This window comes from Eurosta solidaginis, chromosome 5 (genome assembly GCF_040869045.1).
Source record: "Eurosta solidaginis isolate ZX-2024a chromosome 5, ASM4086904v1, whole genome shotgun sequence".
Taxonomy (NCBI): domain Eukaryota; kingdom Metazoa; phylum Arthropoda; class Insecta; order Diptera; family Tephritidae; genus Eurosta; species Eurosta solidaginis.
The window spans coordinates 132,332,926-132,477,104 of record NC_090323.1 but is presented as its reverse complement, the minus strand read 5'-3'; the positions used below and the strand labels follow the sequence as shown (position 1 = coordinate 132,477,104).

The 144,179-nt window shown below is 36.0% G+C and overlaps 1 protein-coding gene across 1 annotated transcript; it reads right to left on the bottom strand.

The window, feature by feature from the left end:
• Positions 1-50,342: 50,342 nt before the first annotated feature.
• On the bottom strand, positions 50,343-110,757 carry Prat2 (Phosphoribosylamidotransferase 2). The gene is made up of 5 exons (XM_067792256.1): positions 110,451-110,757; positions 105,291-105,457; positions 55,944-56,264; positions 55,273-55,884; positions 50,343-50,912 (listed from the first exon to the last, which is right to left on the bottom strand). The coding sequence occupies exons 1-5, from the start codon at positions 110,500-110,502 to the stop codon at positions 50,418-50,420; spliced, it is 1,647 nt and encodes a 548-aa protein (XP_067648357.1). The 5' UTR covers positions 110,503-110,757; the 3' UTR covers positions 50,343-50,417.
• Between the last annotated feature and the right edge of the window lie 33,422 nt (positions 110,758-144,179).

The following is a 144,179-nucleotide window of genomic DNA, read 5'->3' as shown; positions in this document are numbered from 1 at the left end:
TATGGATATCAAATGAAAACTGTTGATGAGTGCTATAGTACAGGCTAATTTTCATACCCCTGGGTGACTAGAGTCTCGAGATATAGGCCAAAACGTGGACCCGGGTACCCCTAGACAATGTTTTTACATTGTGGATATCAAATTGAAGCTGTTGATGAGTGCTTTAGTACAGAGTAAGTTTTACACCGCTGGGTGACTACGGTCTCGAAATATAGGGCCAAACATGGACCCGAGTACACCTAGAATGTGTTTTTATATTATGGGTATCAGATAGAAGCTGATGATGTGTGCTCTAATACAGAGTAAGTTTTACACCGCTGAGTGACTAGGGTCTCGAGATATAGGCCAAAACGTGGACCCGGATACCCCTAAATGTGTGTATTATGTATATCAAATAAAAGCTGTTAATGAGAGCTCTAAAGTTCATTGTCATATTCGATTTAAGCGCATCAACCTGGCAAAACTGATAAATATGCATGCGAAGCCGAAATAAAGACAAGAATTAATGATACCCACATACCTATTTACATACGTCCAATTCGATTTGCCTGAAATTTCGTATATAAATTTGCCTATATTAGTATTTACGATGTTTTTTTCCGGGAAGTATACCAGAGACGGACTGGGACTGGGATTTGGACTAGAACTGGGACTGAGACTCGGAGTGGGAATGGGACTGAGACTCGGAATGGAACTGGAACAAAATACGGGTGGTATGTATGTCTGGGACTGGCAATAAGAGATGAAAAAGAAGGAGAAAAACTTGAGAGAAGAGAAAAGAGAGAAGGAGACCGAGAAAGATATAGAATGAGACGAAGATGGTGGTGAAGCGAAAAAGACGGAGGGAGGAGTGAATAAAAAGATTAGGAAAAAGTGTAGAGTGGTAGGGCAGAGTTAGACGGAAAAAGCTTATTAAAATTTATGCAGATAGGTCAAATTTAGGGCAGAATTCATATGATAGCACTCATAAGGCTTGTTACATTTCAGATCGTCAAACGGTATAAAAATAGTTTCTTCCAAAGAAGCCAGCTTGTATACATTAAGAGTAGAATTAACAAGTTTGGTGTTATAATATTGAAGATAAAATATTATTCTACTATTGATAATAAAAATGGCCTTTACCTGTGCAAATAAAAGAACTTCCTTTTCTTTTCTTAAAAATAACATGAATCCTGTTCTATAATGGAATCCGTATTTATATTCAATCCATGATGAAGAAAATATGTTATATGTTTCATATTCTGGTAAAATCATAGAAAGACCAAGGGCGACATTTTCGTCTACGTCAGAGCAGTTTATAATTGTTTTCTTCTCTTCTGATATTTTGTTTATTAAAGCACCTTTCCACAAAATACTCATTTTGATTTGATACTTTTTGGCCAGAGATTTACATATATTTTGAAAATTGTTTGTGAGTTTTGCATATTTTAGAATTTCACGGTGTTTAGCCTCATACCTCATGGCCCATGTATGAACAACAGGGCCTAACTTTCTGATAACTGATGGGTAGTGCATTAAAAAGTGGTGTTTAGGCAATAATTGTGTTTCGTATTGTCCTAAAATGCATTTAATATGTTCTTTAATGGCGTATTTTAATACGTCGATATCCTTTTTATAAATAATTGGAGACATGACAATATTAACAATTTTCAATAATGAGGTTATAGTGTTAACTACTTTGTATTCTTTACTTTAATTTTTAATTGAGTTTTCGTGTTAACTTAAAATTTTTGAATAACTTCAAAAAAAGAAAACTCTAATTAGTATTAAAATATTTAAACTCGAAAATAAATAAAATAATATTTAAAAAAAAAATAAGTATTTAAATATTTGGTTAACCACCAAAGAGGTTATCCCTTTCCATAAAGTAGGCAAATACAAGTGCATATCAAAAAATATTAATGGGATATGTATCATGAGGCATACATTTTGAGAAGCAGTTAGCCCTATGGAGATTTTTGGTTTTTTTAGCACTATCATGGGGGGAACTACTGACCTATACAAAAATCTAAAATTAAATGCTTGTATTTTTTTATTTATATCATCAATGGAAAGAATTTTTCTTTCAACTACTTTCTCAAAAAAGTGTTTTAAAATAAAAGGAACAGCGCCCTCCAAAACATTATGCATTACATCACCGTTATTATTTTCGATACAGTCGTAAAAAAGTAAACGATTGAATTCTGGTATTTCTTTTTTACCTTTCGATGTTTCTGGGCCATATCTATTTTGAGGTGCATTTGAAGAAAACACTTGGTCATAGTCTTCTCTTTTTCTTAAAAGTGCAGGATTTTCATCCAACATGTAGGCGGCTTCTTTTCGAGTTACGGTACAGAATCGGCAGTAATGCGTTGCCTTAAAAGAAGTAACAAAGCCTAGACATGTATTCGCTCCTAAGTTATCATGCGATATGGAAACGATAGTGCCTTTTACATTAATCCCATTAACATCAATTCCATTCCTTTCAAGAAGTGCTACATCGTTTACAATTGGACGAAGAACGTCATTGAAGGTAGAATTTTCATTCTTTAAGTTTGCGCAATTGAAAAGTGCCAGCAAGTGGATATTCTCCAACTTTGAATTATATTGATATGGTAAATTTCTAATTGTAAAATATAGCGCACCGATTTTATGAATACTCTTTTTACTGCCCAGTGGATTGACAACTTCAAAATCGTCACAAAAATTTGGATTTGTAAAGCGTTTGCATTTTGTTGAAAAAAACTTGACAATGCGAAACTATCAGAACAGCAGAAACCCTCTAGTAAATCTACACTGCACTTATGATTATTGCTAAAGTACAATTTTGTAAACAATTCATTTTTAACAAGTAAGGAAGGCTAAGTTCGGGTGTAACCGAACATTACATACTCAGTTGAGAGCTATGGAGACAAAATAAGGAAAATCATCATGTAGGAAAATGAACCTAGGGTAACCCTGGAATGTGGTTGTATGACATGTGTATCAAATGGAAGGTATTAAAGAGTATTTTAAGAGAGAGTAGGCCATAGTTCTATGGATGGACGCCATTTAGGGATATCGCCATAAAGGTGGACCAGGGCTGACTCTAGAATGTGTTTGTACGATATGGGTATCAAATGAAAGGTGATAATGAGCATTTTAAAAGGGAATGGGCTTTAGTTATATAGGTGAACGCCTTTTCGAGAAATCCCCATAAAGGTGGACCAGGGGTGACTCTAGAATATGTTTGTACGATATGGGTATCAAATAAAAGCTGTTAATGAGTATTTTGAAAAGGAGTGATCCTTAGTTCCCTAGGTGGACGCCGTTTCGAGATATCGCCATAAAGGTGGACCAGGGGTGTCTCTAGTTGTACGATATGGGAATCAAATGAAAGGTGTTACTGAGCGTTTTAAGAGGGAGTGGGCATTAGGTCTATAGGTGGACGCCTTTTCGAAATGTCGCCATTAGGGTGGGCCAGGGGTGACTCTAGAATGTGTTTGTACGATATGGGTATCAAACGAAAGGTGTTACTGAGCATTTTAAGAGGGAGTGGGCATTAGGTCCATAGGTGGACGCCTTTTCGAGATATCGCCATTAGGGTGGGCCAGGGGTGACTCTGGAATGTGTTTGTACGATATGGGTATCAAATGAAAGGTGGTAATGAGTATTTTAAAAGGGAGTAATCCTTAGTTCTATAGGTGGACGCCTTTTCGAGATATCGCCATAAAGGTGGACCAAGGGTGACTCTAGAATGTTTGTACGATATGGGTATCAAACGAAAGGTGTTACTGAGCATTTTAAGAGGGAGTGGGCACTAGGTCTATAGGTGGACGCCTTTTCGAGATATCGCCATTAGGGTGGGCCAGGGGTGACTCTAGAATGTTTGTACGATATTGGTATCAAACGAAAGGTGTTACTGAGCATTTTAAGAGAAAGTGGGCATTAGGTCTATAGGTGGGCGCCTTTTCGAGATATCGCCATTAGGGTGGGCCAGGGTGACTCTAGAATGTGTTTGTACGATATGGGTATCAAATGAAAGGTGGTAATGAGTATTTTAAAAGGGAGTAATCCTCAGTTCTATAGGTGGACGCCTTTTCGAGATATCGCCATAAAGGAGACCAAGGGTGACTCTAGAATGTTTGTACGATATGGGTATCAAACGAAAGGTGTTACTGAGCATTTTAAGAGGGAGTGGCCCTTAGATGTATATGTGAAGGCGTTCTCGCGATATCGACCAAATGTGGATCAGGTGATCCAGAAAATCATCTGTCGGGTACTGCTAATTTATTTATATATTCAATAACACTAACAGTATTCCTGCCAAGATTCCAAGGGCTATTGATTTCGCCTTGTAGAACTTTTTCATTTTCTTCTACTTAATATGGTAGGTGTCACACCCATTTTACAAAGTTTTTTCCAAAGTTATATTTTGCGTCAATAAACCAATCCAGTTACCATGTTTCATCCCTTTTTTCGTATTTGGTATAGAATTATGGCATTTTTTTAATTTTTCGTAATTTTCGATATCGATAAAGTGGGCGTGGTTATGGTCGGATTTTGGCCATTTTTTATACCAAGATAAAGTGAGTTCAGATAAGTACGTGGGCTAAGTTTAGTAAAGATATATCGGTTTTTGCTCAAGTTATTGTGTTAACGGCCGAGCGGAAGGACAGACGGTGGACTGTGTATAAAAACTGGGCGTGGCTTCCACCGATTTCGCCCATTTTCACAGAGAACGGTTAACGTCACAGAATCTATGCTCCTACCAAATTTCAAAAGGATTGGTAAATTTTTGTTCGCCTTATGGCATTAAAAGTATTCTAGACACACTAAATGAAAATGGGCGGAGCCACGCCCATTTTGAAATTTTCTTTTATTTTTGTATTTTGTTGCATCATATCATTACTGGAGTTGCATTTTGACTTAATTTACTTATATACAGTAAAGATATTAAATTTTTTGTTAAAATTTGAATTAAAAAAAATTTTTTTTTAAAAAGTGGGCGTGTTCTTCATCCAATTTTGCTAATTTTTATTTAGCACATATATAGTAATAGTAGTAACGTTCCTGCCAAATTTCATCATGATACCTTCAACGAATGCCAAATTACAGCTTGCAAAACTTTTAAATTACCTTCTTGTAAAAGTGGGCGGTGCCACGCCCATTGTCCAAAATCTTACTAATTTTCTATTCTGCGTCATAACGTCAACCCATCTACCAAGTTTCATCGCTTTAACCGCCTTTGGCAATGAATTATCGCATTTTTTCGGTTTTTCGAAATTTTCGATATCGAAAAAGTGGGCGTGGTTATAGTCCGATATCGTTCATTTTAAATAGCGATCTGAGATGAGTGCTCAGGAACCTACATACCAAATTTCATCAAGATACCTCAAAATTTACTCAAGTTATCGTGTTAACGGACGGACGGACATGGCTCAATCAAATTTTTTTTGGATCCTGATTATTTTGATATATGGAAGTCTATATCTATCTCGATTCCTTTATATATGTACAACCAACCGTTATCCAATCAAACTTAATATACTCTGTGAGCTCTGCTCAACTGAGTATAAAAAGGTTTCTCAATGTTTTTAACATCGGAATGTATTGAAAGTGCTGCTGAACAAAAGCTCTTGCTAGAGAATTACTACCCCTTTTCTTTTTCATTATCCAGCGTCCTCCTAATGAGCGAGGTTCGGGTTGTATAAAATATGCAGATGTTCTCTCGTTTATACTTGTTTGAGAATTTACTTAACTGACTTTTATAGAAGCTCTAAATATATTGCTATTCTCTTCGAAACGGCTCATCTGTATTTCCTTGTGTGCATTTAAAATATAGCACTCAAATACTTTTAAGCCTTCGAAAAATGTGTTTTCGAAGAGTTGCATTATTCTGCTTACACTGGCTTCAGTATTACAATTAATGTTCAGCTGTTCACAAAATAATGACAAGTGCGGATATGGTTCATGATTTTCTATTGATATGGTCGGGGTTTCTATATCTGAGCAATGCGAATTTGAAAAAAGCGTTCGAAGCAATGTGAATTTCTAAATCTTGCTTTTCCTCACAAACAATTTTTGTGTTTGAATCAAAGCAGTTTTCTCTGCAAACAATTTCTGTACCTTTAAAAACACCACATTGTTGAGAATGTCGGCGCAGGGAGTTAAATGTACAAAAAGTACTTTTACAATGTTCAGAATATACACACTGCAGCTGTAAACCATGCCTTTCAGAGAGATAATGTTCCTATTTTAAATGAAAGATTACGGAAGATATTTCTTCATCGAGATTGTTACCTAAAAAAAAAAATCATTTTTTTAATAATTATGTTATGATTTTTTTAAATTACTGATCGCTGCGAATCAATTTTGTTTTTAAATTTCGTATATATCTCAAGTACCCGATTAGAACACTTAGCTTTGGGTTCATCTTTGTAAATGAACTTTGAAAAAAAAAAAAGTTTGACAATGCAGGGTCAAATTCAATGTGGAACACATAAAACGATTTAAAATATAAGTCAAATACTTCAACAAAAGTATATCCTATAGGTGCAAGTAAAGCTTTACCATCAATTAAAATAAATACTGAACAATTTCTTTCTGGTTTTTTACAGATGCCACTATAGTAGGTTGCTCGCCGTTTACTTCGAACTCTTCGATTGGTCAATTTATCTGAAAAAAATTTGAAGAAAAACGCACCATAAATAAAAAAGTTTGGAATATTTCGGTCCCTGGCCCACTTCCCGGAAAAAAGATAACCTTAAGTTTTAATAAATGTAAAGTGCTACCATTGTACCAAATTTGAAGAAAATCGCACTATAAATAAGAAGTTTGGAATTTTTCGGTCCCTGATCCACTTCCCGCAAAAAAATTCGGCTTTTTATTTTTCCTAAACCTGCTGGTGGTAATAGCAAACAAACCCCCAAAAATTTTACTATCTTACTCACATTATGGAAAGTTATAAATTTGTGCACTGCTATTTCAAATCTATCGGAACCCGCCTATGGAAGCAGAGGTAGAGGGCGGCCCCCACTCCGTTGGAAGGACCAGGTGGAAAACGATTTAAACTCCCTTGGTGTGACCAATTGGCGCCGGTTGGCGGAGCGAAGGAGTGACTGGCGCGCCTTGTTGGACGGCCATAACCGTTTAGAGTCTAAACTTTAGACGGTTAAGCGCTAATTAAGTAAGTAAGTAAGTAAGAGTCTAAACTTTAGACGGTTAAGCGCTAATTAAGTAAGTAAGTAAGCTACCTCAAAGTTGAATCTTTGTTTCTTGTTCTGTGCCGAGCGAACTGTATATGTATGAAGGTATATATATATGAAGGTAGTTCTCAGCAGGTTTAAAAACTGTTTAATTTCTGTAAACCAATCTGAAAATAAAACTTGAATTATAGTTTTTTGCATACACTTCTTACAGGAAACTGTGGACCTGGTATTACAACGCTTCCAACCGTCTCTTTCAAAACCTCTTCTGTGAATTTGATATAATTTCGCGCGGAAGTAATTAGGCTATTGGCAATTGTACGATTATAACGCAGTTCAAAATCGAAAGAAATCTGCAAAGTATTATAAGTTAGTTATTAAAATCATTTTCAAATATTTTGTTGCATACTAGGGAGGGATCAAAACGAAAAATAGGAAACGCCTTCAAAACATCAAGATGCTTGGTGCAATATTGCACTCTCTCGGACAATATTGACTTCAGTTTTTGTTTAATTTCTTCCGAATTTCCATCAACAACACATGTTTGGAAGTTACTCATATCGAATTTTTCAGATATGCTGTTAGGTCCCTCTGTGTTCGATTCATTTAAACTTTCACTAAGATTTCTGCGTCTTTTTCTATTAATGTTTTTAAATTTTGAAACCAGGTACCCTGAATTGTCCGCAGGGTTGTAAAATAGTTCCTATGGCAAAACTCATAGTAGTACGGTTAAAATGAAAAAAAAACGCACTTACTATTCCTCCTATTTTGCTGGTAACAGCAATTTTTTGTTCTCGAGTGGGATAATTTCCACAGTTTTTGCGCAAAAAATTTACGGCTTCACGTACTAATATACGCCACGAAGAATCATATAATGTTTTCCTTAGGTTGTGTTCCTCAATAATGTAACCACCATCACCTTCCTTAATAAAGTTGAATAATGCCTATGAAGATAATACATTATTGTCACTGTGCATGTACATACATATATATGTATTAACATTTATATATGCGAAGGGCAGAATGACAATGAAAATGCATATTCTGCACTCAGTATCATTTTCCGCACTTACCTCTTTTCCAATTGTTTTTAAATTTGAACTTGCATCTCATTTTTTTCTACTACGCCTGTGTCAAAGAGTTCCAGGAAAAAATACGAGCAACTTGCAAACTGATTAATTGTGTCCATTAATTGGGTTTCATCTACAGGAACTTTATCACGGTCCAGCAATTTGATAGTGTTATTTTTCGGAATATCAAATTATGTGCAAACTGTAATAAATATTTAATGTAATTAACCAAAATATGTGGTATAAACACACGAGCAAGAAACTTACTAAAATGAAGCACATCTTTTGCCTCGGCTGCGGTGCTTACATTAATATACCTATTTAGTTTCACTGCGCCTCTTTAATTTGACAAGCATTTGTTCTTTTATTACAAAAATTTTAAAGAAATTATTATTTAAATAATAGAAAGTAATTCGAGAACTTATTTTCACGAACGTTTCCACTGAATTCAAACCGAAGCCATGAAAAATCACACATGCTACACGTTCAATATTTAGTTTTGCAAGCAATATTTAGAGCAAGACAACAGACGTTATCTCGCTTAAGCGACGGTATGTAGCACAATCTAACTACCACTAACGTAAAATTACACCACACTTTTTGACTTTACACCATTTTAGTGTAGCAAAAGAGCGTTGACACCAAAATTAGAGTTAGCTTAACTCCAAAAAGTGTAGAGCTTGCACTTTTTTTTTGCGTGCAGTTACTATCAACCGCAGATAGGTGGCAGTTCTTTATATGCTTCTCCCATTTGACACGTTTGCATTCATTTACCATCCGCATAATATCCAAGTTCAGACTCCTAATATGGGGGTCTCTAGGGTCGAGTTGTCAGGCCAGGTATCATTCTCTTGCTAAGTTTGCAGCATTTCCCGGGAAATGCGATATAATCTCTGGTATTCTACTAGCCGGAATAAAGCATGCAGAAGCTGAAACGATGACCTTGCGGAACGGACGCTCGTCTTGCCAGACATCCGTGGGGATGGGGACAGCAGCAAAAGATTGATTTGTGAAGGTTTTGTAGCCTTCCCAGTTAGCTTTCGTGAAATTCATAAAAGTCCGCATCTCATAGGTGATAGCATTAGCAGGTCGCGAAAGGTGTATGGGCAGGTGGTCAGATGCTAAACCTCAGGTGTCAGGAGGGATATAGATGTTAATTATTTCTAGGTCAACAACACCTGACCGGATGGATATGCCTTGACTTTAAAAGGTGTGGCCACTGCGGCTGATGTCGCGTTGAAATAGACTTTATTGCATGGTGTGATGGGTAATAAAGGCAATGCCACCACCATTGCCCCTTGTGCGATCTTTCCTGTAGATGTTGTGACCATTGCAAGTTCGGAGGTCCGACCTGGCAGCTTTGTTTCTTGAATTGCGGTTACACAGTTATTATTTTTATTCATGTCAACTATCTCCGCGATCTATGCGGTTAAACCGGTATGATTAAGTGCAGAATTCTCTAGTGATAAGGGGTCAGTCCGCACTCTGGGAGTTAGCGATGGGTGGACACGCCTTGAAGGATATAGGCTTTGTCGAGTGTGCTGTCCGACTACTGCTGGAGTAACCGTTTTCGATGGTTTGGTACTTGTTTTTGGCAGCACTGTGCAACGAATGCGCTGATCTGACGGTTGCCATTTCTATGCCCGGAGATACTATGAAGGTGGCAGATGCCGGGGTATGAACTGTATGGGCCGATGTCGCGATCATAGATATTCTTAGCTGGCATACCGAGCACATGGTGGAGAGGACTAGGACTTTATGACTCCTTCTTACGCGAGTGCGTGTGTCGGAAAGGAAGCGGTGGGACGGAGACAAATGCTGGTGCTCGGCACTGCTACTGTCTATGTTGCGTAGATTGTAGTGATGGGTTGGTGCGGCCGCGTTAGATGGATGTGCCGTTTGGCGCGAGTAACAGCGGACAGTTAATGTGGCCTGGTGGGCAGCGTTGCAGCTGGAAGGTGGCGGAGGTATGCTTGAGGTTTTATAGAAACGTGCAAAAACCGTTGGGTTCTAACGCAAAACAGCCCAAATGGTGTAAATATCTTTTACACGTGACTCACTGGCAATAGTATGACCATCTGAGGTAGATCTTTTTCCTACATATGCAGCAGAAACAAAGCCAGCTACAAGAACCTGGTCCAGCAGTCCAGATGCAAGGAGCTGCCCCGAGGATGACGATTGGGTGGTACGCAACAAATTAAATGGGATTACACTGACATGGCAGCCCTTGCTCGGAGGTCAATGAAGGTGTTGTTCTATGAGCGTCGCTGATTCCAACTAGCGCCGTCCGTGACACTGACACTAATATTTTGGTGGTGCTCGCCGTGTCAGGTGCATCATCAGACCACCACCCCATAGAGTGGAATCGGTTTCATAAAGGCAGTGTTCTACTCTTGTCGCGGGTCCCCATCTCTTGTCGAAAGCCCCCCTGCAGCAGTACAAGGCAACAGCGGCGTTCCTGGCCCTATCTTCCACATTGGTTCTCCAAGACATTTTTTTGTCCAAAATAGTACCTGAATAGTTAACCCTATCAGAAAGAACCAACGGCCAGCTCCACAAAGAGCTTTTTGACTACCACAACCCGGAGTTGAAGAGATAGAACGCCCCATGTGGCGTGCCCCTGCACACCTACCACCCGATTATGGCCCCTCCCCAATTCGCTGCGACATTTCTGCTGCAGAGAAGTCTGTTAATGAATTCAACCAAAACCCCCTCGACTCCTAAACCAACCAGATCCCTCTTGATGGTCCCAAGTAAGACATTGTTAAAGGTCCCTCGATGGCTGGGAAAGCACCCAAAGCAAGCTCGTTTTGTTCTAGGGGCCCCTCTATTTACTTTACTATCGAATGGAGAACCGTTTCCGTTGATCTGCCTTTAAAATAGGCATGCTGCGAAGCCGACAATAACAACACCCTTGTAGCCCTTCCCGTATGCACAGATCAATCAAACGCTCCAACGTTTTAAGAAGAAATTACAAGATACTGATTGGCTTGAAATCCTAATGTGATACATGAGAGCTTCTGCCGGCCTTTGGAATGAACTAGAAATCCTAAACTAGTGTTAAAATGTTTCGCTCAAGGATAGGACTTAATAAACAATCTTGATATTGTGACGAATATTAATGACACTAACAGCGTTTTCTTTTCTGGTTATAGTGTTACGCTTTTTATACGCCGCGCAAGGGTTGTTCTTCTATTCTAAAAAACAGGCAACGCCTTCAAGGGGTATTTCGTTCTTTTGTGAAAATTGTTGCCTGCTCGCAACGCAAAAGCGTTACACTTTTACCCTGTATAAAATGGCGGTGTGGCAATGCAACTCTGTGAAACTCTCAATTCGCTCTTGACTTCCACATATACTCTGTTAATATGAGTGCACAGATCACCTACCAGATTGCGCACTCACGAGTTCAAAATTGCTTCGTTCTGTGCATCTACGTCACAGTTGACTGTTTGAGCGAAAGAAAGAAAGAGAGAAAAAAACAAGAGCTAAAGGAAAATGACGTAAGAATTGCCTATAAAAGAGAGATGATCTAATTTTTACATGCGCAATGCGTAATCTTCTTGTGTGACTTGTGATATGAGTGAATGTGCTGAGATGAAATGTTCTCTGTATGCACTATAAATGTTGACAATTTTCTGTGGTAGGAGTAACACTATTAAGGCTTTACCATTTACTTAGGCAACAATTTATTTCAGAAAAGAAAACGGTATAAGTCATACTCACATCACTAGTCTGATGCTAAGTAAATGAAGCCACAACAACAATAAAGCAGGCAGTTACTTGTATCTACACGCAAAAAAAAAGTGAAAGCTCTATACTTTTTGGAGTTAAGCTAACTCTAATTTTGGTGTCAACGCTCTTTTGATACACTAAAATGGTGTAAAGTCAAAAAGTGTGGTGTAATTTTACGTTAGTGGTAGTTAGATTGTGCTACATACACTATACATCTACATACAATCAATTCGTGTTAACCGTCGCTTCAGCGAGATAATCAGCTGTTCTCTTGCTCTAAATATTGCTTGCAAAACTAAATATTGAACGTGTAGCATGTGTCATTTTTCATGGCTTCGGTTTGAATTCAGTGGAATCGTTCGTGAAAATAAGTTCTCGAATTACTTTCTATTATTTAAATAATAATTTCGTTAAAAGTTTTGTAATAAAAGAACAAATGCTTGTCAAATTAAAGAGGCGCAGTGAAACTAAATATATTAATGTAAGCACCGCAGCCGATGCAAAAGATGTGCTTCATTTTAGTAAGTTTCTTGCTCGTGTGTTTATACCACATATTTTGGTTAATTATATTAAATATTTATTACAGTTTGCACATAATTTGATATCCCGAAAAATAACACTATCAAATTGCTGGACCGTGATAAAGTTCCTGTAGATGAAACCCAATTAATGGACACAATTAATCAGTTTGCAAGTTGCTCGTATTTTTTCCTGGAACTCTTTGACACAGGCGTAGTAGAAAAAAATGAGGTGCCAAGTTCAAATTTACAAACAATTGGAAAAGAGGTAAGTGCGGAAAATTATCCTGAGTGCAGAATATGCATTTTCATTGTCATTCTGCCCTTCGCATATAAAAATGTTAATACATATATATGTATGTACATGCACAGTGACAATAATGTATTATCTTCATAGGCATTATTAAACTTTATTAAGGAAGGTGATGGTGGTTACATTATTGAGGAATACAACCTAAGGAAAACATTAAATGATTCTCCACAGCGTATATTAGTACGTGAAGCCGTAAACTTTTTGCGCAAAAACTGTGGAAATTATCCCAATCGAGAACAAAAAATTGCTCTTGCCAAGGAAACTGTTGACAATTTTACGTTTTACAAATGCAGTACCAGCAAAATAGGAGGAATAGTAAGTGCGTTTTTTTTTTTTTTTATTTTAACCGTACTACTATGAGTTTTCCCATAGGAGCTATTTTACAATCCTGCGGACAATTCAAGATACCTGGTTTCAAAATTCAAAAACATTAATAGAAAAAGACGCATAAATCTTAATAAAAGTTAGATGAATCGAACGCAGAGGTACCTAACAGCATATATGAACAATTCGATATGAGTAACTTCCAAACATTTGTTGTTGATGGAAATTCGGAAGAAATTAAACAAAAACTGAAGTCAACATTTTCCGAGAGAGTGCAATATTGCACCAAACATCTTGATGTTTTTAAGGCGTTTCCTATTTTTCGTTCTGATCCCTCCCTTAGTATGCAACAAAATATTTGAAAATGATATTTGAAAAAGATTTCTTTCGATTTTGAACTGAGTTATAATCGTACAATAGCCAAAAGCCTTATTACTTCCGCGCGAAATTATATCAAATTCACAGAAGAGGTTTTGAAAGAGACGGTTAGAAGCATTGTAATACCAGGTCCACATTTTCCTGTAAGAAGTGTATGCAAAAAACTATAATTCAAGTTTTATTTTCAGATTGGTTTATAGAAATTAAACAGTTTTTAAACCTGCTGAGGCTACTACCTTCATATACAGTTCGCTCGGCACAGAACAAGAAACATAGATTCAACTTTGAGATAGCTTACTTACTTACTTAATTGGCGCTTAACGGTCTAAACGGTTATCGCCGTCCAACAAGGCGCGCCAGTCGCTCCGCCAACCGGCGTCAATTGGTCGCACCAAGGGAGTTTAAATATTTTTCCACCTGGTCCTTCCAACGGAGTGGGGGCCGCCCTCTACCTCTGCTTCCATAGGCGGGTTGCGATAGATTTGAGATAGCAGTGAACAAATTTATAACTTTCCGTAATGTGAGTGCGATAGTAAAATTTTTGGGTTTTGTTTGGTATTACCACGAGCAGGTTTAGGAAAAACAAAAAGACGGATTTTTTTTGCTGGAAGTGGATCAGGGACCAACATTTTTTTATTTATCGTCCGATTTCCTCGAAATTTGGAACATTGGTAGCCTTCTGTCTCTTCTAATATTTCGGATTATTTTTTTTCCGGGAAGTGTACCAGGGACCGAAAAATTCCAAACTTTTTATTTATAGTGCGATTTTCTTCAAATTTGGTACAATGGTAGCTTTATACATTTATTAAAACTTAAGGTTATCTTTTTCAAGGAAGTGGGCCAGGGACCGAAATATTTCAAACTTTTTTATTTATGGTGCGTTTTTCTTCAATTTTTTTTCAGATAAATTGAACAATCGAAGAGTTCCAAGTAAACGGCGAGCAACCTACTATAGTGGCATCTGTAAAAAACCAGAAAGAAATTGTTCAGTATTTTATTTTAATTGATGGTAAAGCTTTACTTGCAACTATAGGATATACTTTTGTTGAAGTATTTGACTTATATTTTAAATCGTTTTATGTGTTCCACATTGAATTTGACCCTGCATTGTCAAACTTTTTGACATTTTTTTCAAAGTTCATTTACAAAGATGAACCCAAAGCTAAGTGTTCTAATCGGGTACTTGAGATATATACGAAATTTAAAAACAAAATTGATTCGCAGCGATCAGTAATTTAAAAAAATCATAACATAATTATTAAAAAAATGATTTTTTTTTTATGTAACAATCTCGATGAAGAAATATCTTCCGTAATCTTTCATTTAAAATAGGAACATTATCTCTCTGAAAGGCATGGTTTACAGCTGCAGTGTGTATCTTCTGAACATTGTAAAAGTACTTTTTGTACACTTAACTCCCTACGCCGACATTTTCAACAATGTGGTGTTTTTAAAGGTACAGAAATTGTTTGCAGAGAAAACTGCATTGATTCAAACACAAAAATTGTTTGTGAGGAAAAGCAAGATTTAGAAATTCACATTGCTTCGAACGCTTTATCAAATTCGCATTGCTCAGATATAGAAACCCCGACCATATCAATAGAAAATCATGAACCATATCCATACTTGTCATTATTTTGTGAACAGCTGAACATTAATTGTAATACTGAAACCAGTGTAAACAGAATAATGCAACTCTTCGAAAACACATTTTTCGAAGGCTTAAAAGTATTTAAGTGCTACAGGGTGACTGATGAATTTTGCTACATTAAGAAACTCAAATAATTTTTTTTCAGTGTATGGAATTCATTTTTCTTTTATTTATGTTAAAGCTCATTCAATTTTATTAAATATAGCTTAATTAGTTTTAAACATAATGGACTTTAAATTCCCCCCCTGCTCGTTGATGCATATGCGGCATCTTACCGAAAAGGTGTTCATTACTGCTTGGAGAGTTGAGACAGGAATAGCCGCAATTGTTTCTCGAATGGATTGCCTTAGTTCATTCAAATTTGTTGGTTTTGCTTTGTAGACTTCCTGCTTGCAATAACCCCACAAGAAAAAGTCAGGTGCAGTAAGGTCAGGCGACCTGGGTGGCCAACGGAATGTGGAGTTTCTGGATATCAGCTTATTGGGAAATTTTCGTCGCAATTCTGTCATAAAAGGTCGGGCTATGTGAGGACCTGCACCATCTTGCTGAAACCACACAGAGTTGAAAGAAATTCTCATTTGGCGTAATTCTGGATAGAAAAACTCTCTCAACATGCTCAAGTAACGGTCTCCAGTAACCGTAACGGTGTGACCGTTTTCTTCGAAGAAGTAGGGCCCGATAATGCAGTGTGATGAAACTGTACTCCACACTGTGACACGAAGTGGATGCAATTCCGTCTCATGGAGTATCTGTGGGTTGGAAGCACTCCATATTCGACAATTATGTTTGTTTATGTTGCCGTTTAAATCGAAATGGGCCTCGTCAGACATGAAAAGACAGTTCAACATGTTTTCATCCTCTTCCACCATTTGAAGCATCTTCTGGCAAAATTCCAAGCGAATCGGCAAGTCTGCAGCGTTCAGTTTATTGGCCATTTGAATTTTATATGAGAATAAGTCCAAATCTTTGTGCATAATTGACAGTAATGACTGTCTGCTTACACCCATTTGAGCAGATAAACTTCTTGTCGAAACACGTGGATTGTTTTGTATGGCAGCAGCTACAGCAGCGATTGTTTCCTCCGTTCGAACTGAAGGGTTTCGATGGTAAGGTCTTCTGTTGACTGCCCCATGCTCGGCAAAATTGTTTACAAGTCTCATTATGGTCCATCTGCTCGGAGGATTGGCGCCAAACGTGCGCCTATACTCTCTTTGAACCGAAACTACGGACTACAGTGCGTGATAGCGGCGGACAATCCAAATTCTTGTTTCAGTGTCCCAGTTATCCATTTTTGTTAAATGTAAAAGTCAATCTGCAAAATAAAAAAAAATTTACCAGATTCACTAAATAGAAAAAAAGTTATTTAATTTTTTTTTGGTAGCGGCTTTCATCAGCCACCCGGTATATTTTAAATGCACACAAGGAAATACAGATGGGCCGTTTCGAAGAGAATAGCAATATATTTAGAGCTTCTATAAAAGTCAGTTAAGTAAATTCTCAAACAAGTATAAACGAGAGAACATCTGAATATTTTATACAACCCGAACCTCGCTCATTAGGAGGATGCTGGATAATGAAAAAGAAAAGGGGTAGTAATTCTCTAGCAAGAGCTTTTGTTCAGCAGCACTTTCAATACATTCCGATATTAAAAACATTGAGAAACCTTTTTAAAAATGAATTGTTTACAAAATTGTACTTTAGCAATAATCATAAGTGCAGTGTAGATTTACTAGAGGGTTTCTGCTGTTCTGATAGTTTCGCATTGTCAAGTTTTTTTCAACAAAATGCAAACGCTTTACAAGTCCAAATTTTTATGACGATTTTGAAGTTGTCAATCCACTAGGCAGTAAAAAGAGTATTCATAAAATCGGTGCGCTATATTTTACAATTAGAAATTTGCCATATCAATATAATTCAAAGTTGGAGAATATCCACTTGCTGGCACTTTTCAATTGCGCAAACTTAAAGAATGAAAATTCTACCTTCAATAACGTTCTTTGTCCAATTGTAAACGATGTAGCACTTCTTGAAAGGAATGGAATTGATGTTAATGGGATTAATGTAAAAGGCACTATCGTTTCCATATCGCATGACAACTTAGTAGCGAATACATGTCTAGGCTTTGTTACTTCTTTTAAGGCAACGCATTACTGCCGATTCTGTACCGTAACTCGAAAAGAAGCCGCCTACATGTTGGATGAAAATCCTGCGCTTTTAAGAAAAAGAGAAGACTATGACGAAGTGTTTTCTTCAAATGCACCTCAAAATAGATATGGCCCAGAAACATCGAAAGGTAAAAAAGAAATACCAGAATTCAATCGTTTACTTTTTTACGACTGTATCGAAAATAATAACGGTGATGTAATGCATAATGTTTTTGAGGGCGCTGTTCCTTTTATTTTAAAACACTTTTTTGAGAAAGTAGTTGAAAAAAAAATTCTTTCCTTTGATGATATAAATAAAAAAATACAAGCATTTAATTTTAGATTTTTGTATAGGTCAGTAGTTCCCCCCATGATAGTTCTAAAAAAACCAAAAACCTCCATAGGGCTAACTGCTTCTCATGATACATATCCCATTAATTTTTTTTGACATGCACTTGCATTTGCCAACTTTATGGAAAGGGATAACCTCTTTGGTGGTTAACCAAATATTTAAATATTTATTTTTTTTTTTTTTAATATTATTTTATTTATTTTTGGATTTAAATATTTTCCAACTAATTATAATTTTCTTTTTTTGAAGTTATTCAAAAATTTTAAGTTAACACGAAAACTCAATTAAAAATTAAAGTAAAGAATACAAAGTAGTTAACATTATATTTACTCCCCCTCCAAGAAAATTTAAAACAAACAAATTATTAATTAATATTAAATGTAACCTCTTTTTGTTTATAAGCTATTGCATAGATTTTATCGGGTTTGGCGACTAAATCCGTAACGGATATTTGTCAAAAAAGATCCGAAAAGGTTCGTAAAGGTTCGGTGTTAGCAACAGGCCAAATACATAAAATTGGATCTCTATCATAAACAGCGGTGGGAACCACTACATTTACACGGTTACCAAATTGAGAATGTGTTAGTAAACACGAACTCGTAGCGAGCACGAAAGCAAAATAAATTATTTATTTAGTTTGATTTCAATGCTTGAACGGGGAACACGTGTCACACGCACTTTTTGGTACTCTGTTTTAAGCGCGCGTGCGACACTCACGTACGACCATCGAAATCAATCTAAAAGAGCTGTCGTTGATCTTCACGAAGTAGCCATTGTGCTATCGCTTATCGTATACATATATGGTCGCTTACAAGCCAACCTAATAAAACCGCACTGGTTTTTTTAGCGCACGCAAGCAACCGGCGTTTTTTGCCCTAACCCAAATAATCATGCGTTGCGACAATGTAAAGCATGTGTGCAAATGTGAAATCTAAATGTCACGAAGAACAAAAATTGGAAATCGAGTTAGGTTTTCACGCAGCAAATTCAATTTGAGTTGCTCTCATACAAGTTGTATGTGAATGAGACATTTTTGACAGAAAATGACTTGCGTGCGTTTATATTAGGTTGGCTTGTTAGCAGGTGCTAAGCTCACGCCCACCCCAGATCATAAAGTTAAAGTTAAAGTTAAAATGAATGTTAAAGTTAAAGCTTAAAGTTGAAGTTAAACTTAAAGTTAAAGTTAAGGTTAAAGTTAAAGTTAAAGTTAAAGTGAATGTTAAAGTTAAAGCGAAAGTTAAAGTTAAAAATAAAGTTAAAGTTAAAGTTAAGGTTAAAGTTAAAGTAAAAGTCAAAGTTAAAGTTAAGGTTAAAGTTAAAGTTGAAGTTAAAGTTAAAGTTAAAGTTAATGTTAAAGTTAAAGCGAAAGTTAAAGTTAAAGTTAAAAATAAAGTTAAAGTTAAAATGAAAGTTAAAGTTAAAGTCAAATTTAAAGTTAAAGTTAAAGGTAAGGTTAAAGTTAAAGTTAAAGTCAAAGTTAAAGTTAAAGTTAAATTTAAAGTTAAAGTTACAGTTAAAATTAATGTTAAAGTTAAAGTTAAAGTTAAAGTGAATATTAAAGTTAAAGTTAAGGTTAAAGTTAAAGTTAAAGTCAAAGTTAAAGTTAAAGTTAAGGTTAAAATTAAAGTTAAACCTTTTTCGTTGTTTAATGTATTTGTATTTGTATTTAAATTATTGTTAATAAATATGTTTGCTGGTTTAAGTAAATCAATTGAAATATTTTTAATAGTATTTTTGTATTGAATTGTAAATGTTTTATGTTTCTTAGAAATAACTTTAAAAGGTCCTTCATAAGGTGATTCTAAATTAGATTTACAAAGAACTTTAACAAAAACATACTCACACTTTTCTAATTTTTTAGGAACGAAAAAGTTTTCTTTGTTATGATGAAAAACTTTAGAACGAACAAGTGAAAAATATTCTCTTATGTTTTGAAGAGTGTCGTTAGAAAAATCATGTTCTTTATTACTATTTGAAATAACTAATTCACCAGGTATTCTAAGTGTTTGGCCATAAACAAGTTCAGCAGATGAACATTTTAAATCTTCTTTAATAGAAGTTCGTAAACCAAGTAGAATGAATGGTAAAATGTCAGACCAATGAACCGAGTCGTTTGATGCTATAATTGCTGCTTTTAAAGTTCGATGAAATCTCTCTATCATGCCATTTGCTTGGGAATGGTGGGGAGATGTATGAATTTTATTAGAACTTAAAAGTTTAGTTAATTCCTTAAAAAATTTTGAAGTGAATTGTGAACCTTGATCTACTGTAATATTCAATGGTATACCAAATCGTGGTATATAATTTTGAATAAAAGTTTTTACTATAGTATTTGTTGAAATATCTTTAAGTGGATAAGCTTCAGGCCAACGTGAAAATCTGTCAATAATTGTTAAAATATAACAATTTTCATTCGAAACTGGAAGAGGTCCAAGAATATTCATATGAATATGTTCAAATCGACCTGATGGTATTTGAATTTTTTGAATAGGAGATTTAGTATGTCTTGAAATTTTGGATTTTTGACAATTGATACAACGCATATTAGGCCAATAATATTTATTTTGAATTAATTTTCTTGTTGTTCTTATACTTGGATGAGATAACGAGTGAATTTTGTCAAATATAATTCTTCTCATAGAATGTGGAACATAAGGTCGAAAAGGTTGTAGAGAAACATCACACCATATATTTAAATTAATAACTGGAATATGCATTTCTTTTAAATTATTTCTAGAATTTTGATCAGAAATGGTGTTTTGTAAAAATGTATCAGTTTTTTGTTCTTTATATAAAGTTTCTAAATTTATATCTTGAGTTGAAATTGCATTTATTTCTGGAATACGGGAAAGTGCGTCGGCAACTATGTTGTCTTTTCCACGTATATATTGAATATCATTTGTAAATTGAGCAATATATTCACGATGACGTAGTTGACGAGGAGATGTATCTACTTTAGAATTTAGAACATGAATTAAAGGTTTATGATCAGTATAAATTGTAAAACTTCTACCTTCAAGAAAATGTTTAAAATGTTTAATTGAATTATAAATTGACAAAAGTTCACGATCAAATGTTGAATATTTAGTTGCTGTTGTAGTTAATTTTCTTGAAAAATAAGCTAAGGGTTCTAGTATATTATTGCTAGTTTGTTGAAGAACTGCTCAAATAGCAACATTTGATGCATCTACTGCTAATGATAAAGTACCATTTATGTCGAAATGTGTAAGTAAAGTATTTTTAACAAAAAGTTTTTTAACATTTTCGAAAGCTGTTGTGGTTTCATTTGTCCAATTTAAGTATTTGAATTTGTTTTTAATTGCATGTGTTAACACTTCATGCAGATGACTAAGTTCTGTTGCTAAAATTTTAATATATCTGTGATAGTAATTTATCATACCTAAAAATTTTTGTAATTTATTTATAGAAATTGGTTTTTCAAAATTTGTTATGATTTCAATTCGATCTAAAGATGGTTTAATAACTTCGCCTGAAATTTCGTAACTTAAAAAATTTAATTTATTTACACCGAGAGTACATTTTGAAGGTTTAATATTTAAATTATATTCTTCAAGTCTTTTGAAAACTGATTTTAAATGATTTATATGTTGATTTTCGTTATCACTGGCAATAAGAATGTCATCAATGTATGTAAATACAAAATCAAAATCAGAAAATACTTCATTAATAAAGCGTTGGAAAGTTTGAGCACTGTTTCGTAAACCGCTGCCAACGGAATTTGGTGGTAAGCACGCACAAGATCAATTTTGGAAAAAAATTGTTTGTTTTTTAAATCAATTGTTAAATCGTGGATATGTGGCAAAGGATACCGATCTGGTGTAGTAATAAAATTAAGTCTTCGATAGTCTCCGCATGGTCTCCAATCATTCGGTTCTTTTTTAGGAACGAGATGAAGTGGAGTTGCAATAGGAGAATTTGAGGGTCTACATATACCCGTTTTAACTAAAAATTCTAATTCAGCTTTAGCAATTTTAAGTTTGATTGGATCAAGGTTTCGAAAATGGTAAAATACCTTTTGTTTCTATCCCGTGAACCGTATGGTGTTCAACTTTGTTAGTATAATCTGGTTCACAGTTAATATATGGAAATTCATTAAGTAATTTTGAAGACTTATTTTCGACAATAGGAATTTTGAGTTAGAAAATATCAGAAAATCCAGAAGATCCAGCAATTCTAATTTTTGTAGTAGAATCCATTATTTCTTAATTTTTAATATTGACAATAACTCCGAATTTTTCTAAAAAGTTTGCTCCTAAAATTGGTATATCAATATTCGCAATAATGAATGGAAATTCAAAATCTCTTCTTAAACCTTAATCAATTTTAAGTAGTTTTGTACCGAAAGTTTCAATTGAAGAACCGTTTGCTGCAGTAAAAGTAAGATCCGAAATTCTTTTATAAATTTTAAATTTAGAAAAATAAGTGATACAACTGCACCGGTATCGATAAGAAAATTAAGTTTATTGAATTTATCAAATATGAATAGACGACGAGTAGGTTTAATAATAGTTCCATTATCCGTCACCGTCATAATGGATTGTTTCAGTTTAAATTTTGTTCAGAATTTGAATTATGATTTTGATTAAAGTTGCATGGGGGTATACATTTAAGAGCGTTATTTTTAATTTTTTTGTGATACAAACAAATATTTGTTTGTGAATTAAAATTACGATTGTTTGAAAAGTTTCTGGATCTTGAAAAATTTCGAGATTAGATCTATTTCTATCTTTAGATTTTGAACGGATTTGTAATTGATTAATATCATTACAAATTGTATTTAAATTTTGAAAAATAGCCGTGGTTAATTCAGTTAAATTTTTAACGCATTGTTCTAAAATATTATTATTTATACTTGAGACTACAGGAGATTTGGAAGAATGAGGTTCGTTGATTAAATCAAAAAGTTTGTCAGCTAAAATAATTACTTCATCTTTATTTTGATTGTTACTAGAAGTTAAATGGATATGTATTTCTTGTGGCAATTTACGAATCCATAATTTGAAAAGTAATTTTTGACTTACAATGGAGTCAGTACCTATAAGTGGTTTCATAAATCTGAATATTTCAGATGGTGAACGATCACCAAGTTCAGTTTTTGAAAATAATTGTTCTAATCGTTTTTCTTCGCTAAGAGAAAATCTTTCACATAAAATTTTTTTGATTGTATCATATTTATTGAAAAGAGGAGGAGGGTTAATAACGTCAAAAATTTTAGAAATAGTATCTCGTTGAAGGGTAACTAGAACATTTTGAAATTTTAAATTATCATCAGCGATATTATTAATTTCAAATTGTCCTTCAATAAGTAAAAACCAGGCATCAGGACAATCTTGCCAAAATTGTGGTAATTTAATAGATTTAGTAGAAGGACAATTTTGTAAAATTATCTTGTGTTATATTAGGGATGTTATTTTGTGTTGTATTAATGTTAGAATTTTGAGTTGTTTTGTGAGTCATGATTTATTTGTATGGTTGTTATTTTGATTTTCCGAATTTGTAAAATTACGGGGTCGTATTGGTGAACATAGAACCATATAAAAAAAAAAAATTAAATGAATAATTTGAAAATTAGAAAATATTTAAGAATTTTTTTGGAATGGGAGTTAACAACAAAAAGATAATAATAAGGTAATAGATGATAGATAATATTAACAATTGTATATATATTTATATTTAAATCAACAATATTAAAAAAAAAAATAATAATAATTTAATTTAATTAATTTTATATTATAAATACTTTAATAAAATATATATATATATATATATATATATATATATATATATATATATATATCGTCCCGATCAGACAAATCTCTAGATCTAACTGCTGCTAGCCTCTCCAAATGAACCACTTTCATTTTGATTCGTGGTTTGACAATGGTTTGTATGCGGTACACTACATCGTTGATCCGTTTTACAACTTTGTATGGACCTTCCCAGTTACACTGCAATTTCGGGGACAAACCTTTTTTTCGTTGTTCGTTCCTTCTTGAAACCCTTCCGAATTAATTGCTTTAACGTACCTCGCTTTCATCTTGTCACTCATAATCTTTGCTCGTTGCCTTACAAGATCGTGTATCTCTCTCAGCTCTTCTTTCAAGACACCAGTGGATTTCTTGACATTCCTCTCCGCATCGGCACCTATCCCATACTTCAAATCAGCTGGCAGTCGAAGGTCATTGCCAAAAATTACTTTTGCAGGGGTTTGGCCTGTTGCCTCATGCACTGCTGATCGGTAAGCCATCAAGGATAATGGCATGCGGGTATCCCAGTCCTTATGGTACTTGTCTACTACTTGCCTTAAATGCTCCTCCAAGGTTCTATTGAAACGTTCCACCATACCATCGGACTGAGGATGCAATGCAGTTGTCCGTGTTTTTCGAATGCTCAATGATTTACACATTTCTTGGAACACAGCTGATTCAAAATTCCTGCCTTGGTCAGAATGTAACTCCATTGGTACACCATACCTTGCAACCCATTCGTTTTTAACCACTTCTGCTACTGTTTCTGCTTCTTGGTTTGGGATTGGGTATACCCCTGGCCATTTACTGAAATAATCCATTACCACCAGTACGTATTTGTTTCCGCGGTTGCTAGTAGGAAATGGACCTGCGACATCCATAGCGATCCTTTCAAATGGTGCACCTGAAATATACTGCTTCATATGGCCATGACTTCGTGTTTTGGGCCCTTTCGCTCTGTTGCCAACCTCGCAGGTGGCAATCCACTCGGTGACCGACTGACGGCCAATAGAATATCTGCTTAATTTTCTCGAGTGTCTTCGTGATTCCAAGATGACCTCCACTTGGACCATTATGCAGCTCGCTGAGCACTCCAGGAATCCTCTTTCTGGGAACAACTATCAGTTTCTTGCATTTACCATCCTCACTCTCCCATACTCGATGTAGGCAACCGGATATCAATTCTAAACTATTCCACTGTGCCCAATATGACTTCGCAATAGGACTCACTGCTAACATCTCTTCTCTGCTTGGTCTTCCGTTTCGTTCGAGCATAACATGTGACAGATCTGTATCTTCTAGCTGACACTTTCTTAGTTGTTCCTTGTCCCATTCATCCGTACACGTTATAGTCATTATCCGGACATTTATAATGTCTTCTTTTGCCTCGGCCCTTGAACAGTGATTGCATTCCAAACTACATGGTCTTCGTGGCATTTCCATGGGTACTACCTTTCCGATGCTCAATGGAAAAGTCATAGCTTTGTAGTCGCTCGATCCACTGTGCCAATTGTCCTTCCGGATTACGGAACTGCAGAAGCCATTTTAACGCTGCGTGATCTGTTCTGACACGGAATCGCTGGCCGTAGAGGTATTTATGAAAATGTTTAATGCACTCTACCAATGCCAACAGCTCTCTCCGTGTAACGCAATAGTTCCTCTCTGGTTTTCCAATCGAACGGCTGTAATATGCAACTACCTTCTCCTGTCCATCAACCAGTTGTGACAAAACGCCTCCTATAGCATATCCACTCACATCTGTATCTAGAATAAATGTTGCTCCTGGAATCGGATATGCCAACATTGGGGTAGTGCACAAACGCTCCTTCAATATTTGGAAAGCCACCTCTTGCTCCTTTTTCCATTCAAAAGCTTTATTTTTTCTTGTAAGCTCATGAAGGCTATGAGCTACGCTGGAAAAATTTGGTACAAGTCGGCGGTAATATGTGCAAAGCCCAAGGAAACTTCACAATTCATGTAGGCTTTGTGGTCTTGGCCAATCCTTTACAGCCTCTATCTTTTCATTTGCAGTGCAGATGCCCTCTGTCGTTCCCTTGTGACCCAAATAGTTTACTTCCTTTTTAAACAGCGCACACTTTTTGGGACTTAACTTCAGACCAGCGCCAGCTATTCTCTGGAAAACTTCTTCCAAGTTCTTAAGATGTTCCTCAAAGTTCTTGTCCAATACGATGATGTCTTCCAGGTATACCGAGCATGTTTTGCAATGTAGACCTTTCAGTACCTGGTCCATGAGTCTCTCAAAAGTAGCTGGTGCATTACAAAGTCCAAAAGGAATTACTTTAAATTGCCAAAGACCATCACCGACACTGAAGGCTGTTTTCTCTTTATCTTCCTCCTTCACCTCAACTTGCCAGTAGCCGCTTTTCAAGTCCAGTGTGGAAAAGCATTTCGTACCAGAGACCGAGTCCAGAGTGTCGTCAATTCTTGGCAGCTATCCTTTTTCGTTACGTCATTCAACTTCCGGTAGTCCACGCAAAACCTCATTTTTCAATCCTTCTTCTTTACAAGTACTACCGGTGAGCTCCATGGACTAGCTGATGGTTCAATGACGCCGCTGTCGCTCATTTCTTGTATGATTTGACTCACACCTTCCCGCTGCGCCAGTGGAACACTACGTGGAGCTTGACGGATCGGTCTCGCATCTCCAGTGTCAATTTGATGTTTCACAACATTGGTGCGGCCTGGTTTGGAACCATCCTGGTCAAATATTTTCGCGTACTTTAAGAGCAATTGTTTTGCCTTACTGTGATAGGCTTTCTCTAGCCCCTGCGTCCATGCCGTGATGTCATTTGAAAGATCAGTATTACTAGATGAAACGTGTTCCTGGAGCTGTTCACAGTTAATAACTACTTCGGCCTCTTGGCATCTTCCCAAAATAGCTCCTTTGGTCAAATTGAATGGTGACTTGAACTCATTGAGTACTCTTACCGGAATACGTCCATCTTATTTTGTCATAGCCAGGGTTTTTCCTACAGGTACGTTCAGTGCTGATTTATTTCCTGCTTCGACAACCCACGATTTGTTTGTCCCACAATCTCCATTAACGCCCAGATGACTGCTTCTGATTTTGATGGTATTTGCTGACTCTCTTCCACCAGCACTCGTTTACTGCTGTAGCCTCTCTCGTAGCCGACACTAAGTGGCACATCCATGTTCTTATATCGCATCGTCTTGCTTTGCATATCGATTTTGATGCCTTGGTTGATTAAGAAGTCCACTCCAATTATGATTTCATCAAAAATACCTGCCACTATAAAATTGCGTAGTACCGTGACGTTCCCAATTGCTACTTCACATTCTACTTCTACAATTACCTGGGTGTCCTCTCCCGTGGCTGTACGCAATCTTGCTCCAAGCAATGGTCTTATCTTCTTGTTGACTAAATCTGATCGAATGATGGAATGGGATGCACCCGTATCTACAGTCAGTAACCGTTCCTTTCCATCCACATGTCCTCCGACAGTAAGATTGCTTGACCTTCTTCCAATTTGCGAGATAGAGATTATGGGGCATTCAATTGAGGAAGCCAGCTGTCGCCCCTTGCGGCTGACTCTCTTTAGTTTCATGATTGAGTAGACTTGGAGATTTGCTCATCTCCTTCAGCTCTGCGGTTACGACCACCCACATTGTTGGAACTGTTAGGGTTGGTGTTGCAATATTGTGCAATATGACCTGGGTTGCCGCACTTGAAACATTTAATAACTCCGGCATTTTTCTGTTGTGATCCCTTCAGTGCTTCCAAAATTATGTCTACCCAATCTGGTCTTTCCACTTCCACACGATGAGCTTTGTATGCTGGTTTACTCAATAGTGAGGCAGTTTCCTGAGTCAATGCATGTGATACCGTCTCTGCAAATGTTGGCTTTGGATTTGCGTATGTGGCTCGCTTCGTTTCGACGTCCCGTATGCCATTTATAAAGCTTTGAATTTTTACTCTTTCGGTGTATTCCACGGGTGCGTCGGCATTCGCCAAATGTACAAGCCTTTCGACATCTGACGCAAACTCCTGCAAAGTCTCATTAGCTTTTTGGTAGCGGTTTTGCAACACTATTTGGTGATCTGCTTCCTGTGTTCGCTTCCATATCGCCTCTCTAGAGCGCTCATCAATGTTTCGTAGTTGTTCCGCTCTCCCTCGGGAATAGTCTGTAGGATTTCAGCAGCAGATCCTTTCAATGCCACGAATAGTGCAGCAACTTTATCTTCAGCACTCCAGGTGTTCGCTGCTGCGGTCTACTCAAACTGAATCTTAAACACCTGGAAAGGAACAGAGCCGTCAAAAGATGGAGTTTTTACCTTCCTATTGCTTGCTGAAACAACTGGGCGAATTAGTTGCAACTCCTGTATATGACCTCGCAATGTTTAAATCTCGGCATCAATTTTGTTCTCAAGTTGCAAAATTTTTGTGTCTTGCACCTCCATCTTCGAAGAAATACGTCCTTCTTGCTCTTCCAGTTGTGCAGAGATCTGCGCTGATATTTTTGCCGACATTTCGGATATTCGTGCCTCTTGTGCTTCAATCTTCGATGTTATACGGTTCTCCTGCGATTCCAGTTGAGATACTATACGTGTCTCCTGTGATTCCATCTGATATGACATATACGTTTTCTGTTCTTCTAGTTGAGATGACATTGTCGATGTTTGAGCAGATATTGCAGCCAAAATCATGTTCAAGTCTATGCTCGTAACTGTCTGCGATGTTTAGTTTTTCTCTTCAATTTTTGTTGTTGTCTCGTCCCCACCAGGATAAAAAACATACTCGTCCACATCAATTCCTTCTGCTTCCATTCCCTCTCGTAGCCGTGCCTGACGTTTGAGTTTAACGCCGCTTGTATTCAATCCACGGCTCTCCAACTCCTTCTTCAGTTGCTGGATCTTCAATTCACTGAACTTTGCCATGTCCTTGTTGTCCTCTGGAATTTATTCAACAATGCCTCTTCTGACACCAATTGTAACGAATTTACTTGCAAATCCTCTTATTTGCCCTTCTGCTGAGTTCGAATCACTAAACTGTTGAATAAATAACTCCAATATTGAATAATGGAAAAATGGCCTTTATTAAAGTACTTCACAATAACACTTATACTTTGCAACTAGCTTGCTTAACAACCAAACTGATTGATAGCTCAAATGAAACTGATTATTCATACCTCAGCCTGTGCCGCTTTTATACTCTTCGGTTTCCTCGTTCACCCATTTCTCGTAAGGTCTAGTAATTTCGTGAACCTGATGCTTGTTTATGAGCTATATACACGTATATTTGCAATTTGTATCCATATGCGTGTGTATATGTGAGCGGCTGATGATGACATGCGCTTGTAAGTATCTCTCTCTGTTGCCCCGCATGTATGTGTGCAGACATAATGATTAATTTGTTTACGTACATACAAGTGTAGCTTGCTTCATTGTGTTGTGGCTTTATTTACTTAGTATCAGATTAGTGATGGGAGTATCACTTAGTGTCACTGATATTCGTCACAATATTGATAAATATTTTCGTTTTGATTGTAGTTGGAAGTCTGGCCAGTCTGGTGACTAGAAGGTCTATTGAGTTATGTATATCGATTTCTCTGATGAGCAAATAGCTTTCATATATGTAGAATGCACAAATTGTACAAAATCTCAACATGACTTTAATTGCGATTAGAATGTTAGTTAAGTTTGTAGTGAAAGCCAAAATCTCCTAATCTACAAATCCATTTCTTTCAATGCAATCTATATGTTATTTAATTGAAATCGTCTCTCTTCAGTAAATTTTGTTGCTTTTGCAAATCAAGTCGTGCACTTAAAAATGTTGTATGTACGTCTGAACATAATGAAATATGTACATATTGTTACGAATATTAGCAAAACTAAGGGGTGCTGCTATCTCTAAGCCGATGCTTAGCAGTGACGCGAATTCACATCAATAATTCAATCATTATGTATCTACATAAACGAAACAATAATTGCGTCTACACATATGTACCCTGTACGTATACGAGCAGCGGAGAGTCAATGCACAAACACACGCATATATCTGAGATACTCCTGAAACTATGCAATGAGAAAAGCTATAAAATTGTGCAATTGTAGTTACAGCTGAGAAGTTTGAGAGCTAATGGCAACTAGTAGATTCTGGAAGCACCTAGAAGATGCAACGCTGAAATAAGACAGTATATAAGGCAACAAGTGTAGAGGCGCTGGAATTAAGTTTGATTTGAGATTTCGATTAAGACGCTATCTAGCGAGCAAGAGCAATATTATTTTGAAGTACTGTAATAAAGGCCATTTTGCATTATTACATATTGGAGTTATTTATTCAACAATTTAGTGATTCGAACTTAGCAGAAGGGCAAATAAGAGGATTTGCAAGTAAATTCGTTACAATTGGTGTCAGAAGAGGAATTGTTGAATAAATTCCAGAGGACAACAAGGACATGGCAAAGTTCAGTGAATTGAAGATCCAGCAACTAAAGAAGGAGTTGGAGAGCCGTGGATTGAATACAAGCGGCGTTAAACTCGAACTTCAGGCACGGCTACGAGAGGCAATGGAATTAGAAGGAATTGACGTGGAAGAGTATGACTTTCATCTTGATGGCGAGGAAACAACAAAAATGGAAGAGACAGTTACGCAGACAGTTACGAGCGCAGACTTGAATATGATTTTGGCTGCAATTTCTGCTCAAACATCGACAGTGGCTTCTCAACTGGAATCGCAAAAGACAGATATAACATCTCAACTGGCATCCAAGAAGGAAGAACAGAAGACACGTATTGCAGAAATGTCGTCAGAAATAACATCGAAGATTGAAGCACAAGAAACGCGTATTTCAGCAATGTCGACACAGATTACATCCACGATGGAAGCACAAGAGGAGCGCTTATCATTTCAGGTGGCACAAATGTCTTCGCAGTTAGAAGCACAGAATACAAAAATTGTACAGCTCGAGGACAAAATGGATGCCGAGATAGAAGCTTTGAAAAGTCGTATACAGGAGTTTGCAAATAAATCGCCCAACAGTTTCAGCGAGTAATCCAAAGGTAAAGACACCATCCTTTGACGGTTCTGTTCCTTTTCAGGTCTTTAAGCTACAGTTTGAGAAGACCGCAGCAGTGAACCACTGGAATGCTGAAGATAAAGTTGCAGCTCTGTTCGTGGCACTGAAAAGGCCTGCCGCGGAAATCTTACAGACTATCCCAGAGTACGAACGGAACAGTTATGACGCATTGATGGCTGCTGTAGAACGAAGGTGCAAAACCGTTACCAAAAAGCTAATGAGACTTTGCAAGAGTTTGCTTCGGATGTTGAAAGGCTGGCTCATTTGGCACATGCGGACGCACCCGTGGAGTACACCGAGAGGGTAAAAATCCAGAGTTTTATAAACGGCATACGGGACGCAGAAACGAAGCGAGCGACATATGCAAACCCAAATTCCACATTCGCAGAAACGGTATCCCATGCGCTGACTCAGGAAACAGCGTTGCTTCTGTGTAAGCCAGTTTTCAAAGCACGCCGTGTGGAAGTAGAAAGGTCAGAGTGGGTAGACGCAATATTGGATGCGCTGAAAGGATCGCAAAAGCGGAGTGAAAAAGTTATCAAATGATTTAAATGCGGGAAGTCCGGTCACATTGCACGTCATTGCGATCTTGGTCCTAATAGTTCCAACAATGTGGGTGGCCGTAAACGCGAAGCTGGCGGAAATGAGCAAGAGCGTGTCGAATGTAAAGAACGAAAACTTGCCCCGGCCATTGAATGTCCTGTGATATTTGTGTCGCAAATTGGAAGGAAATGAAGCAGTATTACCGTCAGAGGGAATGTGGACGGTAAAGAACGTGTACTGACTGTAGATACGGGCGCATCTCATTCCTTGATCTGATCTGACTTGGTCAACAGGAGAATTAAACCGCTGCCTGGAGCAAAGTTGCGTACGGTCACTGGCGAGTATAACCAAGTTCAGGGAGAAGTGATATGTGAAGTCTTGATTGGAAAGGTCACGGTTCTACACAAATTCGTTGTGGCGAAGATCGTTGAAGAAGTCATATTGGAAGTGGACTTCTTGTTTGACCATGACATCAAGATCGATATGCAGAGAAGGGTGATGCGTTATGAGAACCAGGATATAACACTCAACTTCAGTTTGCGGAAAGGATTCAGTAGTAATCGAGTACTGGTGAAGAAGACTCAAACAAGACAAAAGCCACGGAAGTCAAAGGCAAAGGTTAATAGGTCGAATGGGCCAAATAAAGCGAAATTAAAAGTACCTGCGAGGAAAAGACCGGCATCCACAAACCGTAATGGACGTACTAAAACGACTGAAAGAATTTTTCAGAAAGAATGCAAGGATGATTTCAAGCCAGCGCGCACTACTTTTGTGAAACGTCCAGACGATAATGATGATGCAAAGTCAATCCGTCAAGTGGAAGCTCTGCGAAGAAGTTAATTGGCCAAACAACAGAGTGCGAGGGAACGATCAAGAATAATGTGTAGTAAGATGAAACGGAGGTACAATGAGAACAAAAATTCGGAAGATTTCTTGGAGGGAGATTTGGTACCGTTATACAACCCTCACCGGCGGAAAGGTGTTCCATCCAAGATTCGGTGCAGTTGGGAAGGCCCGCACAAAGTTGTGAAGACGATCAGTGATGTCGTCTACCGCATACAAGCAATTGGGAAATCACGAAATAGAAGAGTGGTACATTTGGTGATGCTAGCAGCGTTTAGATCGAGAGATTTGTCTGATCGGGACGATCAGACTTAGGTAGAGGGCAGTGTTACGAATATTAGCAAAACTAAGGGGTGCTGCTATCTCTAAGCCGATGCTAAGCAGTGACGCGAATTCACATCAATAATTCAATCATTATGTATCTACATAAACGAAACAATAATTGCGTCTACACATATGTGCCATGTACGTATACGAGCAGCGGAGAGTCAATGCACAAACACATGCATATATCTGAGAGACTACTGAAAGTATGCCATGAGAAAAGCTATAAAATTGTGCAATTGTAGTTACAGCTGAGAAGTTTGAGAGCTAATGGCAACTAGTAGATTCTGGAAGCGCCTAGAAGATGCAACGTTGAAATAAGACAGTATATAAGGCAACAAGTGTAGAGGCGCTGGAATTCAGTTTGATTTGAGATTTCGATTAAGACGCTATATAGCGAGCAAGAGCAGTATTATTTTGAATAGTAGAGTTTCATTTGAGCTATCAATCAGTTTGGTTACTAAGCAAGCTATTCGTTGCACAGTTTGAGTGTTATTGTGAAGTACTTTAATAAAGGCCATTTTGCATTATTACATATTGGAGTTATTTATTCAACAGTTTAGTGATTCGAACTTAGCAGAAGGGCAAATAAGAGGATTTGCAAGTAAATTCGTTACAATATATACAATCATTCAATTATATATTTAACGTTTAAGTTTTGGTAGATATTTCTTGTCTTCTATTTTTGACCCAAAATTTCCTTAATTAGATTGCAATTCTAATCAAATTTTAAAATACGATGAATTGGTAAATTTATGATATATTTTCTATCAAAACTGCTACGTATTAACATTAAATATGCGTCAATGATTTTATAGTTGCCGTTGATGTTTGTTGTTGTTCGACTATCTGTCGTCTAACTGCTAATTCAGTTTATTTCTTTGTTGTTCACTTTATTTCGCAGATATTTTACATTTCGCCACAGTTATTAAGTTAAGTAGATGTTTTTGTTTTTAAAGTTTGATTATGTATTTTATTTTCAAGTTCACACTTATATGGTGCATATCTTTAGTGAGTTTGAATAACAAATAGATTAAGGTCTTTTGTGTTCAATTCATGGTAAAATTCTTAACAATTAATTGACCGATTCAAGTTATTGTTGTTCATTCGCGCAAGATCGCCAATATATTTGGTAATAAACCAAATATTTATTTTATTTTTAAAAATTTATTTTTGTTTATTTTTGAGTTCAGATATTTTAATACTAATTAGAATTTTCTTTTTTTGAAGTTATTCAAAAATTTTAAATCAACACGAAAACTCAATTAAAAGTTAAAGTAAAGAATACAAAGTAGTTGACACTATAACCTCATTATTGAAAATTGTTAATATTGCCATGTCTCCAAACGTTTATAAAAAGGATATCGACATATTAAAATACGCCATTAAAGAAGATCTTAAATGCATTTTAGAACAATACGAAATACAATTATTTCCTAAACACCACTTTTTAATGCACTACCCATCAGTTATCAGAAAGTTAGGCCCTGTTGTTCATACATGGGCCATGAGGTATGAGGTTAAACACCGTGAAATTCTAAAATATGCAAAACCCACAAACAATTTTCAAAATATATGTAAATCTCTGGCCAAAAAGTATCACATAAAAATGAGTATTTTGTGGAAAGATGCTTTAATAAACAAAATATCAGTAGGGAAGAAAACAATTATAAACTGCTCTGACGTAGACGGAAAAAGTCGCCCTTGGTCTTTCTATGATTTTACCAGAATATGAAACATATAACATATTTTCTTCAACATGGATTGAATATAAATACGGATTCCATTATAGAACAGGATTCATGTTATTTTTAAGAAAAGAAAAGGAAGTTCTTTTATTTGGACAGGTAAAGGTCATTATTATTATCAATAGTAGAATAATATTTTATCTTCAATATTATAACACCAAACTTTTTAATGATACTTTTAATGTATACGAGCTGGCTTCTTTGGAAGAAACTATTTTTATACCGTTTGACGATCTGAAATGTAACAAGCCTTATGAGTGCTATCATATGAATTCTAATATCTATATAATAACTAGCAGACAAGGCATACGTTGTTCTGCCCTAAATTTGGCCTATCTGCATAAATTTTAATAAGCTTTTTCCGTCTAACTCTGCGCTACCCCTCCACACTTTTTCCTAATCTTTTTATTCACTCCTCCCTCCGTCTTTTTCGCTTCATCTCCATCTTCGTCTCATTCTATCTCTTTCCCGGCCTCCTTCTCTCTTTTCTCTTCTCTCAAGTTTTTCTCCTTCTTCTTCATCCCTTTTTGCCAGTCCCAGAAATACATACCACCCGTGTTCCAGTCCCATTCCGAGTCTCAGTCCCATTCCCACTCCGAGTCTCAGTCCCAGTCATAGTCCAAATCACAGTCCCAGTCCGTCTCTGGTATACTTCCCGGAAAAAAGCATCGTAAATACTAATATAGGCAAATTTATATACGAAATTTCATGCAAATCGAATTGGACGTATGTAAATAGGTATGTGGATATTATTAATTCTTGTCTTTATTTCGGCTTCGCATGCATATTTATCAGTTTTGCCAGGTTGATGCGCCTAAATCGAATATCACAATGAACTTTAGAGCTCTCATTAACAGCTTTCATTTGATATGCATAATGCACACACATTCTAGGGGTATCCGGGTCCATGTTTTGGCCTATATCTCGAGACCCTAGTCAGCCAGCGGTGTAAAACTGACTCTGTATTAGAGCACACATCAACAGCTTCAATTTGATACCCACAATGTAAAAACATTGTCTAGGGGTACCCGGGTCCACGTTTTGGCCTATATCTCGAGACCCTAGTCACCCAGGTGTATAAAAATTAGCCTGTACTATAGCACTCATCAACAGTTCTCATTTGATATCCATATTGTATAAACACATTCTAGGGTACCCGGGTCCACGTTTTGGGCTATATCTCGAGACCCTAGCCTCCCAGTTGTATGAAAATTATCCTGTACTATAGAACTCATCAATAGCTTTCATTTGATATCCATATTGTATAAACACATTCTAGAGGTACCCGGGTCCACGTTTTGGGCTATATCTCGAGATCCTAGCCTCCCAGTTGTATGCAAATTATCCTGTACTATAGCACTCATCAACAGCTAGACGTTGGCCGATTCTCAGACCTACCCAATATGCTCACAAAATTTCATGAGAATCGGTTCAGCCGTTTTCAGCCTCTAAAACCGTGACAGAAGAATTTTATATATTAGATAAATGATGTATTTTTGTGTAAATAGTTCGCTTAAGAATACTTTAAGTTTTAAACTATTAAAAAGTCAAACGCAGACAATAACAAGTCATTTTTACTTGTGTAATTAATTGATTCTCACTTTTACTGAATAAAAAATATTTTTGGTTTTATACATAAGAATATGTTAAGTATTACACTATTATAAAGTCAAACGCTGACAATAATAAGCCATAAGAACGTGCTACTTGTTTTACTTGTGTATATAAATGACTCTTTTATTGAATAAAAAAATATTTTTGATTTTATATACATTTTTTGGGAGATTCTGGAAGTTTTTATACATACATATATAGAGCTGTTTTAACCTTTTTCAGCACCTTTTGGAGTCAAAAAAAAAAAAACTACACCTATTGGGAGTATTCCTATTACACCCTTTTGGACCTAAATTTACACCCTTCAAGTACTGTTTCCAAATACTCTTTTTAAGTGTTAAACTTACACCCCTGATGGAGACAAAATAACACTCCTTCTGGTGTTACGATAACACTTATTTTAGTTTATATATACAGCAGCACCTTAAAGTACTGTTTTTACTCCAAAATATTTTTGCGTGTACACAAACGAATCAATCATTGTGTCTACACATATGTACGTACACGCACAAACACATGCATATATGTTATCTGAGATGCTCCCAAAAGTAGGCAATTATCTGAGGAAGTGTCACTCCCATATACACGCGCATATGAGAAGCTATACACGTGCATCTGTAGTTATAATTTTATAGCAGTCACTAAGTAAATTCTGGAAACGCCAGCAGTATGGAACGAGGAAATCGAAGAGTATAAAAAGAAGCAACAGCAGAGGCACGACAATCAGTTTGATTTAAGCAAGCTAGCAGTTGCGAAGTATAAGTGACATTGTGAAGTACTTTAATAAAGGCCATTTTGCATTATTGAAAAGTGGAGTTATTTATTCAACAGGTTAGTGATTCGAAAGTTAGTAGAAGGTTGCAAATAAGCGGAATTGCAGTAAAATAGTTACAGTTGGTGTCAGAAGACGAATTGTTGAATAAATTCCGAAGATTTCGAATACGACTTGGACATGGCAAAGTTGATTGAATTAAAGATCTAGCAACAGAAAAGGGAGTTGGAGAACCGTGGATTGAATACAACCGTCAATAAGATCGAACTTCAAGCACGGCTACAAGAGGTAATGGAGTCGCAAGGAATTGATGTGTCGCAAATGTCATCTCAGCTGGAATCGCAGGAGAACCGTATAACAGCGAAGATTGAAGGGGCACGAATATCCGAAATGTCGGCGCAAATTTAAGCACAGATATCATCGCACATCTCTGCTCAACTGGAAGAACAAGAAGGACGTATTTCCTCGAAGTTGGAGGCGCAAGGTACAAAAATTTTACATTTTGACGAAAAATCGAGGCCGAGGTGGATGCTTTGAGAGGACGTATCGAGCAGTTGCAACTTTAAACAACAATTTCAAAAGACCGCAGCAGTGAACAACTGGAATGCGGAAGATAAAGTCGCTGCACTATTCATGGCATTGAAAGGGCCTGCAGCTGAGATTTTACAAACCATTCCAGAGGGCGAACGGAACTGTAGTGAAGCATTGATGGGCGCTCTAGAGAGACGATACGGAACTAAGCATAGGAGGCAGATATTTCAAATTGAGTTACTGAATCGCTTCCAGAGGCCTGGTGAAACATTGCAAGAGTTTGCGTCGGATGTTGAAAGGCTGGCACATTTAGCGATTGCGGACGCACCCGTGGAATACACTGAAAGGGTAAAGATTCAAAGCTTTATAAATGGCATACGGGAAGTCGAAACAACACGAGCTACATACGCAAACCTAAAGCCAACATTCGCAGAAACGGTATCATATGCTCTGATTCAGGAAACAGCATCGCTTCTGTGTAAGCCAGTTTTCAAAACACGCCGTGTCGAAGTAGAAAGGCCAGAGTGGGTAGACGCAATTTTGGAAGTTTTAAAAGGAACGCAGCAGAAGAATAATAGTGCAATCAAATGTTTTAAGTGTGGAAAGCCAGGGCACATTGCACATCATTGCAGCACGGGTCCTGGTAGTTCCAACAATGTAGGTGGCCGTAAACGCAAAGCTGGAGGAGATAAGCAAGAGCGATTCAGATGTAAAGCACGAGAACTTACCCCTGCTATTGAATGTCCCTTGAAATCTATCTCGGAAATTGGAAGAAACTCGAGCAGTCTTACCGTCAAAGGAAATGTGGACGGCAAGGAGCGTGTACTTACTGCAGATACCTGCGCATCTAATTCCTTAATCCGATCTGATTTGGTCAATAGGAGAGTAAAGCCATTACCTGGAGCAAGGTTGCGTACGGTCACTGGTGAGTATAACAAAGTCCGGGGAGAAGTGATATGTGAAGTCTTAATTGGGAAGGTCATGGTTCTACACATATTCGTTGTAGCGGAGATCGTTGAAGAAGTCATATTGGGAGTGGAATTCTTGGTTGACCATGACATCAAGATCGATATGCAGAGAAGGGTGATGCGTTATGAGAACCAGGATATACCACTCAACTTCAGTTTGGAGAAAGGGTTCAGTAGTAATCGAGTACTGGTGGAGAAGACTCGACAAAGACCACGAAAGTCAAAGGCAAAGGTTGATGGATCGAATGGGCCAAATAAAGCGAAATCAAAAGTACCTGCGAGAGAAACACTGGCATTGACAAAACCAAATGTACCCACAAAAACGAAGGTACGAATTTCCCAGAAAGAATGCGAGGGTAGTTTCAAGCCGGGCGCACTACTGTTGTGAAACGTGGGAAAGATACTGATTATGCGAAGCCAATCCGTCAAGCGCAAGCTCTACGAAGTAGTTCATTGGTCAAACAACAGAGTGTGAGGGAACGGCCCAGGGTAATGAGTAGTAAGATGAAACACAGGTACGACAAGAAAAATAATTCGGAATGTTTCCGGGAGGGAGATTTGGTACTGCTATACAACCCTCACCGGCGGAAAGGTGTTCAATCCGAATTTTGGTGCAGTTGGGAAGGCCCGTACAGAGTTGTGAAGAGGATCAGTGATGTCATCTACCACATACAAACAATTGGGAAACCAGGAAATAGAAGGGTGGTTCATTTGGAGAGGCTCGCAGCGGTTAGATGGAGAGATTTGTCTGATCGGGACGATGAACTAGTGACGTACTTTAATAAAGGCCATTTTGCGTTATTGAATAGTGGAGTTATTTATTCAACAGTTCAGTGATTCGAACCTTAGTAGAAGGTTGCAAATAAGCGGAATTGCAATAAATTCGTTACAATATAAAACTTTTAAGAAATATCTATTATCAGCAATAAGTATTGTATGTGCAATTGCTTCGATTTTACCCCAAACTATATTACAAACAGTGTATTCGGAACAAAGTGTTCGAAACACCTATTCAAGTAGCTAATCAGAAAAATATGGTAAAAATAGGTCTAAAATTCTTATATCCATACTTTTTTCCGCTTCTGAACCACTGTGTAGCGCTCACTGGAATGCGGGTCCAGGACCTAGACGATTTCGTGATGAATTGCTTTCGAGCTGCTATGCAACCAGGCTTAATAGAGTAACACATTTATAAAAGTCGAATAATTATAGCACGAAGTGAATAGATTTTAGGCATTGGTGGTAAAAAGTGGTGATATGAAACAGGGAATGAGAGGTTAGAGGGAGTAAAAGGTATAAAAGGAATACCAGAAGTTCCAGCGATCAGAGTAAAAGTAAAGGTGGGACTGCAGAAGAAAGGAAAATGGCTGATACATATTCAAACTTTTTAGACTACTACCTGTCATTAGCTTTTATATATGTGACCTGGAATCATGAAACAATCCTATTGTGCGAAAACCAGTTTTCGAGAAAAATGCGTTTAAAGTTTTTGTTAAGCTTGACTCTTTGTAGCGGCTGGCCGTTGTGAACGAATTTTGTAATTAAAATTTATTTAGCTTCCCGATAAGCTAAAAGCTTGAAACTTAGAATATAGTTCAGAACTCGATGCCAATGCAATAATAAGAAAAAAAACTCCGATAGGTGGCGCATGAATCGAAATATTTCAAAAAATCGTATTTGTAGTCCGATTTGGGTTTAAATGCGATTTGTGAAAAAAAAAACTAAGAAAGATAGAAAACTGTGGTTTATCCCATTGTAAAGAGCGTTAAATTTCCTATAAGAATCACTCAAAAAGTGAAGAACACTATTTTCGCACAATAGGGTCGTTTTATGATTCCAGGTCACATATGTAAGAGTAAGTCTTATAGGAGCGAGGTAAGGTTTGCTGGTACTCCTTTATAATTCTTGTCAATTTCTTCTGCAGATATTTTCTAAAATATCAGGCAAATGAAGTAAGTCAGATAGAATTAAATCACCTCATTGGAGCAAATAAATTATTTTGAAATATGGTAATGAGGTCGTTACAATCCCACATTTGCTAAAGAACAGCCCTTAGAAAGCTAGCAGTACTCAATAGATCTTCATATGTATGAATGTGTATGCGCATTAACCGTTCAAGTTTAAATGTTTAGCCCTCATCGCGTAATCAACAACTTCCCCTGATTCATTGTTTTTTTTTAAACCCGGCAAAATATGGTTTGCAATTTTTTATTTTCGCTGTACATTCTCCTTCATATCTATGCCCTCCTTAACAATCCACACAATACATTGCCGCACTTTGGACACATCTTCTCAAAGTTAACGTGTCGCTGCCAACATATTGCAAATATTTTTTATATACCTTAAAATAATGAATTAAAAACTGACAGGAGTTAAGGGAAAGTAAAGGATCCAAGTGAAGGCAAAGAAACATAGATATGAATGATTTTACTTATTCTTATTGCAAACACACGATATTTCCCACCAATATTTGTACTATACGAATACTCTACTCTGGGATTGGTTGTATTTGTGGTTCTATACTAGTTATGCTTCGACCCATTTTGAATATAAAAGAGAAATCGTCAGATGCGAAAGCGTTATATGAAAATGAGATTATATCGTCCGTCCCATAGAATACTAAAGAATACTAACACTTTTCAGTTGTTTGGGTGGAAGACTTACACTTTTCAATTGTTCGGGTGGAAGACAAATTTCACTTGTTCGCGTGGTATACTAGCTTGTTTCAGTTGTTCATCACGTGGAAGAAAATTTACAGCAAGATCATGCATATCCTGTCATGTACTGATTAACAAAGTGGGTCTTGCGGGGAAGTAGGGAAGACGGACTACGCAGTTCGTAACTGCTGAGAAATATAAACTCGAAACTGTTAAGGACTTCGAAAGGAAATGTGAAGCTCCTTGGACCAAAAGTTTTCCGGAAGATATACAGACCATCTCGTGAAGACAACGGCGTGCTTCGAAAAAAGTTTGAGAATAAGCTGAAAGAGCATAAACACATATTGCAGCAAATAAATGCAAAGAGGCGGTCGCTGCCTGGGTCATGTTTTGCGAATGGATGCCGTCGCGATGCCTTCCCACTTGTATAGTTAAGTGTAATGTAATTACTATTATTCTTATTAGGTCTGCAAGCACTGCGACATTTGTGTAGATCTATTGTGCATGACCTTTTAGCGTAAGTTTGTATGTGGAGGCTTTTGATGTATCGTCTAATCATGACAAGGCGTGGTTTGAATGTGAAGCTTAAGTTTTTTAGCCTTTATAATAATTATTAGGCCTCGATGCATTGCGACCTTTATTTAGATCTATTCTGCGTCACCTTTCAGTATATGGACTTTTAATGTATTTAAGTACCTCTTCAGGCTTTTTACTCTATATCACGAGGGGATTAAGGGTCACGCCATCTAAATTTGGGGAGTGCCAGAGCGACGCATTTGCAGAGAATGTGAAATGGCATTTCCTCCTCCAGCTCGCAAAGGCGACAGATTTGTATATACGATAGATTTAAGTTTTTTTGGCTGATATCGTAAACTACAAAGTTCCGCATAGTGCCGAGTAAGATTTCGTAGGTCCTCTCTGCTTAAATTAATAACCTTGGATGCTGAGGGTATAAACAATTTGGCCTTAGTTTGCCCTGTGCAAATCTTTGAGCTGCCTTTTTTTCCAGTTACTTATGGTCTTTGTGAGTCCTCAGAAGGGCTCTGTACCATTTAGTACTACAATAGCACCCTGCTTGGCTGGTAGTCTTCATGTAAATGTTAGACTCGTATGCATTCAGTTGTTAAGTTAGAAGGAGTTGTGAAGGACTGCAAGGCACGCAAGGATCGCAAAGCTCGAGGATAAACCTCTCAGTAGACATTCTCTACCGCAAATTTCTATTGCATGAATTTTTGCTGAAAAATAGTGGGGTTGCATCCCATATGGTATGTGGTACTTTTAAGCTCTCCGATAAACTGGCTATAAATGGAGGTTTATTTAGTATATTTTTACTCATCGACAACGGTTTTGACTTCGAGCCTAGTTAACCTTGAGTTGTACATTTTTCTTTTTTGATATAGGTATAATCTTTTTTGACTGGACTCATCTCAATAAATTCGTTCAGTAACTGCGGGGTTGTTGCATTAAGTGTATGAAGATATCTGTGAATAAGAAGAACAAGAATCTCGCAATAAAAACGCCCTTCAACTAAGCGTAATCATGTGACAGTAAGTGTGACAGGATAATTATGTTGTATGACTTTTACGAATTTGCATTTAAAGTAGCCGCAACGATATTTCAAGTGCCAAAATGAATTTTCGACAGTGCCGTCTTAGGCTGGTAATAATATTTACATTTTGCCTCATAAAGATGAAGTACATACAAAAGAGGCAATTGATATTGTGGTGACTAATGAGATATAAGACGATGGGTAAGATTATTACAACTATTACGGGCCGGATGTGATGATCAAAAAGGCAAACACACACAAGAGTTGCAACATTTCCAAACAAATAAAAAAAAAATAGAAGAAACTAATATCCCCGAGGAGACTTGGGCCTAGTTTCTCCTTCAGTTTGTTTCGTGCGCCTTTTTATTCGTTTCTATAAATAGGCGGGACGGCACATATCTCTTTTATGCCGACTCCAAACGGCACCTGCAAGCAGCTGAATTTTCGCTGTAAACTATCGATTGTCTTCTGACCTTAATTTATTCACAAACATCTCTTGTTCTCATCTAAATATGTTTCTGATAAGAGAGTCCTTCTTTCCGGAAAGTGTTATACATTTTTCTTCTTGCTACGAATTGAATTTTTGGGGAAGATCTCCTAAAAGTTGTTATTTAAATTGATGCGGCATACTATTTTAAACGTCGACCACTTTGCTTTCTTTTGAGATATACAGCTCTGTTGTGGTTTCACAAAAGATGTATGAACTACTCTCCGTCCATGCCGGTGAACTAACGGATCGTTTGTGTCTAAGTAGGAATGCTTCTAAATCGCCTCATCTCCTGCTCGTTCAGAGAGCGGTATTCTAACAATTTTCCAAATTTGTCCTTAATTTCTCTACGACTATAAAAGTACCGCTTAGTTTCAGGCGTATCCCAAGTGCTAAACACTACTAACACAAAAGCTAACCTAAAACAAGTAAGGAAGTCTAAGTTCGTGTGAAACCGAACATTACATACCCAGCTGTACACTTGAAATGTTGTTGTTGTTTGTTTTGTGTGCTTAATAAGGTTACAAGGCTGCGCAATAATACATATACATATGGTTCTATTCTGAACTAATTTTTTCTTCGAGTTATTGTTCCCAAAACATAGAAAATTGCTTAGTCATAAAAGGGGCGGAGCCACGCCCATTTTTTTCAAATATTAAGTTTTTCCTATTTATTGCCATAAATACACTTGGGAAATGAAATACCATTCATATAAAGCTCTTTTTTGCAAAGATATAGCTTATTTTGTTCTTCCACAACCCTTTTAAAAATCTTTTATATGAAAGCAATTCTTATAGTAAAGGCAACATCTCTGACGAATTTTGTTACGATAGGTTTAACGATTTTTGACTTATGATTAAAAATATTTGTAAAGTTAATTTTATCACATGTGGGCGGGGCCACGCCTATTTAAATTTTTTTTTTTTTCAAATTTTTATCAAGAGTCTCAATATCAGTCCACACGTCAAATTTCAACATTCTAGGTGTATTAATTACTAAATAATCAGGTTTTTTGTGTTTTCCAACATGTTATATATATAAAAATTGGGCGTGGTTATCATCCGATTTCGCCCATTTTCAGTACCAATCTATTCTAGGTCCAGATAAGCTCGTATACCAAACTCGGTGAAGATATCTCAATATTTGCTCAAGTTATCGCGTTAACGAACAGACGGACGGACAAACTGACGGACGGACGGACGGACGGACATGGCTCAATCAAATTTGTTTTCGATACTGATGATTTTAATATATGGAAGTCTGTATATATCTCTATTCCTTTATACCTGTACAACCAACCGTTATCCAATCAAAGTTATAATACCCTGTGTACAAATACAGCTGGGTATAAAAACTATCGTATGGTATACTGGACACTTAATACTGTTGTAAAGTCACCTATGCTTCCCTATTTTTGTGGCAGAAGGCCAAACAAAGAACGCAACAGCAAAACTAAGCAAACTGCATCGACTAGTTTGCATTGGCATAATGGGTGCGATGAGAACGTCCCCTGCTGATGCACTTAGTGCTTTAGTGGGAATACCTCCCAGTCTTATTCTGACAGATAAAGAGGCAACATTAGGCGCACTAAGACTACAAAATATTTCGGAGTTAGAGCTAGGAAACATGATAGGGCAAATGAAAGTAATAAGAAAATTCATAGGAAGTCGTACATTAAAACTAAGAATTTCACGGAACTTTGTAGCGTCCATTGTGGACAGAACCCACGGGGAAACGGGGAATCCTTATAATGACCCTGACTCAGAGGTCTAGTTCACGGATAGAATAAAATTCGATGACGAAAGAACGGGATGGCATTTATGGCCCGAACTTCAAGAAATCGATACCAATGGGATGCTACCCCGGAATATTTCACGCAGGAATCCATGCAATAGAAGTTTGCGGTAGCCAGGCAGCCCTGCGTGCCTTGCAATCCTACACAATTACATCTAAGCTAGTGGATGACTGCATTGAGATCCTTAATGTCCTGGGAGCCAAAAACGAGGTTTTGTTAGGATGGGTTCCCGGACATCAGGGACATGAAGGTAATGAACATGTAGATTACCTGGCAAAGCGGGGTGCCACAGCAGAATTCTATGGTCCAAAGCCCTTTTGTGGACTCACAAAAGCACACACCAGGGAAACCGGGGCAAAGACAGGCCAAATTGTTTATACTTCCGGCAACGAAAGTATCAGCGAAACTCATATATCTAAGCAGGGAAGATCTACGAACCCTCACTGGGTACTATATGGAGCACGTGCCCATTGAAATCACCTAAGTAAGTTAAATCCATGCGATATTCAAATTTGTCCTTTCTGCGAATGCGTCGCTCTGGTAAGGCAGAGACTCTCTCATCCGGGAGTGTGACTCTTAATCCCTATGTGAAATGGAGTGAAAACCCTGAAGAGGTACTTAGATATATTAAAAGTCTCCACATACAAAATTAGGCTGAAAGGTCATGCACAATAGATCTACAGAAAGGTCGCAGTATTTCCAGGTCCAATAATAATAATAATACTGTAACGAATTTACAGCAATTCCGCTTATTTGCAACTTTCTACTAACGTTCGAATCACTAAACTGTTGAATAAATAACTCCACAATTCAATAATGCAAAATGGCCTTTATTAAAGTACAATAGCACTACTACTTCTCGACAGATAGCGTGCTTAAATCAAACTGAATACTGATTCTTTGCTTTACCTCCTTTTATACTCTGTAATTTCTCGTTCGCATACTTCTAGGCGCTTCTATTTCTAGAATTTACTAGTCGTTTACCAGCTATAAATTTCTCAGCTATAACTAACTACAGATGCACGTTACAGCTTCTCATATGCGCGTGTATATGTGAGTGATACTTCCATAGATAATTGCTTAATTTTGGGAGCATCTCAGATAAGATATATGCATCTATTTGTGCATCTCTCTCCGCTGCATGTACGTACATATGTGTAGACATAATGTTTGATTCATTTATTTATATACAAGTGACTGCCTGTTTTATTGTTGTTGTGGCTTCATTTACTTAGCATCAGACTAGTGATGTATCACTTAATGTCACTAATATTCGTCACACTGCCCTCCACCTAAGTCTGGTCGTCCCGATCAGACAAATCTCTCGATCTAACCGCTGCTAGCCTCTCCAAATGAACCACCCTTCTATTTCGTGGTTTCCCAATTGTTTGCATGCGGTAGATAACATCACTGATCCTCTTCACAACTCTGCACGGACCTTCCCAACTGCACCTAAATTTGGATGGAACACCTTTCCGCCGATGAGCGTTGTATAGCAATACCAAAACTCCCTCCCGGAAACCTTTCGAATTATTGTTCTTGTCGTACCTGTGTTTCATCTCATTACTCATTTTCCTAGGCCGTTCCCTCACACTCTGTTCTTTGGCCAATGAAGAACTACTTCCCAGAGCTTGATCTTGACGGATTGACTTTGCATCATCAGTATCATCTTGACGTTTCACAACAGTAGTGCGCGCTGGCTTAAAACCACCCTTACATTCTTTCTGGGAAATTCTTTCGTTCGTTTTGCTGCATCCATTAGGGTTTGTCAATGCCAATATTTTTCTCGCGGGTACCTTGGGTTTTGATTTGTTTGGCCCATTCATTCCATCAACCTTTGCCTGCTTTACTTTCTTTGACTTTTGTGGTCTCTGTTGAATCTCCTCAACCAGCACTCGCTTACTGCTGAATCCTTGCTCAAAACTGAAGTTAAGTGGCACGTCCTTGTTCTTATGCAGCATAATCATTCTCTGCATATCGATCCTGATATCATAGTCAACTAAGAAATCCACTCCCAATATGACTTCATCAACGATCTCTGCCACAACGAACTTGTGTAGAAGCATAACCTCCCCAATTAAGACTTCACATACCACTTCCCCCTGGACTTGGTTATACTCGCCAGTAATCGTACGCAATCTTGCTCCAGGTAATGGCTTTACTCTCCTGTTGACCAAATCAGATCGGATTAAAGAATGAGATGCGCCCGTATCTACAGTCAGTACACGATCCTTGCCATCCACATTTCCTTTGACGGCAAGACTGCTCGATTTCCTTCCAGTTTGCGAGATAGGTATCACACGACATTCAATAGCTGGGGCAAGTTCTCAATCTTTACATCTGACTCGCTCTTGCTTATCTCCTCCAGCTTTGCGTTTACGACCAGCCAAGTTGGAACTACCAGGACCGGTGCTGCAATGACGTGCAATATGACTTGGGTTACTGCATTTGAAAAACTTCATAACTCCGGCATTTTTCTGTTGTAATCCCCTTAGTGCTTCCAAAATAGTGTCTACCCAATCTGGCCTTTCCACTTCCACGCGATGAGCTTTGTATGCGGGCTTACTCAAAAGTGACGCTGTCTCCTGAGTCAGTGCATGGGATACCGTTTCAGCAAATGTTGGCTTTGAGTTCGCATATGTATCTCGTTTCGTTTCGACATCCCGTATTCCATTTATAAAGCTATGAATTTTAACCTCTCGGTATTTTCCACGGGTGCGTCTGCATTTGCGAGATGAGCCAATCTTTCAACATCCGACGCAAACTCTTGCAAACTCTCATTCGCTTTTTGGTAACGGTTTTGCAACTCAATTTGGTATATCTGTTTTCTATGCTCGCTTCCATAACACTTCTCGACAGCGGCCATCAATGCTTCATAACTGTTCAGTTCATACTCTGGAATAGTCTGTAAGATTTCAGCTGCAGGACCTTTCAATGCCACGAACAGTGCAGCAACCTTATCTTCCGCATTCCAGTTGTTCACTGCAGCGTTCTTCTCACACTGTAGCTTAAAGACCTGGAAAGGAACAGAACCGTCAAAGGATGGTGTTTTTACCTTTGGATTACTCGCTGAAACTGCTGGGCGATTTAGTTGTAACTGCTCCATAAGACTTTTCAACGCTTCTATCTCGGCATCAATTTTTTTCTCGAGTTGTAAAATTTTTTCATCCTGCTCTTCCAGTTTCGCAAAGAGCTGCGATGATACCTGTTCCGAAATTTGTGTCGACATTTCAGATATACGTACCTCTTGCGCTTTCAGTTGAGATGACACATATGTCTTCTGTTCTTCCAATTGAGATGACATTTGCGACGACATTTCTGAAATGCGTGCCTCCTGCGACTCAAGTTTGTGCAGTTATTGTGCTCGTCACTGTCTGCGGTGTTTCATTTTTTCTTCCATTTTTGTTGTTGTCTTGTCGCTATCAGAATGAAAGACATACTTGTGAGCATTGATTCCTTCAAATACCATAGCTACCCTTAGTCGTCTTTGTAGCTGAGATTTATTGCCAGTAGTAGCCAATCCACGGGGTTCCAACTCCTCCATCAGTTGCTGGATCGTCAATTCACTCAGCTTTTCCATGTCCTTGTTGTACTCGAAATCTTCGGAATTTATTCAACAATTCCTCTTCTGACATCAATTGCAACGAATTTACTGCAATTCCGCTTATTTGCAATCTTCTACTAGCGTTCGAATCACTAAACTGTTGAATAAATAACTCCACTATTCAATAATGCAAAATGGCCTTTATTAAAGTACAATAACACTACTACTTCTCGACAGATAGCGGTCTTAAATCAAACTGAATACTGATTCTCAGCCTTACCTCCTTTTATACTCTGTGATTTCTCGTTCGCATACTTCTAGGCGCTTCTATTTCTAAAATTTAGTGGTCGTTTACCAGCTATAAATTTCTCAGCTATAACTAACTACAGATGCACCTTATAGCTTCTCATATGCGCGTGTATACGTCAGTGATACTTCCACAGATAATTGCCTACTTTTGGGAGCATCTCAGATAAGATAAATGCATGTGTTTGTGCATCTCTCTACGCTGCGTGTACGTACATATGTGTAGACATAGTGAATGATTCGTTTATGTAGATACAAGTGACTGCCTGTTTTATTGTTGTGGCTTCAATTACTTAGAATCAGACTAGTGATATGAGTATAACTTATTGTCACTAGTATTCGTCACAATACTTCAAATTGTGTCTAAAAATTCTAGTAATTTACAAGTATGTTTCAAATAATTAAACTGTAGCTTTTGGGTAATTATTCCTTAAAAAATAAATGAATATATTGGTATTTTCCCTGAAAATTATATATAAAATAGACTACTGGTATTTCCTTGCCAGTAACTTATTTGTTAGGAAGTCTTTTTCTAAGCGAAATGCCTAAATTAACTTATGTTGGTTAACTTATGTAGGTTTTATTTATATTTATGTATTTGAAGTTTACAAATGCAGGCTTAAATCTTATTATTATAAAAAGGTCTGCAATAACTTGTAGACACCGTGGATAGTTTTGATTATTGCTTGTTGAAGAAATGATAAGATGATATTAGAAGTTCCCTAAAAGTTCAAAAAGATTCTGTAAGAAAGTGATATAAATACTGCGACGAATATTAGTGACACTGAGTGATACTCACCTCACTAGTCTGATGCTAAGTAAATGAAGCCACAACAGCAATAAAGCAGGCAGTCACTTGTATCTACCTACATAAACGAATCAATCATTATGTCTACACATATGTACGTACACGCAGCGGAGAAGAGACGCACAAACACATGCATATATGTTATCTGAGATGCTCCCAAAAGTAGGCAATTATCTGTGGAAGTGTCACTCGCATACACACGCGCATATGAGAAGCTATACACGTGCATCTGTAGTTATAATTTTATAGCAGTAGCTAAATAAATTCTGGAAACGCCTAGAAGTATGGAACGAGGAAATCGAAGAGTATAAAAAGCAGCAACAGTAGAGGCACGACAATCAGTTTGATTTAAGCTGGAGTCATTGGTGCCGTATGTCGTATCGCTGTATCCGTATCCCTAACGTAATCAGCTGTTTATCGTTACGACGGTAACCAAAACCCAATTGGTTGGCTACGATACGGTTACGACCTTAGCGGCACCAATAATCGATTGCATTGATTATCATAAGGTTGGTCGAATCAGCTGTTAAAAGGTTACCGATACGGTTACTGATAAAGCACCAATGTCTCCAGCTTTAAGCAAGCTATCAGTTGCGAAGTATAAGTGTTATTTTGAATTAGTCTAGTAAAGACCATTTTTCATTATCGAATATTGGAGTTATTTATTCAACAATTTAGTGATTCGAACGTTAGCAGAAGGTTGCAAATAAGCCGAATTGCAGTAAATTCGTTACAATACATAAAGTTTTGATTATTGCTTGTTGAAGAAATGATAAGAAATTATTACTACTTCCCTAAAAGTTCAAAGAGATTCCGTAAGAAGGTGATCTAAATACATATAATAAAATATATGTTTACCCCTTTCCTGAAATATAGTTCACTTAGACGATGCCACCCATTGTTTTACATTGATGTACATCGCACAAAATTGTTTATAAATTGAAAACATTAAAAAGATCATTTGATCCAACTCCATACTTATCAAAGTTTTACATGGATTTAATACAGTTTCAGGAAAAATTTATTTTTTAATTGCGAAGATCCTCGGAACTTACTAAAAAAATACTTGCAAAATACTCCAGTTCATATAAAGTATTTATAGGGAATAAATGATAAGCACCAGAACTTTACATTAATGTAGTAATTAAACTTCAAATCGGATATAATACCTGGCAATTACACAAAAATTGCCAAATACATAGTACTTTTCCTAAAACTGGTAGTTATGAAGGAGGCTACTGCGATTTTACCAAATACTCATTTACTTTCGGTTTATTGATTTTGAAATTTGTATGACTGCATTAGTAATTTCTGTAGTCTATGTTTGCAGGTAATATGAATAATATAATCTCAAAATTACAAAAGAAAACAGCAAATAGTTAAGGTGCATGCTTAATTAATTTTTATTTAATAAATAACCTACGTAAAAATACTTGAATTATTTCATATCCGATCTACCAGCTAAGTTCTTCAGGCAGACCACCAGGATATTCGCCCGTTAGGCAGGCGGTGCAGTATCCAGTTTTAATTGGATTTGTATTGGATTTGTTTTTTTCAACAGCGGTGATAAGTCCAGCCACGCTCAGGTATTTTAAGCTATCCGCACCGACATTCTGAGCCAATTCGTCTGCTTCCAATTTGTTTGCAATAAGCTCTTCTCGGGTGGGTATATTAATGCCCATATAACAAGGATACATCAGGGGAGGGCTTGCGATACGAATATGTACTTCTTTGGCTCCAGCATCACGCAATAACTTGATGATTGGGCCGACGGTATTGCCCCGAACTATAGAGTCATCTATCAAAACCACGCGTTTACCCTGGCAATTTACTGTTAACGCACCGAATTTCTTTGCAACGCCTAATTGCCGCAGTCGTGTAGATGGCTGAATGAACGTTCGTCCAACGTATCGATTCTTGCAAAGCACCTCAGAAAAGGCTATGCCGGACTAAAAATATTAACATTTTATTTTATTTTTGATGAATTTCAGAGTTTAAGTTTGCATTATTTTAAAGTGTTTGACCCTAGATACGTATAAATGCATGCATAAAATAATAAAACTAATAACATAATGGCTTTGGGGGATCTATGACGTTACGTTACGTGAAGCACCGTGACGCTTGTTCAGGGCGCGATGCTGATCTTAACTCCCTTTTCCCCATGCGCCTCAAGAATTTACGAATCGCCCCCTTCTAACGTTTCTGCCGTTAAATCTTGGTCCACTCTTTTGAGTATAAAAACAACGATACTCGTAGCCGTACATATGTCCAACCCAACTACTAACATATTTATGTAGCTACTTTATGGCGACCTAAATTTTGCTGTTCGGACCTTCCTAAACATCCCTCATATTTTAGGTGATATTATAATTGCTTAAAATTTAGCAAATTGGCTGATGCTACATTGGGGTAGGCCAAAAAAAGTTTAACTTTTCGTGCAGTGAAAAGACCATTAATGACATGGAATCATGTAGTCGAGTGCTTTGTATATCCGAACTGTTGGAAAAAAAATAGCTTTGCCTTATAAGACAAGTGAAAGTAACTTCCGTCTGTGAAAATGTTTTCCCGTTTATTATTATTTATTTTTGACAGCGACTCATTTTGAACGAAGTGAAGACACAAAATTACCAAAGTTATAAAAATACATGAAGAGCTGGGAAGTATTTATAATTACTCACAACAAATATAATATTTTGAACATTAAAAAAATGGAAGAACAAGAAAATGTGATCAATAACAAGTGTGCCAAAAATGGGTAAAATCAGCTGAAGCCTTCGCGAGTAATGAAGAAAAAATTCGATAGCAAAACCAAAAGTAATGTAAGTTCGAAAAGAGACTGAGTTTCGAAAAAATATCAATGGACCGAACCATAAATAAAATTACTTGGAAAAGGTCCGCCTTGGTCCACTTACTGGACCAAATTGTGAATCTAAAGCATCCTCAAACCTCCTTGAACACACAAAATTTTATCAAAATCGGTCCAGTCGCTTGGATCGTGAGTAAAAAACAAACCTGTCTTCCATTCTCTGGCCATTCGCGACAGCCGTTCTCCCTGTCAGCTATTATTTGACAGGTATGTATGGCAATGGAGGCATAGAAAGATTTTTCACTTGTATGAATTCGCAATGCTTTTGTGTCACATTTTTTTTCTTAATTTCACTCTCATCAATTTTTCATAATGGGCCTAAAGAAGTATAACTTCAATAAATACAATAAAAGGCGTGATATATCCCCGAGTAGATTTTTAAATTGTTCCCAAAAATTAGCGGGGCGGGACCTACTTGTTTTATGCCGACTTCAAACGGCATCCAGCAGATGAATTTTCGTTAAGAAGATTTTCATGGCAGAAATACTCTTGGGGTCTTTGCCAAACAACAGCCGAGTAGCGATCCCGCCTAGATTTTTTTTTTAATTCAAAAACTTTTTCTAAAGATTATGATGTTGATTTTCCCGGGCCTTGGAGCCAGGACTTCGGTATGGCTGACGAGCACGCTACAAGTATTTGGAGTGCTTATGTATATTTCAATGGTTGGCGCGAAAAATATCGTAGGAGACAAAATAAGTAGTTTTCAGGATGGAAAAAATCGTTTCTAACACACACAAAGAAATTAAGTTTTAAGTCAAAAATTGGATTTCTAATTAGGCCATTTTTTCAGTATAGAAACAGTAGGGAACGTAGAAAGTATGGGTTTGGGTATAGAAAACATAAAACACATTAAAAACAAATTTTATAAGTGTATTTTCTTGTTGAGTATAGAAACTTGTTTACAGTAAAATGGAAAGCTTTCTACGTTTTTTCTGGTTTCTACATAGAGAGAATATCCTTAATGGTAATAATAATAGAACACCATTTTGTAGCCTAATTCCATGGATTATAATTTTACAACGTTTTTCGAATAAAAGTTATAGCAAATGTGTCAGTAGTGTGTCGAATAACATTGTAAGTGCATGTTACTTACAACTTTTTTTCACTTAATATTATAGAGTAAGAGCCCGTGACAGCCAGACCTTTGTCATTTTATAAAAGTTGAAATTTCGTCAGTGCATACTTCCAACTGAAGCAGGATCGTTGGTCTATTATAAAACTTGAGTCATGTAAATATACCTTTCTTTCGTCATTTTATAAAGACTGATTTTCATATATGGTCTTCGTCACGATATAAGAAGCCACTAGCCTCATTGTCAGACACTTTCCGTAGTGGCGTTGATTAGTCAGACACTTTTAATCTTTCTAGACTTCAAAGACCATCGAAGCAATTTTATACTGAAATTCGAATACAAAATCTTTAAAAAAACTTGAAATTTTATTTGCCGTAAAAAACTTTCAGCTTATGAAAAAGTATTTAGCTTTATGAAAAAGTACAGTTTTGCATTATAAAAAGTGTCTGGCTGGACAAAGCCACTATGGAAAGTGTCTGGCAATAAGGCTAGTGACTTCTTATACCTTGACGAAGACCATATATGAAAATCAGTCTTTATAAAATGACGAAAGAAAGGTATATTTTTCTGCAAAATTTTTGTACGATATCTGTAAAAGCCACCATAACTCAAGTTTTATAATAGACCAACAATCCTGCTTCAGTTGGAAGTATGCACTGACGAAATTTCAACTTTTATAAAATGACAAAGGTCTGGCAGTCACAGGCTCTTATACTATTAAGTTCGGAGCGTAGCTAAAAGCCCGAGTTCTGATAGAAACTGAGAAATTTCGTGACGACATGATACAAGATAGTGGCTCTAACGTTATCACGATCCGTGACCAAAACTCATTTTTACATCGTCATAGGTCTACAATGATGGATCAGATTAATGGCATACTCGAATAGGACTCGTTAGATTCATCACTTATTATAATTTTTAGGAATATTTTGACAGTTGCATAGTTATCGCTTGATTGAAAATGGTTTTCAGTCACTGATCGTAACACGTAATACGGGCCCTGGTGGAAAACAATTTAAACTCCCTTGGTGTGACCAATTGGCGCCAGTTGGCAGAGCGAAGAATCGACTGGGACGTCTCGTTAGACAGCCATAACCTAGAGCGGTCCTTAAAAAATTAAATGAAATATGTTTCCCAGTCTCACGCCTTTAAACGGTGACATCACTGTCAAATGCAAAATATATAAATTTTGGTCTTGATTGGAAACAGTTTTTACATTAGTCAAAGTACAAGCTTCGCTATGAGGAATCAAACAATTTCAGTTTTTTTATTTTTTACTCTTTAATTGTTAGTAGATTAGTTTAATTTATAACGCCTTTTCGCTTTGAAATCTTTTTTAGAGGAAATTTTTTTGAATGTTAAACTATGAATGTCACCTAAAGTTTTAAAAGCTAAAATATTATTGAATTGAGGATTTTCTAAAATTTTTTGTTTGTTATCAATGCACACTAAGGCCGATCGAGGGAAGGAAGGAAAATATTATTCAAATCGGTGAGGCCATTATTGAGTATTACCTAAAATATTCAATTGAGGTTAAAAAAAAAATGTTTGTCATGTATGAAAATTTTCAGAGAATAAAAACAATAATGCTTATTTTATACTGTTTCATGGCCTTGGTTAATTTATTTATTGCTTTTTTGGAAGATTTAAGATATTCCAAATAAACTACATTTTTAAACTAAGTGGATTCGTTGCCTTTTTGCTAAAATGTGAAAAATAAATGTCTACTGAATACGATATATCCATATATGTTGGGTTTTCCCTTAAAAAAAATATTTTAGACTAATTTGGAAGTGATCTTCCTATTTATGTGAAAGCAAGTTCACATTTTGATTCCTAATGCACGACACTGTAAATATTTCTCTTTCTTTGCGGCAAAATTTGCTGGAAAACCTGTTCAGAGCGGTATCTGAAAATTTTTAAAAGTCTTTTTAAAATGGCAGTATTGCCTTTGATTAGAAATCGAGCTTGTCACTTAATTTAAAAATGTAGATAATATTGGGTCGTTCCCTTTAGAGAAAATTTTCCGAAGGTATTGTTAAAAATTTAATTTAAATCACCAATCACTTTTTTTCAATTTGAAAACCGTTCCTACATTAACAACTATCTAATCTTCGAAAAAATTTAAATAGGTTAATTTTAGTTAGGATATCTGAGTGGCACGCCTTAGCTGCCTCCAATCGATACCACTATTTGAAGGGGAAGACTGAAAACGCGTACATTCATTTTTAAGGACCATCCTAATGAACATTTATATATTTAGTAATAATTTTTGCTGGATATACTAAGGGATTCCATCAATACACAAATAAAGGCCTGAAATTCGAAAAAAAAGTGTCTCATTGAAGTGTAAAATGATTTTATCATCACCTCTCTCGCGAATCCGTGAGCAGCTGCAGTACCAGATTCAGGTACAGAGCTAACGATATCCGCATCAATAGGTGACTCCCTTGCTAATTGTCTACCACATTGTAATCGTGCTGAATATACCATTTGTCCTTCAAAAGTGGAATCGCTGCGTGCAAAATATACATATTCAAATATACAGAATGCCATTTTCTTGTAATCTGGGCGCTCTACAATATCGACTGTACGAAAACCATTACGGGTCAACTCAACAATCTCTCCGGGCTCCACCTCTCGGACATAGCGTGCACCTATCGAGAGGAAGCCGCAACTTTCACTTGAAACTACCCATCCTTCAGCTGGTGCATCTTCTGGTTTTCCAGGCCCGAGTGTAATTGGTACGATTTTACCAATACAAAGTGGCCGATTGCCATAAGAATCTCGCACCGCATAAATCTTATCCTTGTGCATGACAATTAAGGAGTATGAAAGCGGGGCAAGGGTCATAAATTGGCGTATACGAGCTGGCCAATCGGGTCCATCGTGCTCACAAGCATCCTCAGGTGCACAGCAAAGCGACTGTGCAATCAACTCGCTATCACTGTGAGTAGAAAGACCAACGCCACGCTCCAAAACCTGGAGGTAATATGCAAATTAGTATAATTCGAAGAACTGGATATATCTGAAATACTTACCACTCGTCGTAACGACTCACAATTAATTAGTTCACCATTGTGAGCAATTGCCAAAGCGCCATGGGCTGTGTGAACAACAAATGGTTGACAGTTCAATGCCTCAGAAGCGGCTGATGTAGAGTACCGATTATGACCTATACCAAGATTTCCCTTCAACCTTTTGATCGCATCATCATTAAAAAGGTTACTTATCATTCCCATGCCCTTGTGAATGCTAAAGTTTTTCGCAGCTTTTCCTTGACTTGTGGCAATACCGGCCGATTCCTGTCCGCGATGCTGTAGTGCAACTAATCCGAGGCAAATCACCTGCGCGATGTCAATCTGTAAAGATAGTTTATAGAGCCTATATATCAGTGAAATTTTTTTATTGTTTACAGAGATATAATCAACAATTAAATAAAAATAAATAAATGTAAGGCGCGATAACCTCCGAAGAGATCTAAGGCCGAGCTTCTCTTCCAATTTGCGTCGTGCTCCTCTTGATTTTCCCTACAAATTGGCCGGACGGGACCTACATGATTTTATGCCGACTCCGAACGGCATCTGCAAGGCAGATGATTTTTCACTGAGAGCTTTTCATGGCAGAAATACACCCGGAGCGCTTGCCAAACGCTGCCGAGGGGCGACCCCGCTTAGAAAAATTGTCTTCTAATTGAAAAACCTTATTTCTAAAATTTTTGATGTTGCTTTTCCCGGGGTTTGAACCCAGGGCATCCGGTGTGGTAGGCGGAGCACGCTACCATCACACCACGGTGACAATTTCAAACATTAATTAATGGATTGATCGACGTCGGCTATACCCGAACGCTATAGGAACTTAAACATGAAAAGATCAATCAAGGTACATGACTGTCAAATGATAGGAAAACACGCAAGAAGACCAAGCATGTGGCGATAGACACACGGCATACGTAGTAGAGGTTTACGCCGATCACTTTATCGGCGGCGGCGGCGTAGGCTCTATTATATACCGGCGGCGGCGGCGTGGGCAGCGCGCCGGCGTACGCCGGTGTTCTTACTTTAAAATGCTTGATTTTTCTATTTAAAAAAATAGTATTTAGCAAAGGTTTTGTTTGTATGTGTTTAAGGAAATCAACGTGTTGGCGATTTCGGAAAGATCCGGGGTTTTTGCCTCAAGATCTCGCAGGCCGTTCAAAAATTTTCAGGAGTATCTCCTTACGGAGGGATTGTCCCTCGTTCACTTACTCCAGAGAGGCTTCAAATCTAACCCCGGTCTTTGGAATTGGTACTGCTGCGTCTGCCTCCAGTTTTTTCGGCTGTTTTTAAGAGCTACAATTCCCGATGTGCGATGTGCAATTCCCAGTAGCTACCACGCCTCCTGACCCTCACACCATATGCCAGCACAGAAGCTATAGGAGTGTGAATTCGAACTCATACCTTCGTTGACGTCACTTTCCTAGAAGCTCTAGGTGTAGCTCTGAAGACTTTCCAACGGATGCTTTTGGCGCGCTATGCTGGCGAGCCAGGGAAACACCTTGAAACGTTAGGGAGTGACTATTCGGTTAAGGATGTCACCTTCGAAATCATAAGCAATCTAAGGGGAAGTCTTTGCGTAATGGGTGAAAATCGTATAATCCTCGGCGCATCTACATAATTAAAATTTTACGAGGACCCTGGATAAAATTTTTAAAATGTAGACCAAAGTTTGCAGACATCATTGATTTCAATAGTCTTCGTTAAATCAAAACGATATTTAAGAATGAAAGTCGACCGATTTTAAGTTGAAAGATGTTTACTGCTGTTTTCCGGCCTTATCATATAAGAGCTCATTATAGATGACCGCGTAGCTTCAGTTTTCAGACTAGTTCGACTGTCCACTACAGGGTAGTAGCACACACGGTCATTATTTCGACTGTCTTGGGAAAGCTTTTGCTTTACCACTTTGAGTGTTCTTGCGAAGGACAAAGCCTCACCTGGTAAATACATATATGTGCCATTTGTAAAAGGAGCCGTAACGTGTAGGTGATATTTAAACTTGGTTGATAGGCTATAATCAATGTGATTCACTCCAAGGGACTAGTTTTGGATAGGGCCGCGAACTTTATGTCGAACCGGGAGACTTGGGTATTGAAGGATGAAGTGTGAAAATCAAAATTAGCATTTCAGATGCTATTGTATAGTTCCGCAAATAAACAACAGATTTTTGAATGTAATCCCAATTGATTTTTCAAAACCTTATACGTACATATATCCTCAACTTAAGTATGAGGTAAGAATCATTTGAAAGGAGTGCTTTTGCCCCTAGAACCTACTAAAAGATTTTGCATCACTGATTTGTCTTATTCTTTCAGCCAATCGCAATATAAAATTTTTTAAAAAATCGGCACCTTTTTAGCTTTTTTTTAACAACTTGAGAACAATTGGAAAAGAATTTGAAAAGCCTTGCGTCATTTTATTTTAATTCATTCTTCATTATTATTTTTTTGAAAAAAAAAATATGCTAAGTGAGCATATAAATTTATTATATAACTTTTCTTTTAGTGTTTTGTTTTAATAACTTGGTGAATTGTGTGATGCAAAGTCCGTGTTAAGCTGACATCAAAAACGCATGTTTTTTTTAAATAACTTTTGAACAGTTAGAAAGAGTTAAATTTCGCAATTAGTTTCTTATAACTGGCAGTGATGCGCATCCGTTGATACCACTTTCGACCATATCCGACTAATTTTCGACATGAAAAATAAATGGTCTAAACAGTCTTAAACGAGTAGAAAATATAGTAACGCGCCGGACGCCGCCGCCGCGCCGATATTTTTGACATTCGGCGGCGGCGGCGGCGGCGGCGTTTATCTCTAATACCAAAGAGGATAAATATAATAAGAGGCGTCAATCGCTGATTTGAAAAATGTGTGATTTTATTCTAGTTGTAACAATATTTTCTCGATGGATTCTATGACTGGGTCGGCGATACTTCTTTGTGTCTGTCCGCTGTTTGCTTGAGAAACGCGGCGAAAATAAAAATCTCTTTGAGTGCGTTTTGAGTTATTTGGCTAAAGTGTATGAAAGAATTTTGTAGGCTGTCTTGTTTTGATTTCGTATACAAAAGTCATTGTGAGCATTTTCTATTAACAATATAGGAATATTATTGACCTTCACTTGTCATAAAAATGTGTTCATTCAACCAAATCTCAACTTTCATTTAAAATGATATCCTGAGGTAGTTAAGATGAAATGTGTCACTTTCTTTTTTTTGCAAGTCAAATAATTTTATTGAAAACGTTGCAAAGTACACTTAAACTTTTGTATGGGAAGCCTCATTAGTCATGACTCCATTCTTCCATGCCGAAAAATATTTCGAGCGATCAGGAAGCCAAGTTGTAATGACCCAATTTTTCTTTTCAGAGCATGTTTCAATTTTTCCACTTTAAAACCCAAAAGCGCAGGGATTATACAAATTTTAATTTTTGTCTCTTGATCAATTTTATATGCGCATTTTGCACTGTTTTAAATAGTGTTAATGATAAATATAGCTGCATACAAAACTGTAAAAATCTTCCACATAGTGGCAATTGATTGAATTGGAATTTATTAAAGGTTGTTGGTAAAAATGTATTTATGTTTGTATATTAACAACGTTTTGCCGACGGCAAACGCATATGCCCAATTCTCAATGAAATTAAAGATTTATTGGGTTTTTATCTGTACTATGGGTGGGAGAGTTGTTGGGTAAGTATTACTCAAAGCCTGGTTTCATCAGCCAAGTCGAAAGATAAATGCACTTGACCAGCATAAATTCCACCCTTAAAAATGTATGTACATATATGCATATATAAACAAGAAGCATGTGCCTGTCCATCAGCTGTTGAGCATTGTATCATTGAATATATATGTATGAAAATACAAAGCAAAGCAAAAAGTACAAATGTATATACATACATACATATAATACTCCAAGTAAAGGCAGACATGCATAAAAACTTTGGTCGCTTTGATACTGTGGCAGCGTCTTAAGATATTAATAAAACAACTTGCCACTTTCCGCTTTATGAAGCGACCAAATCATTTATGTAAATTCGCGTATACGGAGATGTATATGTAAATATCAATGCTCGTAGCAATTAGCCGATGAAATACAATAGCCACTAGCCAAATTATCTGTCGTCGGTGGCTAAAAGTGTTGCCGTTTGTACCTTTAACAACACACAGCTAACAGGGGAATTTATTATTAATACTAAAATAAACGAATTTATTGCTCTTTTGCGAAATAATGTTAGATTTCTTCGCAAAATTACTTTAATTCATTTCGCCGCTCCCATTTATTAATTTTTATCTATGAAAATAATGTAAAATTCTTACTTTGTACTGACATGTGATCAGGGATGCACCTTAACGTTAAGCTAATCGTTTATCAAAACATTTCCACCGTTTCCGTTGAAACACTTCGAAATATTATCGATAAAGAAATTATCAAGATAAATTGTATCTCGTTTTTAACCGAAACGAAAAGCTTTCGTTAACGTTAAAAACGTTAACGAAAACGTGATACTTTATGTTTGAATTGTGCTGGCAATGCTATAGCCATGGTGAAGCCGTAAGGTGGCAACAACGAGCGCACATACACACACAAACTCTATGTAATTTGTTTGTGTAATTCGTTGGTGGTAATGTCAAAAATACTCTGAGAAATGTTCGTACTGTCAAAATTCATGAGAAAAGTTGCAATCAGCTTGGATAATGCTTTCACCTTTAATGACTCCGCCATCAATCAGCTTTGCCAGCATAGTTTGAAATTAATAATCAACATAAACGATTTGATTTCGTTTTGATATGGCAGAAAACGAAACGAAATCATTTCGTTAATTTGACGATCTTAACGTTAATAAACGAAGCGAAATGACTTCGTTTCGTTTATTAACGTTGATTATCGTAACGAAATGATATCGTTTCGTTGGTTAAGCATGCCTGCATGTGATAAACAAGTCAGTACATACAGTATGACGTCACAGTGCGAATTCGGGCCAAAAACGGGTAAAACACCACTTTTATGTAGCAACTGCAACACAGTTGCTGCAAATTTGGCTGCGCGAACAATTTTTCGGCAGAATATGATGAGGGTTTTCAAATAGTAAATAAAAATTGCCATAAGCTGTGTCAACTCGGCAATTCAGCAAATGGGAAAATTATTTGCAATAATTTATATGAACAATGCATGGAAATTTTTAGCTAACAGGTTAATGGACATTTACTAGGCAATATCTGTCCATGTTTATTTGCATTTTTCACTACCATATTAGTACTTTGATACAGTCATATAATTAGTTTGGTATTATTTCATGGGAAAAGTGCGGAGTTATGAAAGTAGTTATGCTCGTCATAATGAATGCCCCCAATATGCATCGAAGTTGGAATTTATAAAATCACAAAAATTTGTCTTTTGACGATTTTATCAAATACCATGTTGCCGAATTGCAAAATGCGATGTTGCCGAATTCTATCACCAATTCGGACAACTTAAGAAGAAGCATTTAGAATGAAAAATCAAGAGGAAGCTAGTTTTCAGGATTTTGTGATATACATATGCACATATGTATGTATGCTTTTGCGTGTGGTATATTGGTTGAAATGAAGTTTGATTTATTTTTCAACATGTGAATATAAAAATATTTCTTAGCTTACATATGAACATACATACATATGCACGTATGTACATATCCCAGCCAGCATTTTTTGAAAATTTTGATAAAAAAATATTCAAATATCATACCCTAAGATGATTAAAAACGTTCAAATTTAAAAGCATTTTCTGTTCGAATATTAGCGTATCGTCGGGAGAAAAATGTACCATAAATGTGATTATTCCTGAATAATCATTTATGATTCATATTTCGAAACGCTTTTTATTCATATTTGATATCATTGTAAAATTGAGCTTTAATTGTTTTAGAGTAATATTTGACTGCTTTTCACAGTCATTTTCTGATCATATTCGTGAATATATTTCAATCGTTTTGGTTTAGATTTTTGACTCATTTTTGAATGCGATTATGATGCATTTATTCTTCATATCTCATTCAAAATAAGATACTACATAATAATCTTATTTCATCAGGGGAAGAAAGCATGCGGAAGTGAGCTATTTGAACCACAGGTCACTCGCAAACAAACTTGGCCGATATTCACCTGCGACTACAACATCCAACATCAGCTATGATCGTCAATATCTTAAATTACGATACGGTACGGGATGTTGAAGACATATCCAGGTACATATGTCAAGAGAGTTTCACTTACCTGGTCAAATAGCTCACAACTTTTGTATTGTCCAACTATTATGTATTATCTGGGAAGGTGGAGAAATGGTTGGGGAAATCTTCGGGCATGAGCAGCATTTGCATTAAATTGTCTTGAAGAATGTCTTAATAATAAAAATTTTATATACATATTTTTTTTGAACTTCATGATTGAAAAAATGTGTGTATGTGAAAAAAATAAGTTTTTCAATGAAAATTAAAATTTTAACAAGTATAAAACTCATTATTCAGTTAACAAATATAGTCAGAAAAGATTCAGAAAGCTGAATTAAAAATGATTATAAATGTTTGATCACCTAAAGTAAACACATTTGATTCAAATATGATTCCGAAATGTGATTGAAAAACTATATTCAGTTTTTGTTCATCGAAAGGTGAGCATATTTGATTATTCTTTTTGTTGACTTTAATGAAATATTAAAATTTAATCATCAAAGGACTTCAAAAATGATTCCAAAACGTGATCGAAAAATGATTTTCAGTTTTTGATCATCAAAGGTATTCATATTTGATTATTTCTTTTGTTCAATTGTATGATAACTCATTATTTAGTCAGAAAGAAGAATCAAATTGTATTTATATGTAGGGAAATTCAAAATTTAATCATCTAAATGCCGTGTGGGATGCTTGTGCGTAAGAATAGTTTTTGTTGGAAATGGTTGGGTGAAGACGTTTTTTTTTGAACATGTGAATGTACAAACATGTGTTAGCTTATGCATGGATATATTGGTATCAATGAAGTGGTTGGGAAATGGGGGTGTAGGCTGATCTTTAGTTTAGGAATATATGTGCGTACATATATACCAATCTAGGTTTGTTTATACTCATTCACCATTTAGGTGATTAAAATTTCAATTTCCCTACATATCAATATAATTTGATTACTCTTTCTGACAAAATAATTGAGTTACCATACAATTGAACAAAAGGAATAATCAAATATGAATACTTGAGATGATCAAACACTGAATATATTTTTTCAACCACATTTTGGAATCATATTTGAATCAAATGTGTTTACTTTAGGTGACAAAAAATGTTAATCATTTTTTATTCAGTTTTCTGAATCTTTTCTGACAATCTTTGTTGACTGAATAATGAATTTTATACTTCTTAAAATTTTACTTTTCATTGAAGATCTAATTTTTTTTCACATACACACATTTTTTCAATCATGAAGTTCAGAAAAAATATATTAAAATTTTGTTCTTCAAGACAAGAAATCATGTGAATACTGCTCCTAACAAAAGATGTCCCCAACCATTTCTCCGCCATCGGCTTCCCCGAAAATACAAATTATACCATTATACAATAAAAAGGTTATGAACTATTTGAACCCCAAGTAAGTTAAACTCTCTTCACATACATATGTACCTGGATATGGCTTCAACATCCCGTACCAGATCGTATTTTAAGATGTTGACGATCATAGCTGATGCTGGATGTTGTAGTCGCAGGTGTATATTCGTCTAGTTTGTTTGCGAATTACCTTTTGTTCAATAGCTCACTTCCGCATGCTTCCTTCCCCTGATGAAATAAGATTACTATGTAGTATCTTATTTTGTATGAGATATGAAGAATAAATGTATGATAATCGCATTCCAAAAATTATTCAAAAAGCTTAACCAAAATGATTGAAATATGTTCACGGATATGATCAGAAAATTACTGTGAAAAGCATTCAAATATTACTCTAAAACAATTAAAGCCCAATTTTACAATGATATCAAATATGAACAAAAAGCGTTTCGAAATATGAATCATAAATGATTATTCAAGAATAATCACATTTATGGTACATTTTTCGGTAGTAGTGCAGTTTAAGGGCCCCACCCTAAAGTTGGGCCAAGATCTTCGAGTGAGGTATCAAAAGACGCGTATTAATCTCGAGAACAATAATCCGAAGGCGGAAAAGAAAAATTTTATCTCTGTCCGGAGATATTTGCAGTTGAAGTTGGCGATTTTCATGTGGTTGTTGTTGTGTTGATACCCACAAAAAAAATTGTGCATCACCGTGGCGGTAGCCACGGTTATACCACACACCCGGACTTGGCATGGCGTAGCCCAGGGTTATTTTTTATAAGCAACGTAGAAAGGTGTTCTGCGCAAAAATACTATGGATTCCACCCCCGGTTTCGGAAGAACCCACGGGTCTTTTTTCGGTTTTTCGTTAATATCTTTTGAACGGGTAAAAAAAGTTAACTTCCGCTTTCGGATTCTTGATCTAGACGTGAATACGCGTCTTTTGATAGCTCACTCAAAAAAAAAAAGCCCAGTTTTAGGGTGGGCCCCTAAACTGCACAATTACCCATTTTTCTCCCGACGATACGTTAATTATCGAATAGAAAATGCTTTTAAATTTGAACGTTTTTAATCATTTTGGGGTATGATATTTGAGTATTTTTTGTTCAAAATTTTCAAAAAATGCTGGCTGGGTATACATTTGTAGCACTTTTGTTTTTGTTTTGCCCTGAATCATAGGCACAGATTCAAATTCACACTTTGAATATAAAAAATAAAATTTAGCACTCCCATATGCCCTTACATATAATTTCGAATCATGAAAATGTGAATTTCTTATGAAAGTAACATAGCGGTACCGCTTTTGGGGGAAACCAAGCCTTTAGGGACATCTTCGGTTACGAGTAGTACTTACATTATTTCTTGTCTTGAATAATAAAATGTTAATATATTTTTTCTGAACTTCATGATTGAAAAAATGTATGTAAAAAAAAATAAGATATTCAGTGAAAAGTAAAATTTTAACAAGTATAAAATTCATTATTCAGATTCAGAAAGCTGAATGAAAAATTATTAAAAATTGTTGATCACTTCAAGTAAACACATTTGATTCAAATATGATTGAAAAACTATATTCAGTACTTGATCATCAAAAGTATTCATATTTGATTATTATCAAATTTTCTCAAGTTTACAAAAACTCAAATGGCTGAGATCTCTACTTCACGAAAACTCGATATAAAACAAAAAATAACTCTAACCAAAAAAAATACTCATTTGCTCCGGCGAAAAAAGTAGTGTGCGGCGATTTTACGGAAGAGAAGGACAAAGGTAAAGCGCGACCCAGTCAGGCTGGTACATTTCTTTAATTTTGCAGCGAGTGATTCTGCCAGTCTTTGCGAGCTGACTCCTCTTATTTATTTATCCTCTTTGCCAATACGTAGGGTGTTTTAGGTGAGTCGAATGCTGACTGACGCAAATGGATCCGCCAGAACATAGGGTATGTTCTTTATGGTGTGCGAAAACAAGTAAGAAGGCAAAGTTGGGCGAAACCGCGCATTATATACCCAGCTGTGTGGTCTAATAAATTTGACACGGCCTATGAAAAGGTGGCTTATGACTCAAAAAAAGAAAACTACTAAGAAACTGAAGAAATATATTGTTTATCTTTAACAGCTGTTTCTCGTAATTTCTTTTTTGAGCCATAAACCACCTTTTCATAGGCCGGATCACATATATTAAAATTAAAGATATGTTAGCTGAAATATACTGCTTTGCTTATATACATGGATGGTGTTCCGCAAGAGTTACTGTCCGAACAACAATGGTGTTAACAAATTTCTTTAGAATAGGTCGATTTTTTCCGCTTATGGCACTTAATGTGTTGTGGAGAGATTTACTAAAAAAGAATCAGGGCTACACAAATTGTATATTTTTTTAATTTTCAATGCACTACTGGTTGGTAGGTTACATACGGCCCATGAATATATTGCAAAGTTGGTTCAGATTGAAAATTTGAGCACTTTTTCTAAACAAAGGGCGTGGCCATCAGCCGGTGTTTACGTTTACTAATTTATAAAAAAATGCCGTACAAAAAACTGGGCCCGTATCGTGTTTTACGGTCACGTTTCGAAAAGCAATTTCACTCAAACGACGAATCAGAAACTGTGAAAAGTTTCATAAAAGTTTCATATAAGATACATAAAAATTTCACATATTTCCCTAATCCGATAACCAATATCTCTAAATATTGCGATTTAAAAATTGATTTCGATCAAGGATCGTATAACACGATACGAACTCTGTTAAACTTGAATCTGAAACACTATGGAGCGCCAGAATACAAACGGTATGAAATCCTACGGAGACACAATTTATACGCCTTAATCACCTTGATTTCAATTTGAGATTTTATTTAGAAATTTAAAATTTATTCAAAAACGATAATTTTAAAAATAACTCAAAAAAATTTTAAAAATTGTATAATGAAGGTACTCACAGTTTCTTTTAATATTAAAAATGCATAAATTCATCATTCAATTATTTTAAATGAGGTACGATAGTATTGATACCAATCCGAAGATATTTAACGGCGTATTTGAACAGACCAAAAGGACTCATTTGAATACGTTTTTTTGTAAGTATGCAATACGGTACATTCCAAGATCTTTCAGTAAGATGTTCCAGCTGAGGTTATTTTTATAATTTCTTTTTTTTTTATGCCAATATGGGTATCAAAGAAAGGGCATTTCATGCCGTAATATTTTGATAGATGGCTTCCACCTGAAACTGCTATATATATTCTGTCTGGTATCCGCCACCATCTCAGAAACGCCTTTGTCGTATTTGAATGACAGATTATAATCTACATTCCAAACTCTTCTGTTTGGATGTCACTGTTTAGGGGCGTCGCATATTTTAAACGGTTTTATTTAGCTTGACTCTGTGTAGCGGCCTGCCAGTAGGTTTACCGTCAATTATTGAAGTGAATGAATGCTCGCCCCGAAAAATAAGTAAAAAAGTAGAGTTAAACTAGAAAAATAAGTAAATAATTCTAAATTTTCTAAGAACTGAGTTAAAAACTCCACCCCTGCGGAGGCGCTGGCCAAGCAATGTGCGGTTATTTCTGCTCTGCGGCTGCGTCTTTCAGACGGAGGTGGCTGCTATTAACGAGGCCGCTGATCACCTGAGAAAGGCTGTTCACGGCTATATCCAAATTTGTATTTACTCTGACATCTAAGCTGCCCTAGAGGCACTTGGATCGGTCACATACAAGACCAGGACAGTACAAAAATTCCGCAAATCTCTTAACGAGATCGCTAAGCAAATTTCCCTTAGGCTGGTTTGGGTTGATGGACTTTCGGATATACCAGGCAATGAGATGACTAACGAACTTGCAAGAGGGGGCACATCCGTTCAGCTTTCGTCGTCCTAGAAGGGATTGAGCATGCCGCTCGCTACCTGTAAGCTCACTACCTTAGGGAAGCGGGTGTGAGATGGAGCAATCTTGAATCCTGCTAACACACCAAGGCACAAGAGGAATAAATCTCTGAGATCTCCCTTCTTTGACGATCTTTGAGACCTGACCCAAGAGATCCCTGACGTTTGCTGAATCGACCTCTTGGTTTGAGTAGGGGAGAGACTCACGTGGTATCACAACGAGACCTTTATGGGCCTAAGTGCACTGGTGCTCGAACCGGTGGCCACTTAACCTAACGTAACCTTGCGATACAAAAGAAAATTACGTCATACGTCAGCCGTATAAGTAAATAGGATACGATAGTAAACAAATATCGATTTATTTTAAATTAATTGCTATTTTTTGGACCAAAATTACGTTGGAACATATTGTCACGGATATTACCACCCCTAAGTTATCCCATCACTAAGGCGATGCTAAGGCCATGCCAAGCAGTATTTACGTTAATAATCAAATCAAGTATACACATATATAAGGCAGCCCAGAGAGATGTCACACACAGATGCATTTACTTATACGGCTATGTGCGCGCGAGAGACTGTTAACTACAAACATTCACATCAATAATTCAATCTTTATGTATCTACATAAACGAATAAATAATTGCATCTACACATATGTACGTATACGAGCAGCGGAGCGGCAATGCACAAACACATGCATATATCTTATCTCAGTGGTCACAAGAGAGGGCAATAATTTGTGCACGTAGTTGTGGCTGGCGATTTTGTAGCCGAAACAACTAGTAACTTCTGGAAATCGAAGAGCCTAGAAGTATGCAGCGAAAACTATAAAAGCAGTGCAGGCGAGTAAGAAGTAATTCAGTTTGATTTGAGTTGATCAGCAATTACGACTAAGAAGATATCTAGCGAGCAATACCAGTATTATTTTGATTAGTGGAGTTTCATTTGAGCTATCAGTTTGGTTATTAAGCTATTCGTTGCACAGTTTGAGTGTTATTGTGAAGCATTTTAATAAAGGCCATTTTTCCATTATTCAATATTGGAGTTATTTATTCAACAGTTTAGCGATACGAACCTAGCAAAAGGGGCAAATAAGAGGATTTGCAGCAAATTCGTTACAATTGGTGTCAGGAGAGGAATTGTTGAATAAATTCCGGAGGACAACAAGGACATGGCAAAGTTAAGTGAATTGAAGATCCCGCAACTGAAGAAGGAGTTGGAGAGCCGTGGATTGAATACAAGCGGCGTTAAACTCGAACTTCAGGCACGGCTACGAGAAGCAATGGAAGCAGAAGGAATTGATGTGGAAGAGCATGTCTTTCATCTTGATGGCGAGGAGACAACAAAAATTGAAGAGAAGAACGAAACACCGCAGACGGTTACCAGTACAGATTTGAACATGATTTTAGCTGCAATATCTGCTCAAACATCGACAGTGTCATCTCAACTGGCAGAACAGCAGACATATATGGAATCGCAGGAGAACCGTATAACATCCAAGATGGAAGAACAGAAGACATATATGGCATCACAACTAGAATCGCAGGAGAACCGTATAACATCCAAGATGGAAGAACAGAAGACATATATGGCATCACAACTAGAATCGCAGGAGACACTTTTAACATCCAAGATGGAAGCACAAGAGGCACGTATAACAGAAATATCATCACAAATATCCACAAATATGTCATCACAGCTGGAAGAACAAAAGACATATATGGCAACCCAACTGAAAGAACAAGAGGCACGCATAACAGTACAACTAGAAGCACAAGAGGCGCGTATATCATCAAAACTCGAAGCGCGCATGGACGAAAAAATAATGCAGTTTGAAGAAAAATTCGAGGCAGAGGTGGATGCGTTGAGAGGTCGTATACAGGAATTGCAACTTAATCGGCCGGCTGCTTCAGCGAGTAATACAAAGGTAAAAACTCCATCTTTTGACGGTTCTGTTCCTTTTCAGGTCTTTAAGCTACAGTTTGAGAAGACCGCAGCAGTGAACCAATGGAATGCTGAAGATAAAGTTGCTGCACTGTTCGTGGCATTGAAGGGGCCAGCAGCCGAAATCCTACAGACGATTCCCGAAGGAGAGCGGAACAACTATGAAGCATTGATGGCCGCTGTCGAGAGACGTTACGGAAGCGAGCATAGGAAACAGATATTCCAAATTGAGTTGCAAAACCGTCACCAAAGAGCGAATGAGACTTTGCAGGAGTTTGCCTCGGATGTTGAAAGGTTGGCTCATCTCGCAAATGCGGACGCACCCGTGGAATACACCGAGAGGGTAAAAATCCAGAGTTTTATAAATGGCATACGGGACGTGGAAACGAAGCGAGCTACATACGCAAACCCAAAGCTCACATTTGCTGAAACGGTATCACATGCATTGACTCAGGAAACTGCCTCCCTATTAAGTAAACCAGCATATAAGGCTCATCGTGTAGAAGTAGAAAGGCCAGAATGGGTAGACACAATTTTGGAAGCACTGAAGGGATCACAACAGAAAAATGCCGGAGTTATTAAGTGTTTCAAGTGCGGCAACCCAGGTCATATTGCACGACATTGCAGCACCGGTCCGAATAGCTCCAACAATGTGGGTGGCCGTAAACGCAGAGCTGAAGGAGATGAGCAAATCTCCAAGTCCACTCAATCGTTAAACTAAAGCGAGTCAGCCGCAAGGGGCGACAGCTGGCTCCCTCAATTGAATGCCCCATAATCTCTATCTCACAAATTGGAAGAAGGTCAAACAATCTTACTGTCGGAGGACATGTGGATGGAAAGGAACGTTTACTGACTGTAGATACGGGTGCATCTCATTCCATCATTCGAGCGGATTTAGTCAACAAGAAGATAACACCATTGCATGGAGCAAGATTGCGTACAGCCACTGGAGAAGACAGCACGGTTCTAGGAGAAGTATCATGTGAAGTCGCAATTGGGAACGTCACGGTAGTACACAATTTTATAGTGGCAGAGATTGTTGATGAAATCATAATTGGAGTGGACTTCTTAATCGACCAGGGCATCAAGATCGACATGCAAAGCAAGACGATGCGATATAAGAACATGGATGTACCACTTAATTTCGGCTACGAGAGAGGCTACAGCAGTAAACGAGTGCTGGTGGAAGAGAGTCAGCGAATACCACCAAAATCCGAAGCAGTCATCTGGGCAAAGGTTGATGGAGATTGTGGGACAAACAAATTGTGGGTTGTCGAAGCAGCAAACAGATCAACACTGAACATACTTGTAGGAAAAACCCTGGCTATGACAAAACAAGATGGACGTGTTCCGGTAAGAGTACTCAATGAGTTCAATTCACCACTCAAACTGACTAAAGGAGCTATTTTGGGAAAATGCCAAGAGGCTGAAGTAATTATTAACTGTGAACAGCTCCAGGAACACGTTTCAGCCAGTAATACTAATCTTTCAAATGACATCACGGCATGGACGCAGGGGCTAGAGGAAGCATATCAGAGTAAGGCAAAACAACTGCTCCTAAAGTACGCGAACATATTTGACCAGGATGGTTCTAAACCAGGCCGCACCAACGTTGTGAAACATCAAATTGACACTGGAGATGCGAGGCCGATCCGTCAAGCTCCACGTAGTGTTCCACTGGCGAAGCGGCAAGTTGTGAGTCAAATTATACAAGAAATGAGCGACAGCGGCGTCATCGAACCATCAGCTAGTCCCTGGAGCTCACCGGTAGTACTTGTAAAGAAGAAGGATGGAAAAATGAGGTTTTGCGTGGACTACCGGAAGTTGAATGACGTTACGAAAAAGGATAGCTACCCATTGCCAAGAATTGACGACACTCTGGACTCGCTCTCTGGTACGAAATGGTTTTCCACACTGGACTTGAAAAGCGGCTACTGGCAAGTGGAGGTAAAGGAAGAAGACAAAGAGAAAACAGCCTTCAGCGTCGGAGATGGTCTTTGGCAATTTACAGTAATGCCCTTTGGACTATGTAATGCACCAGCTACTTTTGAGAGACTCATGGACCAGGTACTGAAAGGACTACATTGGAAAACATGCTTGGTGTACCTGGACGACATCATCGTATTGGGCAAGAACTTTGATGAACATCTTAAGAACTTGGAGGAAGTTTTCCAGAGAATAGCTGGCGCTGGTCTGAAGTTAAGTCCCAAAAAGTGTGCGCTGTTTAAAAAGGAAGTCAATTATTTGGGTCACAAGGTAACGACAGAGGGCATCTGCACTGCGAACGAAAAAATAGAGGCTGTAAAGGATTGGCCAAGACCACAGAACCTACATGAATTGAGAACTTTTCTTGGGCTGTGCACATATTACCGCCGATTTGTACCAAATTTTTCCAGCGTAGCCCATAGCCTCCATGAGCTTACAAGAAAAAACAAAGCTTTTGAATGGAAGAAGGAGCAAGAAGTGGCTTTCCAAACATTGAAGGAGCGTTTGTGCACTGCCCCAATGTTAGCATATCCGATTCCAGGAGCAACATTTATTCTAGATACAGATGCGAGTGGATATGCTATAGGAGGCGTTTTATCACAACTGGCCGATGGACAGGAGAAGGTAGTTGCATATTACAGCCGTTCGATTGGAAAACCAGAGAGGAACTACTGCGTTACGCGGAGAGAGCTGTTGGCATTGGTAGAGTGCGTCAAACATTTTCACAAATACCTCTACGGCCAGCGATTCCGTGCCAGGACAGATCACGCAGCGTTGAAATGGCTTCTGCAGTTCCGTAATCCGGAAGGACAATTGGCACGGTGGATCGAGCGACTACAAAGCTACGACTTTTCCATTGAGCATCGAAAAGGTAGTACCCATGGAAATGCTGATGCAATGTCACGAAGACCATGTAGTTTGGAATGCAAGCACTGTTCAAAAGCCGAGGCTAAAGAAGACATTATAGATGTCCGGCTAATGAATATAACATGTACAGATGAATGGGACAAGGAACAGCTAAGAAAGTGCCAGCTAGAAGATGCAGATCTGTCACGTGTTATGCAAGGGCTCGAACGAAATGAAAGACCAAACAGAGAAGAGATGTCAGCAGAGAGTCCCATTGCGAAGTCATATTGGGCACAGTGGAACAGTCTAGAATTGATATCCGGTTGCCTTCATCGAGTATGGGAGAGTGAGGATGGTAAATACAAGAATAAACTGATAGTTGTTCCCAGAAAGAGGATTCCTGATGTGCTCAGCGAGCTGCATAATGGTCCAAGCGGAGGTCATCTTGGAATCACGAAGACGCTCGAGAAGATTAAACAGAGATTCTATTGGGTTGGTTGCCGTCAGTCGGTCACTGATTGGATTGCGAACTGCGAGGTTTGCAGCAGAGCGAAAGGGCCCAGAACACGAAGTCATGGCCAGATGAAGCAATATAACTCAGGTGCGCCATTTGAAAGGATCGCTATGGATGTCGCCGGTCCATTTCCTACTAGCAACGGCGGAAACAAATATGTACTGGTAGTTATGGATTATTTCAGCAAATGGCCAGAGGTATACCCAATCCCAAATCAAGAAGCGGAAACGGTAGCAGAAGTTTTTATAAACAATTGGGTTGCAAGGTATGGTGTACCAATGGAGTTACATTCTGACCAAGGCAGGAATTTCGAATCAGCTGTGTTCCAGGAAATGTGTAAGTCATTGGGCATTCGAAAAACACGGACAACTGCATTGCATCCTCAATCCGATGGTATGGTAGAACGATTCAATAGAACATTGGAGGAGCACTTAAGGAAAGTAGTGGACAAGTACCATAAAGAATGGGATACCCGCATACCATTATTCTTGATGGCTTACCGATCAGCAGTGCATGAGACAACGGGCCAAACCCCTGCAAAAGTAATTTTTGGCAATGACCTTAGACTGCCAGCTGATTTGAAGTTTGGGATAGATGCCAATGCGGAGAGAAATGTCAGGAAATCCACTAGTGATTTGGAAGAAGAGCTAAGAGAAATACATGATCTGATAAGGCAACGAACAAAGATTATGAGTGACAAGATGAAAGCCAGATACGATAAAGCAATTAATTCCGAAGGTTTTCAGGAAGGAGATTTGGTGCTGTTATACAACCCACAACGTAAAAAAGGTTTGTCCCCGAAATTGCAGTGTAATTGGGAAGGCCCATACAAAGTTGTAAAACGGATCAACGATGTAGTGTACCGCATACAAACCATCGGTAAACCACGAACCAAAATGAAAGTGGTCCATTTAGAAAGGCTGGCAACGTTTAGATCGAGAGATTTGTCTGATCGGGACGATCAGACTTAGGTGGAGGGCAGTGTCACGGATATTACCACCCCTAAGTTATCCCATCACTAAGGCGATGCTAAGGCCATGCCAAGCAGTATTTACGTTAATAATCAAATCAAGTATACACATATATAAGGCAGCCCAGAGAGATGTCACACACAGATGCATTTACTTATACGGCTATGTGCGCGCGAGAGACTGTTAACTACAAACATTCACATCAATAATTCAATCTTTATGTATCTACATAAACGAATAAATAATTGCATCTACACATATGTACGTATACGAGCAGCGGAGCGGCAATGCACAAACACATGCATATATCTTATCTCAGTGGTCACAAGAGAGGGCAATAATTTGTGCACGTAGTTGTGGCTGGCGATTTTGTAGCCGAAACAACTAGTAACTTCTGGAAATCGAAGAGCCTAGAAGTATGCAGCGAAAACTATAAAAGCAGTGCAGGCGAGTAAGAAGTAATTCAGTTTGATTTGAGTTGATCAGCAATTACGACTAAGAAGATATCTAGCGAGCAATACCAGTATTATTTTGATTAGTGGAGTTTCATTTGAGCTATCAGTTTGGTTATTAAGCTATTCGTTGCACAGTTTGAGTGTTATTGTGAAGCATTTTAATAAAGGCCATTTTTCCATTATTCAATATTGGAGTTATTTATTCAACAGTTTAGCGATACGAACCTAGCAAAAGGGGCAAATAAGAGGATTTGCAGCAAATTCGTTACAATATTATAAAGTCATAATAGATATAAAAACGTGGAATTGGATTTAAAAATACCAAAAAATAATCAGTTCAGTGATTACGTTCCACTACTCATTCACTATGGCTGCGAATACGAATCAAGTAGTACGTATGAATATTATAATCTGAAAACAATATTTTTACGTCACGTATCCGATCCAGATGCTACGATTTGGCCCCAGACATTCGTCATGAATGACTAAACTCTTATGCGAAATATGTTTTCTTCCGGAATATTTCTTGTAGAAACAATAAACTTGCAATCTTTCAATGGTTTCTTTGGGTTGTCAAGCTATCTGAGCAGTCTATTCAACTTTTTTTTCTTGAGACGTTGAAAAAACAAATATCCACAAAAGACATATTTCGGCATCTGTTTATTAAGCCGATTTTATGAGGAGTTTAATTATGTTGCAGCAATGGTTTTTAAAAATTAAAACAATATGGGTCTCAATGGGAGAAGCAATTGAAAAATGCAAGTTATTCACAAGATAAAGATGAACAAAAGTAAAGTGTATTATCCCAGCCAATCAAAGCGACCTCAAAGTGCTCCCTTAGATCATACTGCATACAACGCGGACCCTCCTAGTTATAATTAAGTTTCCGTCAAATAGTCTGCAAGGATTTTGGCTTCCAACTACGTTTTTAAAAAAACTGATTCACACAATTTTCCGGAGATAAATTAGCAGAGTGTTTTTATTAATAAATATAAAATTATTAATAAATATAAAATTGCACGTAGTTTAATCAATCGTCTGTGAAAGGGTGGTGGTGATAAGTATCGAATAGAATTCCAGCTCTAATTTACAAGCCATTCGCGGGGGACTTGTATCGGATGTACCTGGACATAATAATCCCAGTTCTCTGATAACCTGCAATATTGTTAATTTGTTCAAAAGAAGACAGTGAGAGATAATAATGTGGATAAGACCGGATTAAGAATGTAGAGGCCCGGGACCCAGTTATTTGTGGGAGCTCTTTGTTTAGAATATGACCACGATAAATGAAATCTTTTGCGGTATTTTTTGGCTGCAAATATTTCGATAGCATCTTCGAACTCTAGCTTACACAGAACATCTCTATCTGAGCCCAGAAGGACTAAATTAATGAGTCGCTCTTCCAACATTCGTTTACGAAGCCAATTTTTAATTAACTTCATTTTGGAGAAACCACTCAGTTGATTCCTTTCCCCCTTTTGTGTGGAGGTTTGTAAAATGTTTAAGTTGGATCAACACGATTCCCAAAGTGTCTTTCAAATCTCTTGGATATGTTTCCACAAGCTTTCTAGCCATAAAGTAGGTTAATTCTGATTACATGAGCCTCAGTTCACCCAGTGATGTAACTACGCCATCTGGCGCCCGTGGAAAATTCTTTGATGGGACTCTATCAATAACAATCGTCACTTTGTACTCGGTTTAATTTTAATAAACTTCGAGAGTTTCAGCGTAATGACCATAGGCCTACTCTCTTAGGCAAGAGAGATGGTCTGCATACCATGCTATCCCAATGCGGAAACCTGAATGCATTTACAATAAAATAAAAATAGCAATCTAATTTCAATAAGATATTTATTTAGAAATTTTTTTTTTCGATATTTCTATTCCGCAAAAGTTTCGGTAACATCATCAAAGTTTAAAGATCGGGCTATAGAATTTTCAAAAGACAGAAAAGCCATGTTACATATCCTGTCTTGTCTCAGAGAGTTTCTTAATTTAAAACAAGTAAGGAAGGTTACGTTCGGGCGTAACCGAACATTACATACTCAGTTGAGAGCTATGGTGACAACATAAGGGAATCAGGGTTGACTCTAGAATGCGTTTGTACGATATGGGTATCAAATTAAAGGTGTTAATGAGTATTTTAAAAGGGAGTAATCCTTAGTTCCATAGGTGGACGCCGTTTCGAGATATCGCCACAAAGGTGGAACAGGGGTGACCCTAGAATTTGTTTGTACAATATGGGCATCAAACGAATGGCGTTAATGAGTATTTTAAAAGGGAGTGGGCCTTAGTTCTATAGGTGGATGCCGTTTCGAAATATCGCCATAAAGGTGGACCAGGGTTGACTCTAGAATGTGTTTGTACGATATGGGTATCAAATTAAAGGTATTAATGAGGGTTTTAAAAGGGAGTGGTGGTTGTTGTATAGGTCGCCTTTTCGAGATATCGCCATAAAGGTGGACCAGGGGTGTCTCTAGAATGCGTTTGTACGATATGGGTATCAAATGAAAGGTGTTAATGAGTATTTTAAAAGGGAGTAATCCTTAGTTCCATAGGTGGACGCCGTTTCGAGATATCGCCATAAAGGTGGACCAGGGGTGACCCTAGAATTTGTTTGTACAATATGGGTATCAAAAGAAAGGTGTTAATAAGTATTTTAAAGAGGAGTAATCCTTAGTCCCATAGGTGGACGCCGTTTCGAGATATCGCCATAAAGGTGGACCAGGTGTGACCCTAGAATTTGTTTGTACAATATGAGCATCAAATGAAAGGTGTTAATGAGTATTTTAAAAGGGAGTGGGCCTTAATTCTATAGGTGGACGCCGTTTCGAAATATCGCCATAAAGGTGGACCAGGGGTGACTCTAGAATGTGTTTGTACGATATGGGTATCAAATTAAAGGTATTAATGAGGGTTTTAAAAGGGAAAAAGGGAGTGGTTGTTGTTGTATAGCTGGTCGCATTTTCGAGATATCGCCATAAAGGTGGACCAGGGGTGACTCTAGAATGCGTTTGTACGATATGGGTATCAAATGAAAGGTGTTAATGAGTATTTTAAAAGGGAGTAATCCTTAGTTCCATAGGTGGACGCCGTTTCGAGATATCGCCATAAAGGTGGGCCAGTGGTGACTCTAGACTTTGTTAATACGATATGGGTATCAAACGAAAGGTGTTAATGAGTATTTCTAAAAGGGAGTGGGCCTTCGTTCTATAGGTGTTCGCCTTTTCAAGATATCGCCATAAAGGTGGACCAGGGGTGACTTTAGAATATGTTTGTACGATATGGGTATCAAATGAAAGGTGTTAATGAGTATTTTAAAAGGGAGTGGGCCTTAGTTCTATAGGTGGACGCCGTTTCGAAATATCGTCATAAAGGTGGACCAGGGGTGACTCTAGAATGTGTTTGTACGATATGGGTATTAAATTAAAGGTATTAATGAGGGTTTTAAAAGGGAGTGGTGGTTGTTGTATAGGTGGTCTCATTTTCGAAATATCGCCATAAAGGTGGGCCAGGGGTGACTCTAGAATTCGTTTGTGCAATATGGGTATCAAACGAAAGGAGTTAATGAGTATTTAAAAAGGGAGTGGTGGTAGTTGTATATGTGAAGGCGTTTTCCAGATATCGACCAAAATGTGGACCAGGGTGACCCAGAACATCATCTGTTGGACACCGCTAATTTATTTATATATGTAATACCTGCCAAGATTTTAAGGGTTTTTTATTTCGCCCTGCAGAACTTTTTCATTTTCTTCTACTTAATATGGTAGGTGTCACAACCATTTTATAAAGTTTTTTCTAAAGTTATATTTCGCTTCAATAAAACAATCCAATTACCTTACCATGTTTGATCCCTTTTTCGTATTTGGTATAGAATTATGGCATTTTTTCATTTTTCGTAATTTTCGATATCGAAAAAGTGGGCGTGGTCATAGTTGGATTTCGTTCATTTTTCATACCAAGATAAAGTGAGTTCAAGTAAGCACGTGAACTAAGTTCATTAAAGATATGTCGATTTTTGCTCAAGTTATCGTGTTAACGGCCATGCGGAAGGACAGACGGACGACTGTGTATAAAAACTGGGCGTGGCATCAACCGATTTCGCCCATTTTCACAGAAAAGAGTTAACGTCATAAAATCTATACCCCTACCAAATTTCAAAAGGATTGGTTAATTTTTGTTCGACTTATGGCGTTAAAAGTATCCTAGACAAATTAAATGAAAAAGGGCGGAGCCACGCCCATTTTGAAATTTTCTTTTATTTTTGTATTTTGTTGCACTATATCATTACTGGAGTTGAATGTTGACATAATTTACTTATATACTGTAAAGATATTAAATTTTTTGTTAAAATTTTACTTTAAAAAAATTTTTTTTAAAGTGGGCGTGGTCCTTCTCCGATTTTGCTAATTTTTATTAAGCGTACATTTAGTAATAGGAGTAACGTTCCTGCCAAATTTCATCAAGATATCTTCAACGACTGCCAAATTACAGCTTGCAAAACTTTTAAATTACCTTCTTTTAAAAGTGGGCGGCGCCACGCCCATTGTCCAAAATTTTACTAATTTTTTATTCTGCGTCATAAGTTCAACCCACCTACGAAGTTTCATTGCTTTATCTGTCTTTGGTAATGAATTATCGCACTTTTTCGGTTTTTCGAAATTTTCGATATCGAAAAATTGGCCGTGGTTATAGTCCGATATCGTCCATTTTAAATAGCGATCTGAGATGAGTGCTCAGGAGCCTACATACCAAATTTCATCAAGATATCTCAAAATTTACTCAAGTTATCGTGTTAACGGACGGGCGGACGGACATGGCTCAAACAAATTTTTTTTCCATCCTGATTATTTTGATACCTCGATTCCTTTATATATGTATGTACAACCAACCGTTATCCAATCAAACTTAATAAACTCTGTGAGCTCTGATCAACTGAGTATAAAAAATAACAGTAATGCAGTGAATACTTCAGGAAAGCTGCAAGACATAAAATGAGTTTTTATTATTAATAAATCAACGAGGCATTTAACCCACGACGATTTATCTATTTCGTGTCTGAAAGTGGGTCGAACGGTGAGAATTTCTCTGGAAAATGATTCAGATATGCCTTTTTGTATATATGTCAACAAATTCTATAGTTTATTTACTAGAATAATGTCATTTCCACTATTCGCTTTGTAACGAGCTTTCTCCTAAATTCAGCTGCTAAGAAAAATATTCAGGGATTAGGGTAGGTGCTTGTGCTCGAGGCGGGTCTGCATACCTTGCTATGCTACAACTTAGCTCAGGGAAAAGGGGTGGGCTTGCCTCGGTACTTACAACGAAAGCGTTACTAAAAATTTAAATGTATGCAGAGAGAGATAATTCAACAAAACAAAAGAAAACCAGCGAAATGAAAAAAAATTACCGCAGCCTTGTACACAATTGTATACCTATCATCATGGGATACGTCTACACTGGCGAGGAATCACGCAGCAACAACAATAATCGAAAGAGGGAGGTGAAAGGTGGCATTTCCCCCTCTGTCTTTACCCACCCAACCTGTTAATGAATTACGTAAATTTTTGTTCATTAACCCAATATCTTACTTACTCAGTTTACCATGACCTAACCCTACATTTCGTCATTCAATAAAGGCAACTCAGCAATTCATTTTGGAAATTGTATACAAAAACTTTAATAATTTCATAATAGTAATACTTTACATATAATGGTGATTACGACTACCCTAATAGAGAATTCTTATTCCTCTTTTTTTTCTTTCTTCATCTCAATAATAACTTACAAGGATACGGTATCATTTATTTTGTTCTTATTCTATTAATTACGTTTATATCTTTTCAAAATCCTTAAGCCAAGTTTTGTTTTCTACTCTAAACAAAAGTCAAAAAAAAAAATTATCCAACCCGTTGAAATCCGTTTCCCAACTTTTGACTCAGGATAAGAATCAAATCAAAAAAAAAAGAATTTCAAAATTATGTAATTATAATTACTTCCACCTATGTATATGTATCATTAAACAAAACTAAAAGTTCCAATTAGGTATATTTACATAGGTAAGGATGCTAAAATCCATAACAAAAGCTATATAAAAAGAATATATGCATGTAATTGTAAATAAACACTTACGTTATAATCTGCTGCATCGATGCGACGATGGGCCCAGCGACGTCGATGAAGTTCGATGTTGCGTTTATGATGTTGCTGTTGGCAAAATTTAGCGAGTATATGTTTGAAGCGCGGCAAAAGAAAAAACACCAACAAAAACCGATTTGATATAATCAAAGGGAGTATATGTAACCATTTGTATGCTTCAACCAATTGTGGCAAAAATTTGCTGTTCAGGTAACAACAAGCCAGAGTTTAAGCCTTCTGAGGCCATCAAAATGGTAAAACGAGGTTCGAAGACTTTGTTTACACATATGTACATATTTGAATGAAATTATTTAGTTTAAAGTTTATTGCTGTTGTGCTTTTAACTATAAAGTGACTCCATTCAAAAACATTCGGAAAATGATAATTACGACAAAAAAAATAAAAGGTTAACAATATTGAAAACTTTTAATTAATAAATTTTTTTTTGTCATAAAGAAAAATAAGTATAAAAACAAAATTCTATGCGTATTTGAACATAGCCAAAAATATTTCTAATTCCAATTCATTTGTAGAAATAAAAATTTTTTTTATTTTTTTCTTTTTTTCCTACCGATCACCCTTTCTAACTTATTTTAGATAACCTAATCTACACTAATCCGCCTTCGGAAGGTTTCTCGGGAACGGGAACTGGGCCTGAATCCTCTGCTCATAATGAAGCTGCAACGATGCGAGTGGAAGAGGATCTTATTTTCATTTGGCTGCACAGCACTATGCAACTATTTGTAGCATATAGGGGATGATGGAACGTTTTCATAGATTTCGTTTATTCTTCATATTTGTTTGTTTATTCATTCGAAATTAAATTTATAATCGTAAAAAAAATCAATTTTTTTTAATATTAGTTGTAGCCGGTCAATAAATTATTGTAAATATTTTTGTGTTATGATAGGCTTTTCTTGACCATAATGTTGCTTTTAGTGCAAGTAAAACTCCACTATTACGTCCCAACGTTTCGCTAAGCACCTTAGCTTCCTCAGGGGCGAAACTGCATTTATTTAAATATTTTTTCAATTTACCAACGTAATTTGACATGAAATTATAAAAATAGTTGTTTAAAATTTTTGGACATTGTTGAAATTTTAAACAACTATTTTTATAATTTCATGTCAAATTAAGTTGGTAAATTGAAAAAATATTTAAATAAATGCAGTTTCGCCCCTGAGGAAGCTAAGGTGCTTAGCGAAACGTTGGGACGTAATAGTGGAGTTTTACTTGCACTAAAAGCAACATTATGGTCAAGAAAAGCCTATCATAACACAAAAATATCAATTTTTTTTTTTTTTTTCACTTGCGAAAAGTAATTGTAATTATTTTACGGTGATAATTACATGACGTAACAGTCCTTCTATATTTTTAACATCCTTAGTAATTTCACCCCTTTTCTTTTGTGGTTTATTCAGCAAAAATTCGAATTTTCGGACTTTTTCGAAACGTTTTAATTTTTGTAGGTTTTCTAACAGTTTTTTTTTTTTTTCTAGGTATAAGATTTGAAATTTTTATTCAAGTTTTTTTTTTTTTTTTTTTTAAATCATTCTCGTCCTTTCGACTTTTTTGCGAAATTTGAAATTCGTATAATCTGTATAATTTTCGTCTTATAAATTTTTTTGTACATCGAAATTTTTATGAGAGATTTTAGAATTCAGTAAATTAAACAACCTGTCCAACATATAATCACGATTTTTAATTCTTTTCCAGTTTTTGGCGTTCTCTCGAAAACGTTTTTGAAAATTTGGAAGTTTTAATGAATATTATTTTTCGCTACGAATTTTCAAATTTTTTTTGTTTCCAACAAAACACTTGGGACTACATCTTTTTTGTTTTTGGTTTTTTCTTTTGAAACACTGCACAATTTTAATTTCTCCCTTTTTTTCGCAGTTCTTAAAGATTTTTGAAACTTTTTAGCTCTTTCAACTATGGAGCATTTTTCAACTCAAAAACTGAGTTTTAGCGTTTTTTTTTTTTTTTTTTTTTTTGTTTTAACTTTCAAAATTTGTTTAGTTTTTTTTTTCTTTCGTAAATTTTAAATAATTTGTTCGTTATTATTTTTTTTTTTTTTTTTTTTTAAACAGCACATATAATCAATGGGCCTTTGCCAACAGTTGCATAAAAACTTGTGTTTTTTTTTTTTTATAATTGTTCCACAATTAGTTATCTTATTTCAATTTTGTCATTTTAATTTGTCCACCTTTTTAATTTAATTTCCGGACGAATATGCTTAATACAGCGGAACTGATATACCGCGACATACTTTATATTTGGCTCTAGCCAAAGACACGACCATCCTCAATCAACATCATCGAAAAACTGCCTTTTTCCCAAAAAAACTCATCGCGCTCTACCCTTTTGTTAGCTATAGCCTCCTCATATCATACTTGATCAACGGGATAATCGGATGATCAATAAGCCGTTAAAATTGGTCACCTGATCTGCATTTTAAGCCTTTGCTAATTCACTCTTTTTTTTGTACGAGCGAAGAAAAAAAAAGCATAAAGAACATTATGAAATTCGACGTCTGAATAAGCTGCGGTAGGGACTCCAATCCCGAAAATCCTAAGTCCCGGAAATCCTTGATTTGCCTATCAGTTGAGATGAACTTAGCCCTGCTTCGGCTTGCTGGTTGAAAGCGGGCTGTTGCAGCTGAGCTTTGAAGAAGATGACAAACAAATTCTTATATATTGTTGACTTAAGACCCGTTCGAGCTTTTCACGGAGATAGCGTCGCCTTCAAGGGTTCGGCGATAAGCAAATTAAAGTTAAAAAAAAAACAAATATAATGCTCATATTATAGTATTGTAAACATATTTTTTTCAGATAAAATGTACGAAACTTTGAGAGCTAAACTGTTGAAAGAAAAACAAAATTCCTAAATCTCGGGACTAATCCCGATCTTGGGATTAAAATTAGATTGGATCTATATCACTGATCACCTGATATTACGGTTGAGCTTGGCTTAGCATATATAAGTAGGTATGCGTGGTACATACATAGTGGATGTTGTGTTATCATCCCGTCTTATGGGATATGGTAATGAGCGGATCGAGACTCGAACTTCCCAGTGGTAAATTCATCTGGTCATCATCATAAACTCCCCCACCCCAGACAAATGCAACGATGCTATGCGGAAGTTACATTTGAAAATATATATGTGTAGGCACCAGCATCCGATCCGTTTGACAGTATATCCATGGTCCTTATGGTTATTGCCAAATATCTTTTGCGTGATATCTTCCTTTATGATTGCCGTCAATGTCTTCCAGCTCGTAATATGCGTTTCCTATCCTCTTTATTACTCTGGCCTTAATACCCCTAGGAGCTAATTTAGCATTAAAATGTTTTACTAAATTGCTTTGCACGAAATTTCGACGTATCACTTCTTGACCGGGCTGAAATTCTCTCATACGTGATCGCAAGTTATACGTGCGTGTATTCTTTTCGTGAGCTGCCTTAATTTTATTTTTGATGCATTCACGGATAACGGCAAACTGATCTTCCCTTAAAGGTTTAACACTGCCTTCCGCCAATAAACCTAAATTCTTCAATAACTTATAGTCTCCACCGTGGGTGATCATGTGTTGTCCAAAAACTATGTAATATGGTGCGTTTCCGATTGTATGATGTAAACTGTTCCTCAGAGAGCAATTTATACTGCTTATGTACTTATCCCAATCTCTTTGATCTTTTCTAATAAAGGATCTTAGCGCCTCATTTATAGCACGGTTAACACGCTCAGATGCATTGGACTGTGGTGAATAAACTGCTGTCCTCACATGACTGATGCCGTGGTTTTTCAAAAAGTTCGTAAACTCTTTGCAGGTGAACTGGGTGCCGTTGTCGGAAACAATAGTTTCTGGTACACCAAAACAGTCGAAAATATTTTCCTTAATGTATTGAATAAGGAGATTTGCACTGAATTTCTTCACAGGTTTTAGAAAAGTAAATTTTGAAAAATGGTCCAAGATAATAAATACTCCAATATTCCCCGCTTTGGATCTAGGAAAAGGTCCAATTAGGTCAACATATAGGCGTTGAAATGGCCGGTCAGTTTCAATAAGTTCACCCATGGGCGGTCTTAATATATAAGTCGGTGTCTTAGATGTTTTGCACAAATCACATGTCATTACATAATTGCGTATATCCGTAACCATTCCAGGCCAATATAAATTCCTTCGTACACGTTCAATGGTTTTCGCTATTCCCCCATGTGCAGACGTAGGCGTGTTATGAGCGGCATATATCACACTTTTTCGCAATTCCCTTGGTACGAATAGCTTCCAGACATCATCGTTGTCATTATGCTCATTTTCAAATGAAGACCGATAGTAAATATATTTATCTATTACCTTATAATCTGGAATTGAGCTGGCTACAAATTTTTCCCTTAGCGCTTTATATTCATCCGAATCGAAATACTCTGACTCTACATCTATTTCTACCATACTTCCTTGTTCTATCTCGGCGATTTGTGCGTCTTCGCCATCGTAGACCCTCGACAATGCATCTGCCACTTTATTTTCACTACCTTTACGATGCTCTATCAAGAAATTAAATCCTTGCAACTTCAGTGCCCACCTCGCTAACCTTCCATTCAAATCTTTTTGGTGCATAAGCCACTTAAGACTGGCATGATCTGTAACGACCTTAAATTCATGCCCTTCGATATATGGCCTAAACTTTTTAATGGCTAAAACCACCGCTAAACACTCGAGTTCAGTCACTGTATAGTTCCTCTGAGCTCTGTTCAATTTATGAGACATGTACGCTATAGGTTTTTCAATTCCCTCTTCATCTGCCTGTGCCAAGAGAGCCCCTACCCCATACTGGCTTGCATCGCATTGCACTACGAAAGGCTTCGAGTAGTTGGGATGAATTAGTAAAGGAGCTGTCGTAAGTTTCACTTTAATCGCATCAAACGCTTGTTGAGCATCCGAGTTCCACTCAAACTTACGTTTCTTAGTGAGCAATTCGGTCAACGGAAAGGTCAGGCTAGCATAATCGGAGATAAATCGACGATACCATCCTGTCATACCAAGGAATTGTCTAATGTGGCGGACATTTTTGGGTATCGGATACTCCGTAATAGCTTTAACTTTCTCGTCATCGACTGCTAACGATCCATTTCCAACAATAAATCCTAAATACTTGACTCTGTCGAGACCAAATTTACTTTTGCTAATATTTATAGTTAAACCAGCCTTCCTTAGTTGGGCGGCCACTTCCAATAGATGAGTAAGGTGTTCTTCAAACGTTTGCGACATTATCAGCAGATCATCAAGGTAGACAAATACATGAGATTTGAGGTGGTATGGAATCACTTTATCCATTAGTCGGCACATGGTTTGGGGAGCATTGCATAACCCAAAAGGCATACGCTTAAACTGATATAAAGGACGATTGGGAACCGTGAAAGCTGTTTTAGGGCGAGACTCTGGAGAGAGGCTTATTTGCCAAAAAGCATCCTTTAAATCAATTTTAGATATACATCGCACTGGCGGAAGTCGTGAAAGTAGACCTTCAATATTCGGCAAAGGATACGCATCATTGACTGTCACTTCATTCAACTTTCTAGAGTCTAAACAAAATCTAGCTTTACCTGGCTTAACCACTAACACACCTGGAGAAGACCAGGGCGAACCTTCAGCTTCTTCAATCACTCCTAGCTCGAGCATCCTATCAATCTCTTGGCAAAGAACTTTTTCCATTGCTGGAGAAATTGGGTAATATCTCTGTTTAATGGGGATGGCAGTGCCGGTATCTATAGTATGCTCTATCAATTTAGTTGATCCTAGCCCTTCTTTCTCGAATGATGGGAAGGCAGCTAGAACATTTTCTAAGTGAGATCTCTGAGGTGACGTCAGCGCATCAAAATCTACTTCAGAAGACAATGTATTAATATTAGGTTCTGGTGTCACTTTTAACCCAAAAGCTTGCCAAAAGTCCATTCCACATATTACATCATTCGCCACTGTCGGCACTAACAAAAATTCAAACTCCTTCTCGCAGTGGTTAAACGATAATAATATCGAAATAGAACCTAGAATATTTTGTTTCTTACCATCTGCGGTCCTAACGCTACCTAAAACTTTTCTATATCCGTACTTACGACCATCAATAATTGATTTGGCTAAATTTGACCCTATACAGCTCTTATTAGCTCCACTGTCCAATAGAGCCAGATAATTTTTTCCGAAAATATTTAGGTTGGCATATGGACGTATGTCAGCCCCGTTGTAAACGATGGCTGAAATAACCATTTTTCGTAACTTTCTCTTAAGCTGCCAATAGTCATGCATACGCCTCGCTGATCTACTTTGTAAGGATTTCCTAGTAGTATCTGAAAATATTCTTGCCCGAACACGTTGATAGTCAGCTAACCTAACATGGTAAGGTCGATAGCGAGGTGATGGGTGTATGGATTGCTTTGCAAGGTTATGAGGACCTCGAATCTCCATCTCGTTTGGCGCTTGTCTAGGTGTTTCGTTACGTTTCAAGAATTTAGGTGGAATATTATCAATCGATTTAGTTGGTAATGGGTTTAGTTCCGAGGCGGGTTCGATGGACGTCCGTCCAATGTACGACGAACATCCCTCGTCCGGTTTTCCGACGGTTGGTTACACTTAGCACAATTCGGTTTGTAAGTGTTTACTTCCCCGCAACCATAACAAAAAATTCTCCTGCTCTTTAGGCAGTCATGATACCGATGGCCAATTTCTTCACAGTTCCAACATTTAAGGGAATTGATTGCTAACGCATCGATATCGGTCGTTATCTCTTCAATTTCTACATTCACATTACTTGTATCGCCGATGTTGTGTACCACTTCATAAAGATTTTTGCGGACTGGGTTCGCCCGAGGTACAGACGCTTGTAAGTCTCTGAAAAACTTTTCGTGTTTTCGAACTTCTTTACGCAACGTGTGTATGTCCTCTATTTCCAAATGTAATAACTCATGTCGCAATTCCGGTTTCAGGTTTCGTAATAGAATTTCGACAAGCTCAGATTCGCTTATTTGAAATCTTAAGCGATCGCTCATCATCATTACGGCATCAAAGAATTCGTCAAATAACTCTGTCGGTTTTTGCTTTCGTCTCCTAATCTCATCTCGAATTTCTGAATCGGTTGAGTAATCTTTGAACTGACGGCGCAGAGCGTCGCATAACTCAAACCATTCGAGATTATCTACGTGCTGCCTATACCTCCAAAACCATTTAAGTGCTTTTCCATCAAATATGGAGTGTATATGTTTACATAAAACCTCAAAATTACCATTCAGATGTAAAGACGTTAGGGTATCGATACGATAGATGAACTGGTCCATCGTCATACTATCCGTTGAACCATTAAATCTTATTTGCCAATTTCTAATAAGATTCGATATTTTTTCGTTTGCCAAAGTAATATTACCTATGCCGATCGAATCCGTTCTTCGTGGGTTAGTAAATAGACGTCTCGAGTTTCTTTCTTCGTAAGGAACTTCCCGTGGCCATTCGACTGCTTCCTCATGTCGACGCTGGACTGGAGAAGGCGTTCTACCGCGATTTAAATTGATATTATGTAGCAAGGTTTGCATTTCATTCGTGATGGTACTAGTTATTTCATTACGAAAATCACTCAAAGACTGACTAATAATTTCCTGTACTCTACGTTCATTGACACTACCTACATGATTCGCTGAGGTCATACGAGGATTTCTCGGACTCTGCGAGTGAGTGCTCGCAGAAGTAACTCGAGGTTGAGGATTTTCTAGGCCCTGCCTACGTGTATTTCGTCGCTCTCGAGGTACAGTTCCCGTTCCTCGACTGTTCGAATCTCCGATCGTTTTAAGATCTGAGAGGGCGCATGTTTGCCTACAAACCGGGCATGTTTGGTTGCTATCTAACCAGGTACTAATACACGATAAATGAAATTTATGCTTGCATGCCGTTTCGACTTTTTCGGCATTAGTCAGAAAATTGTCACTACATACGGTGCAAATGGTGTTATTCATACTATGGGCTCCTCCGCTGGCCGAAGCCCTATCTGGACTATGAGTAATAGGCATATCGGTTGATTTATACGCAAAAAAAAATAAAATAAAAATTAGCTAGTTAGTCAGTTCGGCAATATCAACTATATATCTTTCGCAAAAAAAAAGTTATTATGAATTAAAGTTAGTTTTGTATCTTATAGGCTTACAATCAAAAATAAATAATAATAGAAAGACTACTCTGTAGGGTATGTCATGGCGGATAACCTATTGAGAAAGGAAAATGTTTGTTAATAAGACGTTGTTGTTGTTGCTTCGTTTATCCCTGCCATGCTGGTATAAAATTACTAACTTACCAATTTACTTCTTCGGTTTGATAACCCTATTTGGTCTATGAGGATTGATCAACATCCTTAGGAGAAGTATTTAGGTGAAACCCGATTTTACATAACGATATATGTATATAAAACCTTTTTAAATATTATTATTATTTTTTTTTTTCAATATGAAACGAAGGGTAAGATTAAGCGAACAGCTAAATCAGAATTATCCTCTAAGTTCGACTGAAAAAATAGTATTAATATCGTATTATCTATGGAAACGTTAAACCAACGGTATGAAATCAGGTATTCCCCGAATTAAAAAAAATCCTGTTTTATAACCTTTCCACTTCAAGCATAAAAAGAAACTAGAACAATCCTTAGTAAAATCCGCGGAAAGAATTCGAAATGATACAAATTCAATAAGTCCTCCTTCTTTTACTAAGGCAAAAAAAAATTTTCAAAAATATAGGAGCTTAGACAAGGGTGTGATGATTTTAATTTTTACGCTACATAGGTAGGTTGATTTCGGGTGAAAACCAACTTACTCAGAGATAAACTTTCAACCGAAATTTGCAATTCCTGAAAGATTGTTTAAACACCTTGTCTGGCCCCACGTTGGGTGCCAAAATTTTCTGTAACGAGCTTTCTCCTAAATTCAGCTGCTAAGAACAATATTCAGGGATTAGGGTAGGTGCTTGTGCTCGAGGCGGGTCTGCATACCTTGCTATGCTACAACTTAGCTCAGGGAAAAGGGGTGGGCTTGCCTCGGTACTTACAACGAAAGCGTTACTAAAAATTTAAATGTATGCAGAGAGAGATAATTCAACAAAACAAAAGAAAACCAGCGAAATGAAAAAAAATTACCGCAGCCTTGTACACAATTGTATACATATCATCATGGGATACGTCTACACTGGCGAGGAATCACGCAGCAACAACAATAATCGAAAGAGGGAGGTGAAAGGTGGCATTTCCCCCTCTGTCTTTACCCACCCAACCTGTTAATGAATTACGTAAATTTTTGTTCATTAACCCAATATCTTACTTACTCAGTTTACCATGACCTAACCCTACATTTCGTCATTCAATAAAGGCAACTCAGCAATTCATTTTGGAAATTGTATACAAAAACTTTAATAATTTCATAATAGTAATACTTTACATATAATTGTGATTACGACTACCCTAATAGAGAATTCTTATTCCTCTTTTTTTTCTTTCTTCATCTCAATAATAACTTACAAGGATACGGTATCATTTATTTTGTTCTTATTCTATTAATTACGTTTATATCTTTTCAAAATCCTTAAGCCAAGTTTTGTTTTCTACTCTAAACAAAAGTCAAAAAAAAAATTATCCAACCCGTTGAAATCCGTTTCCCAACTTTTGACTCAGGATAAGAATCAAATCAAAAAAAAAGAATTTCAAAATTATGTAATTATAATTACTTCCACCTATGTATATGTATCATTAAACAAAACTAAAAGTTCCAATTAGGTATATTTACATAGGTAAGGATGCTAAAATCCATAACAAAAGCTATATAAAAAGAATATATGCATGTAATTGTAAATAAACACTTACGTTATAATCTGCTGCATCGATGCGACGATGGGCCCAGCGACGTCGATGAAGTTCGATGTTGCGTTTATGATGTTGCTGTTGGCAAAATTTAGCGAGTATATGTTTGAAGCGCGGCAAAAGAAAAAACACCAACAAAAACCGATTTGATATAATCAAAGGGAGTATATGTAACCATTTGTATGCTTCAACCAATTGTGGCAAAAATTTGCTGTTCAGGTAACAACAAGCCAGAGTTTAAGCCTTCTGAGGCCATCAAAATGGTAAAACGAGGTTCGAAGACTTTGTTTACACATATGTACATATTTGAATGAAATTATTTAGTTTAAAGTTTATTGCTGTTGTGCTTTTAACTATAAAGTGACTCCATTCAAAAACATTCGGAAAATGATAATTACGACAAAAAAAATAAAAGGTTAACAATATTGAAAACTTTTAATTAATAAATTTTTTTTTTGTCATAAAGAAAAACAAGTATAAAAACAAAATTCTATGCGTATTTGATCATAGCCAAAAATATTTCTAATTCCAATTCATTTGTAGAAATAAAAAATTTTTTTATTTTTTTCTTTTTTTCCTACCGATCACCCTTTCTAACTTATTTTAGATAACCTAATCTACACTAATCCGCCTTCGGAAGGTTTCTCGGGAACGGGAACTGGGCCTGAATCCTCTGCTCATAATGAAGCTGCAACGATGCGAGTGGAAGAGGATCTTATTTTCATTTGGCTGCACAGCACTATGCAACTATTTGTAGCATATAGGGGATGATGGAACGTTTTCATAGATTTCGTTTATTCTTCATATTTGTTTGTTTATTCATTCGAAATTAAATTTATAATCGTAAAAAAAATCAATTTTTTTTTTTTTTCACTTGCGAAAAGTAATTGTAATTATTTTACGGTGATAATTACATGACGTAACAGTCCTTCTATATTTTTAACATCCTTAGTAATTTCACCCCTTTTCTTTTGTGGTTTATTCAGCAAAAATTCGAATTTTCGGACTTTTTCGAAACGTTTTAATTTTTGTAGGTTTTCTAACAGTTTTTTTTTTTTTCTAGGTATAAGATTTGAAATTTTTATTCAAGTTTTTTTTTTTTTTTTTTAAATCATTCTCGTCCTTTCGACTTTTTTGCGAAATTTGAAATTCGTATAATCTGTATAATTTTCGTCTTATAAATTTTTTTGTACATCGAAATTTTTATGAGAGATTTTAGAATTCAGTAAATTAAACAACCTGTCCAACATATAATCACGATTTTTAATTCTTTTCCAGTTTTTGGCGTTCTCTCGAAAACGTTTTTGAAAATTTGGAAGTTTTAATGAATATTATTTTTCGCTACGAATTTTCAAATTTTTTTTGTTTCCAACAAAACACTTGGGACTACATCTTTTTTGTTTTTGGTTTTTTCTTTTGAAACACTGCACAATTTTAATTTCTCCCTTTTTTTCGCAGTTCTTAAAGATTTTTGAAACTTTTTAGCTCTTTCAACTATGGAGCATTTTTCAACTCAAAAACAGAGTTTTAGCGTTTTTTTTTTTTTTTTTTTTTTTTTTTTTGTTTTAACTTTCAAAATTTGTTTAGTTTTTTTTTTCTTTTGTAAATTTTAAATAATTTGTTCGTTATTATTTTTTTTTTTTTTTTTTTTTTAAACAGCACATATAATCAATGGGCCTTTGCCAACAGTTGCATAAAAACTTGTGTTTTTTTTTTTTTTTTATAATTGTTCCACAATTAGTTATCTTATTTCAATTTTGTCATTTTAATTTGTCCACCTTTTTAATTTAATTTCCGGACGAATATGCTTAATACAGCGGAACTGATATACCGCGACATACTTTATATTTGGCTCTAGCCAAAGACACGACCATCCTCAATCAACATCATCGAAAAACTGCCTTTTTCCCAAAAAAACTCATCGCGCTCTACCCTTTTGTTAGCTATAGCCTCCTCATATCATACTTGATCAACGGGATAATCGGATGATCAATAAGCCGTTAAAATTGGTCACCTGATCTGCATTTTAAGCCTTTGCTAATTCACTCTTTTTTTTGTACGAGCGAAGAAAAAAAAAGCATAAAGAACATTATGAAATTCGACGTCTGAATAAGCTGCGGTAGGGACTCCAATCCCGAAAATCCTAAGTCCCGGAAATCCTTGATTTGCCTATCAGTTGAGATGAACTTAGCCCTGCTTCGGCTTGCTGGTTGAAAGCGGGCTGTTGCAGCTGAGCTTTGAAGAAGATGACAAACAAATTCTTATATATTGTTGACTTAAGACCCGTTCGAGCTTTTCACGGAGATAGCGTCGCCTTCAAGGGTTCGGCGATAAGCAAATTAAAGTTAAAAAAAAACAAATATAATGCTCATATTATAGTATTGTAAACATATTTTTTTCAGATAAAATGTACGAAACTTTGAGAGCTAAACTGTTGAAAGAAAAACAAAATTCCTAAATCTCGGGACTAATCCCGATCTTGGGATTAAAATTAGATTGGATCTATATCACTGATCACCTGATATTACGGTTGAGCTTGGCTTAGCATATATAAGTAGGTATGCGTGGTACATACATAGTGGATGTTGTGTTATCATCCCGTCTTATGGGATATGGTAATGAGCGGATCGAGACTCGAACTTCCCAGTGGTAAATTCATCTGGTCATCATCATAGCTTCCATTTTTAAATTTTCAAATTTATGTCGATACCTTTCCAATCCTTCTAGACAAATTTTCAAACGTTAAGGCATTTGAAAGATCGATGGCTTTGTTGTTGTTGTTGTAGCGATAAGGACACTCTCCGAAGGCCTTGGGGAGTGTTATCTATGTTGGTGTTCCTTTGCCGGATGCAGATCCGGTACGTTCCGGTAACAAGTACCATAAGGGTACTAGTCCGACCATCTCGGAAACGATTTGGTATGACCACATGCAATCTTCTAGGCCATCCCGCCATCCCACCCCCTAGATCCATAAGGAGTTCGGGGTCGCCAGATCCTCGGCTGTTAATGAAACAGGATTCGCCACGGGTGGGTGAGGTTGACAATTGAGTTGGTGAAACTATATATTGTGCTGGCAACCCATTGAGAGAGTTGCGCTACGCAGCCCCTTGAATCAATTTGGTATTTTAGTCGCTTACGACATACCTACTGCGGGTATATTCTAAGCCCCCTAAGCCGCTGGTGGCTTAGACAAAAGTGCTTTAGAGGCAGCATCGATAGTAAGTAGGATCTTGCAATGGAAAACCAATAACAGAACAAAATTTTAGTTATCGATCTTCTTTTTGAATGAAACAGTTTCAATTCTTTCATGTGATTTACAGTATAACAGTATGTTTTCCTTAGCGCTTTTGGACTTCAACAAAACCGAACTTTTAAAGCAAAAACGACACCATAACTTCCTGCCCATCTAGTAGGATTTAATGTTTCTATTGTTATTTAAGTTAAAGGCTCACTTTCTTTATTAGATATAAAACTTGATAAAATATTCCGCCTTTTGGTACTATGACCAAAAAATATTTAAATTTGTTGAATTGTTTCAAAAAAATGTTGCATATCAATAACCTCTTTCACGTGTAACGTGTACGGGGGTTGCTATTTATACTTTGAGCCTAATAATGAAAAGACAGTAATTTATTATCGAAAATGGCTTTATTGTTTTTCGAAGTATTCTCCATGATAATCAAGACACTTTTGCATGCGTTCAAACCAAACAATTTTCGTAGTACTTTTTCCACTCCGATTGAGGTATCTCCAAAACATGGTTTTTGAATGCATCAACGTCTTCTTCAGGCGCCGAAAAAAAAAGAAGTACGTTGGCCACGCAATTTATTCTTGATTTGCGGAAAACATTTGGCGCCAAATCAGGGCTGTACTCATTAATTCGACGGTTTGGTCAGTCAAATAGACGGTTGTTTCAGCCGATGTATGAGAGCTGGCATTGTCATGATGAAGAATGATCCTTCGTTGCCGCTTCTTCTTCCGTATTTCACCAAGCACTACTGGCAAACAAATGGTTGTGTACCAATCGGAATTCACCGTTCTTCGTTGCTCTAATGGCACGGTAGCCACATGTCCAGTTATTCCGTAGAAACGGGCGATCATTTGCTTCGAAGAGCTTCGCGCACGAATCACTTTTGTCGGATTTGGCTCACCTTGGAAGATCCATACAGTGGATTGCTGTTTTGTTTCGGGCTCATACGCATAAATCCAAGATTTATCACCTGTGTAGATGTTATATACAGCTTTTGATGCACCGCGATTGTATTTCTTGAGCATTTCTTTGCACCAATTGACACGAGGATATTTTTGAGCTTTTGTCAAATTATGCGGGATCCAACGCGAACAAATTTTTTTCACAGCTAAATGTTCATGCAATATCTTATTGATGCTCGTCATACTAATTCCCAGGGATGCCTTGCAATATAAGTTCGCGCACAACGTCAAAGTTTTGTGGCACAACAACTGATTTTGGACGACCTTCACGACTTTCGCCCTGAGCGAACGGCGGCCACGATGGAATTCCTTATACCAGCGTTTCACAGGGGGAAAAGATGGGGCTTCATCACCAAAAGTGGAAGTAAGTTGTTCAAAGCACTCCTGTCTTGATAATCCACGGCGAAAGTCGTAAAAAATCATCGCACGAAAATTTTCACTTGTTAATTCCATTTTTTCGCTGAGATACAATTTTTAAGTTACTGTAAACAACACTTTTTTTGCTCAAATATCAAAATTTTCTGAAGAAGGTTATGCTTTTTCGTGGGTAGAAATCCAACTTTCACAACAACGGCACGACATGACCAGCGAGTATAACACAAACTTTTATGAAAATAAGATCCTTTGGGTGACGATAAGCTCATTAATATATCGCATATCACCGCCAAACTTGTAAGAACACAAAAAGCTCGTCTAAAAAATTTGACCACGACACACAGTGGCATTTTTGCATGATTTAGAAGCGAAAAATTAATAACTCACTGAAAAATGAATATATTTTATTCAAACCAAGTGTATATGTTTCTATGCCTTATCCCCCTTCAGTGAGGGTTTGGGGGTTGGACCTCCTCCCCCTCCAAAAGTTTTGAATTTACCCCAAACAAAAACTTTCTTATAGCCTTATCTTGTTCTTTTGTTCATAATTGAACTTACCTATATTTAAATTTCTTATCTTCTCCCAACCATGAAGCAAATTTTTAAAGAAAATTAGCTTTGGTGTAATTCACTTGAACCATCTCATACAAAGTGCGCTAAAAAAAGTCGAACCTTACTGCAGCTTTCATCATACAATCCCTCGTATCTATTTACTCCCTCCTTAAAACAGTACACACGTGCTCTAAAACGGCTTTATCCTATTGCTTTTGGCCACGTTCTGCAACCCACATCTCATACAACTCCCTAGTTGTTATCGTCATTATATCAAAAGAGGGACATACGGGGATGAAGAATCATTTGAGTTATATGCAATAATAATACAGCGTGGTTCAAACTTTTGCCAGGCTTTTCTTTTCACGGCTTTATATATTTTCAGCACAAAAATAATACACATTAAAAAACTCATAATTTCGTCAAAAATACTCAACCAAAAAACTTTTGAATACTTGCAAAATAATATAATTACGTGTAGATTTTAAATAGCCAAAAAATATTTTAGCTTTTGTTTCATTGTTTGTTTAATTTTAAACCACGGGTTATTTCACTTCTGTAAATTGTACTACTTAGCGCGTCATCAACAACTCACAGTTTGACAGCAGATTATTCAATGAGGAACAATAATTATAAGAAATGATAATTACCATTATATACTGTGGACATTTTAAAAACAAACTGCATTCAAATTTCTAAAAAAAAAAAAAAATGACTTGAAAATGTTTACTTTTTCGCGTCTAAACCAAGCAAAAATGCCACTGTGCGACAGTCTTGGATATCAATGTTATGCTTTTGTAAAAACAGAAGTAAAGAATGGTTTTACTCTGATGAATCAACAGAAATTGAATACTATTTTTTTTTGTCGTCTTGAATGTGGGGCCCCGTTGGCGGCCCCGTCGGCTCTGTCCTTGAATCTGCCCAGAATGTGGAGGAGAGGGGATTATCGTTTGAATGTTATTTATAAACATTTTAAACTCGTTCATACAGTAAGCTTTGTTTTGTCATTACCATTATTGTTTCATTGTTACGTCAGAATCGGGAACAACCGTAAATTTAATCAACAAATGTAAAATTGTAAACAAAACTCATTATGCTAGCTCAGAGACCCCAAAGACTCAGGCGATATTGATAAGGCGCTAGATTTGTTTACATTGCAACTAATAAGTTTTCCATAATGGACCATAATAAAGCAAGTGTACACATATGTATGTATGTGTGTAAGCAAAGACCGACCCTGTGTTATGGGTAGCGTGCGTGCCTACATGGCTTCAAGTTTCGTGTATGAAATAAAAAAAAAACACCAGACAAAATTTGTTTAAACTGCGTCATCCTCAATGGTGGTAAGCAAGTCCTTCGAGTGGGTTTGATAAGCATAATTGTGTAGAAGCTCGGCCTTTGTCCCCTCACGCCAAATTTGTATTATATATGTACATATGTATTTCATCTTATTTCCATCACTACACATGTACAAAAAGAAAAAAACATAAAATACACAGTTATTTACGTCAGTGATAACATTTGTAAACACATATATGCATGTCCATATAATTAGTGGTTTTGGTTTCAATAAACGGCCGCCATGGTGTGGTGGTAGCGTGCTCCGTCAACCACGTCGAAGCTCCTGGGTTCACGCCCCGGGCAAAACAACATCATAATTTTAGAAACATGGTTTTTCCATTAGTAGAAAATTTTTCGAAGCGGGGTCGCCCCTCGGTAGTGTTTGGCAAGCTTTCCGAGTGTAATTCTGCCATGAAAAGCTCTCAGTGAAAACTCAACTGCCTTGCAGATGGCGTCCCGTCAATGTGTAGGAAAAATTAAAAGGAGCACGACCCAAATTGGAAGAGAAGCTCGGCCTAAAATCTCTTCGGATGTTATCGCGCCTCCTTACATTTATTTATTTATTTTCATTTCAATAAACACAGGTACATTTGCACACACCGAGATCATTGTGTGGAGCTTAACCACCAACAGGCAATTTTGGTGAAGGAAGCCAGATTTCCCTCCTTAAATACAGCTGGAGCGATTTGGAAACAACACGGGCGGTCAACTCACCCTTCATACATTTGACTTAATTCAGTTGGCAGTTTCCTGCAGCCGTTGACGAATGCAGCTTAATATCAGAAAGCTCTTAAATATGTCCAAAAATATAGCGAGACCAAAGTTCGTCTTTTGGTTCATAGCACTGCGTTTTTGGTCGTATTTTAACACAAATAATCATCATTTCTGAATTAAAATTGTTTTAAAATAAATGCATTTGAAACGAAATATTGCTTGGAGTATTAACAAATTTATTTCAATGCAATTAAACAATTAATGGAATGAGAACTTATCTCGGCCTAAATAGTTTTTGTACCGTATAGGTACAACACAGCGGAGTCGCCTCCATAAAAAAAAGAGAAACATTTCGATCATGTGAGCATAACTGTGAACGAACAGCTCAAACATATCTTACTCGTAAGCCTTTACAATGTTAAAGCCCTCATCAGTAGATTTTATTTGATAACCATATTGTCCATGCTTTGGTTCTCAAGACCCTATGGGTATAGGGTTTAAAATGTTCCCTAAACTATAAGTAAGACCTTATCTGAGGCGAGAGTGAAAGTTATACCGAATTCGATGCAGTGTTTTCGGAGTAATGCGAGCACAGACAGACGAACAAAAATTCTTAAAACTGTTGATTAGGGTTCAGAGGTTCTAATAAGGACGGCTCCCATAAATTTTTCTTAAATAAATTTAATGTACAGACATCGAACCTATAAAATTTGGTCATATTTAGCGGTTAAAACATATATAAACATTTTTCGTGATGAAGCCTATCGTAGAATATAAAATTTAAATATTCCAGTTAAATTCCCTTAAAATGTTTTGTTTCTTTTAACGGACATTTCGCACGTGTTATTGTTAACTGAAACAAAAAACAAGATTTTAGTTTTTTGGCAAAACAACATGAAAGTTTTGTCATTTTAATAGTTTTTCTGCTGCTAATTTCTAGGGCACTGAATGAGTTATACCAATTTGAAAGGTAGAAGGGCGAAATTTAACGGGAGTGGGATTTGAACCCGCACTCCTACGATGGTTGAAGTTTTACAAACGCATTCAGCCACGTCATGCCGTAGTTTTTGTAACACTTTAACCATTGTAGGAGTGCGGGTTCGAATCCCACTCCCGGGAGAAATGGCATATACAGAGATTTACAAGGCATAATCGAAACAGCTGTCGTCTTGTCCGTCCTGATGTCACGTTTTTTAAATTTTTCTCAAATTATTAAAAAAAATTTATTAAAAAATTGCTTCAAAGAAATCTTTCATACAATTAAAAGTATTTTGATCAATCCCCGCTTAATTCATATAAATAGACAACATTGGTTAACTCTTTGTGGTTCTATAAATAGAATAATAGCAAATATCCCAGTTTCTTTGAAACCTGCCGCGCGTCACTTTACGTCTTATTATCAATTTCTTCTCGCGCATGTAGAGTTGCCACACGTGTTTTTTTGAACAAAACTTGTAGTATAAAAGTTTGCCACAACACTTTAAATAGAGAACTTGTAAGCTATAGAAAAGTAAAGAATGAAATCGCTGGAAGGTAATTCACCATTGGAGTAACTATACATGTAATTCGGCAAGTTTAATTCTCGTAACACTTTATTTTGAAATGATTCCAACCAACTCAAACTTTTATACTGTCGGAAACATCAACATTAAAAAAGCATGTTTTTTATTATTTTATTAGATTCGTTCGCGTGAGTGAAAATTCGAAAACTTGAGCAAAATGTTACTAATTTTGGAAAAATCCTGTTCGTTCAAACAAAAATTTTGTAACAAGAGGGTGCAATTTTGAATTTCACTTGGATGAGAAGATGCAAAATTGTACCCGATAAATAGGTGTCCCGTAGACTGACCCGATTTTACATCATATCTTTAGATTTTTGGTGCTGAATGCTAAAAACCTTCGAATAGGTCTCAGAAGTCATTTCCCAAAGTTTGGAGGCGAATCTCGAAAATTTACCCGGTGCGAGTGTCTGTTTTTACCAATTTTGTCCACTCCATTTTAGAGCTTACTTGCAGAGAAGGTGGGGATAGTTGATGATAAAAACTAAGAAAATTTCACATTGAATGCTAAAATAAAAGTGTTCAAAAGAATAATGCATAATGTAGGAAATTTCAAGAGCTTTGAGATGCAAGAAAGCGGGCTCAATTTGAATCGACTGGCTTCAAAATACTTAAATTATCGTAATACGAAAAACAGTAATATTACGTGTAATCGGGTCAATGACTTTGGGAATGGACTCCTGAGGTTAATTCTAAGTCTTTAAACTTTTACTTCGTTAATAATGCCGATATTTTTTTTAACTTTTGAAAATTAAATATAAAATATTCTCAGTTTCCAATTTAAAAAAAATTGTCCGTCCACGCTAACTATAGTTTAAATCGCTTAAGTGTATTACAAATAAAGAAATTCCAAAAGTCATCACTTCAATTTTTTCAGAGTTTCAACCATTTTCCCCTTGTTGCAACTGGGAAACACTTTTCTATTGAAATCAACGTTTGTAATGAGATTCTGTGTTCAGTGTTATGCACATTAAATTCAAAAAACGGTTTTTTTGTTTTGTATTGATAACTGAAAACCTAGTTTTTTGTTCTTTTTTCGATTTGGTGGTTTTCTTGTTTTGGGGTTTTTTTTATTTTTGAACAAGTGGTACCATCGTCATAAGTACAAAGTAGAGAGCGCAGTAAGCGTAAAATTCTCGTTGAAATTTGCTCATGTCTTGACCAGTGATGATAATCATGGTACATTTGTACTTTTTTTGGTACATTTCGCTTCCCGAAAGTACGTTGGTACTACATTGACATATTTGGGACATTTTTGTAAAATACAGCACTACACATCAAGGCATTTGCAAAGCAGCTACGAATGTACAAAAAATTTGAATTTTTCGAAGAAATTTGCCATTTGCAATTATGGATTATTTAAATATGCTTATGAAAAATAGCATAACTGATTCTATAATTGTAAATAAATTTTGCATCAATAGAATTAAAGCACAGAAAATAATTACTCAAATAACAGGGCCAGAAAATTATAAATCCATAATTGCATTTTCTCTGAAGAATTATTACTCTCTAATAATAGATGAAACGACTGATATATGTAGGTATATAAAATATTTGGCAGTTTCAATTCGAATTTTTGATAAAAAGTGCATTGATAGATTTTTAGATTTGATACCTTTGACCGGTAGTAGCACGGAGGGTATTTTTAATGCCATTATTAAATCTTTGAAAGACCATTCAATACAACTTGAAAAAGTGATTGGTTTCACTGCCGACAATTGCTCGGTTATTATGGGAGCAAAAAGCGGAGTGCAAGCAAGGCTGAAGCAAGTTGTTCCAAATCTGCATGTTAATGGATGTGTTTGTCACATTTTAAATTTAGCTTCAATGGCCGCTTGTGATGTATTTCCCAACCAAATTGATAAGTTTTAAAAACGTAAACTATCATTATTGTAACAGCCCCCTTAGGAGGACAGACTTTCAGAGTTTTCAATAACATTTCGGTACAGAAATGCATGTTATACTAAAGTACGCCCCCACAAGCTGGCTTTCTAGACAAGCAGTCATAGATAGAATTCTTGAGCAATGCGATGCCCTCAAGTATTATTTTAATCTTTACGTATTTGAAAATAAAAGCAATAATCAAAATATTAATCTTATATCTGAAAATTTTCAAAGTCCTATTTTTAAAGTATATTTTACATTTCTTTCTTATATTTTAAATGAAATAAATAACGTGAATATAGAAATGTAGTCTGAAGACATTCGCATACATTTACTTATTATCAAATTAAAAATTTTATAAAAAAATCGTATTTAGACTCAAGTCCTATTTGGATGTTAAATATTGATTCAGACGAAAATCACTTAACCCCAGATGAAGTTTACTGCGGTGTTAATGTGGATATTATTCTATCAAACAACCTTTTCGAAAAAGACGACGTTCACATATTTAAGAGCTGTGCTAAACAATTATATATACAATTTGGTAGTACTTTATTAGAGAAAGTAAATTTAAGTGATACAACTTTGTTGTGGGCTGCAAATCTAGTATTTTAAGCAGTGAAACAAATAGTATTCTGCCTTTAGTTATGGACTTGTTTCCGAAATCTGAATTTGATAAAACAGAGAACGAGAGCCTTAAAAAATTCAAGAATTTAAATATATGTGGCTTTTGGGAAAAATTAAAATCAGTTAAAAATGAATTAAATGCGCAAATGTTTTCCAATATTTATAGAATAGTTCAAGATATATTGTCGATTCCACATTCATCCACAAACGTAGAAAGGATATTTTCTATACAAAATTTAATTAAAACTAAGTGTAGAAATAAACTTCAAATAAACACAGTTTCGAATTTAATAAAAACTAAAGACTTGATGAAATCAACTAACAATAGTTGTCATAATATACGAAAAAAAGCGTTTTGTCAACTGAGGTATTTAAATAACTCAAAGAAGAACTGTTATTGTAGTGATTGAAACATGAGTTATTAGTATAGATGTAGGCGACAATTTGTCAAATTTTATACCTGAATCTAAATCTTTTGTACCTAAAATGTTTTTATGAAATGTTTTTGCATTGAACGCAGCTGTTATTTATATCCGAGGACTTTTTGTACATTTTTTGATGATTTGGTACATTTTTTTTTCTCGTTTGGTACAAAATGAAAAAATCCATTTATCATCCCTAGTCTTGACTGTTGTTCGCTGTGGAAATGACCGGGAAAATCAGTTGTGTTAACAGAAAAATCAGTTAGATTGATTAGGAATCTGTAAATTTTACAGAATTTTGTTAACTTAAGAGCGACAATATCTCTTCTGTTGCAATAACTAAACTAATTTGTTCGCTTGACAAAGAACTCGGTCGAATTAACCATAATTCAATCAATTTCACCGAATCTCCGTTAAATCAAGAACACCAGAACAGATTTGTTGATTTTACTAGCACCATTTCTTTCAGTGTGTTTGTTTATGATATCTTTGAACGAAGAGGTGCACGAAGTTCTCTAAACCGCTGTCTAAGGAAGGAAATGTATGCAATGCTTTATACCTTAGGGCCATATTTTTTATATGAATGCAATCTTGAAACACTTTTTGGTTACACATATTCCTGCAATAATTTTCTTGCGCCTTTTCTCTTAAAAAATATAATCAATTTCTCACTTCAATACTGGATTTAGTACAATAATAAAAACCGAACGTTAAATACCAAGGTGCCGGTTTGGTAAAAACTTGCATATCTTATAAAAGCCAAAACATATCACAAGGCTTTGGGGGCCGATTTAAAGAGTCGTACATTTTATGCGTGCGGCCGGTCGTACCTGCCTAATGATACCCTCTTTTTTGATGCTCCTACTTTTGATATATAGGTATACGTTCTACACACATATCGTTACCGTAATAGTAGTTTCTAGTTTAACAAATTATTGAAATAAACAGAGAGTATAGGAAATTTAACGCTTTTTGCAATGGAATAAACCGCAGTTTTCTGTCTTTCTTAGTTTTTCACAAATCTCATTTAAAGCCAAATCGGGCCAAAAATACGATTTTTTGAAATATTTCGATCAATGCACCACCTATCGAAGTTTTTTCTTATTATTGCATTGTCATCGGGTTCTGAACTATATTCTAAGTTTGAAGCTTATTGCTTATCGGGAAGTTAATTAAATTTTAATTACAAAATTCGTTCACAACGGCGAGCCGCTACACAGAGTCAAGCTAAACAAAAACTTTAAACGTGTTTTTCTCGAAAACTTGTTTTCGCACAATAGGTTCGTTGCATGATTTCAGGTCACATATATTGATTTTTTTCTGCCACACCAAAACTATAAGAAATTATTTTTCACTTTCGTTAATTTCTTAAATGGAACAGTTATTCAAAGTAGAGTGTAAATATTTGTATTACAGCAATTGCGTAATGCTTGTCCCAACTTTACACTATTTGAGTGTAGTGCTGATATCTCCCCTCACCTTAGAGGCCGTGGAAAAATAAACTGCAATACATTTTTTAGTCGAAGTGAAGAAACTGAGCACTACCAGCAAGCTGAAAAAAAAATTGTGCACACTTAAATTATCTCACTATAGTGTAATGCTAATAAAAGTGTAATGCACTCAATATTTAGGGACTACCCCAACTATGAATATCAGCCAATGCGTTCAATTCTTTTCATTTACCCATTGAAGAAAAATTCAAAAATTAAAAAACCACTTACTGTGAAGTGCGTGTTAGGTTAGGCTGAACTGGGCGGTCCATGAGGACCTCACATAGACTGAATGAGTCCGTAATGTTACCAGAACTTCATTTTAATACCAATCTTAAAACCCCTATCAAAAACCAGGGACCAAACTTTCTTATGGTGGAAACTTAAAAAAGAAATGTGAAAAGGTATATATTTAATACTCAACCTAATAACGACAGCCTGTTATTAAATTAAATTACAATAAAACAAGCGACATGTTCATAGTTGCAAGTATTTCAATATTTTGGTTGGCTTCGTGGGTAAATACATACATTTATTATATAGTGAAAAAAGAATTTCATTAGGTTTGTCCGTCGTCTGTCTGTGGTATATAAATCTTTAGTCACTCATCTCTCATTGCTGTTAAAAATGGCCAAAAGGGGACCATGCCCACTTTTTATAGACGCAAAGCTTTGGAAAACACAAAATTAATAATTTTTTAATAAATAATGCGCCTTACTTACTTACGTAATTGGAGCTTAACCGTTTAAATGGTTATGGCCGTCCAACAAGGCGTGCCAGTCGCTTCTTCTTTTTGCCAACTGGCGCCAATTGGTCACACCATGAGATTTTAAATCGTTTTCCACCTGGTTCTTCCAGCGGAGTGAGGGCCGCCCTCTTCCTCTGCTTCCATAGGCGGGTTCCTATAGAAACACTTTCTTGGCCGGAGCGTCATCTTTCATTCGCATACCATGGCCTAGCCAACGTAGCCACTGCGTTTTAATTCGCTGGACTATGTTGATGTCTGCATAACGCTCATCGTTAAATCTTCTTCCGTACTTGCCATCGCCAACGCGTAGAGGTCCATAAATCTTTCGAAGAACTTTTCTCTCGAACACTCCAAGAGCCGCTCCATCTGATGTTGTCATGGTCCATGCTTCTTCCCAGTTATGAAAATATCAATGTCGAGTACATTATTGGTCATAAATCACTAACCATTTCAACTATCAACACAACACTCGTCAACCAGATTACTCATATAATAGGTAATGTGCTGGAAAAAATAGAGCGAAATCGGTTGAAGACCTCGCCCTTTTTTACATTCGTTGATGTAGCGGTAACTACAGTTGAACAGGCGTTGACTTATCGTGACAAAATTCAATACACGTATTGTCCTTATAACTATAAATATTTCTGTTAAAAATTGAGGGGTGGGATTACAAATTAAATCGGTTAAGGACTACGCCCACTTTCTTAAAAAAAAAAATAGATTTAAAAGAATCGCGAAAGAACATAATAGCAAGTATGTACGATAAAAATAAAGAATTAAATTATTATGATAAAAATAAATCCCAAAAAAATTAGAAAAAAAATTAGCTGTAGCACCAACCCTGATTAAAAAATATTTCTAATAAATTTGAGAAAATTAATGCCTCATATTAATTAATTTCAGTGTTAAAAAACTAAAACTAAATGATTAATTATATTTGGGCTAATTGGCTCAACGACACATCAAGCGGACAAGGTGACAGCTGTTTCGATATACCTTGTAAATCTTTTCAAATAAATTTTCTCTCGGGAGTGAAAAGTTGGTAACCATTCCAAAAGCTTAGTGTTACTGGAAAGTTGTTCCACTACCACTTAAAATGCTAAAGCTGGTGTAAATTTATTTACTGTAAGTTATATTTTAGTGCTAACAAATTAGTAAAAATAACTTAAAACTACCGCCATTCCTAATTTATCAATTACTTTGTACTATTAAATTTTAAACTAACCTGTGTCGGCCATTCACCGCAAGCGATTGCGCCAAAAACTCCACATTCATGTGTTAAACCCGTCACGTCTTTCCCGGTCGGCTGTACTTGTTTATATATTTTTTCAGGATATATTTTAGAGCTGCTTTTAGTAACAACAGTAGAGGAGCTGCTTGCTTTGCTTGTATCTGAAAGTGATATGCAGTACTGAACTTGATTATTTATTCCTTTATTGCTTCGAGCTCGGATTTATGACATTAAAATTAATTCTCAATACAAAAGCGAATTAACTTCAGGATTTTTTTTTTGTTTAGAATTCGGACAATATTACAGCTTTGAGAAGTGAATTAATATCGGGCACGCTTAACGTAGGGTGCATTCGAGCTCCTCAGTAAGGAGTATTCCACGGTTGGTACGGGTTAAACCGTGGAAATTTACCGTTTGCTTATATTACTCGAAATTTACGTATGTATTCCAGACCAGATTTATTCTAATTTCAGAAATAAACATTCTGTACTTACACGCAAGGGTATTATAACTTTCATTGGATAACGCTAGTAAGTAACGGCATAAAGGGATAGAGACAGATATGGGAATTTCCACCAAGTCAGACCTCTAAGCTTATAAACAAATTCCATCTTGACTATCAAAAAATGTTAACGTTCATTTAAGTATGGCTACTCCATCATAATTTAACAACTTTTTGCATTTTGATATTGTGACGAAGACGTAAGCTCAACTCAAATTTAATAACAAGATATTTTGATTAATATTTAAAATCGTAATCGTGATTGCAAAGATTATTCATGAAATTCTCGAAATTAAATTTTATCAATTTTAATTAAATTTTATTTAATTTTATTAAATCCATGTCATACCCATGTCATCAAATTAAAGGTATTAAAGAGGAAAGGGAGTGGCCCCTAGTTGTATATGTGAAGGTGTTTTTGAGACATCAATCAAAATGTGGACCAGGGTGACCCATCATCTGTCGGTTACCGCGAATTTATTACATATAATTTATTTATATATGTAATACCATGAACAGTATTCCTGCCATGATTCCAAGGGCTTTTGATTTCGCCCTGCAGAACTTTTTAATTTTCTTCTACTTGGTAGGTGTCACACCCATTTTACAAAGTTTTTTCTAAAGTTATATTTTTAAAAATCACCATGGTTCATCCCTATTTTCGTATCTGGTATAGAATTATGACATTTTTTTCATTTTTTAAAATTTTCGATATCGGAAAAGTTGGCGTGATAAGATAACGTGAGTTGAGATAAGTACGTGAACTAAGTTTAGTAAAGATATATCGATGTTTGCTCTAGTTATCGTATTAAAGGCCGAGCGGAAGGACAGACGGTCGAGTGTGTATAAAAACTGGGCGTGGTTTCAAACCGATTTCGCCCATTTTCACAGAAAATATTTTCGTCATAAAAGCTTCCCTTACCAAATTTTACAAGGATTGGTACATTTTTGTTCGACTTATGGCATTAAAAGTATTCTAGACAAATTAAATGAAAAAAGGCGGAGCCACGCCCATTTTGAAATTTTCTTCCATTTTTGTATTTTGTTGCACCATAAGAGTTGAATGTTGACATAATTTGCTTATATACTGTAAAGATATTCAATTTTTTGTAAAATTTTTTTTTTTTAAAGTGGGCGTGTTCGTTATCTGATTTTGCTTATTTTTATTCAGAACACACACAGTAATAGCAGTAACGTTCCTGCCATATTTCATCATGATATCTTCAACGACTGCCAAATTACAGCTTGCAAAACTTATAAATTACTTTCTTTTAAAAGGGGGCGGTGCCACGCCCATTGTCCAAAATTTTACTAATTTTCTATTCTGTGTCATAAGGTCAACCCACCTACCAAGTTTCATCGCTTTATCCGTATTTGGTAATGAATTATCGCACTTTTTCAGTTTTTCGAAATTTTCGATATCGAAAAAGTGGGCGTGGTTATAGTCCGATTTCGTTCATTTTAAATAGCGATCTCAGATGAGTGCCCAGGAATTTACATGCCAAATTTCTTAAGATACAGACGGACGGACGGACAGACATGGCTAAATGAATTCATTTTTTCGCCCAGATCATTTTGATATATAGAAGTCGATACCTATCTCGATTAGTTTATGCCGTTACGGGGTACCGTTATGCGAACAAAATTAAAATTAATATACTCTGGGAGCTCTGCTCAGCTGAGTATAAAAAGTTGTAAAGTTTTGCAAGTCGTAAATCCAAAGCTATCGAAATTATAAAGTTGAAATTCAGCATGAAGGCTATCCCCACTATTATATATACGCCTTGTGAAAATAAACATATTCGATTCATTACCAAAGATCGAAAAATTGGTGAAACTTGATATGTTGTTTTACTTTGTGACGACATATAGGAAGTTAATAAAATTTGGGAAAATTAACGTGGCACCGCCCATATTTAGAAGAAGAAGATTTAAAATTTTGCAAACCGTAAATCAAAAGTCGTCGGGGTTTTGGCACAGTTATTCTTGCTATTGCATATATAAGGTGGAGAATTCAGTTTGGAATCAGTTTTCTAATCACTGTTCCAGAAAATTTTAAACTTAATATTGGCTTTCGATTAACGTAATTCGTATTCAGCAACACATTTAAGATTTTTTTAAGTTTTTTTCTATTAAAATTGTTTGAAAAATCATTTCGGGAACGCTTCCAAAAACCATAAAATGAATAAAAACCAATTAAAAATGACGTCAGAAGAAATTAAATGTAAGTAGTTATTATAGTGGCGTTATTCCCATACATTAATATTTTAAAATAGGTATAAAAGAAAAAAATACATTGTAAGTCTTGTGGTATGGATATAATTTAATAATTGTCCGAGTATAAATTCGTCATTTCGGGAACGCGGTAAAAACATGCCAAAACTTTTTTCACTGAAGGGGCAGATGACATTAAGAAGCCTTTCTGAGAAGTAATTTGACAGATGAATAGATCATCATATTGAAATCAAACTAATTATAATAATAAAGGAGAATAAAATAAACTTAAGTGCTATAATTGGATGCATAATGCATCATTCCGGAACGCTGATTTAGACGACAACAATATTGAAATCACACATCATTCATAGTATACAAGTAGTCATGGTATACCAGGTTAGAGAAATAACTGATTTCTTATCCTACCGAGGTCAAAATTTTGTAAAATGATGTCAAAATCGTCATTTCCGGAACGCTTCATTTAGGGAACGTTCCCAGAAAGACGAGCTTCATAAAACGACCACTACACGGATTTGACCAACTTGATTACACGAATATTTACGGATTTTGTGCCATTTAGTAAAGCTAAAAAATTTTTTCAAAGTCTTACGGTAACAAAAAATGCAACACCCTTGGTGTAGCAAAGTACGAAAATTTAAAAATTAATAAAAAATATTGTAAAACTTTGGAAATGGGCTTTGCAACCCCCACGTTAAAAGAAGAAAATTTAAAAGTTTTTGTATGAAAACCCGTTTACACAATTTGTACGAATTTACGCGTTCTTTTCATCGTGTAAACGCGGTAAACTCAAAGGATCGCAACATTACAGCAGAAATTTTCATCAGAAATTTGCAACATAAACAAGTCATTTACAGGAATACCATCTAAACGCCGTTTTAGTTTTGATTTTTCACTTGATCTTGGCATTTATTAATTTGTATAATAATCAGAATTTTGTTTGACAATAATACAGCTGATCGACAATTCAGTTTATCAAGTATGTAATGCATATGTGTAAACGGATATAATTTTACACCTTATAAATTTATATGGTTTAATGAGTTCCCCTATTGTTCCTATGACAGTAACTGTTTTAATAGCTGCTTGCGACAGTCGATATTTGCTTGTATATAAGGTATATAATGTTCGGTTTCACTCTAACTTAGGTTTCCTTACTTGTTTCAAATACAATTAGTTTCGCTGAAATTTTACCTGAAAGACTGTGGATTTGAATTTTTATACTCAGCTGAGCAGAGCTCACAGAGTATATTAATTTTGTTCGCATAACTGTAACCGGTAATGGCATAAACTAATCGAGAGAGATATAGACTTCTATATAACAAAATGATCTGGGAGAAAAAAGAAATTCATTTAGCCATGTTCTTCCGTCCGTCCATCCATCCGTCTGTCCGTAAACACGATAACTTGAGTAAATTTTGAGGTATCATAATGAAATTTGGTATGTGTGTTCCTGGGCACTGATCTCAGATCGCTATTTAAAATTAACGAAGTCCGACTATTACCACGCCCACTTTTTCGATATCGAAAATTTCGAAAAACATAAAAAGTGCGATAATTCATTACCAAAGACGGATAAAGCGATGAAACTTGGTAGGTGGATTGACCTTATGACGCAGAATAGAAAGTTAGTAAAATTTTGGACAATTGGTGTGGCACTGTCCGCTTTTAAAAGGAGGTAATTTAAAAGTTTTGCAAGCTGTAATTTGGCAGCTGATTATATAATGTTCGGTTACACCCGAACTTAGCCTTCCTTACTTGTTCACACATGTATGTATACAAATATTTCAAAAGCTGGTTTCTATTTTTATTTAGAGATGTATCACACAATATTATTGCACTAAATAGTTTTTCTGAAAATATAATTTTGTTTTCTTTATTTAGGGTCGAAAAATGAATAGGTGCGTACTATTTGTACCGTATCATGTTTGTTCTACAAAATTTAGAATTTTTTTAATTCATTCAACAATTTCGTTTTCAATTCTATGAAGATGGTTAATATTCATTTAACAATGAAGCATGTTGGCGACAGGAATGGAAAATCAATTTTTAGAAATGGGTTAGAATAATTATATCTAACAATTTTTCCCGGGACTTGAACCATGATCTTCGGCGTGGTAGGCCGAGCCCGCTACCACCAAACCGTGGGGATCGACGTAATGTAACTCAAATTTATTACGCCTAATAGCGCCTACCCGTGACTATAAAAGGTATAGCCATTTGCAAGTAAACAAAGATCCTGTCAGTTATTTTGCATGTCGAGCTTAAATCTCTAGAATCATAAGTCCCAAGTTGATTTTATTAAAATACTTGAACGAAGACGAAATATTGAGTACAATTGTTCCAACCGTGACGATGGAACCACCCAAGGTGAACTAAATGAACTTGAATCCAGTTGTATAGCGTTGTGTACATACCAGGTATATCTTGGCATTGTCCGCAGGAGTTTATATTTGTCGTACATGACATAATGAAGCCGGTCTCCAAAGTAACACAACACAATAATTAGTAAAAAGTGGTTTTTAATTTATTTTCTTTTGGCAATTGCGACTTCTCGAACAACTTAATTTTCTCTGCTTTCTCACTTAACAATCTTGAGGAAATTTTAATTATAACTTTAATATTAATCAATTAAAATTTTTGAAGAAAGTTTCAGCTGACATGTATAAACGTTCCTAACAAATTGCTCAATCGAACTAAACTCCAGATTAAAGTGATGCACTGTCTTAAACTTTTAAATGAAAAATATTCTAATTTTAAATCCATATCTACGTGTTTACTATCAGTACTAAGCTACAGATCGAATGCAATCCCTTATCAGCAGTTTGGGTATTGCCTGGTAACATGTTTGTACAAACGAATGTATGCCTTGTTTTTATACCCAATGTGTATTTATACCCAATGTTGATTTAACCATGCCCATCCGTCCGTCCGTCTGCTAACACGATAACAGTAAAAATTGAGATATCTTTACAAAATTTGGTGTACTAGCTTATCTGGACACAGAATAGATCTGTATAACCACGCCCACTTTTTCGATATCGAAAATTTCGAAAAATGGAAAAAATGCTATAACTCATTACCAAAGACCGATACACTGATGAAACTTGACCTATGGGTTGACTTTATGATAAGATATAAAAATTAGCATTTTTTTAAAAAGCCGTGGGGCCGCCTACATTTAGAAGAAATAAATTCAAAAATATTCCTAATTTGGCAGGGAGGTTATCTTCACCCTATGAAATTTAAAAAATTGGTTGGCGACCACGCCCATTTAAAAAAAATAGATATCGGAGTTTCGAAAAATGGGTGAAATATTTTTAATTATAACCAAAAATAGATAAAGTGCTGGAACTTTATATTTTGGTTGCCCTTATGACTAGAAATACAAGTTTTTTACATTTTTAAAAATTAACAAAATGCTAACATTTATTACCAAATACTGATAAATTGATGAAATATGATATGTACATATGACCGATTTTCTGGGAAAGTAAACCAAGTAGTTTTTTTTTTTTTGTCAAATTTTGCAAGCGCTGGGGTCTTGCGGGGTTCATGACATAGCTGCTGAAAATAGTGTCATTCGATTTTAGTCGTTTTAAATTAAACTTTTCGCTCTTTTTATAAAACGTTGTGAATAAAAACAAATATGGTCGGAAGTAGTTCAGCAAACAAAAACGTAAATATAACGTGTTTGTTGCGACAAAATTTAGCCGTTAAAGTTTTCTCTATTAGAAAATTAGCTATAATATCATAACACGTAAAATTTTTAAAAAAAGTTATGTTCCAACTAGAAGTTATGTGAAAAATAAATGTGCCGCAAAAATCGTATGTAACATTAGCAGTGCAAAACCAAAAAAGTTTTTTTAAAACATGTTAAAATACGTTTTAATATAATTTGTTTATATATTTTCTTAATAATATACGTATACCTCACGTTCCAATTAAAAAAAGTAAATTTCCAAAGATTTGAAGACATTGTTAGCTTAAATAATATGTAACGTTAGCAGTGATTTTTTATTTAAAATAAAATTGTTCCTTTCCGTTCTCTTACACAGGAGAGGAAAGTTCAGGAAAATAAAAAACGTAAAGAAAACCTGAAGAACTCGCCTCAATATGGGGACTACAAAAAAAAAAAAAATAAAACAAGCGACATTAATGAAGAAATATAGGGAAACAAGTAAGGAAGGCTAAGTTCGGGTGTAACCGAACATTACATACTCAGTTGAGAGCTATGGAGACAAAATAAGGGAAAATCACCATGTAGGAAAATGAACCTAGGGTAACCCTGGAATGTGTTTGTATTGTATGACATGTGTATCAAATGGAAGGTATTAAAGAGTATTTTAAGAGGGAGTGGGCCATATTTCTATAAGTGGACGCCATTTAGGGATATCGCCATAAAGGTGGACCAGGGCTGACTCTAGAATTTGTTTGTACGATATGGGTATCAAATGAAAGGTGTTAATGAGTATTTTAAAAGGGAGTGGGCCTTAGTTCTATAGGTGGACGCCTTTTCAAGATATCGCCATAAAGGTGGACCAGGGGTGACTCTAGAATTTGTTTGTACGATATGGGTATCAAATGAAAATTATTAATGAGGGTTTTAAAAGGGAGTGGTGGTAGTTGTATATGTGAAGGCGTTTTCGAGATATCGACCAAAATGTGAACCAGGGTGACCCAGACCATCATTTGTCGGGTACCGCTAATTTATTTATATATGTAATACCACGAACAGTATTCCTGCCAAGATTCCAAGGGCTTTTGATTTCGCTCTACAGAACTTCTTCATTTTCTTCTACTTAATATGGTAGGTGTCACACCCATTTTACAAAATTTTTTTCTAAAGTTATAATTTGCGTCAATAAACCAATCCAATTACCATGTTTCATCCCTTTTTTCGTATTTGGTATAGAATTATGACATTTTTTTAATTTTTCGTAATTTTCGATGTGGAAAAAGTGGTCGTGGTCATAGTCGGATTTCGGCCATTTTTTATACCAATACAAAGTGAGTTCAGGTAATTACGTGAACTGAGTTTAGTAAGGATATATCGATTTTTGCTCAAGTTATCGTGTTAAGGGCCGAGCGGAAGAACAGATGGTCGACTGTGTATAAAAACTGGACGTGGCTTCAACCGATTTCGCCCTTTTTCACAGAAAACAGTTATCGTCCTAGAATCTAAGCCCCTACCAAATTTCACAAGGATTCGTAAATTTTTGTTCGACTTATGGCATTAAAAGTATCCTAGACAAATTAAATGAAAAGGGCGGAGCAACGCCCATTTTGAAACTTTCTTTTATTTTTGTATTTTGTTGCACCATATTATTACTGGAGTTGAATGTTGACATAATTTACTTATATGCTGTAAAGATACTAACTTATTTTTTTTATTTGACTTTAAACATTTTTTTTTTAAAGTGGGCGTGGTCGTTCTCCGATTTTCCTAATTTTTATCAAGCATACATATAGTAATAGGAGTAACGTTCCTGCCAAATTTCATCATGATATCTGGAACGACTGCCAAATTACAGCTTGCAAAACTTCAAAATTACCTTCTTTTAAAAGTGGGCAGTGCCACGCCCATTGTCCAAAATTTTACTAGTTTTCTATTCTGCGTCATAAGTTCAACTCACCTACCAAGTTTCACCGCTTCATCCGTCTTTAGTATCGCATTTTTCCGATTTTTCGAAATTTTTGATATCGAAAAAGTAGGCGTGGTTATAGTCCGATATCGTTCATTTTAAATAGCGATCTGAGATGAGTGCTCAGGAACCTACATACCAGATTTCATCAAGATACCTCAAAATTTACTCAAGTTATCGTGTTAACGGACGGACCGACGGACATGGCTCAATCAAATTTTTTTCGATACTGATGATTTTGATATATGGAAGTCTATATCTATCTCCATTCCTTTATACCTGTACAACCAACCGTTATCCAATCAAAGTTAATATACTATGTGAGCTCTGCTTAACTGAGTATAAAAAAGAGAGAAGATGTGAAAAAATTACCACTGAAAGCAAAGAATGAAATTCAAAAAGCAAATCGAGAAGCTGTTCGTGAGAGGGTAAGAAAGTGTCGGGCAAGAATGAGATTGGATAAAGTCAGTCATGAAAATGTAGCTGTTAGCGGCGATGATGAGAGTGAACGCCACACGGCCTGCAAATCTGTCCAGTCGCTAGGAAAGGCTGTCTCTAAAGCAGTTCAAGCCCTTCCACGTTCGCCAACGAAAAAAACAGAAGTTCTTTCGATAATAATTTTAAGTTTGGAAAACTGGGGAAAAAATAAATTGTCGGGTGAACTGATTCCTCCAAAAAAGACCTATTCTCCAAACGTGGAAATCAACTCTGCCATCACCAAATTTATGAAACGGATGATATTTCACGTACTTCGCCAAATTTCGGGACGTTAAAAAATACCAGTGGGCCAATACTGGGGATAAGATTCTACTGCCAACAAGGCATATGCTTCTATCAATTAGAGAAGCATTTGCATTATTTGATGAATACCAAATAAGTAAAGGAAGAGGTATTGTGGCTCATACTAATACACCTTTTTAAATTTCTTATTTGTTGTTAATTTTATTGCAGATACTTGTTCCTTATCTCCAGGCCCGTAGCTACGTACGGGCGTGGACGGGCCTTGCCCGTACAAGCGAATTCTTTGCCCGTACAGAGCCCGTACAGAGAGTATGTACAAGCAGTACCACTTTTAAAAATCAAAATCAAATATGGCTTTTTAATTTCCGTTTTTTACCGTTTTTTTACCGGGGAATCGAAATTTGATTTTTAAAAGTGGCAGTTCTAACCTGACGGATATCTCGTGAGGGTTAAATTAATTATAATAGAGAGAACCAACGCAGTATCTACTGTAGCAATCTTTTCAGTAAAAATTTTGTCTAGATTCACAACAGTTTACTTAAGTTTAGCCTTGCCACGCAAAAACCTGACTGGTATTTACGAAGAACATCCTACTTTGGTCAAATATTTCAAGACCCTATTTAGGAAATTCAACTCAGGAAGTATCTATCTAGTGACAGTGAAACGCAATCGAGATAAAGTCTGCCTGACTTGAAACTGACTGTAGATTGGGTTAGCAACAAAAAGATTTCCAGCTTTTGGTAAGTGAGTAAAAGATAGAAGGTAAAGTTCATGATATTTGATTTTACCTCGTTTGTTTCAACAGAAGACTGTACATCGTGCAAACTTCGTCGCTACTTTTAAAAAAATGCAAAACTCTTTCAACTCTCTGTTAACTTTTGTGAAAAATGTAACACTTGTTTGTTTTGGTAAAACTTAAGTTCTATTGAATTTAAAATTTCTCGAAAACAAGTGTGTTAAATATCTTGAAACTCACTATTGAAAAACTGTTTCTATGTTAAACTTCGGTGGCTGAAGTTGTTTGAAATATCTAAGCTACTTTTTTTTACAGTACATTTTTCATTAACATTTTCAAATCAGAAAATGAACGTAAGTATCATTTCGATTTTCTGTTGGGGTTTTTGAAACAATTATCTTTTTCAGCTATTATGGCCATAAGGAATTATTTCGGCGGAAAACGTCCCCGTTTAGAAAAGACTTCCGACGTGCCTTCTACCCTCCATCCAAAAATACTATAGATGCTCAGGCTAGCTCGCAATCTGAATCTCAATCAACATTAAAAATATCAATAAATGAGATAAAATATTTACCTAAAAAGGGAGAACCTATCAAGCAAATAGTTTTGACGCAGTACCCTAAAAGTAATAGCCGTTCTTTTCTATCATCATGGTTCCGCGAATATAAATGGTTGATGTATTCGGTGAGAAAATACGCTGCTTTTTGTTATGCATATATGCAGTTTAAACCATCAGATTTGAAAGATGTGGCATTTACTTTGAGTGGCTTTAGAAACTGGAAAAGGAAAGGACAGGATCGCATGTTCAAGCTATGATTTTGTGGGAGGAAAAAAAGAATCGGCAAAATACAAACACAGAAATTTCAACTCTTGTCAATGACGAAACACTTGGTAAACATAGATATTACATAAAATCTTTTATTGAAGTCGATCAATTCCTGGCCACCAATGAACTTCACTTTCGCGGATCTTATGGCGTTGATGAAAAAGCTGAACGTGGTTTATTCATACAACTTTTCGAGTTCACGTTAAAAAAGCATAGTTTTTTAGCTAAGTGCAACGAAACTATTCCCAAAACTGCTAAATACACATCTCCAGAAATAAAAAATGAAGTAATTGAAATCATGGCTAAATCAGTTAGAGAATCAGTAGTTTCTGATGTGAAAAATGCTGATGTTCCATGGTTTACGCTAATGGTAGACGGAAACAAAGACAAAAACAACCGAGAGAATATAGCTATCGCTCTCAGATACGTGAAGGAAGGAAAAGCTCGAGAATCATTACTCGATATTATTCCAACTAAGGGATTGGATGCTAAAACATTCACCAAAAAAACAATTGAAACATTGCGTGAGAATAGTATCGATTTGTCGTGTCTTTTGAGCCAATGCTATGATGGAGCTAATGTGATGAGTGGTAAAAGAGGAGGTGTTTCTGGTCTCCTGGAACAACACCTAAATCGTAAAATTCCTTACATACACTGATTCAACCATCGTCTCCATTTCGTTGTTGTAAAAGCGGTGTCTGACAATGATTCCCTAAGGAACATTTTCGATATGTGTGTGATGTTACATGAATTTTTTCACCATCCCAAAATTTCTTCGTTATATGAAGGAAAAACCATAGTGCGATTGCTACCGCAACGATGGTCCCGCCACTTTGCGTTTACACAGGCTGTGTCATCTAATTACCCTGAAATAAATCGGGTGCTTGATGAAGTAGTTACCCAATCTAAATTATTCAATGGAGAAGAAAGAGCAAAAAAGCATTGGAATCAGAACAGTCATAAAAACGGAAAAATTTCGATTTTGTTTAATTTTTGCTAAAAAGTTTCTGGGGATTTTACATCCAGCAGACGCTGCAATGCAGTCACGAACAGCGAGCTTGAAAGACGGACTAGACGTCATAGAGCCAGCTCTTCATCAACTTCAAGTTATGACATCAAACCGGAAGGAATTTGAATTAATTTTGGAAGATGCGTATAAGCTCATACCCATGACTGGACCCATGAACGAAACAATGCCCAAACAAAAAATTAAAACAACTGAGCATCTAAGCTACATAGCTCAGACCAGATTACCTTCATACTCTGCGAATCGCGCAACTGATGGGAACCTACAAGAGTCAAATAAGAAGCTGATAGGAATTTACAATGAATGCCTTGATCTTATAATAAACGAAATCAAGCGACGCTTCTGAGAGAATCAAGAGCTAGTTACTGCGATTTCCAACACTAGCGGATTCAAAACGGATGATATGAATAGCTTTAGAGAAACATTTACCATCAACACAAAATTTGTCCCTTCCATTTTACTAGATCTTATAAATTTACGTGTTTACAAGTTTGAAAGTTCCCAGCGAAGAAAAATTGACAGTGGTGAAAAACTTTTTCAAGAATCGAAAGGAACAGGCTAACGATGGAACAAAGTTGGAGGTACTTTTCAGATTTCGTGAAGCTTTCAGTGATACGTTCGAGCTGATGGCAGCTGTTGAGACATTTGGGTGTAGTACAGCAACTTGCGAATCAACGTTTTCGGCATTGACCGCAATTAATAGGCCGCAACGCCTGTCCATGACCCATGCCCGCATGGCTGATTTCGTCTACTTAGCCTTTAAAAGACATCGCAAACGTGCAATTAATATGGAATGATTTTCCGAAAATTTAATAATAACAAAAATCGTAAACTGCTATTGTACTAAGTATCTATTCTTAACAATATTTTGTATATGTTTCTTTTAAGCATTTATTGAAAATTGAATTTTCTTATTTATTTTATTATAACTATTTAGTTATATAATAAAATAATTTATTATAAAAAATTTTAATACACAAATAATTATAACCAATTATTGATTTAATTATTTGTTTTTGCAGACTTTTAATCCTGCCCGTCCTTCGATAGTGTCTGCCCGTACAGTTGGTTAGACGGCCCATACATGACACAAAAGCCATGCGCAAATATAAAACGATGGAATTTGTGCAAATGAAAATTTTGATATACACGGCTCAAAAACACTGCGCAATATTCATTTTTAGTGTAGCGCAACAAATGAAACATGTGTTTTAATTGTATAAAAAAGGCACTAATTGTATAAAAAAACACTACTTATTTTCCACAGTGCTGGTAATTCACAGTATAAGTCGAAAAACTCGCACCAGAAGCGTTTATTTTCCATTTTATTTATAATATATATATTGTAGTTACAAGACCAGCTCAACTCATTGCAGCACTGCGCAATATTCATTTTTCAACTAGCGCAACAAATGAAACATTGTTATAATTGTATAAAAAATTATTATGTATTATTGAATTTGTGTGAATTCCTGTTACAAGCTAGAGATGGTCCTTACGCCTTCGATATTAACATTTTTAAGCAACAATTACTGATTTTATATTATCATAAACCACAGGTAAACTGTGTCACATTCACCACACACGAAGAAAAAAGCATGTGCAATATTTGCAGACATGCGTAAATTTCAAAATCGTTTTGATTTTAGCACAGTTCTCTGCGCAAATAGCGCAACCAGTGCACACACCGGGCAAATCCTTGGGCAAATTGGTAATTGGCACAAGGATACTTGAGCCGTGTAATTGGCGTATTAGGTTAGGCCTGCTTATCTCATTTTACTCGGACACGTCCACAGTATGTAGAGCTAGCTAATAACATGCCACACAACATGTGTTTTTGTACATATCATTTCAACTGAAGCCGTTACAACTTTATGTAAAAAAGTTCAAAACATACCTAATTATGACAATGGTTTTGTTTCCCACTTTCTGTGAAAGGAGTCCTCGATAGCGTGCTGGTATAGTAATTGTGAAAAATGCTCTGGAAAATTCGTATCTGAGATGGAGGAATTTGTACTAAACAATCCGTCTACTTCAACGCTTAAATGGTGGGCATGGGAAAAAGATGTTTCAACGGAGCGGGTAGAGAAGAAGGAGAAGAGTGGAACTATGGATTAGTTAATTAATTATGTAAATAAGTTATGGCCACAGTTTTTAAAACAAAGCTTTAACAAACGTGAGCAGGCGTTAACATTCAATGAATTTGATGGGCCGATAGCTTTAAGCACGGCGTTAGTTGGCGAAGTTCTTCTTCAAATAGATTTCGCCGAAAATTATGTTTGTGAAGCACAGGACGAAGTACAAAACGCTCACTGGAATCAGCGTCGACTTACTTTATTTACAAGTAGTTTATACTATAACAACGCCTTTCAGGCAAAAGTTTACGTTTCTGATAACCTAAGTCATACCAAAGATACTCTAGTTACTTATCTATGGAAATTACTTTCAAGTCTACCATCATCGCTTAAAATTTTAAAAATTTGGAGTGGTGGCCCGTTTTCTCAATTCAAAAAGAAGTTCATTGCTGCTTTAATTCCGTACTTGGAAATAAAATTTGGAATAAAAACCGTTGTAAGAAAACATGTCACATAGCCCGAAATATAATCGTTAACTGTGCAGTAGATTTTAAAAACGCTTTTTACTTGACGATATCCAAAATCGTGGTTGAAGCAGTAAAAAACGACGAATTTGTTAATATAAATAATGATATCGAAGAAGCTCAGTTGTAATAAATGGCAAAGTTAGTACTTTTCCTACATCCAAACAAGGGTATATATAAAAGGAATTATAACTTTATTTGCTACCCATATTGTACTAACACATTTTGGATCACCCTTGGTCCACATATTGGTCGATAATTCCAAACTGGTTGAGCCATCGAAATAAGGGATATCTTAAATCTTAAAGTAGACATCTATTAATGCAATGGTGAAAGTTTCATTCAATTCCATCATTCCAATTTTAAGTGACCCGCGCACAAACATAAGGACAGACAGACAGTCATACCGACAGAAATTTTAAAAACTGTTCATTTGGATTCCACTGGCTCCTTTTTTATTTTCTGTATATTTGCAATGTACAGAGATCAATGGTTACAATTTTATTATATGTAGAGATACTCAGTTTTCGCACGTGTAACGTTAGCAGTGCTTTGTGTAACGTAGGCAGTGCCTTGTTATAACTTTCATGAACATGAAATGTTATATTAACTTTGGTCCGATGTTTGTAACGTTGAGAAATATAGAAGATAGACTCACCATTAAGTATACCGAATTGATCAGGGCGACGAACTGAGTTGATATAGCCATGTCCGTCTGTCCGTCCGTCTGTCTGTTTGAACGCAAACTAGTCCCTCAGATTTTGAGATATCTCAATGATATTTGGCACAAGGATGTATTTTTGTATTATATTAGACATTTGTCGAATACGGTAGGATCGGACCACTATAAAATCTATCTCCCATACACCGATCGTTCAGATAAGACGATTTTGGTCATTCCTGCCGCAATTTAGAAAGTATAGACGTGAAACTCGGTGATATATATTTTAATATATCATAGAAGATTTTCTGAAAAAATCACTTTGATCGGAGCTATATCTAGTATATATCCCATACAACCGATCGTTCAGATAAGGGGGTTTTTTGCCATTTTTTATTTTATATTTATCTTAAAAATCGTTTAGGTATCTACATCTGTTCACTATATAATTCTTATCTTATACATCCTATTATTTGGAGATTACGAACGGGATAAGATTATTGTTCAGCCCCATTATGAAGTCTTCGGCTGTGTCGAAGACAGTCCCGTCCTTACTTGTTTTATGTTAAATTACGTTAAAAACTAAACATTTTGCTAAAGCGGTATGCCATGACCTTGTGGCATCCTTGCTATATAACATGAAGTAAAATTGGGATGATTGTCTAAGCAAGAAATTAAACCAAACATGATCTGTATCTTGATCTCGCTTCCAAATGATGTAACGTTAGCAGTGCATTTCACGTGCTTATAACTTTTACGGTATGGTAGCCATCAAACTAATTTTACTCTTAAAATGAAGGTATAGGTCTACCTGATAGCATAAGTAGCAGAACCTTGGGCGCTTCTAACATTTTGTTATTATTTCGTATAAACTAAATAAAAACTCCATGCGAATGTAAGGTTAGCAGCCGGAAAATTTGTCATATGTTGAATTTGTGACGAAAAATAGAAACATGGCAAAATTTTGGAAAACAAGCGCGGCAACGCCCACATTTAGAGGAATAAAATTTAAACATAGAAGTGCTAAGTTTTATCGCACAAATGTTGCTTCACAATAATTTATGAATACAAATTTAAATATCTTTGTTCAATAATATTAATTTTTCAACGTATAGTTTGTATTTTTTCTACCATAGTCTCCTCGAACAAAAATCCGATTTTTTCGGCAGGGCCTATCGACTTGAATGGTGGTAGCGCCTAGCAATTTTTTTGATGTCCTCTCAAAGTTAACCGAAACAAGTAAGGAAGGCTAAGTTAGGGTGTAACCGAACATAACATACTCAGTTGAGAGCTGTGGAGACAAAGTAAGGGAAAATCACCATGTTGTAAAAAGAACCTAGGGTAACCCTGGAATGTGTTTGTATGACATGTGTATCAAATGGAAGGTATTAAAGAGTATTTTAAGAGGAAGTGGGCCATAGTTCTATAGATGGACGCCATTTAGGGATATCGCCATAAAGGTGGACCAGGCCTGACTCTAGAATTTGTTTGTACAATATGGGTATCAAATGAAAGGTGTTAATGAGTATTTTAAAAGAGCGTGGGCCTTAGTTCTATAGGTGGACGCCTTTTCAAGATATCGCCATAAAGGTGAGCCAGGGGTGACTCTAGAATTTGTTTGTACGATATGGGTATCAAATGAAAGGTGTTAATAAGTATTTTAAAAGGGCGTGGGCCTTAGTTCTATAGGTGGACGCCTTTTCGAGATATCGCCATAAAGGTGGACCAGGGGTGACTCTAGAATTTGTTTGTACAATATGGGTATCAAATGAAAGGTGTTAATGAGTATTTTAAAAGAGCGTGGGCCTTAGTTCAATAGGTGGACGCCTTTTCAAGATATCGCCATAAAGGTGGGACAGGGGTGACTCTAGAATTTTTTTGTACGATATGGGTATCAAATGAAAGGTGGTAATAAGTATTTTAAAAAAAGTGGGCCTTAGTTCTATATGTGGACGCCTTTTCGGGATATCGCCATAAAGGTGAACCAGGGGTGACTCTAGAATTTATTTTGCACGATATGGGTATCAAATGAAAGGTAATAATGAGTATTTTAAGAGGGCGTGGGCCTTAGTTCTATAGGTGGACGCCTTTTCGAGATACCGCCATAAAGGTGGACCAAGGATGACTCTAGAATTTGTTTGTGCAATATGGGTATCAAATTTAAGGTGTTAATAAGGGGTTTAAAAGGGAGTGGCCCTTAGTTGTATATGTGAAGGCGTTTTCGAGATATCGACCAAAATGTGGACCAGGGTGATCCAGAGCATCATCTGTCGGGTACCGCTAATTTATTTATGTATGTAATACCACGAACAGTATTTCTTCCAAGATTCCAAGGGCTTTTGATTTCGCCCTGCAAAACTTTTTCATTTTCTTCTACTTAATATGGTAGGTGTCACACCCATTTTATCAATGTTTTTTCTAAAGTTATATTATGCGTCAATAGACCAATACAATTACCATGTTTCATCCCTTTTTTCGTATTTGGTATATAATTATGGCATTTTTTCAGTTTTCGTAATTTTCGATATCGAAAAAGTGGGCGTAGTCATAGTCGGATTTCGGCCATTGTTTACGCCAATACAAAGTGAGTTCAGATAAGTACGTTAACTGAGTTTAGTAAAGATACATTGATTTTTGCTGAAGTTATCGTGTTAACGGCCGAGAGGAAGGAAAGACGGTCGACTGTGTATAAAAACTGGGCGTGGCTTCAACCGATTTCGCCCTTTTTCACAGAAAACAGTTATCGTCCTAGAATCTAAGCCTCTACCAAATTTCACAAGGATTGGTAAATTTTTGTTCGACTTATGGCATTAAAAGTATCCTAGACAAATTAAATGAAAAAGGGCGGAGCCACACCCATTTTGAAATTTTCTTTTATTTTTGTATTTTGTTGCAACATATCATTACTGGAGTTGAATGTTGACATAATTTACTTATATACTGTAAAGATATTAACTTTTCTTTAAAATTTGATTTAAAAAAAAAATTTTTTTAAAAGTGGGCGTGGTCGTTCTCCGATTTTGCTAATTTTTATCAAGCAGACATATAGTAATAGGAGTAACGTTCCTGCCAAATTTCATCATGATATCTTCAACTACTGCCAAATTACAGCCTGCAAAACTTGGAAGTCTATATCTATCTCGATTCCTTTATACCTGTACAACCAACCGTTATCCAATCAAAGTTAATATACTCTGTGAGCTCTGCTCAACTGAGTATAAAAATCGGTAGTCTCAACCGAAAAGAAAGTTTATGTTGGCATTGCTCATACCTTCATCGGTCTATGCGCCCGCTTATTTGTCCAAGGGGTCATCGTCACACTTTTTTTCCAATAACTTTAATCTAAATGTAATTAAATTCAACATACTAATTCTTCTGACCGCGACTAATACGCCTGCAGAAAATTAATATTATTTCAAAATGAAGTGCAAATCTGTGATAATTCAATACTTAACTAAATATTTTCATCATTATAAAGCTAAAATGCTAAAATTTTATATGATCAACTTCGTAAGGTGGCCCAAAAACCGTATCTATTTAACTTATATTTAACCATCTTGAATGAAAAAGCGCGTGACGACGCCTACTAAGGCCGCTCAAATCTTTTGAAAATCTTTGCATAGACTTCAAAAACGACCATCTTTCCTTTTCCAAAGGATTGCCAAATCGGTGAATTACCACGCCCACTTTCTATATATAAATAAAAAATACACATATATAACTCACATTCAAATTCGAGATCTATAGCATCTACATGCATACTTTACTCGGCAGTTTCAGATGCTAATTAATAGGGTGAGGACGATCGACATTACTGTTTCCCAAAATTTTTTAATATCCAGTACAAAGTTTAAAATATAAAATATCCATAAAGCTACACAGTTAGCACCCAATCGAAAAATACGGCACAGGGTATAGGAAAAATTTTAAATGTTACCAAAAATTGCTCGAAGGACGGAAGGTTTCAAGCCCGTGTCAAATTCCAGTCTGCATGAAAAGGACGGCTTGGTAACCAATGTTCATAGAGAGTTTAGATTCTAGAGGGAAGTGTTCTACGTCATCTTTAACGGAGTAAACGTTGAAGCACCTATCGAATGTGCTAATGTTCCACCCGCTCTTCACAATTATTGCCACTGCGGTATTCCAAGGTAGGTACGGGACAAATCGCCCACATTTTTAGATCTTAACCAAAGAAAAACTACAACTGTTTGGTGCATCAATATTCTGTGGTGGATGTCTAAATAAATAAAATAGAAACCTGCTCTTTTGAAATATTTGTATGTAAAAATCGCAAAAAAGCATCCGTTTGCATGGGAGACCAGTCAGGCAGGTTAAACTAATAATATTTAAAATAAAAAAGTACTACTTTGGTAGTACTTGCATTAATTTTTGTCAAAATAATAAAAAAAATTAAATACGTTTATTCGTTTTTGCTTAAAAATAAATGGTTTTCACGGGACATGTATAAAATTGAGTTTTCAAATTTCGATTTTCCTCCTAGCAGACCGAAAATTCTGGGCAAAGCAACATAAAAGATTTAGAAACAAGTTTTCTCAATTCGAAAACTTTTTCTAAGCAGGATCGCCCCTCGGCAATGATTTCGAGTGTATTTCTGCTATTGAAAGTTTCTCAGTGAAAATTATCTGCATTACAAATGTCGTTCGTTCGGGTTAGGCATAAGACATGTAGGACCAGCCCCACCAATTTGTAAAAGGACCATGACGGAAATTGGAAAAAAGGTTGGCCTAAATTCTCTTTGGAGATACATGTATCGTACCATATACATATGTATTTTGTATAAAAAATTTTCTACAATGCTTATCAAAAGCATTGTGTATACATGGAAATTTACTCAAGTTTAGTTATATTCACAAACATATTCCAGGTACTGGCTTAGTCTAGGAAATTCGAAAATCGAGGAAAAATAACGATTTCCAATGGAGTGCTCGTACTATAGACTTTTTCTTTGTACTTCTAAGCTCAATTCGCCACACGTAAGCAAAATACGTTTAAGCACCAGTGATCGTAGCTACCAATGTGCCAAATATGAAATAAACACTCAAAAAACTTCCTCAGAAGATAAATAAAGATATTTTTCCTAAATTGATTATATGAATTTTTATAATAATGAGGTTTGAAGGCTTTTGGAGGGAGATTTTTTTATTTATTTATTTAAAATTATTATAGTCGACTCAAAAACAAGCGGTCGACTGCTAAAAATGTAAAGTATAATATATATGGGGTATTCCATCCCATTTCGACCAATTCTGAACCCGACCCCTCTAGAATTGGCTGAAAGTTTTTCTTCTTTTTCTAGCTTACGAAAGACGTTTTTCAGAATTTTTTCAAATTTTTTCATCCAAAACTCAAAAAAAGTTATGAATTTAAAAAAAACACCGTTTTTGTTTTCAAAATGCTATAACTTTTTCAAAAATTGACCGTTTGGGATCTTTTTTTTTTTTTAAATTTGTTTTTAAATGTACTTTTCGGAAAAAATACAAAAACATTTTTAAAGTTTTTTTTAATTTTTCAGTTTTTCGAGGTTTTTCGAATTTGGCCATTTTTTTTTTTTTTTCATAAAAAACTTCAATCAATCCTGCAATCATCTCCACTAATCCCGGAGTGGGCCGATTTTTTTTTATATTTTTTTTTATTTAATTGAAAAAAAAAAATTTTCAAAAATAAAAATTTTTTTTTATCAATTTTATTTATATAACAAAAAAATGTAAGAAAATGATTTTTAAGTATTCTTATCTTTAATCTACGATTAAAATAACCAGGATTAATGACTGACACAGTAAACATGTCATCAGTAGAAGCGAGTAAATCCTTTTTCAAGTTCTCAGATATTTTATTTATTTTGTTGTAAAAAAATTGATTGTCTTTTGACCTTCTTGATGGAATTGGTGATTGCTTCAACAGTTGAAGGTTTATTACAGGTAATTGAGTTGCAGCGCTAACTTGGGATGACGAGGTTGATTGTAAATCATCTGTGTTACTGTCACTATCAATCTGATAATTGTTTTCATAACTGTTACGTACGGGTTGCTTAACAATTTTCGAAGCTTCTTTACGACGTGAACTGCATAATAAATAATAATCACCTAATCCCTAACACTACTTCCATAGCGTCAGTCGCTGGACGCAAACCAATTTTTTTTATAATGAGACTCCAACTCAAAAGGATTGCAACATCGATCGAATTGTTTATTTGATACCATGATACTTCGATGAAATTATTTTAAAAAACGTAGATAAATATTGAATACGAATGTATGTGTATACCGGCCTAATGCAGTTGCTGGACAGCGAAAGCGAGTCATTTTAATCATAGATTACCATAATATATAAAGAAAAGAATACTTAAAAATCATTTTCGTACATTTTTTTTGTTATATAAATAAAAATTTTTTTCAATTAAATAAAAAAAAAATCGGCTCACTCCCGGGATTAGTGGGGATGATTGCAGAATTGCTTGAAGTTTTTATGAGAAAAAAAAAAATGGCGAAATTCGAAAAATCTCGAAAAACTGAAAAATTAAAAAAAAAAAAAAACTTTAAAATTTTTTTTTGTATTTTTTCCGAAAAGTACATTTAAAAAAAAATTGAAAAAAAAGATCCCAAACGGTCAATTTTTGAAAAAGTTATAGCATTCTGAAAACAAAAACGGTGTTGTTTTAAAAATTCATAACTTTTTTTGAGTTGGATGAAAAAATTTTAAAAAATTCTGAAAAAATTATGAAAAACGTCTTTCGTAAGGTAGAAAAAGAAGAAAAACTTTCAGCTAATTCTAAAGGGGTCGGGTTCAAAATTGGTCGAAATGGGATGGAATATCCCATATATCGTATATATAGATTAATATAAGTGTCCCCAGTGGCGGGTCATCGTGAGGAGCTCAGAAGGGAGCTTGGTGCCCATAAGGGGGCTGACGCGACGTGCTCATAAAGGAGCCGGATGCCCAGAAGAGGGAAAGCGCGAACTGGTTGAAGTACCGATGTATCCAATCCATCCTTATACGATATCGTGCCTGTTTTCTACGGAAGAAATAATAATTCCAGCTTTTAAAAAATAAATTAGCTTGTATCTCTTAGTTTAGATAGGCGAGTATTGCATTACGTATAGTGGCAAAAGTACACTCAAAACTGATACAGCTATACAAGTCATTGAATTGCGAGCACCAGATAAGCAGAGGAATATTTTTAGCAAAGTTTCGACGACAAAGGGGTAAATAAAAAGGAACGTAGTGTCTGGAAACCCTAGGAGGAACTGCAAAAAAGAATCGGCTGAGAAGGTCAGCAGAATCGATTTCTCCAATAATGAGCTTATGGATGAACAATACCCCCAGTAATATTCTCCGGTTTCCCAGAGTGGCTAATTAAATAAAAAAAAATATAAAAAAAAATCGGCCCACTCCGGGATTAGTGGAGATGATTGCAGAATTGATTGAAGTTTTTTATGAAAAAAAAAAAAAAAAATGGCGAAATTCGAAAAATCTCGAAAAACTGAAAAATTAAAAAAAAAACTTTAAAAATTTTTTTTGTATTTTTTCCGAAAAGTACATTTAAAAAAAATTGAAAAAAAAAGATCCCAAACGGTCAGTTTTTGAAAAAGTTATAGCATTCTGAAAACAAAAACGGTGTTGTTTTAAAAATTCATAACTTTTTTTGAGTTGGATGAAAAAATTTTAAAAAATTCTGAAAAAATTATGAAAAACGTCTTTCGTAAGGTAGAAAAAGAAGAAAAACTTTCAGCTAATTCTAAAGGGGTCGGGTTCAAAATTGGTCGAAATGGGATGGAATATCCCATATATCGTATATATAGATTAATATAAGCGTCCTCAGTGGCGGGTCATCGTGAGGAGCTCAGAAGGGAGCTTGGTGCCCATAAGGGGGCTGAGGCGACGTGCAGATAAAGGAGCCGGATGCCCAGAAGAGGGAAAGCGCGAACCGGTTGAAGTACCGATGTATCCAATCCATCCTTATACGATATCGTGCCTGTTTTCTACGGAAGAAATAATAATTCCAGCTTTTAAAAAATAAATTAGCTTGTATCTCTTAGTTTAGATAGGCGAGTATTGCATTACGTATAGTGGAAAAAGTACATTCAAAACTGATACAGCTATACAAGTCATTGAATTGCGAGCACCAGATAAGCAGAGGAATATTTTTAGCAAAGTTTCGACGACAAAGGGGTAAATAAAAAGGAACGTAGTGTCTGGAAACCCTAGGAGGAACTGCAAAAAACAATCGGCTGAGAAGGTCAGCAGAATCAATTTCTCCAATAATGAGCTTATGGATGAACAATACCCCCAGTAATATTCTCCGGTTTCCCAGAGTGGGTAAGCTAATAAGAAGAAGTCTATTTCTGTATAGTGGAAGGTGGAGACTTGATTCCCAGTTAAGGCCACGTAATGCAGGGCCGCCGAGAGAAAATCCGGACCCGGGGGCAAAAAAAAAAAAAAACACGGGCCGATACTAAAATAAACAATTCTCAGAATCAAAATTACCATATTTTACATATTTGTATATACATACATGTATGTATATTTAAGCATATATATGCATACATGCATATTATATTCAATGAATATATAGTTACGAACTTTAATTTATCTACACATTCATACAGATCAACATATGAGTAAATATGTTTACATAGAAATATACATATTCTTCATAAATTATTAATATACACCTTAATAGACACGTTCATAGATTTATAAAATTTGTTGAAATTTGTACCGATTGCAATCTACGAAAGGTGATTAAAGGTGTGGTTTTTTTATTTTCTGTAAGCAAAAAGATGGATAGCATTTTGAGATTCCGGTCCCCTCCAAAGCCCGGGCCCGGGGGTAATGACCCCCTCAGCCCCCCCCCTCCCCCTCTCGTCGGGCCTGACGTAATGCGAAGATCAAAAACTGCTTTTGAACTGACTCAAGACGTTTTATATGATTTTGAGAAACAGGGCACCAAACGCATGAGCAATACTCGAGTATTGGACGGACCAGCGATGTGTAAAGAATCTTAGTGAGATACGGATCATCGAACTCTTTAGCCCATCTTTTAACGAACCCAAGTACTCCCAACGCTTTGTTGGCAATAGATGAAATATGCATGTTGAAACACAGTTTGGGATCAAAAAGGAACACCTAGATCATTTACAATAGACATACGCTCCAAAGGGGTATCATCTATTACATACGGTTTCAAAGCTGGTTTCACTCGATGACATGTCATATGCTTACATTTAGAGCAATTTAAAGCTAGTAAATTTGTTGTGCACCAACAATGGAACGAGTCTAAGTCGGCCTGAAGATGATCAAAGGAACTCAAATCGGTAGGACTGTAAGTGTAGCAAAGTTTTACATCATCCGCATACATTATTATATGGGAATGTAATATTATCTGTGGCAAGTCGTTTATGAATAGGGTAAAGAGCAAAGGGCCTAGATGACTTCCCTGAGGTACACCGGAGGAAACTCCAAACGATTCCGAGAGATTGCACTTGAACAGGTCTTTTTGGGTCCGGTTAGAAAGATAGCTTTTCAGCCACATTAATAGGTCAAACGGAAAGCCCAGTAAATCAAGCTTATGAATAAGCAACTCATGGTTGATGGTATCGAATGCTTTGCTGAAATCAGTATAGATGACATCTGTTTGCTTGTTCGCTAAAAATCCTTCCATAACTAAAGAGGTAAATAATAGCAAGTTTGTAGTGGTTGATCTTTGACGAATGAAGCCATATTGGCATGGAGATTTAAGTTTGTGTGGCATGGGTAAAACAAATAAATGACAGTTCCAAGTAGAGAAGATGATCCCAAAGATTGGCCTCAGAAGGTGATAGGTATTTATTGCTATAGCCGGAAAAAAAGTCTTCTTATCAAAAAGCCCTGAACCAAATTCGTTTAAAATGTAAGGCGCGATAACCCCCGCAGAGATTCACTTCCGATTTTCGTCGTGCTCCTTTTTAATTTTTCCTACAAATTGGCGGGAAGGGACTTACATGTTTTATACCGACGCCGAACAGCTTCTGCAAGGCATAGATGAGTTTTCACTAAGAAGCTTTTGATTGCAGAAATACACTGGGAGTGCTTACCCATGTAAGGAGCAGCTCCATAGACTGCGTTCCACATCCTCTTCGAAGTTTAATGGTCTTGGGTATCAAGAACTCAAAAAATATTTTCGATGGCAGAGTGTGCCTAAGTTACGGAAGCAACAATTTTTCTCATTGCTAAGCAGAAAGATAATGAGACACCGCTACAACAAAAACATGGGGCCGGTTCTCCAATTCCATAATATTGCAAATACCATCGGAATATAAAGAAATAAAATTGGTAAAAATTTCGGATGACAAGTAGCAAATCACACCAATAAGCGCAGAGTTGGTGCGCTCAGACCTTGCAAATGATTGATGCCCACAACACCTTTATCTACAAAAAAAAAGGCAATTCAAGTTATTATTTATATTCATAACGAAAAAATACGTACTTATCGTTCATAATAATTATTATCAACGTAAAAAAATAAACGTTGACGTAAAATTATTATTTAAAAAAATGTTTGTCTCTTTCTTTTGAAAATTAGTACAAAGCAATGGTTATGATAAATTGTTGATTTCGGGCAACGCTTTCAGTTTGAAAATTTGAAATAATAATTAAATTTTGTCTCTGCGAAAAATTCAAAACCCTTCAGTTATGTTACTAAATTATACAGACATTTCACCTCAGTACAAAATCCAAAAATAAAGAAAAATTTGTAAAATTATGGAAAATGGGCGTTGCACCGCCCACATTTAAAGAAGTAAATTGTAAAGTATGGCAAGCCGTAAATTAAAAGAAATGTCAGATATCATGTGGAATTTGGCATTTCTATTATATAGTACATATATGTATGTACATACATATATGTTTTGTGATAAAAGGCGGAATTGGTTGGCACCCACACGCACTTAAAAAATCTCTACCGAAACTTTGACAAATGGAAAAATGAAATAATTCACTACCAAAGACCGATAAATTGATGAAACTTGATTAGCGTTTTGACTTTATGACGAAAGTTAGAAACATTTAATACAAGACAATTTTAATGCCGTAAATCAGAAGCTGTTGGTATCACTTTGAAAAATTATGTTTATTAGTATAATATTTAGATCTGAGGAAAATTAGTTAACAACCACGTTGAACAAGTTGCTTAAAGCTTTAAGCATCACGAAATTGGCAATATATTTATAACATGTAATTAGATTACTTACCATTTAGATATATTAGTGAAAAGTACGAGTATGTAAAAAACATTGTTAATGATCCTCAAGTGTGCTCCAGCTTTCAAATCATTTAATTCTGGCGATATTCCTCTTTAAATGTATCCTTTATGTAAATATATAAGTGCGAATCCCAAGTAAAGCCCACCCACTTTATTTCTACCACTTCGTAGTAATGGTTAAATATGTGCATGATATGGTATACTTCTTCTTCATAAATTTGCATAAATTCCTAAAAAAATTTAAAATTTATCTTTTATAGCTTTTACATAATGTTATCAAAATTTTGCTGAAACCTACTATTTAACTAACCTACCATTTTATTGATCCTAGTATTCCATTGAGCCTCGATGTAAAACTATTTTGCCTTCAGTGTCTTATTTGTATAAATATCTAACTGAGGCCGATCAGTGACCGAAAACCATTTTCAATCAAGCGATAACTATGCAACTGTCAAACCTTTTTTGAAAATTATAATAAATAATGGATCTAACGAGTACTATTTGTCGCTAGTTCAAATATGTTGTTAATCCAATCCACCTTTTTAAAGCTATTGTGATTTAAAAAATGAGTTTCGATCACGGATCGTAACACGTAATACGGGCCCAGAACTGAAAACAAAATTTACTCAAATAAATAAAACTCAATTGACTGCATTCAAAAGGCGACGACCGACAAAATAGACAAGGCTCCTAAAAAGGACATTTCGACGCATTTGCCAAATTGTATGAGCGTGCAAAGAAGTGTATCGAAGTGAAAGAAGAGTATATTTATTGAATAATAACAATAAAGAAGGCTAAGTTCGGGTGTAACCGAACATTACATACTCAGCTGAGAGCTTCGAAGAAAAAATAAGGTAAAATCACTATGCAGGAAAATGAACCTAAGGTAACCCTGGAATGTCTTTTTATGACATGGGTATCAAATGGAAGGTATTAAAGAGTATTTTAAAAGGGAGTGTGCCATAGTTCTTATAGGTGGGCGCCATTTCGGGATATCGCCATAAAGGTAGACCAGGGGTGATTCTAGAATGTGTTTGTACGACATGGGTATCAAATGAAAGGTGTTAGTGAGTATTTTAAAAGGGAGTGGGACATAGTTCTTAAAGGTGGACGCCATTTCGGGATATCGCCATAAAGGTGGACCAGGGGTGATTCTAGAATGTGTTTGTACGACATGGATATCAAATGGAAGGTATTAAAGAGTATTTTAGAAGGGAGTGGGCCTTAGTTCTATAGGTGGATGCCTTTTCGAGATATCGCCATAAAGGTGGACCAAGGGTGATTCTAGAATATGTTTGTACGATATGGGTATCAAATTAAAGGTATTAATGAGGGTTTTAAAAGGTAGTGGCCCTTAGTTGTATATGTGGAGGCGTTTTCAAGATATCGACCAAACTGTGGACCAGGGTGAACCAGAACATCATCTGTCGGGTACCGCTAATTTATTTATGTATGTAATATCACGAACAATATTCCTGCCAAGATCGCAATGGCTTTTGATTTCGCCCAGCAAAACTTTTTCATTTAATTCTACTTAGTATGGTAGGTGTCACACCCATTTTACAAAGTTTCCTCTAAAGTTATATTTTGCGTCAATAAACCAATCCAATTACCATGTTTCATCCCGTTTTTCGTATTTGGTATAGAATTATGTAATTTTTTCGTTTTTCGTAATTTTCGATATCGAAAAAGTGGTCGTGGTCATAGTCGGATTTCGGCCAGTTTTTATACCAAGATAAAGTGAGTTCAGATAACTACGTGAACTAAGTTTAGTAAAGATATTTCGATTTTAGCTCAAGTTATCGTGTTAAGTCCGAGCGGAAGGTCAGATTGTCGACTGTGTATAAAAACTGGGCCCGGCTTCAACCGATTTCGCCCATTTTCACGGTTATCGTCATAGAATCTATGCCCCTACCAAATTTCCCAAGGATTGGTAAATTTTTGTTCAACTTATGGCATTAAAAGTATTCTAGACAAATTAAATGAAAAAGGGCGGAGCCAGGCCGATTTTGAAATTCTGTTTTATTTTTGTATTTTTTTGCACCATATTATTACTGGAGTTGAATGTTGACGTAATTTACTTATATGTATACTGTGAAGATATTCAATTTTTTATTAAAATTTCACTTAAAAAAATTTTTTTTAAGTGTGTGTTCTTCATCCGATTTAGCTAATTTTTATTTACCACCTATATTTATTTATTTATTTATTTAAGTTCAGCCTACAGAATTTAATTCTTACAGACTAGACATAATACGCAGTTAATCAATTAAAAATAGTGTACAATTTTAAATTAAATATATTTATACTAGCATTAATCAATAACGCTAGTAATTAGTAGAGTGGAATGTGTCTTCCAATAAGCGATTATTATTAGAGAACAATGCTCTAGTCTGCTTCGAACAAGAGATAAATAAAGAGCTTTTACAGTGCAAGGATCTCTGAAATCCATTGAGTTTCTTCTTATGAGCCCTATCATAGAAAAAGCTTTTTATACTATGAAGTAAATGTGTTGGGAAAATGTCAGCTTTGAGTCGAAAATAACACCAAAATCTTTCATTACGGTATTTCTAGTTAGAGCACAATTGTCTATATTGTAACTAAATATTATTTTGTTACGACTTCCTAGAGAAGGTGACAACACAGCATTTATTGATGTTCAGTTTGAGACAATTCAAAGTGTACCACTGATTAAGTGAATTGAGATCAACTTGTAAATTATGACTGTCACTTGCATCACGAACGGTACAAAAAAGTTTGACGTCATCCGCGAACATTGGGCACTTAGCGAATTTAAAGCAATTCGGTAGGTCATTAATAAATAAAAGAAATAGCAGTGGTCCGCAATGAGTACCCTGAGGTATACCTGACCACGCGTAATAGGAGTAACTTTCCTGCCAAATTTCATCATGATATCTTCAACGACTGATAAATTACAGCTTGCAAAACTTTTAAATTACCTTCTTTTAAAAGTGGGCGGTGCCACGCCCATTGTCCAAAATTTCACTAATTTTCTATTCTGCGTCATAAGGGCAACCCACCTACTAAGTTTCATCGCTTTATCCGTCTTTGGTAATGAATTATCGCACTTTTTCGGTTATTCGAAATTTTCGATATCAAAAAAGTGGGCGTGGTTATAGTCCGATATCGTTCATTTTAAATAGAGATCTGAGATGAGTTCCCAAGAATCTACGTACAAAATTGCATCAAGATACCTCAAAATTTACTCAAGTTATCGTGTTAATGGACAGACGGACGGACATGGCTCAATCAAATTTTTTTTCGATCCTGATGATTTTGATATATGGAAGTCTATATCTATCTCGATTCCTTTATACCTGTACAACCAACCGTTATCCAATCAAGGTTGATATACTCTGTGTGCAAAGCACGCTGGTGAAAGTCTAGCAAATCAAACTTGAAAGTTTCTTACTGAAGACTGGTGTAGATATTCAAAATTGTAGAGGACAATAATCTCACAACGCTTTAAACATGTCCGGGAAGTATAAAGGTGTGCAACCAAGATATTGAGTTTGAATGAGAATGTGATCTATGTTCGCTGTTCCGCGCATTCCCTTAATTTGGTTGGAGAGACCGCTGTGATTGCTGTTTTTATGCAGTCGATTTTTTCGTCATTATGCAGACATTATATAATTTTTTCCGCTTCCACCTATAGTTGGGGCGTATTAAAAAATAAAATAAACAATGAGAAAACTTTTAAGACAATGTCAACTACACGCTGGGATTTTATGGAACTCTATTTTGACTGCTATGCCTTCAATTAATAAGTCATTGCAAAGTGAAAAATAATTTGCAAACGTGTGGTTTTTTGTACGGATTGTTAGAAGAGAGTTTAGTTTCATTCCGTGAAAAGTTCAAAGATTTCGAGGAAAAAACAAAACAATTATTGCCCGGTGTAGGTTATACAGAAATCGTAAAACGTACTCCTCGTAGAAAAAACCAACCTAATGACGGAAATGCTTCAGAAGTCCAGAAGTACAATTTTCGCCTCGCGATGATTTTAGGGCAAAAGGTTTCCTCGAAACCATCGACAATCTTCACAGTTAAATCAAAGGACGTGCGAAAGGGTATATGGAAGTTTCAGAGAGATTTGCATTTCTCATCAACTTTTCTTTGAGTGACGGAGACCTCCACCAAGCTATAAATAACTTAGTTCGTTTTTATTGTAGAGATTTGGAAGAATTTTTCATTGAAATTAAACAATTCTAAAGTTACGTGAACTCAAGATACAGTGATGTACAAAAAACGCATAGTCATTTGTATAAGATTCTAATGGAAGATCAATTAGCCGATGTATTTCCTAGCACAGAAATAGCTCTGCGAATTTTTTTAACATTAATGATCACAAATTGTTCTACTGAACGATCTTTCTCGTAGTTAAAAAGAATCAAAGCTGCTGAAAGAGCTACAACGAGACAGGAGCGACTCGAGATGTTAGGTATACTTTGCATTGAGTCAAATGTATTGAATAAAATCGATATGGGTGAATTTGCCGAAAACAAGTGTAGAAAACGACATGTTTAAAATGTAGATAGTAATTTTATTGATATTACTACATTGTCACAATAAAATTTTTATGAAAGATATAAGTTTGTATTTTTTAATCGAAAAAAGGAGGGAACGGACGTGGAAAAAAGGGCCCCAAATAGATGTTTGCCTAGGGCCCCAGTGAGGGTTAATCCGGCCCTTTAGCTAACTTACACTCTAGTACGTATAGTATTTTAGATATATATTACTGAATGCCTTACTTTTTCTTACATAATATTCCTAATGGTGTAAACTTAAGCTATTATATTACTTTGTAAGAAAAACTTATAAATAAATCTAAATGTAAATAAAATTTTTTATTTTTTCCACTTATCCTGCGGCAGCGAAACATGTTATGAAAGAAATGCTTTATCGGTTTTGCTAGTTTGGCTGTTTTAGAAAGAAAATTTAATAAATTTTTCTGGAGGGTTCGGATAATATATTGTGGCGAATTTTCACATCACTAAATAAATGCACAACAACAAAAACATTAACGTAAGCTACACAAACACCATTTGCATTATTGAATATTGGAGTTATTTCTTCAACAGTTTAGCAATTCAAACCTTAGCAGAAGGTGGAAAAAGCGGAATTTCCCTAAATTCGATACAACATTTTATTGATGTCTAAAATTTGTTGTGTCCGTAATACCTCTTGATTCATATATTGGCCTATATCTTTATTTCTGTTTAGTCCACGAACAAAGCTAATATGTTGTCAGCAGTGTTTAATTTGTTCATTGAGATTTCGAAATGTTAGAGAAATCTTACATATATATATATATATATATGTGTATATATACAAAGGATTACTTGAGGAAAATCTTAAATCAGTTCTAATTTTAACGAGGTACGAACTTCAATTAATTTACGTTTTATTGGTGTATTCAAAATTTCATGTGAAGCAGATCAAACTTCCTTAAATTTTTAATTCTATATGCTTTTGTTCGTTGCAGTAAAATATTTGTCGACTCGATATGGTCAAATTGGTATTTCTGAGCCTAGTTTAAATTGACTCATTGTACTCGTGAGTTATTGAACGAAATTACTTATGGCCTCTTAGTTTATATCCTTTTGTACATAGTGACAAGAAAATAGTTAAGAAAACGGTTACTCAAAACGCGAAAATTCAAGATTTTGCTATATGTTGTATTATATCTTATTATTCCACATTGCTATCAATAAAACTAAAAACTGTACATCGTTAGAAGCACAAAAATGACATAAAAATCGATAGAAGAGTAAATAGTTGAAACGTTATATGCCAGTCTATGTCGCCGCTTATGAAAAAGGGGGTTTGACCCCGAATCCCGGATTTTGAGGACGTACTCAAATTTCCAAGTATGCACCTTTTGTTTACTAGACTATACCTAAAACTTGTCATAGAGTGTTTTTCATTGAGAGAAAATTGTCGTTCCCGTAATGTCGTATTTTTTGCCGTACTTTAGCTTATATCCATCGTTTTAAAAAGATATTTCATATTTCGTAAATTTACGAACATAGGGTCTACTTTTAAATTCAGTCTCTCATTTAGGGATTTAAAATTTCCCCTAAGCATTGCTAAGTTTTGCACACTTTCAAAAGCATTAAAAATTAGATGCTTATATTTCTTGTCGTGTCCGAACCTTATTATATAAGTTCATATATAAGTACGACATTTTTATTGAAAGAAGCATTCTGGTAGCGCTATCTAAATAGTATATCCGTTCAGTCCGCTGCTTTGATCTCTTTTATGCAGGTGTAAATGCGTGCAAAGGTCGCGTCCGTAACCCAGGACTTGCTCATATATATGAGCTCACGTTGGGTATATTATTTTCGGTTTCACCCTAACTAGACTTCCTTACTTGTTTTTTATGTCTTTAACTATTCTAATTGATAAGGAGAGCTGATTACCTTAATAAACAAATTCATTATCTTACACTAGGCTGATGCAATTTGTATGCCGTCGAAATAATTGGTTTACTAGTTACGAAAAAAAAATTATTCTAAGTCCGTCATAGGTCTAAAACGCATTTCGAATTTGCCCAAATGCATTTTTATGGAAAACTTATGCTTTTGCAGAATATTCGATGTCATTTATTGGCAAGAACTTGTATGTATTTAAAAATTGACATATGTATGTACAGTAGTAACTCAATTCTTGCACGTAATGGAAACCGGGCTCGGTGCAAGTTTCGAGGTTGTCGCAAGTACCAAGTGATTTTTTCGTATGAAATAAAAAGCAATTTTATGAAGTTTATTATTTTTAAAATGTATTTTAATTCAAAACGCTTAAGCTTAATTCGTTCATATACATAAATATAGAAAGGCTAACAAACTTTATGTGGAACTAAAAAATTTAAATTTTTTTTATTTTGTGCAAACTGGCTTGTTCAGTATTATGCTGCTTCTAAGTCTCTGGAGCGTCGTAATATCGTCTAAAGATGCGTTATTTTGATCAACCCATTCTAAGCAAATATTGTATGCTGATATAGTCTCTTCCGGTGTATTTACTATCACGGTGTTTGTTTCTTAACCATCGGTAAGATCACAATCGACCAAGAGATCTTCATTTTGTTCAGAATACTCCAAAATAGGATCAGCAATCCATTGCTGAATTTCAGAATCGGATATTTACCGCAATGGTTCTATTTCTAGAAGCAAATTTGAAATTGTCTGAACATTGGATGTATCTTCAACAAGCTGTAAACATAACTCTGAAAGAGGGATGACATCATCACTATTCCATTCGGATGTTACTCAAACAATTTCTGAAATGATGACCGAATTGAAGAGACATTAACAGCATTCCAGACATTAGCTATAAAACATATTGCGTCTTTTAAGGTGATGTTTCGGAGAGATTCGTCTGTTGTTTTTCCACGGCGAACGGTGTGTCTTAAAAGGCTTGTTTTGTAGTTCAATTTCGTAAGTCTTATAACATTCTGGTCCATGGGCTGTATAAGAGCAATACAGTTTGGAGGAAGACACATTACAGGTATTTGACCATCACTATTCATTCACTAGGCTTCTTTGTGATGGCGTGGATCATTATCAATAAGCAATGGAGCCTTTTTGGGAAGATTTTTGGCATGAAGGAACTCTTTTGCCTGCAATTTTAGGAAATTTTAAATTAATAAACAGAATTTTTTACAACCAAAGATGACCATATGTACCTCTCGAACAAATGTTTTGTGAAACCATTCTTCATACAAATCCAAGGTCATCCAAGCACTTTTATTTCCTTTGTAAACAACTCGAATATCAGTACAATTTTGATTTCCCAATAACCATTAATTTTACTCTGTGGTTTCCAGATGCATTCGTGCAAACAAGAAATGTTATTCTATCCTTACTGATTTTATGTCCTGGAGCGGAAGTTTCTTTTGAGCGCACAAGAGTTCTATCCGGCAAAAGCTTCCAAAAGAGACCAGATTTATTGGCATTGTATATCTGGTCGTTGCTCAAACCTAAATCAGCAACTTTTTTGTTAAGTTTTTGCAAAAATGGATTAACTGAATGAGTCTTATTGGAAAGTTTTTCCCCACATATTTTGAATCTTCGTATTCCATATCTTTTTTTTAAGTTTGTAACCGATCCATTGCTAGCATGGAAGTCGCCCGATTTTTGCTGGATTTTGGCATTAAAAGACTTGGCCTTTTGCTTAAGAATAGCAGAAGTGATTGGTAAATTCTTGGCTCGTTGATTTGCAAACCATTTGATCAATGCTGTTTCCATTTTAGGAAGCTTTGAAGGTTTAAACGTTTTTCTCGTTGTTCTTAATACGGTTTATTGTTGATCTATGCACGTGAAAACTTTTGGCTAAGGCATTGACGGAAAATTTTTCACTTAGGTTCCTTAAAATGTCAGCTTTTTGTTTTATTGTAAGCAACGTAAATTTTTTCCCTGCCATTATGATACCGCACACAATAAAACCTCAGTTAAAACTGATTCAAATGTCCCAAAATACACGTGCGTAAGAGAACTAGCCAATCACAGCATTTCATTAGCGAAATAATTCTGGACTTCCCCGAATTTTATTGAATCTAAGGAACCGTTATCAAAAGAAACAAGGCAATGTTGCACGTATCGAGTTAAAATTTTTTGGATGTCGCAAGTACTGAGTATGTAATGGAAAATGTTTCTTTGTTGCAAGAATCAAGGTGTGCAAGTACCGAGTATGTGCACGAATCGAGTTACTACTGAGTATGTATGTAAATATATATGTTCTTTTTTCACTTGGAATGAAACATTTGCATCGACCTATTCTAGTAGAAAGGTCATAACTTTAATAAAGTTTTGTTTGAAAAGTAAATATCTCAGACATTCTGTTCATAAGGCCGTATTAGGGTGAAGTCGTTAACAAAGTCGTATCTCACGGGGCCGGTTAAAAATGTTGTAACTGAAAAATTATTTTTTTGTCAAAAAAGCGTCGAATTTATCTTTATTTTCTATTCACAATTCGCAAAATACATAAATTGGTAAACCATAATATAGATTAATGTGTCTTCTATAGTATAGTTTTGCATTTTAATTCGTTAGCGAATTGTGAAAAGAAATTAAAAAATTTAGTTCATATCTCTTCTGTCAAACAATGTTTTATTTCAATTTATTAACCATCCTCGTGAGAAACGAGTTTATTAGCGACTTCATTGAGATACGGCCTTATGAACACAATGTCTGAGATACGTCCTGCTTAACAAAACTTTTAAGTTACGATCTTTCAATTAGGATAGGTCGACATATTTCTTTGTGCATACAATTTTTATTTTGCTTAAAATTACAAGGCTCCAATGTACATATTGTAACGAATTTACTTGCAATTCCGCTTATTTCAAATCTTCTACTAAGGTTCGTATCACTGAACTGTTGAATAAATAACTCCAATATTGAATAATGGAAAAATAGCCTTTATTAAAGTACTTCGCAATAAATAATACTGCTATTGCTCGCCAGATAGCGTCTTAATCGAAATTGCTTGCAGCGCCTCTACCGTGGTTGCCTTTTATACTCTTTGATTTCCTCGTTGCGTCTTCTAGGCGCTTCCATTTCTAGAATTTACTACTTGGCTATCTGTTATAATTATAACTACAGATGTCGTGTATAGTATCATATGCGCGTGTGTTTGTGAGCGACACTTCCACAATTATATTCAGACCAATTCTAAATATTCTCGCGGAATTTTGTTCTCGCGGATTTTTTTATTCCTGCGGAAAAATTCCTCCAATTCTGTTCTCCTAGGGAGAATAATAATTGGGGAATAGGAAGTTCGAATTTTCGAAGTCAGCTGTTTTGCCAATTGAAATTTTGTTGCGCATTTCTATTTTTGTTTAAGAAATTGAAAAGTTTAATTATTGCTGCGAGTTTGTTTAAAATTTAGAAATAAAATATGAACAATACACAATATTGCATTTCATATGGAATTGACTAAAATTAGTAATGAATTGGTGCCACAGCAATATCGACAAAGGAGCATAAGAAGAAGCAGACGGCGGGATAACACAAATCCGTTGGAGTTGTCTTCTTCCATTCAGCAAAGCAATTTTCTGGCGGACAAGTCGAGTTGAATGCGTCTTTCGCGATATGCCAAGATCTATTTAAGCCTTCTTAAAAAATCCTTGCACAATTTCTGGATGGCTGCATCAAATATACCAAGAGCTCTTCCGTTGCTTATGATATACTTTTCGACTTAAAATGTACATATTTTAGCACACATTTGTACAAATAAGTTCTTTCTTAAAAGAACCATTTTTCTTTAATTATTTTGATGCATTCCCTTTAATTTAACAAATGAAAAAACTCCTAAGAAATGGCAGAGAAATCTCCCTCTCACTCACATTCATAATACCTACTTTTCCCCCGTAACCGGTTTCCGCTTTTTCGAACATTGTTCAGAATAGGAAGAAAGGGAGAAGTGAAAAAACTCACAAGGAATTTTTATTTAGAATACGAGGAATATCTCAGATAAGATATCTGCATGTGTTTGTGTGTTGTTTCTCCCTGCGTATACGTACATATATTTAGTCATAATGATTGAATTATTGATGTGACTTGAATCACTGCTTAGCATCGGCTTAGGGAAGATAGAATCCCTTAGTGCTGCTAATATTCGTTAAAATATGTATGTATGTATGTATAACCGCTAACAGTTTTTTTGTGAATCGAGTGCTTCGCAAGTTTTTGTTTAATAACACAAGTTTAAAAATTCAGGTCAACTTTTGGATCTGAGCACATAAGAACGATTCTTAACTATATTTGATATGCTGAATTCGAACCTGCATTCAGTTTTTTAAGACTGATTCTAGTTTCCGAGTTCTCGCATTATAGCACCTATTGTGCTGTTATAGCAGCTTTTAAATAGTGGAACTGCTTGATAAGTAATTTCAAATGTAACTGTAAAATAATATAAGTGATTAGCGCAAATAAAAATACAGAGATAGTGTTGCAAAGTTGGTTCAAAGTGTTTTTGTTACGTTTGTGGTTCTTATATGATTAAAAAAAGTGGCAAAATAATAACAAATGCGCTCAAAGATGCGTATCTGCATTACTTTGGTTTCAGAGTAGCAGACACTCATGAGTCATGGATACCGAAATTTATTTAAACAGGTAATTGGTATCTTAACTGGGATGCAATCTGGATTCACCAAATTTTGTTGTTTTTTATGCTTGTGGGATAGCCGTGCAACTGAACATCATTATGTGAGAAAAGAATGGCAAAGTCGTACTCAATATGAGCCTGGACAGCAAAACGTCTCCGCTGTAAATCCACAAGACATTTTCCTGCCACCTCTTCACATTAAACTAGGCCTTATAAAGAGCTTCGTCAATGCATTAAACCGTAAGGTACCGGCTTTTCAGTTCTTAGTCAAGTTGTTTCTTAAATTGATCGATGAAGCAGCCGCACAAATCCCCTAATTTTAAGGAAATTATTGGCGATATGTTGGAAAATTATCGAAAGACTGGAGCTAGAATGTCTCTAAAAATGCATTTTCTGCATTCCTATCTCGATTTTTTTCCCGAAAACTTCGGTGATACGAGCGACGAACAAGGAGAGCGGCTATACCAAAATCTAGCCAACATTGAAAGACGATTCCAAGGATTTTGGGATGAAGGCATGATGAGCGACTACTCTAATACGCGAAACAGATACTAAACAATACAAAAAATACTAAACAATACAAAATACAGATACTAAACAATACAAAAGGCAAAGCTCCACCAATCTTCATTTCTGATTTATTACTTTTAAGTTAATAAAATGAATATTATTTGACAATAATCTTTAAAAATGAATTTATTGACTGTATTAAAAATTAGAATCAATCTTAAAAAACGGAATGAGGAATCGGATTCAGCGTCATAAATTGTCTTAAAAACCGCTTTTAGTTGCCTAGATCCAAAACCGTGTATACTTGTGTAATTCTTTACACAGAACAATGCTGCTCCCGTTAAATATTTTTATACCTTTCATTAACGTGAAATGGTATATTAAATTTGGTCCGATATTTGTAACGTTGAGAAATATAGAAGATAGACTCACCATTAAGTATACCGAATTGATCAGGGCGACGAACTGAGTTGATATAGCCATGTCCGTCTGTCCGTCCGTCTGTCTGTTTGAACGCAAACTAGTCTCTCAAATTTTGAGATATCTCAATAATATTTGGCACAAGGATGTATTTTTGTATTATATTAGACATTTGTCGGATACGGTAGGATCGGACCACTATAACATATATCTCCCATACAACCGATCGTTCAGATAAGACGATTTTGGTCATTCCTGCCGCAATTTAGAAAGTATAGACGTGAAACTCTGTGATATATATTCCAATATATCATAGAAGATATCTTGAAAAAATCACTTTGATCGGAGCTATATATAGTATATATCCCATACAACCGATCCTTCAGATAGAAAGATTTTTGGCAATTTTTCCCTCAATTTCCAATATAAAAACGTTAAACTTTGTGATATTTATTCTAATATATCATAGTAGATTTCATGAAAAAATCATTTCGATCGGAGCTATATATAATATATATCCCATACAACCGATTTTTCAGATAAGGGGGTTTTATGCCATTTTTTATTTTATATTTATCTTAAAAATCGTTTAGGTAT

Bases quoted from the DNA above. Each gene is read 5' to 3' on its own strand.
- Prat2 (XM_067792256.1), bottom strand. From the start codon at position 110,502: ATGTCATGTACGACAAATATAAACTCCTGCGGACAATGCCAAGATATA. The intron at 105,458-110,450 runs GTATGTACACAA...TATCACTTTCAG, and splicing joins ACAATGCCAAGATATACCTG to ATACAAGCAAAGCAAGCAGC. The intron at 50,913-55,272 runs GTGATGATAAAA...TAATATTTTTAG, and splicing joins CTCACGGATTCGCGAGAGAG to TCCGGCATAGCCTTTTCTGA.